This window comes from Lissotriton vulgaris, chromosome 4_1 (assembly GCF_964263255.1).
Source record: "Lissotriton vulgaris chromosome 4_1, aLisVul1.2, whole genome shotgun sequence".
NCBI classification, from domain to species: Eukaryota; Metazoa; Chordata; class Amphibia; order Caudata; family Salamandridae; genus Lissotriton; species Lissotriton vulgaris.
Window position 1 is genome coordinate 645,078,664 of NC_141691.1, and position 144,179 is coordinate 645,222,842.

The window sequence follows — 144,179 nt, forward strand, 5'->3', positions numbered from 1 at the left end:
TAGTGTCTCACTAAATATATTGGATAGTGACTAAACTGTCTTTGTGTAAACTGCTGTACCAGTTGGTTACTGTAGGAAGGTGGCTACCTGACTCTGGATACACCAGATTTTTTGCCTTGTGTTTAGCTGGTTTTCGGCTTAGTTGGCCTGGTTCCCTGCTAATCAGGGCCCCAGGCTATCTGCTCTCTCTGTAAAATGGATTCCATGTACCCAAGGTGCATAACTAGATTGGCTTGGGTCGCCTTATCCACCCCTGTACAGAGCACTATAGGTGCCCAGGGCATAGGTGCATCCAAGGCCTACCAGGGGCTGCAGCATATCTTTTGCCACCCCTGGCTGGCTATCTAAAATTGACACAACTGGCTGATCACTCAACTGGGGCAAGGTGGTGTAATCACCCCTTGCTTAGATATAGTATGCCTATATCTAAACCTAACTGGACACTTATAAACCTATGAGCCACTCCTATGGCAGGCCTTAACAATCCTGGAGGCAGAGTGCGTGGTTTAATGTGAGATGGTGCTCTAGCATGAGCTGAGCCTGTCTGCAGCTGTCGAGACCAATTCCCTTAGCTGTTCCGGGATAATGCCAAACCATATCCTATTAAGTGCATTATAATCCTCGCGGTTATATTGTAACTTTGGTTTGACTTTATCAAAACATGTTGTGTAAGGTGTCATATGAATTAGAATACTACCCCCTCGCCAGTCCTGGCGACGGGGGTAGGATTCCACCCCTCTAGAGGGAGACGACATGTTACTTTGCTAAAACGCGGTTGATTTTTAAAAGAGCCTCAGATCCACAAAATGGATGCTTCTGCCACAGACACATGTCTGACCTCCTGCTGCTGACCGAAACTCATCAGAGGAGGCCTGGACAAAGGCTTTCCTGTCGCAGGGAGGTGTCACACCACCCCAGACAGGAGATAGTGGATTGTAGCATGGAGGTTTGAAAGAAACCAGACAGTGCCTGGGGAGCACAAGGATTCCCCTTGCATAATCCTGTCAAGCCAGTTCTGGGTCCCACCAGCCCCAGCTCCAGTGCGACCTGGACAAAGGCAAAGGGGTGTAACCACCCCCTTCCTGGGTCCCACCCATAGGAGGGGACCTAGCAGGATATCCAGCCCCCAAGATTGGTATAAGAATGGGAGCAGTGCCAAAGCACTCAGATCATTCTGAATCAACTTTAAAATAAGAAGACGACTGGACTTCGACATTCTGATGAATAGAAGACTGAAGAGCATCTCCCTTGTGGCCTAGGAGGGGCCACCCTGTCAACACAGGCACCATCCAGCAACTCGGCATCTTTTTTGCCGCCGCCTGCTGCCAGAGCCCGAGTGCAAAGCCTGACAAGACCTAGACTCCCAAACTTCTCACAGCCCGATCTACAGTCCCTGCAAAGAAGGGATCCGTGGAGGCACCGAGAGACGTGAGACCAGACATCTTGGAAGACCCCCGAGACGCTGACTGCGCAGCACCTGAGGCACCCTCGACTCTGTGCTTTGGAGTTCCAGAAGCCCCACAACCCAGCAGCATTTGCACCAAAGATCAGCCCTCCAGCATCTCCACAATCTGCGTGGAGCCCTTTTGCTTTGTGCCACTTGATGTGCCGTCCCGGCCACTTGCCACGTGGTCAGCGGCCATCTTGGTGACAAAACCTACAATTTACACTACGGGTCTGGTTGCTCTAGACTTGCCCTCACTCCTGTAGAAAGGAGCAACCGCTCTGACCTTGCTGGTCCGAGTAATAAGCCTTTTTTACTTTCTGCGTGGCTTGCATTAGCCAAGGCCTGTTTGCTTCAATAAAGTTGCCGACACTGCCATCAGCTAGAACCTTCGTAGTACAGCTGGTGATCGACTCCTGGACGTCCTTAACCTCTTCGTGTCTACGTGGCTGCAGAGAGAAGCAACACCTCATCACCTGTTTGCACCCAACTTTGCCCGGTTCCAATCTGGTTCCACGGTGGTCACTGGTCAGTGACTTTGAACATTGTCCCCTCTGCTTTCAGGTCTTCACCACTTCAGATCCACCCTTGGATCCACCGGAACTCTTCACATTGAGCCGCCTGCAGCATCTTCAGCTCCAAGCACCATTGACCTGCGCGACGAAACCCAACGCCACTTCGACCCTATGCACCCGCTTCCTGTGGGTCAGGTAACACAGCAACGCTGGTGTTCTCACACTGGTACACACCTCTAGGGTCTGTGTCTAAAGTTTCATCTTGCTAGGTCACTCGGAAGGTTCCTTAAACACTAACTTTATAACTTTTACGCACCATTGACATTGCATTGGTGCAAGCCGCTCTTTAAGCGCTGCACCTGAATCCCGCAGGCTTTTCCCGACTTCAGCATTGCTTGTCCCGACTGCTCCCAGCGATTCCCTAGGCCCTAGGCCTAACCACTGTTCGATTGGTATCTCTTATACCACTTTCTTAATATATGGTTTGAGTGGCCACCTGCCCTCATCCATAATTGTGCAACTTTGTATGTTATACTGTGCTTTTGATTTAACGCTTGTGCCCCTTTGCTCATAAAGAGTACTGGGGATTAATTTAGAAATAAACACATATATTTTTATAATATATACTTGTGTGGTGTCCTTTCATTTGATATTACAGGACTGTGATTGGTAAAACAGCTCGCTTAACACGACCTCTTGAGTTAAGCCTTTAAGGCTGCTTAGTCTATGCTACCCTTAAGATAGCTTGTCTAATAAGGTTGACTTACAACCAGACATCATAAGGGATTGTTTGGACTGATACAAGGTGGGTCCAGAATTGGAAACATCATATATCAGGCCAACTTCTCACAGTTACTAGCTATGTGAAAGTCTATATTAGTTATTGATTAATTAACTGAGTATTTGTATGGGAGAGCAAATGTGTGTGTGGATCGGTGGGGGGTGTGTGACTGCCCAAAGATGTGTGAATAGTTGATTCAGTAGGTATATGAGGTTAAGACTACATGTTATACCAGTTGTTTGGGTGACTGAATACCTTAATGGGTGTGGTGATGAGAAAATATATCTGTCAATGGTACATGTCCAACAAAGTAGAAAAATAAAAGGCAGTGTATGTGACATTTGTTGTATATAAATAAGTATACATAAGTCTCAGTGATTGTATGAGTGACTGTATGGATAACTGTATACTTGTAATAGTGATTTTATAACACACTAAGTATGAGTTACAATCTATATGAATAAATGAAGTGCTGTTTTTATAAGTGTGTAGCTGAGTAAATTTAAGTATGATACATTGTTTGCATAAGTGAGTAGGATGACTGCATAAGTGAATAGGATGTTTGCTGGTGTGTAATGTCGATAAACCTGTATAAGTATATTCAGTAGTGTTCTATTCATCATTGACAGCATGTATGACGGAATCTATAAGTAAGTGATTAGATGTGTGTGTAGATCTAGGAATCACTGAGTGGGATTTTAGAAACTTGTATTGGTGTGTCAATGGATTCAAATATGGTACTCAGTTTTTTACAGTGAGTGATGAAAGGTTATACTACAGTATGATGAGGTGTATCTGATTGCCACGTTGATGATGTCATCAGTGATGTCATTTGAGATGTCATCCGTGATGTCATCAGTGATGTCACTGACCATGTCATGAATGATGTAATATGTGACATCATCAGAAGTGGATTGCGGGCGTGCGAGTTACAGTTAGTACAACTCACTATAACAGAAGAATTTGAATGGTTTTGTATGAGTGAAATGTCCAGCTAACTATAACACCCCTGAAACACATGTTTTTTTTGTGAATTTCTAATGTTTTTAGATGATAATTCCTAACTATAACGCCCCTGAAACCTGTTTTTTCCAGTGAATTTCAAAGATTTTTTAAATGATAATTCCTGAGTATGACATACCTGAAACCTATGTTTTTTTCAGTGAATTTCAAAGGTTTTTTCAATGACAATTTTTAAATGTATTATTTGTTATATTTATATCTTTGATACTGATTTACTACATTGTTTTAATCTATTTATTTTTAGATATCTTTTTTTCTGGATTACATTACACATTGTTAATATAATTGTTTACATTTTTTTAAAATATTTAAATATTTTATATTTTTTATATATTTTTTAAAACATATTTATAATATTTTCTTTTTTACTTTTTTTGAGGTGTCGTGCACCCAAACGCACCTTCCTCATTCCCTGCACGGAACGTAGCCGCCATTTTAGAATTGTTCTGTAGGATCTGCCGAGGGCATGCGATGGGTTCGCATATTCATGCGCAAACGCTATGCGACCCGTACGCGACTTCAAGCGCATACGTGACATATCCTTATCATGCCTCGCCACGCTCGTGCGTTTCTGCATGACGTCATCTACGTGTTCAACGCGGTGGGCGCACGACTTCCGCAAAATGTTTCGATATACAAAAAGATATATTTATATGTATTTAACATAAATATTAAGACAAAAAATATAATATTCTTTTGGTATTAATAAACTTATTAATATTACTTTTAAATGCAATTTCGCTAAGTCGCGCTGGGTGTGTGTCGCTTGTAAGCACCCAACGCGGATCCCATGTGACAAAAAAAAGAGATTAGGTTTATAACACTTAGGGGGTCATTATGATGACGGGCGGACTTAGTTCGCCCGCCATCCTATCGGATTATGGGACCGCCTGCCATAAGGGCGGGGGTCCCGTGGGGGGTATTAGGATGTGCCCCCCCACAGTGGCGGGCACATACTGCATTTTTAACATTGTGGCATGTGATGCATTTGCATACACAAAGCGGCAGGCACCGCGCGGTGCATGCTGCATTGTGTATGGAAATGCAGGGGGGTACCAAAGGTACCCCCATGTGCACCCCCCACCTCGCCTTCACCATGGGGGCCCACAGGGGGGCCCCAATGTGAAGACCGCCTGCCTCTCTGTTGCAAAGGCATTCCCCAAAGCCATACTAATATGGCTGGCGGTGTCTGATAGACACCGCCACCATATTAAACCTTTTCCACCCCGGTCGCAAGGCGACTGGGGTGGAAAAGTGGCAGACGGTCTTTCCGTCCACCGCGGTCCCCCCGCCATAGTAATATGGCAGGGGGAAATGGGTGGCGGGCGGGTGGCGGGCGGACAAGGATGGAATCCTAATGGCCCCCTTACTGTTCTAACTATTGAAGAACCCCACCCATTTTAATTACTCTTCTTTGACCTTCCTTAGGAGAAGAACCTCCCTTTTTCTTCATTGGAAACCTGAATTTCTTTTTTGAAGACAAAAATGGCTACACCACTGGAAGAATCAACTTAATTCTGATCATTTTGTTGCTGAAGAATTTCTACCAGAACCTCCCCCTCCCGAAAGATACACATGCATCGTATGGAAACGTTTTACTTTTCCGGAGGGGCAAAAGAAATGTAATGCCACCAAGGTGACATGCAAGATTTGCTAGGCGGTGCTGTCCAGAGGAGTTCCAAACAAGAAATACTCCTGTGGCACTGCTAGTATGCGCAGGCACCTTCAATCCCTGCATCCTGTGAACTATGCTCACGAAGAATGTAGAAAACTGCCCAAAATGCACCTCCACCACCGGCAATACCAAGTACCTCTGGGGCATCACCTTCAAAATCGCCACCAGACATACGTCCCCAATTTGTGAAAGTTAGAATGCACTGCGTGAAGTGCAATTATTTAATTTGTTATGGGGAGCAATCAGTAGACCTAGTTTGCAGAACAATTGATAACCATCAATGCTAGTTTCTTGTTTTTTATTCCCGCAAAGTTCATGGTACTGTTCGTCCTGTTGACATTTTTTTCTTTTAATAATAGCTCAAAAAAAGAAGTTATTTTCAGAACTAACTACTCTGGTTAAAGAAAGAGCTAAATGCTAGTGTGTGAAAGTTTATATGAATGTATATGTACTGCATAATTGACATTTGTGGTGTGTGGCGAATGTATAACTGCAGAGCTATAAGGAAGTGTTGCAGCATGACACTGTAAGCTCTTTACCTACAGCATGCTGAGGTACTTCCAACCACATGGATGCAACATACATGTATAAATATGTTGCAAGTCTGTGCTTCCCTCTGCACTGCTGCTTAAACTACATCCATGTGGTGACATAGGCACCCTTGCACCATGGAGCAAGAATATCTGTGTCATGTGGAGTTTTTTGCGTGCAGGAAGACAAACCTTCCTGCAGAAAAACAATCAGTGAACACATTTTTCTCTTTCAATGTATGCTGTGCATTGTAGCATATTGAAAGAGAAAAAATGAGGAGAAATAAAAAGAATTCTCCTTGTGCCTTGCTAAATCATTTGGAGGATGGTGCAGTATTCACACTCATGTCCAGATTTATCATTTCTGATAAATCTGGTGATGTGTCTTGTTCTGTGAGTGTTTTGTGCAAATACGCACATCAACACCTATAGTACGCCGTTTCAATGTAAAGTGGTGTGTATGATGAAGTTGTATTTACATGGAAAGGAAAAGGTACACAGACTGCCTTTCACTCTCCTTGTAAATGGGAAAGCTTTTTTTTGCGCTATCACTATGTGTCAGGCTCTGCTTTCTGGCCTCTTCGGGGCTGTGTTGCTAGGCCTATAACCTCCCCTATGAATGGCCTCAGAGTCTGAATCAGATAACACAGACTGCTAAGGGAGTCCAACCGGGGAGGGAAAGGAAGAGGACAGCAGGGAGGGAGATCTGTAACAACAAAGAACAACTCGTTTAGAAGACCCTCCCGAGCGTGCGAGTCTAACCCACCCACTTCTCTGTATCCCTTTAGTTCAAGGAAGATTGTACAATAAACCACACTCATACCTGTAAAGAAAAATACATCTGACTGTTTCGTTTTAGAAGACACGAAGTGAGGTGGTACCAGGCACTCTACCCAGCTGTAAAACAACAAACAGAGAGACAACTCTGGATCAAGGATCAGACAGCAGTAAAAGGTGGCGCCAGAGAGAAAAACCAGAGAGACTGACCGCCGACCAGAGCGGAGCGGAGCAGGAGCGGTGCGGGAGGCTAGCCTCAACATCACGACCGAAAGAACCCCCGCCCGCCAGCTGGCCGCCCGGGCCCCTGCAAGGCAACCAGCAGGCAGTCCAAGTAGCGGTAACAGCCCGCCCCGCAGCGGTTAGTGATACTGAGACCAAGTGGTCGGGTCTCGAGCACACGAAGCAGAGAGGAGCGGAGCAGGAGCGGAGCGGGGCGGACCAGGAGGCTCGTAGGCAACCCCGCGTCCGAAAGTAACCCTGCCTGTCCGCCACCCGCTGGGCACCCGCCGCGCGATCTGAAGCGCAGCCGGCAGCCCAAGCGAAGGCAACAACCTGCAACCTGCCGATAATCTCCCAAGGCGAGACACAGCACTCGGGTCTCAACAGTGCGAAACGCAGAGCGGCGGCAGCCCCAACGGAGAATACGGCCTGACCAGTTAAAGACCTACCACCGACCGCGGAGCGGAGGAGATCGGCTAACAGATTGAGGCGGACCGGAGTGGGAGGAGAGCACTAGAGACGCCAGCGGAGCACCAGCATTGGAGTGGCTTGAGGTGTCGGTGAGGAGCCCCGGGAACTGGTGGACTCTGAGGAAGGAGATGGCCAGCTTGAGTGGAGGCCTCCGGCAGTGGGACGGTGAGAGGGGCGCCTGGGTTTCGGGGAAGGGGGTGGTGGTGATTTGAGCGGTCAGCGCTGCCATTTTCCGCCCCAGTGACCTCCTCAAAGCGCCCTGCGCCTTCGAAAGAGAGTCCACTCAGCCATTTGTCTTGTGCCTAGAAGGACTTTGGCGCCTCCTCACAGCCCACACTTCGCCAGGTAACACGTGGGGTTGCCCAAAACATCTAACACCCCGCGAAGGCGAAACAATCTACCACCCCAGGATAAGGATATGGCTTTCAAGAAACTGAGGTCGCGAACCATTTTTATGAAACAAATGGGAACTGAAGAGGCAATCAGGAAGTCCTCCAACAAAGCGGTGAAAAGTGGACGGATAACAAGGACTCCTTCAGGAACTAATTATTTTTTCACACTTACCACCAAAGACCAAATAGAAAGTAAACCGCAAAACGAAGGAGTAAAACCCGAGTTGAAGGAGGGTGGAAAAGACATTTCGGGAATCTTACAGGTCCAATCAGGTGAACAAAACCTAACAAACCCTGAATTTGACCCTGAACAAAATACCAGTCCATTAGTTATAGAGGAATCCCCCCTGGAATCAGACTTATCCGGTCTAATAACCCCGAGTCAATTAAACATCCAATACAGTACTGATTGTAACAACTTATGTCCAGAAACAATTGACAAGGAGGACGATAAGAAGCTCGAACAGCAAATAAGGCCAGAGGAGTTACTCACTAGTACACTACAAAAGTCCCCGGATCGAGAAGTCGATCTCGAATATTCACCAGACCTTTACATGTTTAAATCTTCCAGCTTAACTAATCACAACACTCCAATGTCCAAATCTCTTCTTACCTTGAAAGAAATTTTAGAGTCTGTCCTCTCATTCTTAGGCCATATTCTGGAGAACTCAGACCAAGCTCTTGGGGCCTGATTCACAGAATTAACTTACTCATTTCGGTATTCACAGAAGTTAGGACTACTAACTTTACGACTCCTAAATGCCTTCTGTGAATACCGAAAGTCTTAAAATTAGGATTTTTCTCAATTTAGTAGTAGTAAAGTTAGGACTACTAACTTTAGGACGCCTAAATGCCTTCTGTGAATACCGAAAGTCTTATAATTATTATTTTTCTCAATTTAGTAGTAGTAAAGTTAGGACTACTAACTTTAGGATGCCTAAATGCCTTCTGTGAATACCGAAAGTCTTAAAATTGCGATTTTTCTCAATTTAGTAGTAGTAAAGTTAGGAGTCCTAACTTTACTACTACTAAATTGAGAAAAATCCTAATTTTCAGACTTTCTGTATTCACAGAAGGCATTTAGGAGTCCTAAAGTTAGTAGTCCTAACTTTACTACTACTAAATTGAGAAAAATCCGAATTTTAAGACTTTCGGTATTCACAGAAGGCATTTAGGAGTCCTAAAGTTAGTAGTCCTAACTTCTGTGAATACCGAAATGAGTAAGTTCATTCTGTGAATACCAAAAGTAGTAAGTGCATTCTGTGAATGCCAAAAATAGTAAGTTCATTCAGTGAATCGGGCCCTTGATGTCCAAATAGGAATACTAAAATTCCTAGTAGAAGAAAAAAGAAAAAAAGACCTCACCGAGTCAACAAAAATACAAGAAACGCCAATAAACGCTCAAGAGGCAACAAGTAATAACAACACTATAATCACGCAGCAAGTCCAGGGAAAAAGCGACATCGGTACTCAAACAAAAGGAAGATCAAATAAGGGAACTCAGAATAACCACCAGGAACCAACAATATATTCTCTAAAGAAACTCTTCAGAGAAGATTCAACCAACTCCCATAATCAATATCCTATTTTTACAAACATCAAAAATAAATCAACAACGTCCAATTCGGTGACTGATCAAGGAAAGAAGGCTAACAACATCCTCGACGGCGAACAAGCGAGGGACACACAAAAAATGAAAAAGAACCAAGAAAGAGCTGGGAAAAAAAGAGGAAAGCCGCAACGAAGAATCAAAAAGAAGAAAGCGCGTAGGCTTAAATTCCAGAAAGCAATAACCCCCTCTGCATCCCAGCACGAGCATGAAGAAAGTACGAAAACACCGACTCCCACAAAGGGAATAAATCAAAACGTGGCAGTAAATGCAGACAATAAAATCTCTCGACAAAACATCACTTTAAACCCAAGAGCTGAAGAATTTCACCTCAATATAACAACAACAGGGTCAAGGGAGTGCTTCAAAGGGCCAGAAGACCACGACAAAAAAGCCCCATCAAGGGATGAAACGTCTTCAAAACACTTACAAATAACAGAGCTTTTTCCAACAGATAGTGCCCCACTAAATCGAGGTAGAATAGTCAACCTTCTTCAACGCATAACTCCGCTAAAAAACTTAACAAGAAAAGAGATCGATTTAGTAATATTCCCTGATAAAGAAAACACCAAAACAGCGGTGGTAGTATTTTGGTCACCGGTGTTACCAGGGATCATCCTAAGAGAACAGGAGACCTTACATAAATATGGCTACGACTTGGTCCCAACACAGGAAACCATACTCAACCATCCGAAAAAATTGTTCAAAGGACCCTTATGGGAAAACCCCCAAATTCAAAATAAAACTACCTACAGCACAGAAGACTCAGTAACAAATTCAAATTCAATTCAAAATCTAAGGATCTCAGTAAAGAACGGAGAAAGAGAAGTTTGGAGCCATGACGCCGAAGCAAAGGAAGCAGCAAAAACGCTCCAGTCATGGTCATGGATTTCAGAGACACTGAACGGTAGGAAAAGCCCGAAGTATCCGATTCAATCCATTTAGCAACGGCCTTTCGATAAACATCTTCGAACATGGCAGGGTAAACCACAGATAAAATGACGTAAGCCACAAAAAATCGACCGGACATATTGGCATTACAGGAAACCTGGTCAATAAAAACTTTTAACCAGGACGGATATTTCGTTTATGATACCCCCGCGCAGGAGGCTTAACGGGGACACGCTAAGGGAGGGATAGCTATCCTATTAAGGGAAGAGTATCGCTGGGCTCAAGAGATTGTAGACACCAATTCTAAGCAATTCCAGTGTATAAAGATCAGGTTGGAAACTCCCTCCTCATACCCCCAAAAAGGTCTACTACTCTTCAATGTATACGTCCCTCCCGGACCAAAGAACGATGTCCAATTTGAGGAAAGCTTTGACGCCATTCAGCAAATAATCGAAGCACAATCTTATCCACCATATTTGATCATGGGTGATTTCAACTGTAAAATATCAAACACCGAAATCTCCAACTGGGCAAACTGGTACAAAGATCAAGCTCTAGAAATACCGGTGCCGACATTCCCGACTAGAAGTAGGGCTGATAAAAGGGGGAAAATGCTATTAGCGTCACTTCCAATACTAAATGGAATTATATTGAATGGGAACGTGGAAGGTGACATCCCTGCATCCTAGATTATATGATCTGCAGCATGGAGTCGTTTGAGTCTGTTTCACATCTTCGCACCTACTTCACTGAAGAGAGTGACCACGCAATCCTGCTATTACATACGCAATGGAAAATAAGCACCTGCTCACCTAGTCAAATCATGTATAGATATAGCACAGTAGAGGCAAAAATAAACCAAAGGCGGATCTATTGGAACTCAACTATGTTAGATAAAATAACTACCTTAATCAACACAAATCATCTTCTATCCATAGAATATTCCGCTGACCTAATAACAAATTTTGAATCCATTATCGAGAATCTAAAGCAAGTCTTCCAAAACAAATTGCAACAAGTCGCACCAGTAATGAATAAAAACAAAAATAAAACCTTGAATTCAGCAACTGCAAAAAGACTAAACAAACTTATTAGAGCACAATATGTGGACGGTTCAATCTCAAGACAGGCAGAAATTAACAAACTGAAAAATCAACTCAAGCGAGAAAAGCGTCGTTTAAAAAGAATAACACAGGACAAAAACTGGGTCGACCTACAAATTGCGGCAAAACAGCGCAACCAACGATCATACTGGTCACTAATCGCAAAGGAAACCGGAACAAAAACGGCCTTGCACTCCATCCCAGTCCCGCCACAAGAATGGGAAACCTACCTGACAGCTTTGTACAGAGAAAACACGAGTAATGAAGAGGCTGAAAACGCTGGAATAATAGCGAAGGAAACAATGTTCTGATCGGAACCGCCTCCCCGTTCTCAATAGAAATGCACATCCGAAAGGCGAGATCCACGGGAGCCTCCGGCCCAGACCAAATACCAATCAAGGTCCTACAGGCAGACCCTAAGGGTTGGAGTAAGATGCTCTCTCCCCTTTTTAACTTCATCTTCAAAACAGGATCAGTGCCAAAATCCTGGAAGGGGAGTATCATAATACCGATTTTCAAAAAAGGATCAAGACATCAGGCTGGTAACTATCGCAAAATAGCATTACTAGACGCCAAGGGGAAAATCTTCGCCGCTGAAGTGTTGGACCAACTCAAAAATTGGGCTTTCTCTCAGGATCTAATCCCCTTATATCAGGCCGGCTTCAGGCCAAAGCACTCGGTTATTGACAACATCGCTATATTACAAACAATTCTCGACAAATACGTTGTAGGAAAATCCCAACCGGTATACGCAGCATTCATCGATTTTTCTACCGCATTTGACCGAGTAGACAGACCATCTCTCTGGTATACACCTGTTACAACGCATTTGTTACAACGCACTACCATTACAACGCGACTTTTACAACGCATACCATTACAACGCATTGCGCTGGGGGGCGCTCTAGGATAGGGAATAAGTATAATTTACTATCCAACACCTTCCCTAGGGTTCACAGGGACTGGAGTTAGAATAGTAAATTATACTTACCACTATCCAGCACCTCAAAGCGCTATGCGTTGTAATGGTATGCGTTGTAATGGTCGCGTTGTAATAGTAGGTAGTTGTAACGGTATGCGTTGTAACATGGTACATCCATCTCTCTGGAAAAAACTGAGGAAGCTAAGAATCCCTGAGCAATTATTACAAATCATAATTACATTGCATTCGCACACGTGGTGTCAAGTGCAAATGGGGAGTGAAAAGGGCCTGACCAACATAATCACAACAGCAAACGGACTCAAGCAGGGGTGTCTCCTAGCCCCTTTGTTATTCTCACTATATCTTAGTGATTTGCCACAGCACCTGCAACAACTGCCATGTCTGCCTCCAAAGATCGCAGCCCAAAACGTTCACGCCCTCTTATACGCTGACGATATCGTAGTGTTAGATCTCATGCCCTTTGGCCTGCAAAGACTTCTAGACACTTTGAATAAATACACTCAGGAAAACTTCTTAATCCCGAATCTTACTAAAACAAAAATAGTTTCCTTCTCAGGAAGAAAAAGAAGTACCAAATACTGTTGGAGACTCGGCGCTGGAACAATAGAAGAGACTGAGGAATACACCTACCTGGGCAGGATTTTCACTAAGACATTAAAAAACAATTTACAAGTTAATAACCTGACTAGGAAATCCGAGGTGCATGCCGGAGCCCTTCAAAGACTATACGCGGCTTCAGGTAACAGACATTTTTCATCCCTCCTCAAAGTATATAGCACAAAGATACCTCCAGTGTTATCATTTGCTTTGGAATATATTCCAATAAAACAGTGGTCATTCCTGGACCAAAAAGAAGGGAAGATACTGAGGAAAATGCTGAAGGTTTCACAATCCACTCCGGTGCAAGCTCTTCGCCTCGAATTCTCTATCACGAGTTCCTATTCAAGAGCTATCGCAAACGTCATCAGGTGGCCATAAAACCTGCTGCACGCAAAGGATGGAACTCTCCGTTCACTACTTAAAACCGAGACCTTCAACTGTGATGCTTCAAAACAAGTATTCTTCAGCAACATGTCCACTGCACTTAAACTAGTGGAGATCAATGTTAATCTGTTGCTCACGTGGACTCCATCACAACTGAAACTCTTTTTAAAATGTTTTACCCCCAGACTCAGTTATGATCTTGATTTTTCACACTGCGCCACATTGACTCTGTATAAAAGCTTCGCGGAAACAATTGCACCTAAGCAAGTGCAACAATACATAGACTTTAATCTTTCGCACGGCGCCAGGAGATCAATCATCCTGTTACAGCTTGGCATTTTACCAGTCTAACCATAACATCAAGATGGCACCCAAATGGATCTTCATTATGTAACCTCTGCTACGGAGGGGAGCAGGATGTAGAACATCTTCTATTCACATGCCCTAACCCAAAAGTAGTGGCAGCTAGGACAAAACATCTGTATCCTATATACATTAATTGCGTATCACCACCGTAAAGGACTTGATCACAGTATGTACATTTCCCCCTAATGAATTAGTTTGTTATAACTTTTACAAATTTTTAAAACCTTTTTTAGCTTTGTATTAATATGAAATTCTAAAAGTATTTGTAACTGAATTTTACCGTACAAAAATTTGTGGTCCTCAGTAGAGTACCAAAACAAATAAAATAAACTTGAAACTTGAAACTTGAGAGACAACTCATGAAAACCCTAACCTATGAGGGCTACGCTATGTAAAAGGAGGGCTGCCCCACCAACCTAAATCATGTAATAACTTTCCTCAATGGGTAAGAGAATTCCCTCTGAAAATAGTACCCCTCTTGTGTCTCCTATGTTGGGAAAATGATAAACAAAGGTTGTGGAAGGAAAACATTGAATACACTAACAGAAACGGTAAAGGGTTCTCAGCTCCGTTTCACTTTTAAGGCGTGTCTTTGCTTTTGGGTGTCCAATCACACCCTGGACTGAGTAGCACCAAATAATAAATGTTTAGACTGTTTCACCGTGGTTTGTGCCTCAGTTCTCTGGATAGGTTTCAATGTTTACTTGCACTCGACACATAGACTTATTTGCCCCCTCCGGCGAGAGGAAAGTATTAATCCAACAAGACGCCACGTTCCCAACGTGGTTCGTATGGTCTCACCCCGGTTTGCAGTAAGCAAAGTATATCGCTGTGGTTTTCCCCCTCAGCCGAAAGGGAATCGATATAACGACCAGACTCCACGCCAACAGCGTGGCTCACACTGTTCCAACACAGTGTGCAACAAGAAACAGGAATATCGCGGGTAAGATCTGCTTTCTTACTGCTAAGTCTTGGAAACAAACCGTCCTCCAGGCGATGAAAGGAATTATCGGCAACGCCTAGTCTTCTGGGGTTCCTTTTGATTACGCGATGCGCACGCATCGTGCGTCCATTACGCCCCTACCCCTCAGCCTGACGGGATATGTAGTCCTCAGTCTTTCCGATGCGCTAGAAGAGCGTATTTTGGTTCGTTGCTATTTCTGACAGGCTGATCTTGACAGTACATCCCCCCTCACAAAGGGCAGGCACCGGCCGCGGGACGATCCGGGCATAAACGGTGGAACCTGGTGACCGATCTGGGAGCATGCACCGACCCAGCCGGCTCCCAGGAATTCTCCTCCGGACCATAGCCCTTCCAAGAAATCAGGTAGTGAATTCGACCCCTCACCCACTTGGAATCGAGAATATTCTGCACTTCGAACTCCCTTTCCTGTTGGACCCATACAGGCAGGGGAGCTCGGTGCATAGGACAGAGAGAGGGTTTCAAGAGCGACACATGAAAAACAGGGTCTATCCGAAAGTGCTCTGGTAATCGCAACCTCACAGCAACAGGGTTGACATGTTTCACAACTCTGTACGGTCCTATAAACCGGGGATTAAATACGCTATGTCTCTTGAACTCGATCTGCTTGATGGATAACCACACCAAATCCCCTTTTCTGTACACTGCGCTGGGCCTGCGGTGTTTGTCCGCTTGTGATTTGTAACTAGCCTTGGTTTTAATCAGGTTCTTGCGTGTGGCAAGGAGCACCTTGCGATCACGCAACAATCTCTCCCTGACTTCAGGCAGCTTAGTAGCGTTAGGCAACAACATCGGATCGAACTGAGGATGATGCCCATAAGAACTGAAGAAAGGCATATGCAAGGTAGAGGAGTGCTGGGAGCTGTTGTAGGCGATTTCTGCTACCCACAACCAATCCACCCATGAATCAGTGTTTTCTTGCACGTAACAATGGAGATACTGTTTCAGGGTTTGATTCAGTCTCTCCGTTTGTCCGTCGGTCTGGGGGTGGAAGCTGGTTGACAAAGAGGACGTGATCTGCAGCTCTGAACACCACGTTTTCCAAAAGCGTGCTGTAAATTGTGTCCCCCTATCGGATACAATGTCCCTCGGGAGACCATGCAGCCTAACTATGTTCACAAGGAGTATATTTGCTAACTGTCCTGCCGTTGGGACCTGACTGCAGGCTACGAAATGCCCCATTTTAGTTAGGTAATCAACCACTACCACTATAGCTGTTTTCCCCTGATCTTTCGGGAGACCCACTATAAAATCTACGGAAAACCTTTCCCACGGGTGTTTGGGTGGGGGCATAGGTTGCAGCAGCCCCTGTGGTTGTTGATGATCCGACTTCATTTGATTGCACTTTGTGCATTCGGTAACCCATCGACGAAGATCCCGCTGTACAGAAGGCCACCAAAATTGTCTTAAGGTTTTCTCGAGGGTTTTTCCATACCCCATATGACCTGCGCAGGGGACGGTATGATACCAGGAGAACACAGTTCTGCGCAATGAAACGGTAGGGACAAGGACCTGAGTTCCTTTCATAGGCACTCCCTGCTTTATCCTCCTTTCAGGGGGATGTCTTAGCCAGGTTCTCCAAACACAGGTCTGAACTCCGTTCCTCACCCCTCTCAAGAAATCGTGGGTTTGGGTTACGACTATGACTTTGGATGGTTCGATAATAGCCCTATCAGGTGTAACGGTATGTAGACTTGTATTCTCCTGTCTTGTTAGGGCGTCAGACGAAGGTAACGATGAACCGGTACTCTTCAAAGAACAACATCCAACGAAGTTGTCGGGGAGTCAAATGTCGAGCTGCCCGCATAAACTGTAGATTCCGGTGATCCGAATATACGGTAACTTGATGTTTTGCTCCCAACAGCCAGTGTCTCCATTCCAAGAAGGCGTCGCGGATGGCTAGCAGTTCTTTCTCTGCAATTGTGTAATTGTACTCCGCTGAACTAAGTTTTCTCGATGTATAGGCTATGGGATGCAACTGGCCAGAGATTTCATTTCTCTGTGACAACACTGCCCCTAAAACAGCTTCGGACACATCTGCCTCCACTATGAAAGGTAGATCAGGATTGGCATGAGTGAGCACCAGTGCCGTAGAGAAGGAGGTTTTTAACTGGTTGAATGCTTCTTGGGCTTTAATATCTAACAAAAAAGGCACGTTCTTCCTTGTAAGCCGGGTCAAAGGGGCCACCATGCCCGAGAATCCATGAATGAATTACCAGTAAAAGTTAGCGAACCCTAACAGACTTTGAATATCCTTGATATTACATGGACGAGGCCATTCTTTTACAGCTAGGACTTTCCGTTCTGCCATCACTTGTCCGGAAGGGGTGAGCATCACCCCCAGGAATTCCGCCATTGTTACATGGAATTCGCATTTTGTGATTTTGCAATATAAGTGATGTTTCTGTAGCGCTTGCAAAACAGATGTCACATGGGTTATGTGTTCTTCTGTTGTGTTCGAAAAGATCAGAATATCATCTATATACACAACAACATGGTGGTCCAGGAACTCTCTCAGTACTTCGTTTAAAAAATATTGGAACGCGGCCGGGGCATTACATAGCCCGAAGGGCATCACCAGTTGTACATAAAGCCCATACCGTGTCTTGAAGGTCGTCTTCCACTCATCACCTCGCCGTATGCGAACAAGGTGGTACGCGCCTCGGAGGTCCAACTTGGTGTAAATTGTTGCTGCTCATACCTGTTCCTACAAAACAGGGATTAAAGGCAGAGGATACTGGTTCTTAATAGTGATCGTATTCAATGCCCTGTAATCGATGCAACATCTTTTTTCTCCGTTCGCTTTCGGGATGAAAAATAATGGCGATGCTGTGGGAGATCTAGATGGAGAGATATATCCTAGGGCAAGGTATTTATCAAGATATGCCCGTAGTGTTTCGTTTTCAGGCACCTTGAGGGCGTATATCCGACCGTTGGGGATTTCTTCTCCCGGTTTCAGATCTGTTTGGCAATCGTATGGTCGGTGTGGAGGGAGCACTTCCGCTTCTTTGTCACTAAAAACTGCTTCGTAGGACTGGTAACATACAGGAAGAGACATCTCCTCCTCGGCGGCCGTGGCGATCCTTTGAATAGATGCCAACGTTCGTGATGGAGTAGGTAGCTCATCGCGACAATGTTCGAGACGTCATCAACTGCTCCTTCAACTCCGCCACCTTCCCGGAAAGCTGGAAACACGCTGAACTCACCGCCCTTCTGAAAAAACCCACAGCGGACCCCACCGAACTCAAAAATTACCGCCCCATCTCGCTTCTCCCATTCCCGGCCAAAGTCATCGAGAAAGCCGTCAACAACCAGCTCGCCGCCTTCCTCGAAGCCAACAAATCACTCGACCCCTCTCAATCTGGCTTCCGAGCTAAACACAGCACTGAAACCGCCCTCATCGCAGCAACAGACGACATTCGTACTCTACTGGACAATGGAGACACAGTCGCCCTCATCCTCCTCGACCTCTCTGCAGCATTCGACACAGTCTGCCACAGCACCCTTCTACAACGCCTCAATAACATCGGAATCCAAGGAAAAGCACTTGAATGGATCACCTCGTTCCTCACCGGAAGAACCCAGAGAGTCCGCCTTCCTCCATTCAAGTCCGAGGCCTCTGAAGTCATCTGCGGCGTGCCTCAAGGATCATCACTTAGTCCCACCCTCTTCAACGTATACATGAGCCCCCTCGCGGCCATCGCCCGCCAACACAACCTCAACATCATCTCTTACGCGGACGACACTCAACTGATCCTTTCTCTCACCAAGGACCCCAGCACCGCCAAAACTAACCTACACGAAGGAATGAAAGAAGTCGCTGAATGGATGAAACAAAGCCGTCTGAAACTGAACTCAGATAAAACAGAAGTCCTCATCTTAGGCACATCCCCCTCTGCCTGGGACGACTCCTGGTGGCCGGAAGCCCTCGGAAAAGCACCCATTCCGACAGACCACGCACGGAACCTTGGCGTCATCCTGGACTCTTCACTCTCAATGAACAGACAAGTCAACACCGTATCCTCTTCCTGCTTCAACATTCTTCGCATGCTCAGAAAAACATTTCGCTGGATCCCCTCCGAAACAAGGAAAACAGTCACCCACGCCTTGGTCACGAGCCGACTGGACTACGGAAACACCCTCTACGCAGGTACCACCGCTAAACTCCAGAAGAAACTCCAACGAATCCAAAACGCCTCAGCCAGGCTCATATTAGACATCCCACGCAACGAACACATCTCCGGTCACCTTAAAGACCTCCACTGGCTACCCGTCAATAAAAGGATCACCTTCCGACTGCTTACCCACGCACACAAATCACTCTACGACATCGGACCAGATTGCCTCAACTCTCGACTGTCCTTCTACACCCCCTCCCGCCAACTACGCTCTTCCAGCCAAGCCTTCGCCACTGTACCCCGCATCAACAAGACCACCATGGGAGGCAGATCCTTCTCATACCTGGCTGCTAAAACATGGAACTCACTCCCCGCTTACCTTCGCCTCACCCAGAACCACCTAGCGTTCAGAAAGCAGCTTAAAACGTGGATATTTGACAAATAATCCTCCTCCCCCTCCTAAGCGCCTTGAAACCCTCTGGGTATGTAGTGCGCTATACAAATTTTATGACTTGACTTGACTTGATCGTATGAAAGCCCGTATTCCGATGTGTAGTGTGTAATGGGCCCAGCCTCTAATTCCGTTCCATCAACTGCGTACACGACTTCCGGGTGTTTATTGGCGATCAGACGTACTCCCAGCCTCTGGGCTTCTGCAGAGTCCATAAAACAACCGGTAGCTCCTGAGTCTATCATAGCCCGCACATTTTTTTCTTCGGAATCCACCACCAGCATCATACTCAGAAACAAACGGTTCCTCTCCTGATCAATATCAGGTGTTATGGAAGGGATGATGTTCCTGCTTGATGGTTCCCCTTCATTCACCTTCAAGCTTTGGAGTTTTCCGGCTCCTTCCCTGTAATGCCTGCTGCGGTTTGTCCGGTTCGGAACCGACCAGGTTTGGGTTTTGCTGGACATTCCCTTAAGAAATGTCCCTTTTTGCCACAATAGAGGCACAATGCTTGTTTGCGACGGTAGTCTTTAGGGAGGTCCTCACGGTTCCTATATCCATAGGCTCTGGTATAGCGGATGGTTTCTCCCCGAGGCTCTGGCTTTCGTAGGGTGCAACCGGTCGGTCTTTTTTCTTGTGATCTCCCTTTCTTTCCTTCATCCTGTGGTCTAAGCGTATCGCTAATTCGATAAGAGCGGTGCAGGTATGTGGTTGTGGGTCGATCTGTGCCAAAACGTCTTTCAGGTCCTCGCAAAGACCTTGATAAAATATGGCCGTTTGTTTTACTTCGGGCCAGTCTGTTTCCGCCACCAACCGACGAAAGTTGTTCAAATAGGTTACCAAGTCCGAATCTCCCTGCTTGAGTTACAGCAATTCCGATCAGCAGTGAACGTTTCTGCCCTTCTGTCGAATGTCTTTTCAAATTCTTCACGGAACTCGTCCCATTTGTAAAGAAGAGGGTCATCCCTCCTAACCACAGGGACTGCCCATTGCGCTGCCTCACCCCCCAGATACGAGATCAAAAAGGCTACCCTGGCTTGCTTAGTGGCGTACATCTTGGGTTTACACATAAAGTGTAACAATACTTGAGTCATGAACACCTGCACCTTTTTATTGTTTCCGTAAAACCGCTCAGGCGGGGCCAGGGGTATCTGCGAAGGCATTTCTACCACCACCGATGTGGAGGCCGAGGGTCCCCCACCCACTGTTGTTGGGGCTCCCGGCATTCTATCCAATTGTCCTCGTAGTTGTGCATTCTCCGCCCTAGAGGTGGCCACCTCTCTATTTGAAGCTGTTAGTTCTACCTGCACCTGCGCGAACGCAGCCAGGACATCATCTAAGGTTGTCATGGTAAGGGTCAACACAGCCAAGAAGCAGACAAAATTCTTGGGCCGATAATTCTGTCAGGCTCTGCTTTCTGGCCTCTTCGGGGCTGTGTTGCTAGGCCTATAAACTCCCCTATGAACGGCCTCAGAGTCTGAATCAGATAACACAGACTGCTAAGGGAGTCCAACCGGGGAGGGAAAGGAAGGGGACAGCAGGGAGGGAGTTCTGTAATGACAAAGAACAACTCGTCTAGAAGACCCTCCCGAGCGTGCGAGTCTAACCCACCCACTTCTCTGTATCCCTTTAGTTCAAGGAAGATTGTACAATAAACCACACTTGTACCTGTAAAGGAAAATACATGTGACAGTTTTGTTTTAGAAGACACGAAGTGAGGTGGTACCAGGCACTCTACCCAGCTGTAAAACAACAAACAGAGAGACTACTCATGAAAACCCTAACCTATGAGGGCTACGCTATGTAAAAGGAGGGCTGCCACACCTACCTAAATCATATAATAACGTTCCTCAATGGGTAAGAGAATTCCCTCAGAAAATAGTACCCCTCTTGTGTCTCCTATATAGGGAAAATGAAAAACAAAGGTTGTGGAAGGAAAACATTGAATACACCAACAGAAACAGTAAAGGGTTCTCAGCTCTGTTTCACTTTTAAGGCGTGTCTTTGCTTTTGGGTGTTCAATCACACCCTGGACTGAGTAGCACCAAATAATAAATGTTCAGACTGTTTCACCGTGGTTTGTGCCTCGGTTCTCTGGATATTTTTCAAAGTTTACTTGCACTCGAAACATACACTTATTTGCCCCCTCCGCCGAGAGGAAAGTATTAATCCAACAAGACGCCAAGTTCCCAACGTGGTTCGTATGGTCTTACCTTTCTGTTCAACATTTAGTTGTTCTTCTAAGTTACATCTTCTTGAGCATGATGCATTACTGTTTCCACCTCATTCATGGCGATTGCTACTTCATTTTCAACAATTGGTTGCCCTAGTGGATCTTGACTCAGCGCAGCATACCTTTGACTTGTATGGTATCTTTACAAGCATTGAATTAATCTTCATAGCTCTGAAATTCTCCAAGTAATTCCAATTCTGAACGCCACAGTTTAAACAGTTGCAAAAGGGCTAAATAGTAAAATTCTCTTTTATCAGCCATGTCACAACTCAGCTTCCTGTGATTAATCAAATTTCCTTTCCTTCGTTTCACCAAACATCCTTCGGAACCAATCACTTCATATTTTCCATCATTAATGTTCTCTGTAGTATTCCGTTTAAAAGTGTAGTTTTGCAGCACTTCATAGAGACACATGTTCTCAACATGATGACATCTGTTTGGTTAATATGCGTTCAACGTATTCATTTTCAAAATATCTGTACTTTCTGGATCTTTTTCTGCTAAATATTAAATTTCGTGAACTGATTTCAGTACCCGATTATGCATTGCAGCAAGACCCATACTCACCCAAATTATTCTTCTAGATTTGGAGTATAGACTTGCAGATGATAACCAATCTGAGCATTCATATGCTGCAATATCTCAATGGGATGACATCTTCAAACTGAAACTGTATAATTTCTTACTTAGATCTCTTCCCACATTTGTTTCATTTCCGTCTTTTCTGATTTTCTAATGTAGGACGTTACATATCGAGCAACAGCAATGGAATTGTCCACAACGTACTGAATATCCATGTTACCATTCCATATGGACAGAATAACCAGATTGTAGTCATTTGTGTATTTTGACTCTTCGGTTTTTCTTAAATTGTAGGTATTTTTTGGAGACTTTCTTGTGATGGTATGTCGCATTGCTGACATAAAACTGTTCACTCTTCCTTTGGATATTACAGGACGTGGAATTGCAAAACGACATTTGGTATAAAACTTTTCCTTAGACTTGTACTTTCGTCGACAGTATTTGCCACATTGATGGCTTTGGAATCGTAAGACTTTTTGTCTTAAGTTGTTTTCTTCTATGCTTTTGCGTACAGCACCTGTGGCATATTCTTCAATAAAAGACAAAACAGTATCATCTGAATCTGTTCCGAATTTTGGGGCACCCTTGATCTATAATAGGATATGTATATCAGGAGCACCTCTTTATTGATACTCCTTTTGCCAAAAGAAATCCACAACTTCTCCAAGAGGAGAAATTGTTTTTTATTGCATATAAAATACATCATAGTTTCAAATGTATGAATAAAATACCTGCATAAATTAACAGGATCCAAAGAGCACAATTCTCCAGGTGTCTTGTATTCAATATTTTTCTTATTGGAATTTGCCTCTCAAAGAAATTCAAGTAAATCATCCAAAGCGTACTCAGCACAGCTTACGGTAAGGAACCATGTAGGGGTTCCTAAGTTCCGTATCATACATTTCAGTTCTCCATGAGGACGGTGCCAATATTCAGTAGTGCCACGCTGACATGCCATCCGATTAATCAGTTGAGATTCTAAGTGATCATCCCTCTGGTGCACTTTATCCATAGAATCCTTTGCAGAAACATTTTTCAGATGTAATTCTGTTTTCAATATGTGATTGACTGCATATGAAAGTCCAGACAAGTCACTTTCAAACAAAAGATGAAATATATAAGGGATACATTGTCTAAATCTTGGATCTTCTGCATATAATCTTGTCTGATATTCAGATGCAGGAATTTGAACGAGTCTTTCATCATATCGTCCTCCTTTTCCTGTTGGAAACAACTGCGGAAAACAACGAGCGTCAAAGCTCTCTTTCCATACACTCATGGGACTTCCCTTTGCTTTTGTTCATTTGGAATATCTCAATAGTATTCCCCATCACTTCTTTTGAATGAAGTGGGTGTACACTGTAATGTTCATAGATTTCTTCACTTCTTGACATATGCACTTTTTCAATTTGTTCACTTGATGTTTCAGTATCTTCTGGTAAAAGTATTTCTTCTTCTCTCATATAAACATTTGTATAGTACTCATAGTTTTTTATTAAATACAAAGTCGCCTTCTGCACTTTTCTAACATCCATTAACTCCTGCCAGATTTTCTTACTCTTAGTAGGAACGCCATTAACTAGAATGAGTAGTGGTTCATTTTCTACACACTCTACACCAACAGTTTTAACATTTTTCTTTAAATCTAATGGTAAATATACAACACTTCCATTTAATCCTCTCTGATTATCCTCTCTGTAAATCTGAAGTAGGCAATTTACCTGTTTTAGGCTCCATACGAACAATAGCCTGAAAAGGGTGCACACATTGAATGAGAATAGACTCATAGGTATTTTAATCTATCAGCTCTGGAGGAATAGTTACCAACTCTAGATTATTATGGACAGTTCTAGCAGTCATTTTATTCTCATCTGATTTATTATAACAATATTTAGAAATACGCTGACCAGAACCCAAATCAAAACAATTCTCTACCAACAAATAAATTGCAAATTCCTTCCATTTATCATTATTTTCTCTTTCACTTTTTGAATACAGATCAATACTCTTAGTCTGATGTATATAGTGAGTTTGCCGGCAACAAACACAAGAATAATTTGGCCTTTCTCCTGAAATCACCTTAAACGTGGTAATTTCACCTTCAACATTTTTTGTACTACTGTGTTCAACATTCTCTTCAACATTTTCTTCTATTAATATATCAGTTTCTGTACCCTCTTGAGGACCAAAGTAACAAAACTCAATGTCATCACAAATCTTCTTCACATCTAAAACTGTCCCACGCAAAAGAGCACTGTTCAACTCATTCAATTTTAGTGCTGGACTTCTTGCATAATACAATCTTCTAACTAACTTCCGCATTTGAGTATGATATATTGCTAACATCCTGAAATGATGAAAAACACGTTGACATACTTTTCTAGAAAGACAAGCCAGAGAATGACCTTGCAAACCAGTATTTTTTCTAACTCTGCAAGGGTCTAATCTACACTGGGGCTTTAGCACATCTGCCTAGAACCGCATCAGCTATCACTTCTTCTGCATTTCTGGGAACTATTTTTTCTGTCAATTGGACAACCATTTCTAACCTCATAAGCTTGACCACTGGTGTCAACTGCATGCAACAATTAATTCGTCTGAAAATAAATCTCTTCATTAAAGAAAGTCTCTTGAACTGTGTTTCCATTCACTCAATAAAAATCACAAAAATGAGTTCTGTTAATTACTCTTTTCCTCTTACTTTTGGCCTACATTGAATGGATTGGTTTATCTAGTGATCACATTCTGTTTCAAACTACAATAAGTAGTTTGCTTTTTACTTCAAAAGCCTATTCAACAATGGATTCAATATGCTTCTTCTTTTTATAAAATAGTGAACTCTTTTTATATTTCTTCATATCTTTCAGCAAATTATGTACTACTCTATTATAAAATATTTTTTTCGTATTTCTTTTATACTGATTTTCTCTTCTTTTACCATACTTCGAATATTTTGATTCTACATTTGCTTTTTTCCCTTTCCTATTATTTTGATATTTTTTTGGTGGTTAAAGCTTTGTCACTGGTTTCAACATTCTGAACATTCTTTTTTGGTCTAGAAAGATTTTTAATAAATTTCATAGTAATCTTACAAGACAATTTTGTATTTTTGGCCACATTATGTTGCTCATCCAATACTTGTTGTTGAGTTTTCTTGAAGTAACTGTCCTTTAGCTCTCTTTTTCTCTTTCTACATTTTTCAGGCATGATAATTTTATTTTAATGATTATAAACAATATCTGTAAAAAAATAAACATAAATAAAAGTATATTACTAATCTTATAAAATATACTTTTCTATGACTATGCAAACACAGTCTATATTGATACTGACAGAGGAATTGTATACTTGTATACTTTAAATACAAGTGTGAAAGTGGTTACACTACACCACATGCATAGTGAATAGGAGTTTGAAGCACTCTGTGCCCTAAAGCCTGGCTCACTGTATGAGTACATGCATACTGTTAGACCTGACATCATTGGCTTGAGTCTCTCCTCCATTTTTTCTGTTTGCCTCTACTGTTTTACGATGTTTTGCTGGTATATGCTTTGGGCGCTGTGCCACTGCTGATCAGTGCCACAGCGCAAGTGCTCCCTATGTTAAATTGATGTATCGATTGTATCCATGTTTGGCTTATTTGGTTTACTGTTAGTCCCTAGTCTAGTGCACCAGGAGTGCCGGGGCTTATAAATACAAATGCCGCTCGTGGGCTTGCAGCACGTGTTGTGCCACCCACAGGAGCGGCCTCGTAAAAGAATGTCTACGGGTCGGTCATTGCGAGACCCACGTGCAGCCTAGTGCTGTCACGCAGGCTGCGCAAGTATACCTACTTGCCAGCCCCTCGAACCTTCCCTTGACTTCATGTTAGTCACCCCTATGGTAGGCCCACGGGCAGGGTGCATTGTAAGTATAAGGTAGGACACGCCTGACCAAGTTGGCATGTCCTAATAGTGAATTACAGCCATCTTCGTTCTTCACTATTGCGAGGTAGCCTGCTCTCCATTAGTTAGAATGGGCCACCGGGATTATTAATGCTATGATCCTAGCCGGCTCGGGGAGCATGGTGCAATGTCAAGTTTGGTATCCCTGAACTCGGGGTTTAATTACGCATCCGTTGGTGTGGATGGTTTTTGGACTCTGGGTTTGAAAGTAGCACTTTTAGAAAGTGACTATTTTCTTGTCTAACCATTTCTGGTTTCTGCTGGTCTTGCGTGTGTGTGACAGGAGCTGGGTGGCTCCACAGGTCTGGATGAGTCAGTGTGGGATGAGTGGGACATTTGCGTTGAGAGTAGGGGGAGAGTAGTTGTTGATAGCCTGCCCTGCCTGATACAATGCTGGCTCCACCCCCTGCCAAGCGGCTGATGGCTCTGTGCCTGCCATGGACGATCCTAGCCCCACCTCCTGCCAGGAGGCCGATAGCTCTGCTCCTGCCAGTGTCGATGCTGGCTCCACCTCCTGCTGGGCGTCTGAGGACCCAGCCCTGCGCAATGAATAGGCCAGGTGCTACTGCCTGGCTCCACCCACAACAGACAGTTGGAAGAGTGCCAGTCTCCTGCTGAAGTCACAGGGCTAAAGGACTTCATCTGCTTAAAGTGCTATTGCTGGAACCTGCGAATCCAGCACCTCTGAAAGAGCCAGCAATCTCGACGCCGACGGTCGTCACCGAATCCAGCTCGACACCGTGAGTGACGGCTCAAGTGTCCCGCTTCCTCGACGCCGGCCGCCGGGCCCGACCGACGCCAGCAGCAACGCCAGTGAGTAGTGAGTTCGGCTCCAGCTCCAAGGGACCTCGTGTCTGCACCTCTGCTGATCGCGTCAACTGTGTGCCCTCTCGACGCCGTGAGCGCTGCTCACTCTTTGCAACCGCATCATCGACAACGACGCCTGCTGAGGCCTGATCGACACCGAAGACGCGAGGGCGGATTGCTCGACGCCGCTGATCATCGTGTGCTTCATTTTCCAAGGTACTGTGTTGTGGGGGGTCCGTGTGACTCCGGGCTCGACGTAGCGCTCCTCGCGGTCGACGCCGAACCTTTGGATTAACTTTGCCTCTACATCGTGTAGCCCCCGTGTGGGTTACCTTGTTGCTAAGAACTGTGTTTCCAAGAAGAAGATTTGCTTTGATACGAAAGACTTTGTGCTAAAGAAGAAACTACCTTTGAACTATTTTTCCCTTCCCAGAATATTTATTAAGATTGTGTACATTTTTGTCGTTATTTGGTCTTGTGCTAAGCCTTATATAAAAATACCTATTTTTATAATACTACTGTGTCGTGTCCATTTGTAGTGTATTCACTTTATTACTGTATGTGGTCATAAATGCTTAGCGCACAGCCGCCGAGATAAGCCTATCTGCTCTGCCATGCTACCGAGGGGGTGAGCAGGGGTTATCAAAGGGTGTGATCCCCTTGCCCTGACTAGAAAAGGTGTGTCCCTATTTGTCAGAAGTGTATACCTCTGCCAACTAGAGACAGCCGGTTCTAACATTGGTGGGTCAGCGGTGAGGATTTGAACTTTGCATTTATGACCCATGTGCAGTGATTAGTGTGCGCTACATAGTGAAAGCAGACCATAGCGCAGTCACAATCTACTTGGAAGGATCCTATTTTTGGTTCTCCGCTTTTCTGAAACTTGATTTTTTTGAACACTGCCAGTTTTGACCATGAGTGACACCGGAGTCACTACCCCTGTTGTTGTTGTGGAGGAATTCGACAGAGCGAAGATAAACGACTACGGCTTGAAGGAGCTGAAGTCCTTTTGCAAGCAGTTGAAAGTGCCTACCAAAGGCATCTCACGAAAAGAGGAATATCTCAAAGCATTGCAGGCCTGGTTGGAGGCCAGAGATCCCACTGATCCGGTGGTGGTACCGCCAGTGGAAGGGGAAGAGGAGGCGCCAGCGAATGGGCCTGAGTCCTCTCCCGGAAGCAGTGTTTCCTCCAAAGGTCTTTCCCCTGAAGAACGAGAAGAAAGGGCGAAGGAGCGTGCATACAACATGGAAATGGCAAGGCTAAAGATAAATGGGCAGTTGGAGTTAGAAAATGCAAGAGGTAAAAGAGAAGCTGATTTGGAGACCAAAAGGTTAGATTTTGAAAGAGAGAAGTTAGCTTTGGAGCATGATACCAAGTTGAGGGAGTTGGACATCCGAGCTAAGAAGTTAGAATTTAATCCCTCTGGTGGCAGCATCCCATCCGAGCCTGCAGAAAGTAGGTTTTATTTTCCCAAAGATGTGATAAAAGATTATCATAGGAACGAAGATATTGGTCAGTGGTTTAAAGCATATGAGCTAGCATTGTTGGCCCACCAGGTCCCTGAGAAGAATTGGGGAGCGGGGTTGTGGGGTCGCTTTGTGAATGAGGGGAGAGATACCCTGTTAGACATGCCTGTTGCAGATAGGATGTTGTATGCTCATATGAAAGATGCTTTAATGTTGCGGTATGGCCTAACCCCCGAGAAGTACAGACAAGCTTTTAGAGAATGTAAGAAGTTGCCTGGTACGACGTGGGTTGAATATGTGTCTTATTTTTGCAGAGCCATGGATGGTTGGGTGAAGGGCAGCAAAGTGGAAAGTTATGAAGCTCTTTATAATTTGTTTGCGTGGGAGCATTTGTCTAATAACTGTTTTCCAGAGCTGCGCCAGCACTTGATTGATAGCAAGATATCTAACCCTAGAAAACTTGCTGAGGAGGCGGACCGCTGGGTCAGTACCAGGGTCCACAAGGGTCCAGTGGGAGACTCAGCCAAAAGTGGGCAGGGTCCCAAGCAGAAGAGTGGGGGGGACAAGGGTAAACAGAAGGAGTCTCAGAAAGGCCCCCAAAGTAATCCCCAAGGGAACCAAGGGAAAGGTTCCCAGCCTCCCCCTGAGAAGACGGGTAAACCTGTTCATAGGGGCCCCTTAACCTGCTACGGTTGTGGGCAGGTGGGACACCGGTTTTATGACCCCCAGTGTCCCAAGAAGGATTCGAATGCACCGCCGCGTGCACCCCCCCGTCAGTTGGCGAGTGTAGCCCTGGGAGGGGAGGAGATGGTTGTCCCTGGTGGGAGGGTTCCCGCAGAAATGTCCCTGGTCTCGCTAGGAGACATGGAAATGGTCCCTCCACCCCCTCTGCCTAGTAACATTAGTAAATATAGGCAGTGGGTGACCATTAATGGCCATAGAGTGGAAGCCCTCAGAGACACCGGAGCGAGTGTGACAGCTGTCAAGTGTCACTTGGTGTCCAGAGAGCAGGTGGTTCCCCACGCATTCTACCCTGTGATAGCTGCCGACAACCCCCAGAAAGAGTGTGAGGTAGCTCAGGTTTCCTTTGACTGGGGGGGAGTTTCAGGTACTCTTCAAGTTGCTGTGAGGCCCGCCATGCCTGTCGATTGTCTCCTGGGCAATGATTTAGAAGACTCCCCTTGGGCTAAGGTGGAGAGGGAGACGCACTTGAAAATGTTGGGTGTGCCAGAGTGGGTGTGTGCAACCACTCGATCGATGACAGCGAGTAAGGGTGTTGATGGGGTCCCGGAGCCTGAAAGTACGGCCCAGGACCCAGCTGTGAAGAGAAGAGGCAGGAGGTGCGGGAAACCGGCCCCCATAGTTCCTGTGGTCCAGGAGGAGGTAGACCCTGAGGGGGATGCCCTGGAGCCCACAGGGGAACAAATTGCCGAACTGGGAGACCTGCCCGAACTGACCCATTGGCAGCAGGATGGTGGTCCCTCCAGGGAGGAATTCTGTGCCGAACAGAAGGTGTGCCCTTCTCTTGTGGGCATGAGGCAGCAGGCCTCAGCCCAATCCTCAGGTGATCAGTCAGGGTCACATTTTGTGTACTGGGAGAACGACCTCCTGTATAGCGAGCCTAAGGCTGCTGAGCCTGGGTCAGCCCGTGTGCTGGTGGTACCCCAGCGCTTCAGAGCCTTCCTACTGGGTTTGGCTCATGACGTTCCGTTAGCTGGACATCTGGGGCAGGACAAGACCTATGATAGGCTTGTCACCCATTTTTATTGGCCTCAGATGCGCAGGGATGTTGACATCCATTGTAAGACTTGTCATACTTGCCAGGCAAGTGGAAAAAGCGGAAGGAAGCAGAAGGCTCCCCTCCAACCTTTTCCGGTGGTCAGCACCCCCTTTGACCGGGTGGGTATTGACATTGTTGGGCCCCTGGACCCCAAGACAGCCCTGGGCAACAGGTTCATCCTGGTCTTGGTGGACCATGCCACACGGTACCCGGAAGCCATCCCTCTCCGAACAGTGATGGCCCCCGTGGTGGGACGGGCACTGATGGGTGTTTTCTCCCGGATGGGGTTCCCCAGAGAGGTGGTGTCAGACCGGGGCACCAACTTTATTTCAAACTATATGAAGTCTCTGTGGAAGGAGTGTGGGGTAACCTACAAGTTCACCACTCCTTACCACCCTCAAGGAAATGGGCTGGTTGAGAGATTCAACCGGACCCTTAAGGGCATGATCATGGGTCTTGAAGAACCAATGAGGCAGAAATGGGACGTCCTCTTGCCATGCCTGTTGTTTTCTTCCCGAGAGGTGCCGCAGAAGTCTCTAGGGTTCAGCCCCTTTGAGCTTTTGTACGGTCACCCGGTAAGAGGGCCTTTGAGTCTGGTCAAGGAAGGCTGGGAGCAATCTCCCAGGAAACCTCCCCAGGATGTATACAGCTACATGCTGGCCTTTCGAAACCAGACCCGGCGCTTCAGAGAACTTGCTCAGGCAAATCTGGAGGCCAGCCAGGAGGAGATGAAGCGATGGTACGACCGGAATGCCACTCTGGTAGAGCTTCAGCCTGGTCAAGAAGTGTGGGTCATGTCCCCTGTGGAACCTTGTGCGCTCAAGGACAGGTGGACTGGACCGTTTAAGGTTGTGGAGAAGAAGAGCGATGTCACCTACTTGGTGGACTTGGAATCTCCCAGGAACCCCTTGCGGGTCCTGCATGTCAACCGTTTGAAGCCCCACTTAGAAAGGTCCGAAGTGGGCATGCTCCTAGCTACAGATGCTGGAATGGAGGAGGAGAGTGAGCCTCTTCCTGACCTCCTGTGTGCTAAAGAGCAAGACGGGTCAGTGGATGGTGTGGTCCTCTCTGACACACTGACCCTTGAGCAGAAACAGGATTGTCGCCACCTGTTGGGGCAATTCCCGGATCTGTTTTCCTTGGTTCCGGGTATCACTCATTGGTGTGTCCATGACGTTGACACCGGAGACAGCCCTCTTGTGAAGTACAAGGCTTACAGGGTGACTGACAAGGTTCGAGCCTACATTAAGGAGGAGGTCTCCAAGATGTTTGCGTTAGGGGTGGTTGAGTCCTCTAGCAGTCATTGGGCCAGCGCAGTGGTCTTGGTCCCGAAGGCTGCAGCGCCTGGTGCTTCACCGGGACTCCGGTTCTGCGTGGATTACCGAGGACTCAATTCGGTCACGAAGACTAACGCGCACCCCATCCCCAGAGCTGATGAGCTCATAGATCGGTTGGGGGCTGCCCGGTACCTTAGTACGTTTGATCTAACGTCTGGGTACTGGCAGATCGCCTTGACCGATGGGGCAAAGGAGAGGTCCGCATTCTCCACACCAGATGGGTTATACCAGTTCCGGGTGATGCCCTTTGGGATGAAGAATGCCCCTGCCACCTTCCAGAGGTTGGTCAACCAGGTCTTGGCTGGACTGGAGGATTTCAGTGCCGCCTACCTGGACGACATCGCAGTGTTCAGCGCCAGCTGGGAGGAACACTTGCGCCACCTCCAGGAAGTGTTGTTGGCCCTGCGCAGAGCAGGCCTCACAATCAAAGCCAGTAAGTGCCAGATTGGGCAGGGTTCGGTGGTGTACTTGGGGCACCAAGTAGGGAGCGGCAAGGTTGCCCCCCTGCAACCCAAGATTGATACCATCCTGGCTTGGGCGCCGCCCAAAACCCAAACTCAGGTGAGAGCCTTCTTAGGACTCACGGGTTATTACCGGAGGTTTGTCAAGGATTACGGTAACATTGTGCACCTCTTGACTTCGCTGACTTCCAGGAAGCAGCCACGAAACGTGATCTGGACTGATGCCTGTCAAATGGCCTTCGACACCCTGAAAACTGCAATGTGCACAGCACCTATACTCCAGGCACCCGACTTTTCAAAATAATTTATTGTCCAGACGGACGCTTCAGAGCATGGCGTGGGGGCTGTTGTAGCTCAGGTGAATGAAGAGGGCCGAGACTTGCCTGTAGCCTTCATCAGTAGGAGGTTACTTCCCAGGGAAACGAGGTGGAGTGCGATAGAGAAAGAAGCATTTGCTGTGGTCTGGGAAGAAGCTAAGACCCTACCTGTTTGAGACTCACTTCCGGGTTCAGACAGACCACAGGCCCCTCAGATGGTTGATGCAGATGAGGGGTGAGAATCCGAAACTGTTGAGGTGGTCCATTTCCCTACAGGGGATGGACTTTACGGTGGAACACCGCCCTGGTACAGATCACGCCAATGCTGATGGTCTGTCCAGATTTTTCCGCCTTAGTGATGAGGACTCCCTAGGTCAAGGGTAGTTCTCCCCACATTTCAGCTGGAGGGGACACGTGTTAGACCTGACATCATTGGCTTGAGTCTCTCCTCCATTTTGTTTGCCTCTACTGTTTTACGATGTTTTGCTGGTATATGCTTTGGGCGCTGTGCCACTGCTGATCAGTGCCACAGCGCAAGTGCTCCCTATGTTAAATTGATGTATCGATTGTATCCATGTTTGGCTTATTTGGTTTACTGCTAGTCCCTAGTCTAGTGCACCAGGAGTGCTGGGGCTTGTAAATACAAATGCCGCTCGTGGGCTTGCAGCACGTGTTGTGCCACCCACAGGAGCGGCCTCGTAAAATAATGTCTACGGGTCGGTCATTGCGAGACCCACGTGCAGCCTAGTGCTGTCACGCAGGCTGCGCAAGTATACCTACTTGCCAGCCCCTCGAACCTTCCCTTGACTTCATGTTAGTCACCCCTATGGTAGGCCCACGGGCAGGGTGCATTGTAAGTATAAGGTAGGACACGCCTGACCAAGTTGGCATGTCCTAATAGTGAATTACAGCCATCTTCGTTCTTCACTATTGCGAGGTAGCCTGCTCTCCATTAGTTAGAATGGGCCACCGGGATTATTAATGCTATGATCCTAGCCGGCTCGGGGAGCATGGTGCAATGTCGAGTTTGGTATCCCTGAACTCGGGGTTTAATTACGCATCCGTTGGTGTGGATGGTTTTTGGACTCTGGGTTTGAAAGTAGCACTTTTAGAAAGTGACTATTTTCTTGTCTAACCATTTCTGGTTTCTGCTGGTCTTGCGTGTGTGTGACAGGAGCTGGGTGGCTCCACAGGTCTGGATGAGTCAGTGTGGGATGAGTGGGACATTTGCGTTGAGAGTAGGGGGAGAGTAGTTGTTGATAGCCTGCCCTGCCTGATACAATGCTGGCTCCACCCCCTGCCAAGCGGCTGATGGCTCTGTGCCTGCCATGGACGATCCTAGCCCCACCTCCTGCCAGGAGGCCGATAGCTCTGCTCCTGCCAGTGTCGATGCTGGCTCCACCTCCTGCTGGGCGTCTGAGGACCCAGCACTGCACAATGAATAGGCCAGGTGCTACTGCCTGGCTCCACCCACAACAGACCCAGGATGTTGGGAAATTCCCCTGCATGGACAAAGGGATCAAAGCCAAAAAGGGGTATAAGAGAAGGACCCCTGAACCAAGAATTTAGATCACTTCTGACAAGGAACACTGTAACCAAGGACAAGAGGCCTGCTGATCTGAGGACTTGCCTACCCCTTCTGCCAGTGTGCTGTTTGCTGGGGGGAATCCTGCAGTGCTTCTTTATTTTTGCCAAGGAACCAGGAGAGAGGAACTGTGTGTGTACTCTCACGCTTGCTAAGAAAATCTTCAAGGACTGGAAGAGTGCCAGTCTCCTGCTGAAGTCACAGGGCTAAAGGACTTCATCTGCTTACAGTGCTATTGCTGGAACCTGCGAATCCAGCACTTCTGAAAGAGCCAGCAATCTTGACGCCGACGGACGTCGCCGAATCCAGCTCGACACCGTGAGTGACGGCTCAAGTGTCCCGCTTCCTCGACGCCGGCCGCCGGGCCCGACCGACGCCAGCAGCAACGCCAGTGAGTAGTGAGTTCGGCTCCAGCTCCAAGGGACCTCGTGTCTGCACCGCTGCTGATCGCGCCAACTGTGTGCCCTCTCGACGCCGTGAGCGCTGCTCACTCTTTGCAACCGCATCATCGACAACGTCGCCTGCTGAGGCCTGATCGACACCGAAGACGCGACGCCGGATTGCTCGACGCCGCTGATCATCGTGTGCTTCATTTTCCAAGGTACTGTGTTGTGGGGGGTCCGTGTGACTCCGGGCTCGACGTAGCGCTCCTCGCGGTCGACGCCGAACCTTTGGATTAACTTTGCCTCGACGTCGTGTAGCCCCCATGTGGGTTACCTTGTTGCTAAGAACTGTGTTTCCAAGAAAAAGATTTGCTTTGATACGAAAGACTTTGTGCTAAAGAAGAAACTACCTTTGAACTATTTTTCCCTTCCCAGAATATTTATTAAGATTGTGTACATTTTTGTCGTTATTTGGTCTTGTGCTAAGCCTTATATAAAAATACTTATTTTTATAATACTACTGTGTCGTGTCCATTTGTAGTGTATTCACTTTATTACTGTATGTGGTCATAAATGCTTAACGCACAGCCGCCGAGATAAGCCTATCTGCTCTGCCAAGCTACCGAGGGGGTGAGCAGGGGTTATCAAAGGGTGTGATCCCCTTGCCCTGACTAGAAAAGGTGTGTCCCTATTTGTCAGAAGTGTATACCTCTGCCAACTAGAGACAGCCGGTTCTAACACATACTAACTAAATAATTGGAGAAGTACAAGAAAAGACACTGGGTGAATTTATAACTGGTTGAGTTTTACTTTACTGAATGGATTAAAACATAGTACTGAAAGATTCACTATGCCATTGCAACAGCAGTGACAGGGTGTTTTCTGTAGTGTTGGTATACTGACTAGAGAATTGTAGGCCTGAAACACAAATGTAAAGTTGATTATACCAGTACATGCATGTTGTAAAGGAGTTTAAAACTGTCTTAAAGCATGTTTTTTTTTTAAACGGAGAAATGTGCTCCGGCTGCATGGATTCGCTGTAAAAAAAAAAAAAGAAGTACAGGCTCCTGTGCTTGTTTAAAAATTAGCTACCTGGGGAGGGCCAAATCCCGGGGAATAAATTAATACATTTCATGGGGTTCAGAGATGCCTTGTAGCCCGGGGACTGCCATTCCTCGGTGTTACAAAATAAATGGGTGGGGGGACTCAAAGGTACTCCCCAGTAAAATACTTGGGTAGGAGGGGCTTAAAGGCACCATCCAGCTCCGGGAACCGCTACTCTTTGAGGCTTTGAAAAACAATGGGTTGAAGGACTCAAAGGTCCCTCTAAACCCCAGTGATAACCACCCTCTGGGGCTTTTATTATTATACAACAAGCCCAAATCCAACAACCACCCCCAACCAACTCTACAAAGAAAATGGAACAAAATCACCACCGAACAGATCTCCTCATCGCTTCTTCTAAACCCCCCAACCCACTCCTCAAACCCCGACCAAGCCGCCACCAACCTCACCCTATGGCTATCCAACAGCGCTGACATCCTAGCACCACTGAAAAAACGACTAAGCAAACTTGGCAGCAAGAAGGCCTCCTGGTTCAACGATGATCTTAAGAAATCCAAGAAACTCTGCCGCTCCCTTGAGAAGGCCTGGAAAAAAGACCCAACCACCAGCACCAAGGACGCCTTCAAAAACGCCACCCGCATACACCACCAACTGATCCGAAAGGCCAAGAAAACCGCCTTCAAGGACCGACTAGATAACAACGCCCACAACAGCAAGGAACTTTTCAACATCGTCAAGGAATTTACCAATCCCTCTGCCAACTCTAACGACATTACCCCATCCCAAGCCCTCTGCGACTCCCTAGCCTCATTCTTCCACAACAAAATTGCTGACATCCACAACAGCTTCGACAACCAACCCGGAGACCAACCCACCCAACCATCTGCTGGACCCTCACCCCCCTCGAACATCCTTACCGACTGGAACCCAATCTCCACTGAGGACACCATCCGCCTGATGAACTCCATCCACTCAGGATCCCCCACAGACCCATACCCTCACCACATCTTCAACAAAGCAGACTCCATCATAGCACCGCACCTCCGAGACGTCATAAACTGCTCCCTCAACTCCGCCACCTTCCCGGAAAGCTGGAAACACGCTGAACTCAGCGCCCTTCTGAAAAAACCCACAGCGGACCCCACCGAACTCAAAAACTACCGCCCCATCTCGCTCCTTCCATTCCCGGCCAAAGTCATCGAGAAAGCTGTCAACAACCAGCTCGCCGCCTTCCTCGAAGCCAACAAATCCCTCGACTCCTCACAGTCCGGCTTCCGAGCAAAACACAGCACGTAGACCGCCCTCATCGCAGCAACAGACGACATTCGAACTCTACTGGTCAATGGAGACACAGTCGCCCTCATCCTCCTCGACCTCTCCGCAGCCTTCGACACAGTCTGCCATAGCACCCTTCTACAACGCCTCAGAAACATCGGAATCCAAGGAAAAGCACTAGAATGGAACACCTCGTTCCTCACCGGAAGAACCCAGAGAGTCCGCCTTTCACCATTCAAGTCAGAGGCCAATGAAGTCATCTGCGGCGTACCACAAGGATCTTCACTCAGCCCCACCCTTTTCAACGTTTACATGGGCCCCCTCGCGGCCATCGCCCACCAACACAACCTCAACCTCATCTCCTACACGGATGACACTCAACTGATCCTATCACTCACCAATGACCCCAGCACCGCCAAAACTAACCTTCACGAAGGAATGAAAGAAGTAGCCGAATGGATGAAACACAGCCGTCTGAAACTGAACTCAGATAAAACAGAAGTCCTCATCTTAGGTACCTCCCCCTCAGCATGGGACGACTCTTGGTGGCCAGAAGCCCTTGGAAAAGCACCCATCCCGACAGACCACGCACGGAACCTGGGCGTCTTCCTGGATTCCTCACTTTCGATGAACAGACAAGTCAACGCCGCCTCTTCATCCTGCTTCAACATTCTTCGCATGCTCAAAAAAACATTTCGTTGGATCCCCACCGAAACTAGGAAAACGGTCACCCACGCTCTGGTCACGAGCCGACTGGACTATGGAAACACCCTCTACGCCGGTACTACCGCTAAACTCCAGAAAAAACTCCACGAATCCAAAACGCCTCAGCCAGGATCATACTAGACATCCCGCGTAAAGAACATATCTCTGGCCACCTGAAAAACCTCCACTGGCTTCCCGTCAATAAGAGGATCACTTTCCGGCTCCTAACCCACGCACACAAAGCACTCTACGAAATCGGACCAGAATGCCTCAACACACGACTGTCCTTCTACACCCCCTCCCGCCAGCTACGATCATCCAACCAAGCCCTTGCCACTGTACCTCGCATCAACAAAACCACCATGGGAGGTAGATCCTTCTCCTACCTAGCAGCTAAAACCTGGAACTCACTTCCCACTTACCTTCGCCTTACCCAGAACCACCTAGAATTCAGAAAGCAACTTAAAACGTGGATATTTGACAAGTAATTCCCCTCCCCTCCTCAAGCGCCTTGAGACCCTCTGGGTATGTAGCGCGCTATATAAATTCTCTGACTTGACTTGACTAGGAGAGAGGCCGCGTGGTCCCCATTCTGGAGCAGTCAATGGCCTTGGGGAACACCACTCCCCAGGGCCTACTGTGTCTCGGGATATCTACCCCCGGGACACTGCTGTTTGCTATAGCAGGGTAGGAGTCGAGGTTCCAGGTCTGTCATAGCAAACTTGACAGCATATTAACAAGTGCCGTTTCGCCGCATTTAAAAAAAAATGCAGTGAAAATTATATCGCCCTATTTACTAGGTGACGATAAGATGCATTAACGCATGTTAGCAGCCGGTTTGGGAATGACCAGTCTCGCATCTCCAATGAGTTGCAATTTAGGCGTTCCCAGAGGCAAGGTATGTTTTCCTATGACAATAGAACATGGAAGAGGGAAGTACAACACTAGCGTTGTATTTACAAGGTAACCCTGCACTTGAGGAGCGATACCAAAACTCTCGCTAATTGCGGTTTATGCAGGATCCTATCATGTGCTCTGAAGTAGACTTAAGCATGTTAAATATGGGAGGTGGATTGATACTTGATAACTTTACAACAATAAAAAGTTTTAAGCACTTATATGCCTGCAAACACATGAGGTACTCAAATGCTTCTATCAAAAGTTTCCCAAATACACACTGACTCACAGTGTGAATCTAGACAAACAACAGCGTCCTTTCACTTTACCAAAAAGATTTACTAGTCTGCAACATGTGAGATGACTGCACACATCCCATGGAGCAGATCTACAAAGAAAGGCAGCAGCATGGCACTGCAAACCTTTTAGCTGCGCCACTCTACAGCACTTTCAGAGCACAGAAATGCAACATATGTACAATGATATTTCGCATTCCTGTGGTCTTCCCTTCGCTAGCGCAGAAACAGCTGCCATGCATTTGGCACAGGCACCCTTGCACCATGGTGCAAGGATGCCTGCACCATGGGGAGATTGCTTTTCTGAATGAAAGGCCCCCTTCCTGCACAAAAGCAATCACTGTACGCATTTTCCTCTTTCAAAGCGTGTTGTAGAAACAGCACGCTTTGAATGAGGAAAAAACGAGGACAGATGAAAACATTTCTTCTTGTTTATCTTGCCTACGATACCCTTATACTGGCGCAGCAAACTGACGCATTTACAGTTTTACGATTTCTCATAAATCTGGAAATGTATCAGTAGAAATGGGTGTTGCGTTGGAACCCCACAGCAACACCCATGTCACGCTCTTAAACACGCAAAATGTTTTGTGAACAAGGGCGATATTTACAAGCACAGGTTAAGTCAGGGAGGGTCATTTTACCTGTGCTTGTAAATGTCACTTAGCAGGCTGCGCCACCGGTGCATCATGCAAAGTGATAGACTGGCGGCGCAAGGGGCTTGTAAATCTCACAATGTAATTTTAGACAAGCATCACTACTACCTGGATTTTACCAGGAGAAACACATTAATTATATTAAAAACAAAACCCCACATAAAACTCCTCACAAATTACTAATTCAAATTGATCTGTAGATGAAGAAGAATGTCAGTAACACACCAGATTTTCTTATACAGAATCTCTGTACTGCACTACTCAGCAAAACAAAAAAAAATTGCAGTTTCCCTCTCATTCTGCACACATATACATGTAAGTATCAAATCATATTGCTTCCCACATTAATTCTAAATCTAACACATATTTCTATTAGTTAAACATTTCAGCCCTTTCCAATTGACATTAGTTTCAACCCTACCCCCAATCTGCGTACTGCCTGTTACCAAGGTAACATTACATGGAACACTCAACTCACCACACAGGTCACAAGTTTAGCACAAAATGTTGCTAATCCAAACAGCAAATGTGCCTGAGTTTTCAAAATATCACCTTATCTAATGTAATGTTCCATTCAAACAGTTTTTCTTAACCAATAAGAAACATGCTTTTAAAAAACAGAAACATGCACCCTACTTTTCAGACTATAATGTTCTCAAACAGCCAATCATTTCTATTCTTTTTTCAAAACTGCACCTTATCCACCATTTTAGATACATCTTACTTTTCAAACTGCCTTTTCATTTACAGAGCCCATCTGAGTTCATCTAGACCTCCTTTCAAGATGCTTACAGTGTGGATTGTGGGACACAGCTATATTTTCTGGAGCCAAAAGTATGCAGAAAATAGAGCCATTGACAAAGACCTAGGTTTGCTAAGTGTAGACATTAAATGGATTGAACAGGGACCCCCAACATGGCACCGAAGGCCAAGAAGGAAGCTGTCCCTGTTAAAACTGAAGCAAAGTCCAAGGCTTTCTTAAGGCGGTACACAGTCACAAGAAGAAGAAAATTAGGACAGCCCCCACTTTCAGGAGGCCGAGGACCTTGAGGTTAAGGAGGCAAACGAAGTATCCCAGGAAGAGTGCTCCTCGTAGGGACAAACTTGACCTTTATGCGAATTTTAAAGTTCCCTCTTACCACAGAGTCTGCCATGAAGAAGATTGAAGATAACAACACGCTGGTCTTCATTGTTGATGTCAAGGCTAACAAGCACCAGATCAAACAGGCTGTAAAGAAGCTTTATGATATTGATGTTGCCAAGGTCAACACACTGATCAGGCCAGACGGCAAGAAGAAGGCGTATGTGCGTCTAGCTCCAGACTATGATGCACTGGATATAGCCAACAAAATTGGCATAATCTGCCTGCCCTGTAGACGTTGGACAGTTCAGATTGGACAGAGAGGGTTAAAGTGGCACCAATTGATACCATTGGTTAAATCCTTTTTACGTCTCCAACACCCTGACCTCATAAGTAAGCACTGTGGTAGCAATAACCTAGGCACTTTCACTGGGGTATGTCGGGAAAAGCTTATGAAGGACACCTTTGGAGAATTTATGTCACTTTTCCCCCTGCTCCATTCAAAGAACCATGGTCCAGGCTCTTGTCACTTCTAGACTGGAATACGGCAACATTCTGTATCCAGGAGTTAATAAGGATGTGAAACACAAATTGTAGATGGTGCAGAATGTGGCTGCTAGACTGCTTTGCCAGATTCCCAAAACGGCCTCCATCTGAGATTCTCTTCGTGACCTTCATTGGCTCAGGGTTGAGAAGCATATTAAATTCAAAGCCCTGAGTTATATGTTCAAGATCAAATCTGGCAAGGCACCTCAGTACCTGAATGCTTTAGTCCACCCTTACTTACTATCCTGCCTTCTTTGTTCCTCCATTCAGACAACATTTTCGGTCTCCTGGACCAGACTGCCGCAAATGGGTGGTCGGTCTTTTCTTGCCAAGGTCCCTCTATGTTGAATTCCCTCCCCATGTCACTTCGGAATGAAACCGTATATGGGAATTTTAACAAGTGTTTAAAAACTTGGCTGTTCAATAAATAGATCGCTTTTACCTCTTTTCTGTTATTTTTTCTTTTTTCTGTTCCTGTCAGCCGGCGCATGGAACCCTTTGGGTGGCTGTGCGCCTTATAAAATTAAATAACATAACACAACATATCATGTTGATGTGGTCTGAGATGCATGTCGGCTTACATGTTGGATTGTATTTAACCTGCTTGGGTGAAGATGTCCAAGATGTGTGCTGATGTGAATGTGTGCCACATTCTATGATGAAAATGCTTCCATTTTCTGTTGCATGATGATGTATGAAATCTTGGTTTCATAGAACACTACAGAGTGTGTTGAGTTGGACGTTTTTTTTTTTGGTGGTAGAAATGTGTTTGAGTTAAGCCTTGAGAGCTTGATCAATATATCTGGATTGCCCCAGTGGTTAAGAAGCCAAATTATAATCAAAGACTAAGTATCCAGTGTGGTGAGTAGTGGAAGAAATCTCACCTCTATTTTTCAAATCTGTTCCAGCATCAGCAAGGCATGGGAAAAATCCTAACTAGTAGCCTTTGTCTGGATTCATTTACCCTTCTGCTTGAACTGAGGTACCGGGTTATTAGGAACCCGGCGGTGCCAGGGGGAACGCCTAGAGACCTCTTGAGTTCTTCCTGTTCTGGACCACAGAAACACAGAGTCTTCTAGGTGATGTCAAGGATGGAGTTTTATTGGCTGCAACCAAGTAACAAGCGTCCTAGAAGTACAACAGCACGGTGTGTATATTCTCAGGCGACTGTTCGTTTTTACAGAACCAGCCTTCTCCTTTTATACAACAATATTTTTAGGTTAGGTTGAAAGCTTTATTCGATATGCAGAGATATCTTACAAGCATAACATACATTATAAAAACAATATTACAAAAAGTGCAGGTATGTCATACGTTTAAAAATAGATACGATTTGTAGGGATCCCCTAACTAAATTAGCTAAAAATGGAATTAAACCGATATAGACAATCTCTTGCAACGGATCAACCAGCAACATTTTAAAAATTTGGAGACACCACAGACTGTAAGGGGGGAGGTATCAGTCAGTAAAATTCGGAAAGCTACAGAATGCATGCGGGTTCCCAAACGTTTAAAAGGGGGTTTCAACCAATATCTCCTTGGATAAATATAATCTGGACACTCAAAGAGTACATGAGCGACCGTCTCCGGCCTGGCTGGGCAGCAAGCACAGAAGGGGGATAAATGAGCATGGGACTTCCACTTTGATAGAGTTGCTCCTAGCGGGAGAGTGCCAACTCTAAACTTAAAATAAAGGGCCCTATCCACTGGCATAGTAATAAAATCCATATAGGGTTCGTATAATGCCACATCCTTTATTCTGAGGACTGCTGCGGTCGAATTGCAGTGATTGGGGTTCCCGCTTTGTTTGCAAAAAACCCAGGGGCATATTACCAAGCAATAGCGATAATTATCGCTATTGCTTGGTTAGAGACAAATATTTACCGCAGCGCTGCGGCGATTTTTACCGCAAATAAACCTTGGTATTACCAAGGTTTAACGCAAATGCGGTAAAAATCGCCGCAAAGCATGAATATCGCTGAAAAGTCAGCGATATTCATGCATTAGCGAGCTAATGCTCTTAGCCATGTTATCCACCTCCCATTGGATAACATGGCTAAGAACTGCTCAGGGCAGGTGTTAGCTTTTGGAGATATTCCCGCTTAGCGCGAATATCTCCAAAAGTTGGTAATAGGAGATAGCGATGTTAGCGACTGTTTTCGGTCGCTAACATCTTGGCACGCCCACTTTGCATCTCATTAGTGATAAATATCACTGACATGCAAAGTGGGGCACAAGATGGTCGTTATCTCCTACTAGCTGTCACTAACTGGTGTTAGCGGCAGCTAGGTAATAGGGAGATAATTTTATCTCCGCTTTCTTGGCTTTTAAAGCCAAAAAAGCGGAGATAAACCCCCTTGATAATATGCCCCCCAGTCCCAATATAGTTTTTTAAGGACTGCCTTTGAGGGAGCAGATTTTGTAGACCAAGAGTGTCCCAGGCCCAATTCCCCCAAAAGTTGTTTTGTGTCCCGCAGCCACTTGATCTTGTTCCAGCCCCCCATGTTCATTACTTCTGATAGGCCCTTGGCATAGGATTATAGTTCCGGGACCCTCCATATGCGGGACCATAAGAGCAATGGGCAAAAACGGGCCTGGTCTTTAATGCTTCTGCAGCCCAAGTCCAAAATCACCGGAACTGTCGGGGTGCTCGAGGGGAGAGCTACAAGGTCTTTTAAGAGCTTGTTTTCGGACTTGGTTAGGGAATCCAAATTACAACTGCCCCATAGCTCCGCGCCATACAAGGCAGAAGTAACCCCCCTTGCCTTGTAGATCTCAACTGCGGGCGCCACTGTGGATCTGGAAGATGTATGGTATTCCTTTAGTAAGGCACCCCCTACCCTTTTGTGGCAGAGAACCATCTTGTCGATGTGGGAAGACCAGTTCATCTTGTCATTCAGGCGTAGACCCAGATAATCAAATTCAGATACTTTCTCTAGAGGGGCCGAGTTCAAAATGGGAGGACGACCCAGTTTCCTTGGTGGGCGTAGTATCAAATATTTCGTTTTTTCTACGTTTATCACCAAGCCTCTAGTTACACAAAAGTCCTGAAAACGGGTCAACAACTTCTGGAGCCCCTGAGGGGTTTTAGAAATAAGGAGAGTGTCGTCCGTGAACAACAATGTTGGAATCCGCTCGCCCCCCAGGCAAGGTGCGTCCGCTGGTTCCTGGAGCAGATGCTCCACCACACCATTTAGATAAAGGGAAAAGAGTGTGGGGGCCAACACGCAACCCTGTCTGACACCCCTACAAACCGGAATTCTGTCTGTTGTCTCCCCGTTTTTCTCCCAACGAACCTGGGCAAAATTATTCATGTGAAGTTTGGTGAGGAGGAAAAGGATGTACAGGGGCAAGCCCAGCCCATGGAGAACCCTCCAAAGTTCCTCCCTGGGAACTAGGTCGAAGGCAGTCTTCAAATCGAGTAAAGCCAAGTAAAGACTGCCCTTGCCCAGTTCCACAACCTTCCAGTGCAAAAGCGTTAGCCGGAAGACCTGCTCAATTGTACCTGTTCCTGAACGAAAGCCTGCCTGAAAGTCCGATGGGACTTGGTTCTCGTCCACCCACTGGTGGATTCTCCCCAGGATCACTTTTCATGCTACTTTTTGTGTAGAGTCAATCAGGCTGATTGGCCTGTAGTTTCCTGGAATGTCTCTACTACCCTTTTTGTAGATGGGGACTACCACTGCCCCTCTCCACAACTCTGGTATCGGGCCGCCTTCCAAGATTGCATTCAAGAGTGTCGAGATCATAAGGCCCCAGTCAGATGGGTAGGCCCGCAGTAAATCTCCTGGGAGCCCATCCGCGCCAGCAGCTTTCAGTGGGACTCCCGTGGCGTAAATAGGGTAAGGGTACTAGATTTAATCAGAAAAGGGAATACGGCTGGCTCATTTAGGGGCCCCTCTATCACTGAGTATAAGGCCCCGAAATGATGAAACCAACTCTGGGATGGGATAGTACAGGTCCTCAGAGTGTCATCGGGTCTTCCACAGGAGCCTATCAATTTCCAAAATTCCCTGGCATCTTTACCTTTGCTAGCAGCCAACAAGTCCGCCCAGAATTTCTCCTCCCATTCCTTCTTTGCTATCTGGATAGCCTTAGTGTAGACCTTCCTAGCCTCCCTTGTCCTGGCTTGGGATTTTGCTTTCACTGCCTCAACCAGGTTTTTTTTGCATCCCTAAACTTGTGGGTATACCAACCATCTCTTTTATTAGCCCTTTCTTTCACCCCAGTATATCTCTGGCGCACAGTGAACAGATTTGTCAGGGCCCCAGTTAGGTCGCAAAATACTTCACATACTCCCCCCGGACCTCCTTCAGCTGTGGCTAGGTTATGTTGGGCTAAGGCCAAAAGTTGGGACACAGCCGCAAGTTTTCTGGGAGACACGAGAAGTTTTGACCACTTCAAGCGCCTTCCGCAAAGAGATATCTCCGGCTCACCAAGGTCAACTGTGGGGCGAGATATAGAGCCCCCACTACAAACAGACCACCAGGGTGCTAAAGTGAGGGACAACAAATTGTGGTCACTTTCGACTGAGGGCACTATTACCATATCCCTCACCGCGCTCCATAAACACACATCAAACAAGATATAATCAATTCTTGATGTGTGCTTGGGCCTATTGTATGTGTGAGCACCCCCCTTGTCCGAGCTAGTCCTTCCATTTAAAGCCCTCAGGCCATATTCTATACTAAGGGCATTTAGCTGTAGTGCCACCTCAGACCACTTTTTAATCGGGGGGAGTTCTAGGACTGGTATCCCCCTCCTGCCATCCTCCTCATCCTGGTCCTGGGTAACGTCCGAGCCCAAAGGCTCGAACGTACAATTGACATCACCTGCAATCAGAGTGCAGGCTTTGTATGGAGTTTCCCCTAACAGATCCTCCAACAATGCAATTGTAGGAGACTGCTTCCCCCCCCTTGGTGCCTCTGGCATAGACATTAAATATGTTCAAGACAGCACAACCCCTGGCGTCCTTCAGTGTAATATTAAGCAGATCTGGGCTATTAGTCTTAGTTTCTCTTACCGTGCAGTTTAGGGTTGAGGCTACCCAGATAAGGAGACCCTCCGAAGGTCGCCCTCTGCTCGAATCTGGGCAAACAGCTGGGATGGCATAGGCTGAATACCCCACCCTATGTACTGGCTCCCTGATCCATGTCTCCTGAAAAATGCATATGGAATACTCTTCCACTAATGCGTTCCAGTCAGGCAATGCCAGTTTTCTGGCTATTCCCGCAACGTTCCAGCTGAGGACCTTCAAAACTTGGTCCGTCACAGCTGGAGCGTGTGGGGAAGCTATCTCTTGACATGGAGTCGCCCTATCCGAGCAGGGCAGTGATCGCCCAACACCAATAGAGACAATGTCCCCCAAAGGGTCCAGGGTAACCAATGACGTGATTTGGGATTTATTGGGGGAGGAAACGACAGATGGCATTACAGTATCGTCTGTGCGTTTGCCCAATTCCCCCCTGTCCGGTACTCCCATTACATCGAGTCAGTGGCTCCTGGGGCCACAATTTTGCCCCAGCCACCCGGATTGGGGATAGAAAGGGGGCCCAGACAAACCACTTATTCCATCACTATGGCCAATGCTCTTTTCCCCCGTAACAGGTCTGAAGATGGTATGGTTAACAGGCCGCGGGTAGAAAAAGGTCAGGTCCACTGCACTAACTCCATGGCCTCCCACCATTTGGTCTTGGATACAGATCGATCTGGCTACTCTATTGTCCTGGAAGTTAATAATAACGCAGTCTCCCTCCAGCTGCTTCTTGCCCCGACCAACCCAAGCCACCCTACGGACGCCAAGGATTAGTCCATCTACGCCCGCAGGGACCGGTTTATTTACTTTTAACCAGTGAAGGCATTTGTTTTTTAAAGCTTGGTGGGTTTCTGATTGGTCATCTTTCAAGGGTGGGACCTTGACCAACACAATGACATAAGGATGGCAATCCGGGGGGAGATCAGCATACGGTCTGCCAGGGGGTTTCTTCAAGGCGGGTGCAGCTGAGACAGGTGCTGCCAGGTGGCTTTTGGCAGTTTGAGCTGGCAAAGCTGCCCCATCTCCCTTAGCCTTGGCACTATTTGGGGGTGTTTGCTTGGGTTTAGAGTTGCACCCACCCGCTGGGGCCTTCGATTGCATTACTATTTTATGTACTTTTTCGACCTTGGTGGAGTTCCCTTGGGTTGGGTTAGAGTGTAGGGTAGGACCTGGTTTAGACATTGGTGGGGCAATAGTAATAGGACCTGATTTTGGCATGATAGGGGCAGTGGTAGTGGGAGTTGAGGCCATAATTGGTGCTATTAGAAAAGCCGCTTTTGGCGGAACTGGAACCTGTACCGGAGCAGCTACAGCTGCTGCTCCTTTACCCAACCTGCCAGGTGAGGGATCCTCGCTATTCCTATTCTGATGTTTAATCAGAGTCTTGAGTGAAAAAAAGTTATCACGGGTCGACTGCTCAAGACTATTTAGTCTGGCCTCCACCCTCTTAATTTGGTCTATAAGCGGTGTCAGGGAACGATTAAGCACATCAATGATTTGATCCAAGCAAACTGGGGCTTGGATAGCAGATGGCTTGATGTTAGTATCGGATCTCATCAAAAGGGAGGGAAGAGGAATTGTAGTCCATTCAGTTCCCCTTAGGAAGTCATTAATTAATCAACAGTGGGAATGGACACTAGTCTCTACAATAACCATTGGTTATTCTTTGACAACCCTCATAGACGCTGACACAATCGGTTGTTGAAAACATGCGGTATATCTTTTCGTCCGCCCCTTAGTCAAGCGTCAGGGCATAGTCATTGGGTTGTCAAAATAACGTGCTGTATGCCTGCCTCACCGAGGCAACCTCCAGTTAGTGTAGAAGTGTCCAGAGATAGGGGGACAGATCTCAGGAGGTGATGAATAAAACACGGTGGGGGTTTGAGGAGTTGTAAAAAACGGTAGTTCCCCGTAACAATAATATTTATTCAAAGAAGGTGAGTACCGTTAGATAAAAAAGTAATGGTTATATTAAGTAATTGAGTTACCGGATTACCATATAACTCTTAAAGACAGGTCGACATGTTTCAGCTCACCTAGGGCCAGAAGGTCTATGGAGCTTTCGTCAGGACAAAACACAAAAAAAGGACATAGAAAGTACTCACACTATTAGTGTAGTTTTCAAAGGTTTGTACGAAGTTCTCAATTTGAGATTCCTTCGTAAGTGGTTCAAAGTTCCACATCAGGTTGCAAAAGAGTCGCTAGTAACGCGGTCTTTGCCGCGTGTTCAGAAGCATGTGCTGCTTGTTCTGACTAGAGCAGGTGTGAATTTTGATGCAAATTCCTTACTACCAAAGTTCTCATATTGATTCAAACGTTCGTACTTTGGGTTACTTTAGGAATATTTTAGGACTATTTTACGCTTTGAAGCAGGAAATAAATCCTCTATGCTACTTTGTCACGAGTCAAAACTGTGACTAGACAAATCACCGATCTCTTCATCAAAGGTGTTAACCATCAGTTACCATGCCATTTGTATTATCCCTTGAAAATGTCAGGCACTCAAAGATCTATGCCGACTGTTCTTAATTCTTCTCTGCCTGTCATGCAAAGGTCACTCCCTCGAGCTTGGCACCTGGTGCATTGACACGAGTTACACCACCCTAAAGCAAATACAGCCCACCCCTGAAACAAGGTCACCCAACACTATTCCCAAAGGAGAGAATCTGTGAATTGGGGACAGCTTTCTCCTAACTACCTCCTTTGAGCAGTCGGTAAATGTTCAGTGGTTCGCACTTTTGCCAAATTGTGATTAGACGGGAATGCCCCTTTCACACCGCTTCCTAATTGTGAATCAGAATGGGACTGGAAGCTCATTTTAAGAATGGCCTAACAGGCACATGCATCAAGTGATTTAGGAATCGCAAACGGTGCGAATCGCAAAATTCGGCCGTTTGCGATTCCCAAATCACTATTTGGGATGCATTATCCTAAAAGTGAAGAAATCGCTATTTTTGCGATTTTTTAAAGTGCGATTGCTTTTAAGGAATCGCAATTTTGCGATTCCTTAAAAGCAATGCATGAAACTGAAAAAAATTGCTATTTCGCAATTAGAGAGAAAAAATTACCATGAGGTTGGACCTCATGGTAATTTTGCGAAATGTTAGAAATATGCAATTTTGTGCATTTTTGTAACTTTCATGTTGTGCACACACATGCCCTTAGGGCATGTGTGTACACAACATATGTGCATTGTTTGATTTCAGGGGTGCAACAGGGTGTCCTTTGGACACCCCTGCACCCATGAAATCGCAATCTCAATTTGCGATTAGCTAATTGCGAATCGCAATTTGAGATTGTCTTCCCATTCATTCCTATGGGCCTCTAGGCCCATAGGAATGAATGGGAAGGGATTCCTTAATTGCGATTCGCAAAATGCTAATCGCAATTAAGGAATTTTAAGAAATCGCAATTTATTTAGCGATTTCTTAATGCATAGGCATTTGCAATTCCTTAATTGCGATTCCTTAAAAATCGCAATTAAGAAATCGCAAATGCCGAGATTGATGCATGTACCTGTTAGTACATAGCAAATAACATTTTGCGACCAAAACATAGTGAATTTGCGAATCACAGGGTTTGCAATCACAAAGTAGCTTTTTAGATCTTACTTGTAGTATGTGTTATTTTGAGAACACACGGTTATATGCAGACAATCCATATATTTTGCATACGAACATGCCGAGGAGGAAGAAAATAAACAGTATACTGCTAGACTGAATAGACCCTATTCATCTTCGGTATGTAGTTACTCATTCAAGGACTAATACCTTTTATGAATTCATCAAAGACTCTGGCAGCATAGAGTATAATCCTACCCTAGCGTTTTAAGAGGTCTCAGGCAGACTGAAAACAACTACTGAAGAGATGCGTGCACTCTCCAGCACTCTTCAACCTTTGCAGTAAATATTTAAACAAGCAATTACTAGAAAAAAGAGAGGATCTCTAATCATTGAAAGAAGCAACATTCCGGTATTATTGTTTACAGATGACACAGCTATTTTGAGGTGAACATAGAACAGGCAACTGGAACTATTTTCAGTGTTTGATGCATGCTGTGAAGTAAATAGGCTAGAGGCTATAACACCTAAAATAAAACAAATTAGACATTAAACACGAGCTACATTATCAAAGGAACAAGACATAGTTAAACCAGGAAAAGTATTTAGTCGTGTAATCCTGTGTTCTTAAATTCTTCCGAGAATCTGAACTATGTGTGTACCGCATATCCATTTTATTTATTTACTGTAAAAATAAAAAACACCATAAAAATAAAGATGGTCCAATGTAAATTGTGAACAAGGATTATTTGAAAAAGTAAGTCAATAAGTATCTCTTTACTCTTAAAACTTGTATGGGACAATTCGGGCTTGATAAACTATACACCATCTTTTTGGAGAAAATTCCCTAATTTAACAATTTACACTGCCATGCCATACAGACACAAATCTACTAGCCAATTTCATCAGCAAATATGAAAGGATCTAGAAATCTGCTGTCAATCTTTCCACATCAGTTCAAATGCATCGCTCTGGCCCTACTAGCCTTGCACTGGCTGCCATTATAAGAAAGATCACAATTTACGATTTCTGCTTGTCCTAAACACGCCTCCCTGTGATTCCTCATGATTCCACTCTTTTTAGTTATCCAGACTTAGATTTTGAATAGGGCACCAGTTGACTACTGTTAGAATTACGATTCCTGGTTGGCTGAGGTATGTACTCAGGCCAGGCAGGAACCACCAATCCAGCCAGGGTAAGGGAGATATATGCTAAAAAATAACTTGTGGTCACCCTCTGGTAGCTTGACACAGAGCAGGCAGGCTTATTTAAAGAGGCAATATGTAAAGTATTTGTGCAACACACACACAGTAACACAATGAATACATCATAAAAAGAATCAAAGCAGGTTTAAGAAAATACAGAGTATTTATCTGAGTTCAACAAGACCAAAATACCATAAATCCAATTTAAAAAAGTCAAGATATGAATTTTTGAAGATTAAATGCAAACACAGTGCTTAGAAGTCAATAGCGCTAAAAGGTTACTTAAGGTCATGCTACACTGAGGTAAATCCAAAGTTCAGGCCAATTGCAATGGAGGGCAGGCCGGCTACAGGACCCATTACGGGAACACTGAAAAAGTACCTTGCATGGAGCAAGGCACTGAGGCTGAGGGCACGATGCTTCAATCTTTACCACGCAGTTGTTGTCGAGCCACACAGAGCGTCATTATAAGCCAATTCAGGCTGTGGAACCACTGTCGTCCACCAGCCTCAGCGTCAGCATCGAAGGGTCATGCATCAGTTCTGACAGGCACAAAGGTGACAATGTGTAGTGTTTTTAGGAAAATAGCTGCAGATCCCACTTCTAAGCCCCAGAACTGGAGAGGACACCTCAGGCAAGGGTAGGACTCACAGATGGCAGAGTCCAGCATCACCAGCAGGATTGCAGGAAGTAGTTTGTGTCCCTGAGACTTCAGAAAACAGGAGGCAAACCAGCAAGCCCTTGGAGATCACTTGAAGGGGGTCCCGCTCTCCTTCAGCTGAGCAGGGAACCACAGGCAGCAGAGTAACAAGCAGAAAAGCAGCCTTCCATAAAAACAGTCCAGTTGAGTCCCTTAAGCAGCACAGTAGTCCTTCTGATAGAGGTTCAGTTCAAGATACAGAAGTGTCTGATTTTAGGGAGTCAGAGAACATAGTACTTATACACAAAAGAGCCTTTGAAGTGGGGGATGACTTCAAAGCAGTTCTCTGAAGTGCACAAGTATCCATTTAAAATGGATCCTGTCAGCCAGGCTATTTTTGGGTCAGTAAATTCGTGTTTTGTCTGTGGAAAGGACACTACCTAATAAAGTGTAAGTGTCAGCCTCTCCCATTCCCCCCTGCCCAGGAAGAGACATCAGAATACAGATGAATGTAGATGAGATGTCAGAATGCTGATTAGCCTCATTTTCCTGTGTTTGTGGTTGTCTAGAGGGAATGCACAGCGTATAGCTTTCACCCAACCAAGGCATGTATTGGAGACAGGCTGCAAAGCATACAGAGTTATAAGAACAGAGAAAATTCCACTTTCTAAAAGTGCCATCTCTAAAATAGTAATGTTAGATTCACCTTCACCAGTGCAGAGGATTTTTCAATATGATTCCAAACATATGAAACAGGAAACAGCTATTATTATTTGTTTAGTGTTCACAGCTTAAATGTGCATTAAGGCATTCCCAGCGCTAGCCTGTAAGAGAAGTAGGGCTAGCACACAGGGGGTTTAACGGGAGACTGGAATCCAACTGAAGGTGTATCGCTCTATATTAAAGTAGAAAATGCACAAACATGCATCTGGTGTATGTGGAAAGGAAACAAGAGATGTTTTAAAAAAGTGTAGTCTAGGGGGAATGCTTCTCTTAGGACAAGGACCCTCACTCAGCCTTGGGTGACATGTTTCATCGTAGGGTTCCCTCCTCACACCTTCACTGCAAGGTGCCTTGTGTGGACTACAACTCTCTGAGGAGTGGAGCAGAGTTGTGTTTGTAGGAAGAAAGGATGAGCACGAGATGTTAAAGTGAGGTGCAGAGTGCTTAGTGCTATCTCGTTATTAACTTAAAGGGTGAGGGAGTGATTAGAGTAAAATCACACCTGCCTTAACTCTGTCCTCCCATAAATCCATTGCTCTCAAATAAGCACAACACTATCATTAATAGTGCAATGCTCACACTTAGGACTCTGTTTAAAATGATTCCTGGTGATGTGCAATCATGGGAGAGGGAGGCTTACGATAGTATCTTTGCCTCAGGTGATGAGTGCCAACATACTTATGTTTCCACATGTGACTACCTAGGTGACTCACAGCTCAGTTGTCGCTCTAACACTTAGTACCTAAGAGCATACAGATTGAAACGAAGCACAAGACCATTTACATCAAGTAAATAATAGATTACATTTTTATATATCTACCTACATATTTTGATTTTTGATATATGATTTATTGTATTGTTTTGGGGTAGAGACACAAGACAGTCGGGCATATGCATCAACAATCGGTAATACACGTCGGTAATATCGAAAAATAACGAATCGCTATTAAGGACATGCAAACCGCGATGCATCAAACTAATCGGTAAAAATTACCGATTCGGTAAAAATCACTATTAAATTGCGAAAGTACGCCCGCAAGAGTAGCAAATACCGAGTTAGCTAATACCGATTCGGTATTAGTGAATTCGGTATTTGCGACTTCAGTAATAGCGAAAACGGGAACATTACGCAACGCTTCGGAAGCAGGCCGATGACATCACAACCAGGAAGTAGGACAGCCACGCTGCATTCTGTGGTCGGAGTAGCACTGAGGAGGAGGCAGAGCACAGGAGCTGAGGACCCAGACAGAACCAGTAGCAACCAGGACAAGGCAAGCAGGACAAGATGGAGAAGGAGGCCCCCCAGCAGGGAAAGGACACACACTGAAAGCGAAAAAGGAAGTTTTCTGATAAGGAGCTGGAAATCCTAATTGAGTGTGTGACCAGCAACAATGACCGACTGTTTGGGAAGTTGTCGCTCAAGGTGCCAGAGGCAAAAAAACGAAAGATGTGGCTGCGTATCAAGGACAAGGTAAATGCCTGCGGAGTCACCCACCGCAGCATCGACGACTTAAAAAAATGCTGGTATGACCTGCGTAAGAGGGCCAAGGAGAAAATTGCGCATAGGGTCAAGGATGTTGCTGGCACAGGAGGGGGCACACTCAATGTGACGCCAAACACAGCCCTGGAGGATCTAGTGGAGTCCACCATAGAACCGGAAGCTGTTGTGGGGGTCACACATCTGGACACCTCTGGTGCTGTGGAAGGAGGACAAGGTAAGAAGCATGGCAGCGTAACAATGCAGCGTGTACTAAGTCCCTGCCCAATCCCCCATGCCAGAGCCAGTGCCCATGTAGCGTTGCCCTGAACACATACCCTCACCACTGTGTTGCACCATGGGAGTTGTAGTCAATACATGAATGGGTGCATGCCAGAGCCCAGAGATGAATACTGCAGCAAAGGGCCAAATGTCAGACAGAAAAAGTGTATTGTGAGATGCCACAGCTATTTCCACATACTATACCATGATAATAACTATGCACTGTTTCACACACAGATGCATCCCCCATCGATTCTGACGACAGTGCCCGCCTCGTCATCTCTGAGACGCCAGTGTTGTCAGAAGCAGAGTGCTCACTGGGAGCTGAAGTCATGTCCTCCCCTTCACCACCACGGCCGACAACACCTCCACCATCCCTGCGGTCCAAGACACCACCACCACCACCACCATCCTCGCGGTCCAAGACACCACCAACACCACCACCAGTGCGGGCCACTCCGCAGAGCCGCAGAGCAGATGTTCCCTCCCTGCCAGTGATGGAATCGGATCACAGTTCAGCACCCCCAAATGTTCCACGCCAGGCTGTTATCACTCCAACCAGCCAAACTGCAGCACAACAGCGCATCAGGCAGAGGGCTGTGCCCCCGGGTCGAGCTGCTGCAAGACCAGTCGATCTGTCGGAAGGGTACGGAGTTGTGGAGACCCGGATGCTGCGTGTCCAGCGCCTGCAGGGAAGACACATGGGTGCCATGAAACTCTCCATGACCAAACTTTGCAACAAACTTGGCAACATGACTGACGCTGTGCGTGAGCACACCACTGCCGTAGCTGCCGGCAACAATGAAATAAAGCTTTGCCTGCAAGAACTGACACGTGCGTAGTGGCAGGCCAACAGAGTTTGCGCCGGCGTCACAGGCAGATCATGCTGGCAGTGAATTCAACAAACGAGGCCATTAATAAGCTGTGCAACAGCACAGCTGTGCTGTCCCGCAGGTCTGTGTCCCTGCAAGTGGACCTAGGCCATTATTGTGGGGATGTGGCAAAGGCCCTTGGGAGGGTGACCACTGCAGTGGAGCAACTGCAGCCTGGGTCAGCCAGTGTCAGCAGTCTGGGAGCGGAAGAGGGGAGTGAGGCAGCCTCCAGTGTCAGCAGCGTCTCTCTGCCGGACACCAGCGGGAGGAGGCGCAGGGGCCACAATGCAACTGCCACAGACTCCCATCGTGTAGAAGCCAAGGAGTCACAGGATAAGAGACTGGGGGTACGCAGCAAACGGAAGTGAACATGTGGCAAAGTCACACTGTCCTTGGTGACGTAACCATGGCCAGACTAAAGTGCCGCACGCATCAACCTTTCTGAGAAGGGACAATTTAAGTTTGACTTTAACTGCAGCAGCAGCATGTTTGTGTTACGTTTATCTGCACCAGTCAGGTGTCCATGCCCATTAAACCCTTGCAAATCAGATCCTGTTGTCAAGTCACTCTCTTACCTGTCTCAGAAATGATTCTGTGTTATGTATGTCCGCCTCCGTTGCCCTTCAGCTGTGTTGGGCACATGCGCCTGTCGGTGTTGGGGGGGTGGTTGCTGTGCACGTAGTTCCTCTCCGCCCACCTCTATGGGTATCCCCCTGCGTGTGGCGATGTTGTGCAGGATAGCACACACAGAAATGATCTGGCAGAAGTTCACTGGGTCGTACTGCAAGGCACCTCCAGTCTTGTGCAGTATTCGGAAGCGGCTCTTGAGGATGCCGAATGTACGCTCAACCACATTCCTTGTGCTGATGTGTGCTCTGTTGTAGCGCTACTATTGCGGTGTAGCTGTGTTGAGGTAAGGAGTGAGTAGATATTCACGCAATGCGTATGCGCTGTCACCTGTAGGATGGGGAGAGAATGGTCATCAGCATGATTGCAAATATACATGTGGAGATGGAGTGGGTGGCGAGTACGATGATGCATCAATATGTACCTAGTAGGTGTCCCTCTCCAAATTTACCGTTGATCAGGCGCCTGTGGAGGCCACAGGGACGGAATATGTAAGCGTTGTGTGTGCTCCCGGGGAATTGGGCTACAAGGTCCGTAATGATGTACTTGGCATTGCACACCACCTGCACATTTATAGAATTATATGACTTCCGGTTGCGGAAAATGTATTCGGTGGCTGATGGAGGACAGATGGGGACATGCGTGCAGTCAACACACCCTATGACATGGGGGAATTGTGCCACCTGGTAGAATTCCCGTTTGGTGCGGGTCAGCTGCTGGGGGGTTGTGGGGAAGGTGATGTGGCGATTTATTAATGTCAGCATGGCCTCTAGGAACCAGTGGAAGAAGCGTGATAAAGCGCTTTGCGACACGCCTCCAGTCTCAGCTATTACCCCCTGGAAGCTTCCAGATGCAAGCAGGTGCAGGCAGCATAGGACCTGTACATGGGCTGGTATGGCGTTGGTCCTACGGGTCTCTTGCTGCAGTAATGGTTCCAGGTCTGCTATTAGGCGCATTATCATGGCACGGTTGAGTCTATGCTTGTCGTACACCTGTTCCTTGGTCTGCCCCAGCAAAGTGATGCGCACCCTTAATATCCTGTCCTGGATCATCCTCCTGCGCTGGGCCTGGGCGTTGATCCTCCTCCTCCTAGCAAGCAAGTAGAGGGCAGCCATTTTGGTTGACATGTGGGGTTTCCCAGGGCATTTTTGAAGGGTTACTGATTGTCAGCACCTGCTGTTGGGGTTGTAATTTTTTTTTCTGTCCTTCAGTTTACTTTACCTCCTGATTGTGATTCCCCTTATTTAGCTCATGCAAAATAGCGATTTTGGGGATTTTCGGTATTAGCGACTTTTCATGCATACCATTGCGATTTGTTATTAGCAATTCGGTATTACCGAGGTCAGCTTTGGGGTTCAGTGTCTGTTTAGAGATTCGGTAATTTACCGCGGGGATTTTTTTTGCGATTCTTTATTTTTTTCCGAATTATTGTTTGATGCATAGCATTTTCTGGTTTTGCGTTCGGTATCGGCCTGTTTTACCGATTCGCTGTTTTACCGGGAGGTATTTTCCTTGATGCATCTGCTAGAGTATTGTTTATATTTACTATTTTGCTTTTACGGTTAGTTCTAGCTAATATTAGGGCAGATACACAAGACTTTGGATGTTAGCATGATTGATTACGGTTATTACCAGGGTCACTATGGTTTTGTCCTGCTGACTTATTTTCTTTTATGTTTATGATTATTCTGGTATGATTAGTTCCTGCTAATATGAGAGAGACATTGCTTCATGATTTTTTTTTTACATTAATACTTACTAATACTGAATGTATCTATGTTGATTGCAGGTAATCATAAACCAACATAGAAACAGTGGATATATAAGAGAGAAGGTTTGAAATTTGAGATGAGATGTCGCTTATCCACATTGGGGTCATAGTATGGTTATATAAGGAATGGATATAACATATTTTACATTACATTTATACGTGATTTACACCAAATAGGTACGGCTTCATTGAGATACATATGTGACGAGATGTTAAAAAAGGTGAGCCAGAGCATGAATTTCTTAGGCATGCCATCTTTATCACACGTAAGGGCTAATAAGGGGTGTGTTAACACATATCACATATGTAAACCCTTAGGGATGGCATTACCATTTTGATGTGATTCATAGTTTTGGGTAATATTATTTTCGTGTTTATCTGATATTGATGTATTTCCCTCCAATTATACATTGAAAAGTTTTGGGAATGAGAATTAAATTGTTCGGGCACATGTCCCTTAAGCCTGAGCACCTGGGTGTCTTAGGTGATGGGAGTAATGGGATGAGAAGATATTCTAATTCAGACTCATAATGTATTTGATTTGTAGCCCTGAGGAAGTCAGTGATGCTTACACATCTATCTGATGAAACACGTGTTGGCTACAGGAGACAACTGATGGTGGTGGATTGAGAAATAAATCAACCTGAAAACACAAAGACTTGAACATATTTATTATTTACTGTTTTTAAATCTGAATTGGATGCTCGGGACAATCTGTCCCTGAGTCTGAACAACTGCATGGCAAGGCAGGATTTACAGAGGAGTACAACTTCCCCCCACCCTCAAAGGGAAACACACTCTGCATGTGTGTGCAAGAGTCCGCCCCCAGGCCAGAAGGGGCTCCATAAGTGTTAGTCTTTGGGTGCTCTCATTTCAGAGCTGGAAACCCCTGATACTCTGGTCCTCCCACTGTAGACTGTTTCTACCTCTTACCTCTACCTCCTGGCCTCTGCACCCTCTGCTGTGGAGTGGTACCCCCAGAAATCAGAACTGTTAGGGCACTTGTGGCAGCCTCCCCTCCTGCTCTACTGACACTGATATGCTCCCATCAGTGCATGGCCTCTTGTTACAGACCAGGTGCCCAGCCTGTGCTCCCTCTGGGAACATTCGGAGCCCTTGGGCTGGAAATAGGGCATCATGGGCTTCTGCTCCCCCCGTCTTGTCCTTCTACACTTAGAATGGCCATGGAACCCTTTCCTAACACTGTACTGGAACCTATCTGGGTTACTGTAACCCTCGCCTGCCCTCGGTTGGGGGAAATTTGAGCCACTCCCCTTAGGATCACTCCCAAATGCCTTTTCAGACACACCGCTTTCCACTCAGAGGTCTACCTACTTTGCAAGTTCCTTGGGGTCGGAGAACTTACACTCAACAAGATGTTTACTTAGCCCTGTAAACCAATAACTGAACATGTTCTCTGGCAATAAAATTGTGCAGTCATTCAAAAGTGTTTACCATGGAACCCTTCTCCCAACCCTCCAGTGCTCTGCACACAATCCTCATAGGACTGGTGAGACAGAATGGGAGCTATTGGATGCTGAATGATCAAGGTTGTTGTTAAATGGAACCCGGCATCGCTTATCTAGTGATGGTTAATGCTATAGTGACTTGTTGCATATAAGTACTGTTTCCACTGGCCCAAGCAGTTAGGGAGGCAGCGCTATGGCCTTTGGTAAATGTTTCCAACATACAGTTTGATTCTTTGAGCAAACTGAAAGCCATGCTTTTTGAGAAGTGTGTGGCCTTAATCGCCTTAACTTTAACCATAGGGATGTTTGATCTCCAGGTTACAATGTCCTCATCTGCGATACAGACACTTCTCCAAATTAACTTCTGCTGCATTTAGGGGAGCTGGTCCACCATATCTTTAACCTGTCTGATATGAAGAGAATAGAGCACATTTTTAAATGTATCCGCTTTGAGCTGGGTAGCACCTTTTCAGACGATTTTCGGAGTTATGCCATCTTTCATACACTACGTGATGTGAAGAATTTTGGAGGGCTCCTGTTTGTCCTGCTAGTTGTGGCGGGAATCCTGATTTTATTTTTTCTGCTCCACAATAGACCTCCCAGTTTAACCCAGAATGGAGTCTGCACTGCCTGGTACACTGTTTTGGCACACCTCAGCTTCAAGAACTGGTGCTTATTCTTCAGGCCTGTCGGGCAGTAAGAAATGCATCCTGGATATATGTCTCTGATCACAATTGGTTGCGCCACCATGTGTATTGTAGTCTCCAGCATATTCTACTGATGAGGAATTCATTTTTAGAGGCACCCTGGGAGGCTTCAGCTCCTAGTGATGTGAACAGTGGCTCTGCGGATCACTAATGGGTAGCAATACCTCCCTCAGCGGCTGCTGTGGGAATTGGATGGAATCACCTTTGCTCCATAAACCTGCTTCGAGGTACACCTCTGGGGTCATCATCTGTAGTTGTGGGCAGCAGCAATGATGTGTCTACCTCTTGGAGAAAATAAAATAAAATGGCTTTTCTGTGTGGGAACAATTTGGCTTGTTTTTAAACAAAATTGCTTAAAACAGCTTTTGTTTTTTCTCTCTTCCAGACACCAAGGCTTTCTGAGTGCTTGGTATTTCAAACAGTTTATTATTGTTTAAGGCTTTTATGAAATATGTTTAAGGGAAGCTTGCTTTTAGAAGATTTAAATCAGTTTTAAGGCTTTTTAACAAACATATTATCTTGGCTTGCAGGCTTTTTAGAATGGTTCTAGATAGTTTTTTATGTATTGACCCTTAGTAGGAGGAGTGGGTGGTATATTCCCAAGTTAGGCCCATGTAGAGAAGCAACTTAATTCTTACATTGTCCTATTTTTCAGTAGTGAACTTTTGCACATATTTGTATGTGCCACAATGTTAGATAGGTTTTCCTGCAACTAAACGTGTTAACACATCTAGTTTCACACAACATTATCACAATGCCCTGAGCATAATGCACTAGGTCTCTTCTCGCACTAAACTTGTAATCTCTATTTTCATCCACGGGGTGACAGGGCTATCTACATATCCATAACACCACTAATCTATTTGCACATCGCAGGGCTGCTTTCCATTATAAAAGATGAGCATCCCAACAGATTAGGAGAGAAGACACTTCAGTTGTCACAGTGGGTCCTGCGTGCTGAGATTTCATCATGCATCTCGTGAAGGGTGTCAACTTTGTTACCAAAATGGGGTTGTTCAATCTCTCCCACCAGGTAAAGGAGTTAGATCGTCCCTTGGTGGGATTCTTGGCTCCACACCTACACTCACTCTAGGTACACTTAGAGTACAATTTGCATAGAAGGAGTATGTTTGATTACTGCTTTGTTTGATATGCCTCCATATATACATTGTTTTAGCAACATGGTAGATCTATATCTACTATGTATGCTTTTTGTGCTTGTTGTAATCACGTTTATCTACTTCTGTCTATTGATAATTGCAGCACATGTATTTTGTACAAGAATAACACTGGTTATATTGAAAATGTCCCACTGTGTATTCTCTGTATAGCTCTCTGAGAATAAGTAAGCATGAGTGACCGAGCGAAAGGTTCTGTACTGTTTCCACGATTCCTGAGGGGTCAGGGTTGTCATGTTCAGTAGTGGCCCGAGAACATTCACTCCCTGGTAAGTTTAGGGGGCTTACAGCGGCACTGTGAGCTAGCTCGTCTGTAGGCTAACATGTGCTGCGGGGTGTCCGGAATCAGTCTAGGAACCAAGGGGCATATTATCAAGGGGGTTTATCTCCGCTTTTTTGGCTTTAAAAGCCAAGAAAGCGGAGATAAAATTATCTCCCTATTACCAAGCTGTCGCTAACACCAGTTAGCGACAGCTAGTAGGAGATAGCGATCATCTTGGGCCCCACTTTGCATGTCAGTGATATTTATCACTAATGAGATGCAAAGTGGGCGTGCCAAGATGTTAGAGACTGAAAACAGTCGCTAACATCGCTATCTCCTATTACCAACTTTTGGAGATATTCGCGCTAAGCGGGAATATCTCCAAAAGCTAACACCTGCCCTGAGCAGTTCTTAGCCATGTTATCCAATGGGAGGTGGATAACATGGCTAAGAGCATTTGCTCGATAATGCATGAATATCGCTGACTTTTCAGCGATATTCATGCATTTCGGCCGTTTTTTATCGCATTTGCGATAAACCTTGTTAATAGCAAGGTTTATCTGCGATAAAAATCGCCGATGTGCGGCGATAAATTTTGTCTCTAAACAAGTTAGAGACAAAAATTATCGCTAGTTGTTGGTAATATGCCCCCAAGTCCCTAGTTTACATTGTCCAACAAATGAGCAAGGTACTCTTTCCCCAATAGATGAAAAAAATAAAATGATATGTTAGTTCTTGGAGGTGCTAACAATGGATGAAGCAGGATGGTGACAGAATCTTTATGAAATTCTCCAGATAAAAACATGTTATTCTTTCTTGAAGAGCTATACTGCAAGGTAGACTAATACACTAGCCATAATCATAAAATAGACAACAGAATCGTGTGTGAGAGTTCAGGAGTTCCGAAGAGCTCACCAAGCCCCACAACATTTGAAAAGTGGGGTTTAAAGATACTTTGGATAAGACGTTTAAGTTTTGACTGCATATGATCAAGCAAATAAAAATCCAATCGCACTGTACCTGATTGTCTGTGGATGTTTTTCTGCATAACATATTGAAAGGCACATGTACAAACCCCTTTGCGTCAAACTTGTAACATGCAAGGTGGTGCCAGGGTGACGCAAATGAAAAATGAAATTAATGAAGTCATGGCTCGAGTAATGCAATTGTTGCTTTTCATTACTGTGCTCCAGGGAGGTGTTTCCATGGGCATTGCGTGGGTGTTACGGTGCAACATTCATGGATGTTGATGCATTCCCAAATTTCCCAGAAATAGTGCACCTCGGAATGTGCCAAAAACCCACGCCTCCCCAGGTGAAGCATAACAAGGAGAAATGTGTTTGTTTCTGCTTGATTTTTCCTCAAGAGATTGTTTTTGTGCCGAATGGCACCCCTTCTGGTACAAAATCCTCCTTACAATACAGGCTCCTTGACCCATGGTGCAAGGGGGCATGTGTTGGCGCTAGGCAGCCAAAAGAAAGCCAGCGCAGGGGAAAATACAGGAATGCATGGATTTCCCTAAATATGGTGCATTCCTGCCCCTTCCTAGTCACGCAGCGCAGCAAGGTGACGTGTTGTGCTGTCCTGCACTGCACTGCGTGACCTGGCCATAAATATGTCCCTAAGTATTTTCTCTTGGAGGCTCTCCAGTGCATCACAGGAGCAAACGTTATAGAAGTAGATCACGCATGCATTACTATCTTTGCAGGGCTTCAATAATTTTTGCTGGTAGAAGTATTCACTAATCATGTCACCAGGGCCATAAGTGTAAGGCAAACATTTTTCTTACTAAGTCTGATATTAGAAGCCATCTAAGATGCAGGATATCTGTTGGAAAGGGTCTCATAATCATGATTGTTGGTGTTAGCTCACTTTTCTTGGTCTAGTTTTTAGGGACTTTCGTATTCTATGTGTTATGACACTTAAGCACAGTGTCACAGCATTTGTGCTTTTTCCCTAAAACATGCACTATGTTTTGGTTTCACCTCAATGATTGATTTTACTTTCCAGTAAGGCCATGCCAGAAGTTTCCGAAAATACACCAGAGGTTTAAAAGTTGAATATTTTAAAGGTGCAGGTGAGTGTATTGAAAGAATGTATGACTCCAGGTAGGACCATTGTCCTTTGGTTGACTGCAGTGACACATGACAAGTAAATGAGCAGTTGCCACATAAGAAAATCTTTTAAATATTTTATCTAAGCCTTAACTGCGCTTTGCTAAGCCAAAGGGCTGGGTGTTTAATGTCTAAGAGTTAGGGATACTGGATATTGGGTACCTAAAACAAATGGGGCTATTGATTGAGGGGTAAGGAAATCCTACTCAAGCAACAACCACAATCCCTTGTCAGGGTGAACCACATCCTGGCAACGTGGCCCATCCGGCCAAAACCTAGTCCTTTAGTCTCACTGTCTGAGGGAAATATACAAAGATCAACAGCTGTGTCATTCACACTCATGTGGCACAGGAACCTGGCAACAAGTACCAAATAGCTAAGACAAGAAAATGCTATCTTTCTAAAAGTGGCATTTTTAGAATTGTGACTTAAAATCCAACTTTACCATTACAGTGGATTTTAAAGTACAATTCATTTGAGTCCAAACATGACATTTTTATTTGAACCCAATCAAAAGTACGCACTGATTAAATGTATTAATGTATCCTAATGTTATCCAATGGGAGAGGTAGGCCTTATAGTAGTGAAAAACAAATGTAGGAGTTTTTCAATACCAGGACATGTAAAACCTGTAAACATGTCCTACTTTTTAGATACACTGTACTCTGCCCTATGGTCTGTTTAAAGCCTACCTAAGGGTAATACATATGCCATACCCAGGCTTGGCCCTGGACAACCCAGAGAACAGGGTGCAATGTATATAAAAAGTAGGACATGTACTTTTAAGTTTTACATATCCTGGTAGTGAAAAACCCTTACATTTGTTTTTCACTACTGCAAATCCTATCTCTCTTATAGGATAACAGTGGAGTTGCCTACTACATGTTATAAGTGTAATATCCTAATGAGAAGAGATAGCCAGTTTATGTTTGGTGTCTATGGAATCCTAATTTAAAATCTTAACTTATGGGTAAGTAGGATTTAAAATTGCAATTCTGAAAATGCCACTTTTAGAAAGTTGGCATTTTCCTGCCTTATCTATTTAGTGCCTGTAGCCTGTCTCTCGTCACGTGACTGGGTGTAGCTGACAATTTGGCTTTGTGTATTTCTCCTGGACAACCACACACAATAGGGGGTTTAGGTATGTCGGGATGGGCCACCACTGGTGGAATGGGATAGGATCGAGGAGCTAGGTACAGCCCCACCTACACCTCAATAGACCGCCACACAAAGGGCTGCATACTCTTTTCAGTTAGTCAATGGGCAGGGTAGGAAACCCAGTATGGCTGGGGACTTCAAAGGGAAACCTTCAAAACCATCTCCCCTACTTCAAAAGCACAACTGGGTATAAATACAGGACCCCAGACTCTAACTCTTTAGTACACATTGGGACCTTGGATACTGTACCAGGAAGAAGAAGTGTTGTACTGCTGATGGACTGCCACTCCCCTGAACTGCACTCTGCTGGACTACTGCTTCACTGTGCTGAACTGTTGCCCTTTTGCATTGGTGAGAAGGACTGGACCTGCATCCCTTACACCCCTTACACCCATAACCCAGAATGACTCATAGGGCTAGTTGGCTGACCTCATGATCTGAATCCTCAGGGACAAGAGGCTTCCAACAGCCTTGCAGGACCTTGCAGCCTTGCAGGACCACCTGGACGCTGCCATCTGTGAGTCTTCCCTGCCAAGGGGTGCTGACCCAGTTCTGGATCCTTTGAAGTGGGATTAAGGTGTGTTGCTAGCTTCTGTGGATCCAGTGGAAGTGATGCATCTCCTTTGCTGCGCGTCGCATTCCCAAGCATATCTCCCTGATTGTTTTATGCTTCACTGACTCCAGACTTCGCATCGCACGTCGTTGTCAACGGCATCCTCAATGCCAATGCAGCAGGAACTCGCACCGCAACCTCGCCGTATCTCAGAACCGAGCCATCGCTCCGGCTGCGCAATGTATCTTCGATGCAGATCAATGCAATGCCGAGCAACCTAGGATTTAAGGTACTCTGTTAAGCTGGCCTAACTGGGTCCCTGTAGCAATCCCACGCTCTATTGCAGCCAGTCTGAAATTGGAACTTTACCCAGTCCAGTGTGAACAGATATCCACAGTTGCCTGTTTATGCCTTTTGATACTATTTTTAATTTCTGTCTAAAGAAATTTTGTATTCACTACATAGAATCTTTGCCCTGTTAGAAAAGCGTTCTACTGACCCAAAATACTTGTGTGGAATATACTGACACATCTCGTGAACTCTCATCTTCCTCCAGGGTTACTTTTCAACACAAAGATTTATAATATGCTAAATACCTCTACACACCTATGAAGCATTTGGACCACATGTTTGAGGATTCTCAGGGATGCAGACGCAGGGGTAAAATACTTTACTCCTGGGCCTGTATGGAGTGGATTACTGCTCCACGATAGTGGTGGGGCTGTGATGGTGGAGCAAAAATCCATACCACTGCACCACCAGGGATATTTCTTCCATATTGTTTGGGAAGTTCTTCCTAGGGGGGCATATTTCATCTGTATTTGGTACCCCCGGGAGCTGATTCAGCCACTTGTTTGGTCAAACAGCCCCGGAGGGGGTTGAAACCCCCTAGGTTTCAGGGAATTTTTCAGCATGATGAATACAGGGAGCGACCCCTTGGGCAAGGGTCGCTTCTCCTGGGGGCCTTTTTATTAGGAATTCCACCTGCCCCTGAGGGCATATCAGCTGGTTTTAGGCCAATCTGCCATCTGGAGGGGCAAAAGTCCACAAGACACCAAGGATTGTATTTTTTATATTAGGGAGTGGCCCCTTGGGCAAGCGTTGCTCCACTTTACTGGGGAAATGTTTTGCCTGTGTCCATATTTTTAGGCCCATCTGCTCCCACGGGGACAGAATGCCATCATAAACCAGGGATTATTTACTGTTATTTGTTGGGGAGAGGCCCCTTGGGCAAGGTTTGCTCTCATTTATTGGGGGAATGTGTTTGGCATTTTTTACCTCTCTAGGGACAGATCACCCATATTTTTAGGCCCATCTAGAAAGTCACTAGTCACCAGGGATTTGTTCTGTTCATATTTAAGGGAGTGGGCCCTTTGGCTAGGGTTGCTCCCCTTTTTTAAGGCATGTATTTTGGTTATTTCTGCCCCTTTTGAGGGACGATGGGCAAAATGTTTAGGAGCATATGCCACCAAGGAGGGCAGAATACCACTAGACACCAAGAAAGATTTCTGTGTGTTTGTGTGAATTGATGTTCAGCTGATGGTTTGTGTGTACTTGGTGTGAGTCTACTAATGCTTGGCTAGCAGTGCATGTAAACTGGAGCCTGGCTGGTGGTGTATGTGGACTGGTGGTTGACTGGTGGTGTGTATAGACTGGCACTTGACTTGCAATGTGCGTGTATTGTCACTTAGCTGGCAGTGTGCATGGACTCGCACTTAGCTGGTGGTGTGCGTGAAGTAGTGTTTGACTAGCAGTGTGCATGAAGTGGCACTTGAATGGTGTCCGTGAAGTGGAGCTTTGGTGGCCGTGAGTGTGGACTCGATTTTGGCTGACGATATGTGTTGCTGGCATTTGAATGGTGATTGGCAGACTTCATTGTGTTTTAAATTGTTAACTGTTTTATTTCTTGCCACCATTTGTGATCGTAATGCTTTACTTCTCCTTTTTATTCTAGTGCAACACTTTTATTTTCCTTTGCTGTGACTTCTGTTTGCAGTTTCAGCTCTGGTAGATCTGCAGTACGTATCGTTGCATGTGTTTGGTAAGAAAAAGTTGTTTGAACTGTTTACTCCAAATGAGTATCATCGCCCTGCATGAATGTATTTTTTGTAGATGCTGTGATAATAGTATCATATTTATCTTCTGTTTGATTGTGTGTGAAATACTTCTTAGATTTATGCACAATATGTATTGTGTTGGCTTGTGTGTAATTTTAGTTTGTTTTTCCTTTCTAGTGGGATATCAATGGTGCTTGCAGTGTCTGTACAGAGTAGGTGCTGGTGAGGTTAGCTGTTTCTGGAAAGTAAGTGATATTGTTTACAGTATATAGCTCTTTGTGTGCTGTGTATTGATTGACTTTACCTTGCAGTTGCAATATATCAGTAGTTTTGCTTTATGCGTGATAAAACTTATTTGTCAAGATACTTTTTTAAGTAAGGATTACGGCCAGACACAGGACTAGCGCAAAGCAGGTTGTTGGTATGCTTTTCGAGTGTTTCTCTAACCATGAATAAGAGACTGACTGCATCTGAGGTAGAGGTGTACGTCCAGGATTCGGGCAGTGAATTTTCTGTCTGAGACAAATCATCTGATGATGAAGCCACCGTCAATGTGCGAAAATGCCTCTTTTAGTAGAGGTCACTGATATGCAGATAGTACAGCAAGAGGCATCTGGATTGCAGCCTGGGTCTGAAAGGATTCCCATTGTAAAAGCTGAAATTTGAGTGGCCCCAAACATGGTGCAGCAGGTGTTGACTGCCTTTAGTGGAGTTGCAGGGTTTCAAGTGAATACTGAAAACATTTTGCCTATAAATGTCTTTCAGTTATTTTTGGACAATGTATTTTTGAATGGAATTGTTAATCAGACTAATTTATATGCAGAAAAGTATTTGAGGGGTTACAGTGCCAGACTTAAGCCCCACTCTAGAGCCACCTGGTGGACTTCCACAAATCTGGACGAGTTGACAAAGTTCCTGGGTTTAACTATTTTGATGGGCTGGATAAGGAAGCAGTCACTGTCTTCATATTGGTCTACTAGTCCCTTGATGGCAATGGCTATATTTCATGCAGCCATGAGTCATGATTGGTGTTTGCTTCTTTTTGGGAATCTACATTTTCTTGATAATGCTTCATCATTGCCACAAGATCACCCTAATTGTGGCAATCTTTGTAAGATTCTGCCTGTCCTTGATCACTTTGTGGATCGATTTTCAGACATCTGTGTCTCACGGAAAGTAATAGCTGTGGACATGTGTTTAGTCCTGTTGAAGGGTTGTTTGGGTTTAGGCAGTACATTGTTAGTAAAGGGGCACTTTATAGAATTAAGATGTATATGCTGTCTGGGAATAGCACTTGATATGTTTACAATTTCAGGGTGTACACAGGTATGGATTCAATATTCACCCTACTGGTTGTCTGACCACTTTTGGAGTTAGTGAGAAAATTGTGTGGGAACTTGGCAGTCGTTTGGTCTTAACTTAGACCAAACATCTGAGTTTATGACTTTGGTTATTCACAAAGGACATTTATGAGTGCTATCTTTATTGTGCACTCTGGGCATACCTCTGCTCCGAATGTGGATATAAAGATAGTACTTGTAAGTGACTTTCGACAATTCCCACAGTCTTCCACTTAAATGTTTGGTCTAAGAGTAGCCAAAACTACAAAAAAAGGAGTATAGAGGTAATGGATAGAATCCGCCTCCAGTACAAAGTTTATAAACACAAAGATTCTATCCTATTGTTATATATATTGTGATTACTCATGTAATGTGCACCGATGAGGGGATGATGCTCCAGGAGTTGTCCAGGAGGAACACTATGTGTTTTTAAAATACCCCTCACACACTATGAGTCCCATAGTGTCATGCTTCATCATGGGGGTCTTCCCGTCCCTCTACAGGGCGGGGCGTGCTGCGACCGACGACTACGTGGGAGCACTATTTTTTGTGATAGGCTATGTGTGGTGTAGGAAAAGGGAGTGGTAAGGAGTGTGGTGACTAGAGAAAAAACGTAAAAGTTTCCTGGCTAGTAGAAAAAATATATTTTATTTGCTTCTCCAGCAGGAAACATTAAAATGGGGTTAGGTAGGGTGTCTTTCATATACCTGACCACATTTTTTGCAACTCACCGGTAGCCCTTTGGTGATTTTTGACAGTTTATGAGGAGGGAAGAAGGCCCTGTGGATGGTAAACAGGTGGTTTCTTTTTAGCCAAGCTGTTTTCACAACTTCATGTAAGGTCTTGCAAGAATTCCGCCATAGTTTTACACAGTCTTGTGTAGGTAAAGAGCCACCCCACAGTTCCTCAGCTAGATTGAATTCACTGTCTAATTCTTCTAGCAGGGTTTGGTACCAGAAAGAGACTCCCTTCCTCCCTGGGGGCTTGGTCACATGCTGGCATTCTAAAAAGCTACCACAACCTACAGCGTTCTTACAATTCTATTGTCGGTGGGATTGAACCCAGCTTACCAATTGAAAATATATAAATCGGGAAAGACCTACACCAACGCTGTCCTCAATATGTTCCCAGGAAAAAATAGTGCGGCCAGGGAGAAGGTCTTCCTAAACCACCAACCCAGTGTCTCTCAAAGGCATTGCCAGCCTGTCCTTTAAACACTCTGGAGCTCCTGAGGAATTCCAGAGGGAGCCAAGCTGGAGAAATACCCAAGCGCCACTGAACCCCTCAATTTAGCCAAAGTTTTAGCCGCCCCTGGACAACCTTCAGCTTAACTTTTTTTAATCCCCGAATTTCAACAAAAAACCCTCTTCTGATAATTTGGCACCCCTAAGCATAGGCAAGAACATATCCAGCACCTGTATTCACGGGCATTCTTAATATCATACGTGAATGTGAGAGATGGGAAGCCCAGGCATTCAACTGAAGCAGGGCCGGACTGGCCGTAGCGGGCACCGGGCAATCCCCCAGTGCGCCGCACAGGTGGGGGGCCGGTTTGGGGCCCCTGGGGGCCATTTTTGCTACTGGGCAAAATCGTCCCTGTAATAAAATCAAACGAAAACTGGCCCCAGCAAAGAGATTGGCGGCAGCCCCCCCCCCCCCCAGGAGGGAGGGGGGCCGGCCGAGCACTTTGCCAGGGCTGGTTTTGGTTCCCAGTCCAGCCCTGAACTGAAGATCTGGTAGAGCTAGGCCTCCCTTCTCCCTTCTCCTGCCTTTTTTCAGGCAATCCTAGGTGGGGGCCACTCTATTTCAAGATGGTGCTCCATTTGGACGCTTTCTGTAGTACTGCCTTCTACTCTCCGCCTGACACACCGCGCTTTGCTGCGTTACCTAGTAACGCGCCCCTGACCACGCCCACCAATGGCGGTCGCGGAAGCTCGCATTTAAAAGCTACTGAGACTTCAGCTCAGTTACCGGCTGTCCTGCGATCCCGCATCGCCGTCGTGGTAGGGGTAGGTGCTTTTCAGCATGTGCCTCGAGATAGCCAGGTAAGGTGTGGTGACGAGTGGAATGGGGTATGCCTACGGTATCCTCCAGTAGGCTGATCTCCCAACGCAGCTTTGTGCCGTTTGGTTTCCGGTGCCCTGGTGAGCACCCGTACGGACGATCCTTGTCCTGGCCGCTGCCGGAGTGCCTTGTCCGCCGGGTACCGCCGGGCTCGGGGAAGACTCGCCTCCTACAATGGGGCGTTTGCGGCGATCGCCTTTCGGGAGCAATGTCCCCCTTGGTGAATTGATCGCGATCGGCTCCGGGCGGCGGGGCTGTCCGGTGGTCGTCTGGTGCCCGCGGGGCTATTGCCTCCACGGTTTGCGAGGTTCGGATCACGTCCCCTGGGGCTCCTAAGGGTCCGTGACTGGACTACATGACGCTCGCTGGACAACCCAGTCTATTACTTCCGTAACCCTTGAGGTCCTACACTAAGAGGACTATGTAACCTTGTTCATTTCCTCCTCTTTTCCCCTCCCAACCCCCTCCTTCCTTTATTCAGGTAACCACCTAACAGCTCAGGCCCCACAAGGACAGTCTGTGGGGACCATCCACCAGGGATTAGGGGTAAGAATTTATGATTAGCGTGACACCTTGGTGTTCTTTCAATCCCTCTCCCCCATTGAAGTGCTAAAGGCTCGCTTTGTCAGTAGCTACACTACCCCTTGGCTCTGACACACAAATGAGTGACAAGCATGGAGTGTAACACATTGTGTACATTCATTTAATGTATTCATAACTTGTTTTTACTGACGCATGCCTCTCCGTGACACACACGGTGTACCTCTTTTTGTTCTCTTTTTCTCTCTCACTGTGCATAGGTGTGAGCCCCTGAGCCATACCAAACATTGGATAAATATCCCTCTGTGCGAAGTCCTGATTTACATATTTCATTCGAGGAAGCAGGGAATGATTCAGTCTCCATTTTCTCCTCTTTTCCCACTCAGGGCGGGAACCCACGCAGGACTCCTTCCTGCCTTGGTACATCCACCACGCAGGTTGTATGTGAAACTTCTTTCAATTTTGATAGATTTCTCTTACCAGTTGATGAGCACACTTAGGTCCTGAAGAATTGCCGCTAAGGCATGAAACACGTTGACCACACCATAGGCGAGGGTTGAACAAAGCCAAACCACCTTACTTTTGAGCTTCGGTACCCCTCCCTTCACTATTTTAACAAGGCAGTGAGCCACATGAATAAAGTAATCTGAAGTGGACTTTACTGACCTTTTTTAACCTTTTCCTTCACGCTCACGACTTCACCTCCCAGGCCCCTCACACGCACGCATCTGTTGGCCAGGAACAAAAGAACTCCACCAAAGAGTAGCACTCTGTGCTACCCGTCAGGCATTGCACCGCCAGCCTGTCGCTGGAGCAGGAGGCCAATGATGATACAAGACAACCATCAGGTAGGATGACAATAGTCGTCCAGCTTTTTAGTTGTGTGAGGCATCCTTAGTTCCGATAAGGGACTACCTTCATTCCCTGTCACGATTTTACACAACTTTCAGTGAGAGAGTTACTCCTCTAACCTATTACCCTTCTTTTGGGGAACTTTGTACATTCTGTTGGTTTCCAGAGGAAACAAGTCCCCCCAAAGGTATCTGAGGATGTCCTCATCTAGGCCCGATAAAAAATGAGAGTCATGCCTGGCAAATGTCCTGTCTTGCCCTATATGTAATTCCAGGGGAATTACATGAGCCAAACCTAGTAGTAAGGTCCAGCAGCAGTGTCAAACCTCCAACACCAAATGTTGCCCTATGCCCAGGTGCGATATATCAACTATACATAAGGTAATTCCCCCAATAAATTAGGTGATCTCCAGAGTGTCACCAGCTGCTTCAAGGGGGGCAATGTACTCCCAGTAGGCTCCAGAAAGGCCTCCTATGGCGCCCCATTCACCTGTACCATTTGAGGTACCCATGTCCCCTGCCCTTTCCTTTCCTGGCAGCTGCATGGGCCATTCCTCTAGACTCTGGGCTGCTTAGACTCCCCTCCTTGGCAACCATGGACCTGGTGGTCATACAGACCCACTCAGGTGTCCCCAACATTTCCAGATATAACCTGAGCTCCACTTCCTTCCAGGCAGTGTGCTCCAGATTATTTTCAAGCAAACAATCCACAGGCATGACAGGGCTCACAGATGCCCTAAGAGAACCTGGAACCTGCATCCATTCCAGGATAGTGGCTATCACTGTTATCTACTACTACCACCTGCTGAAATATATATTCGATATCAACTACTTTGAGCACACCAGATGACATCTAACAGTAGTCATCCTTGCTTCTGCGTCTCTCAGAGCCTTTCCCCTCTTTTCATTGATGGTGACCCACTGAAGTATTAGACAGCATGTGGGATTTGGGCCTCCACATTAACTGGTGCCATTTCCTCCACAAGCGCCACACTGGCCAAATCCTGCCACTGCCTTTCAGTGGGAGGTTGTGCCCTCTTACAGCACTTGGTATCACCATTCGAGTGCTAAATCCTATAAAACTCATAGCACTTGGAGACAAACTTACCATTACACTTGTCCTCAAAAACAGATTTCTTGTAGACTGTTTTGGATTGGGACCCTTTCCCTAAGAAACATTTTTGGGGTTTTGTGATAACTCCTTCCTAGTTCACCTCTCCTTCTTTTGGTGGGAACCCTGATCACCCTTTTGGGAGTACCCCCTAGATATCTTCTTGTGGACCCTGGTGGTGATCCATCCATTCGCCTCCTTAGCAAGCTCCCTGGGTCAGAGAGCTTACTGTCTACAAGTTGCTGGCACAGCTCTGTAAAACAAAGATTGAACATGTGATCCTTGGCAATCAGATTATACAGCCCCTTGTAATCATTGACTTCATTGTCCTTCACTCAACCATCCACTGCCTTGCAAAAATGTTCCACACAATCCACTCAGGTACCCTGAATCAGCTTCTGTCTGTTGTTGAACTTCTGCATATACCTCTCTTTGGGGTGCCCATATTTCCTGGTCAGTGCCTCCTTTATGAGGAAATATTTCACCCTTTACCTAGCCCTAACAGGGAATCCTTCTCTTCATTGGGAATGTACCTCCTGGGGCTGGGTCGCCAATCTTCCTCTGGAACACTAAGCATCTGTAGTGCAACCTAATCAACATCAAACCAGTTGTCTAGGCCATCTCCCACAACAAGTTTAGGCACCAGATCCTTTGGGGTGTGGACTCTCTTTTCTCCAGTAGGCACTGGGTTAATGCTGTCATCATTGCTGCTGGACTTTGAAGTTTGCCTGGCCTTGAGCTCCAGCTCTTTTATGTTTTTCTCATGTTCTTGCTTGCAGCAGTTTTGTCTCAGCAAAGGCTCTCTCAGCCTCATTCTTCCTCACTTCTGCGTCCAGCTTCAGCTTGGCTAGATGTAGTATTCAGGTTTGTACCACTTTTCCTATGGGGTGTCCTACTCATGGGTGGCCTGCTACCTCTGTACTACCTCATACACTCTGAGGGCTATTTGGAGGTACACCTTTGTGGCCTTCTTGCTTGCCTTCAACCCCTTTTCTTTGCAGAGCTTCTGCAGCTCAGCCCTGGTGAGGATGTCAATGCTAAACAGTTTCATGACCATGGTACAAATAACGTGAGAATAAGGTACTTCAATTTAGAAAAAGGAGAGAACAGCCAATGGAAATCTAAGAACTTTTTAAAAGAGGTAAATTCTGATGTCAAATTATTTGTATGGGATTTTTGTGTTACACAAATTACTGTTTGGCATTGCACAAATTCAAGTACTAGACCCCACCACTGAACACAAATGTGAGAAATTGGGTTGTTGGTGTGATGGGGCATTAGGCCTGGTCCAGCAACAGCCAATATCCTGGTCGGGATGAACCACAAAAGTCACAAAACTGACCAGTGTTTAACCCTGGGCAGCTTGAAAGAAGTAGCAATCAGGTTTAACTTAGAGGTAATATATTATTAAAGTAAAAGCACAGCCCCAATTTAGAACAATAGAGTAAAGTTTAATAAATTATTTGACACCAAAATGACAAAAATCCTATCAGTAGAACCATAGTTATGAATGTTTTGAGTTTTTAGCAAAAACTTGCATCTAAAAGATTAAAACGCCAAGCACTGACATCCAGTAATGTGAGACAGGGTCAAAGCCCAAAAATATGGCTGACCGCGATGGAGCATGGGCCTGTCACAAGAAGTGGATTGGGCACGCGCACCACTTACCTTTGGAATTAGAGGACATTTTTAAGAAAATGTTTTTAGAAGGCAAAGTTTTACTGAGCAAGGCTGCAGGTGATGTCAGAGGAAAGAGCGTAATTTTCGGGGAGCCAATAAAGCTCCAGTCAAGAATTCTACTTTTGGGGAAGAACAGGATGGACAGTTAGCAGCTACTCGCGCATCTTTCGGGAATCAGGGAGGTTTTGGGACAAAAATGACAGAAACTTTGAGACGGAGGAGAAGAGAAAGTGAGCTGGCGTCCGAGTTAAACAAACAGTAAATACAAAAAGTAAATACTAAAAAACAAAAGCAGGTAACTCCTCTTACCTCGGTTGCGCCACCTGCCTGGCTGGTTGAGAGGTCCCTGGAGTGGAGGGGTTGGGCGTGACCGATGAACTTCACTCTGCCACTGGGAGACTTGGCCAGTTGCTAGCAATGAAGGTGGGTGGTCCGGGAGGTGAAGAGAGCATGTGGGTTGTCTGGAGAGGCAGGAGTGGTGATGCACTAAATGATGTGCCACAGAGTTTGCTGGAGGCTTATCTGGTCGGTTGGAGTGTGGAGTCGGTGGCAGCAAGGAGCCAGTTAAGCCTGGAAGAGACAGCATAATGGTGGTGGTCGCAAAGGGGAGAAAAGAGCTCTCCAAGCTGGTTTCTTCGCAGATAGGGATGCGACTGGGGCCTGGCCAATGAGGGGGAACGGTCAGAAGACTCAGACAACAAACAGAAACACATTAGGGAGTGCTGGGGTTTGACTTTTTTTAACCTCTTGAAAGAGATTACCCATCCTGAGAAGGAGGTGGAAGCGTCCTCAACCAAAATAATATTTATGGGACTAATGAAAAAAAAAGGATATAACCGCTGCACCTCAGGAGGTAGCTGGGGGAGCATATAAATCATAGGTGCAAGATCCATCTAGGTCTTTTCGTACTCAAAGAGAGAGTAGGATGCTCCCAACCCCAAATACGAAGGCCTTAAAAATTACCCCTTCGAAGAGATCTTACTTCAGGTTGCAGGAAAAAGGCTCTGAAATAAGTCAACAGTTGGTGGATGCCGCCTCTGCTTCTCCCCTGAACCCTGCTAGAGCCATGTCGATAGCAATGGTGGTTGAGGCATCGGATAAGGAAACCAGTGATATCACACCACCGCTAGATCAGAATGGGTAGGCAGGGGAATTGTCGGATTCTTGTGAGCTCAAACAGATATCAGTGTTTAGCAGGGGATGATATCAACGAGGGTAGATACCAGGAATTAAATCTTTTAGTGGAAAAAACAATGGGGGCATTAATAGAGTCAACTGAAGCAGGACGCAATTACAGCTTTATATCCCAAATGGAAGGGACAGATCAATCAGGTTAACCTTGCATTTTCCCACTGTATCTGTCCCACAGATAAACTCTTTGAGCAATAAATGACATTTCTGGCAGCAGAAGTCAGAAGCGGGTTTGCCACGTCTCAAGAAAATTGGAAGGAGAGCCAGGATGTTTGCAAGAGGTTAGCAGAAAAAGCTTGAGTCTCTATCTCAAAGAATGCAGGCATTAGAATCCTCAGTTTTGCAATTGCAAGAAAGCACAATGACGGATATGGAAGATCTAAACAAATTTAAGTTTAAACTTAAGGAGAATCAGGATAAACTGGAATCTTTAGAAAGCAATGCAAGACGTACAGCATCAGAATCATAAATGTGACTGAACGAAGTGAGAAGGAGGACATCAAAATGTTAATAACCAACCTGCTCAAATCCAGGGGGGCCGGGGTGGTCGGTTGAGAATCTGATGCAGGTTATCCAAAGGATACATTATGATCCATTTAAGAAAGACACAGGCAAAACAAAGCCTTGCAGAATTATAGTGAACTTCCTTAAGTATTCCATAAAGGATAAACTCCTAAATACAGCCCTGAAAGCAGGGGGGTTGACTGGAGAGGGGCTTTCTTTCAATATCTGATAAGATGTCTCTCGAATCTAAATAGGCAGTGGGAGCTTGGGAAAAGAATGGATGATTTCAGGAAGACAGGAGAAACTGCCCTGCTGAAATTCTCGGCCACCCAACGAGCGATGATAAACAATAAAATGTACAATTTTAGAGACCATGAAGAGGGCTGATGTATTATTCAAAAAGCTTACAATGAATTTAGATTACACGAAATAAGGCTTAGGGGCAGGCTATGTCTCCTCCCCTCCAATCAGAACCTTGGCCTTATTTGGTATACCCAGGAAAAAAGTTGCTTTATGATTAATTTTTCAATTATATTGGCCTTCTCTTCTCTTCCTTTTCTTTTTTCTTATACGATAGGTTTTATCATTTAAGCCTCTCTCCCTGTTAGGGCCAAAGTGGTTAGGTTACCCAAGGAAGATAGGGGAATGGTTCTCCAGGAAAGGGGGGCGGGTGAAAAGAGCATGGGGTGGGGAGCATAGAGGGAAAAAACAAAACAAATGTTCCATTGCGATAATTGATATGAAAGATATCAAGTATTACAAAGGCTAAATTGTAAGATACAATAGGTGATAATGGCATACAGATCCTGTCCTGGAAAATTAATGGGTTATGGGTTAGAAGTAGGAGAGGGAAAATCTTTCAATATCTTAAGGATGCCCCAGCTCAAACAATAATACTCCAGGAGTCACACTTATCTAAAGCAGAATGCCTAGTTATTTGTAAACAACAGAGCTGGATTGGTCATATTGGATTGTACTGAAGAAAATAGTCATACTAAAGGAGTTATCATATTAACAAAAAAACAGAGTTATTAATCTTGAAGTGGAAAGTGGATAAGAGGGGAGAAGGGCCATTGCCATTTTGAGAATATTCGATAAACACCATACGCTAGTTGGATATTATGGCCCAAACACAGATGATATGGAGCCCTTGCAAGCTATGGCCTCAGAGCTGATCCAGTTTCAAACTCCAATTATGTGGTCTAAGGATCTTGAGTAATGGGCTATCATCTGGATAGATCTAGTAACCATTGGTCAAAGTTTACCCCCAAAATGCAAACATACATTAAATCTCTGATGAGACCGTTTGGATTATTCAATATTTGGAGGGAACTGCATAGAGCAAAAAGGAATATACCTTCCATAACCAAAAATCGAAACATTACTCTAGGATTGACTTCTTTTTTGCGATTAACAACACATCAGTAGCCAAACATATTGTTTGGGATATGTATAAAGCATGTATAAGGGGGATTATGATTAGCATCTCAGCACAAAAGATGAAGGAATATTAGAAAAGGGTTGAAGAACTGGAACAAAGGATAACAATATTTAAGGTGAAGTGTAGAAATCAACATGAGAGGAAGATCTTATTGAGAAGTGGCAGAAGGAAATCTCAGAGCATAAACATTCTCTTATTACTACGTTGGAAAGTAGGGTACCAGCAAGCTAGGAAGCCAGTAAATTAGCACATTTTGAGTTTAGCGAAAGTGAGGGGAAACTCCTCCTGTGGAAAACAAAACAGAAGCTACAAGAAATGAGATACATGAGATAATATGTAGGGCAACAGGAAATAATCCAGGGGAAAGACAGGAGATGGAGCAAGTCTTTGTGGGTTTTTTTGGGGAGCTATGAACAGTGTGCATGTTCTGAGGCTCAGATTAATAGTTGGCTAGAGGGTCAGATAGTGGAGAAACTTTCAAGCACGGAAAATGAAATTCTAGAAGAAGATATAAACCAGAATGAGCTCCATTTAGTGATAAAAAAAGGAAAAGAAAATAACGCAGCTGGTCCAGGTGGGCTCCCAAACAATTTTTTTTCAAACTTAGTGATACCCTATGTCCAGTACAGACTCAACTCTTTGCAGGGATCTGGGAAGATGGAGCACCCCTATCAAAATCTTGGGAGGAAACAGTGGTTACAGTAATCTTAAAAATAGGGAAGGATCCAACGTCCTGCAAGCACTAAAGACCAATATCACTTTTAAAATGCTATTGTAAGTTCTATGCTAGTATTCTTGCGAGCAGACTGAGTAAGGTGACTGGTAGTAGAAGACCAGAAAGGTTTCATGAACGGTAGATGTATGCACCAGTTAAGTCATGAACTTATACACACGATTGATTTGGTTCTGTAACAATAAGTACCTCTTGCAATCAATCAACTCTAAGCCACTAAGGGTTTTGATAGGGTGAATTGACAACTTCTGTATTCCCTCGATGAATCACTATAATAAGGGTGATAAGTTCTGCAGGGCCATACGGAGGATATATAAAGCCCCTGTGGCAAAAATGTTGCTCAATGAAACTTAACTTCTAGTTTTAAAATAGCTAGGGAGGGCTAGACAAGCTGCCCCTTCTCTCCGCTGCTATTAAATTTATACGTTGAACCCTTTGCAGAAATGATAAGGATGGAACAACAAAGCACACCCTTTCAGTATGTTTCTTGGCCTCTCCCTATACGCCGGTGATGTAATAATGTATACACAAAATCTAGTGCCAACACACTCTTGAGAGCCTAGATCGACTGGTGGTAGAGTTCGGGAAGGTTGTGGGGTGTGAGGCAAATCCAGTCAAGACAGAAGAAATGGTTTGGAATAAGGAGGGGAGGCGCAATTTGATACAAAACAAGATAAAACACTTGGGTTTAAAGGAGGGCCATTCATTAGGAAAACTGGCAGAGTTAAATTTTGATAAAATGATGGTGGAAATGAATAGGTCACTAGTTGGTTGGTCACATCTCCCATTAAAAATTTTGGGAGGGCTAACTTAGTTCAAATGTCAATTCTCCCTAAATTTACATTTCTTTTTAGTATGATACACTGGCACTTTAAGAGTGTATGGTTTGAACAATTCCATAGCAGGGTAGATTTCTTTATTTGGGCAGAAAAGGGAATAAAACTTGCAAAAGGAAGCTGCGGAGAAAGTATAACAAAAGAGGTATTGCATTACCAGACTTCCAACTATATGCATTGGCCTTTCAGCTGAAAAACTTTACATTTCTCCCATCTGATAAAGTAGGGACAGGGAGTGAGAGGCTTTGGGAGATCATGCTAAAGGAAGTGGGAACTGGTGAACCTAAATTTATGTTTAAGTTCAGACACTAGAAATACTCAAATTAAAGGTGTTGCAGACAGCAGCGCAATTGTGGGAATAAATTTGACGTACAACAAACTTCCGAAACTATAGTAAGTATGGGCCATTGTGAGATTCTCCGGGCTCCCCAGAATTTTTAAAAGACAGGTTGGCTGTGAGTCTAAGAGAATCTGGCATTACCGAATGGGGCCTCATCTATTAAGAGGGACAATTATGTCATTGGGATCTGTTCCAACGAATTACCAAGTTGACGGCGTCCAAGTAAAAATTTCTACAACTACAGAGTTGGGCCCAGTCAGTGGGAGAGTATAAAGTGGAACAAATGATCTGGAAGAGCATCTCATTACAAGCAAGTAACAAAAGAAGATGATAGCAACCTGGTATAGAGCAAAAACAAAGGGGATGATGGACGAAGTGTTGAAGATTGCAAGCACTCACCCCCAGTCAACTGATCTGGGTATAATCCATCATCATTCTTTAGCTCACTCCGCCACCACAGTTCAGACATGGCCATATGCAAATCAGTCTGACCCTGTGCCTCATGGGAACAGTCCAGCCCGAACTGCCAAGCCATGTCTTCCCTGGACCGGAAACAAGCATCCTGGGGCCGGTTTCTGGCTAATCAGCATTCATCAGCCAGGCTAGCTCAAATCCCATGGCAAAGTGAGCAAGGAACCCACGTCATACTCTGCCAACTTAGGGCGAACAAAGCAAAACCAAAGGGGATGATGGACGGAGTGTTAAACATTGCAAGCACTCAACCCCAGTCAACCTGGTATAAACGGATTATGGACAATCAAGATAAAGGAAGAAATCTAACAACTTGGATATGGGGTGATATAATGTCATCTACAAACACCGAATATTTGTGGCAAGTATCTTTTTTGGCTAATATATAAATTAGTCAAACCAGCATATTTAGGGCAAAGACATTTATTTTATTTTCGTAGAGCTTACTGGTCACAGAGAGGACTAGCAAAATTAAAAGGAGCAAAAGAGGTCTATTGTAAGAAATGCCCGTTAATGAACACTGATGATATCCACATGTTTGTCAGCTGTCCCTCCATCCAGAACTTTTGAAGGATGTATGTACGTTCAAGACAGACCTCTTGCTTACACAGTTATAGGTAAGTCTTGAACTAATTTCTTTTGGGTTGCTACAGAAGGCGAAAGCTACACTGGATTTTGGTAATAAGTTAGTATTTTATCTAATACTTCTGGGAAAAAGGTTGATATGTAAACACTGGATTCATTCGAGACTACGGTCAAAATCAGAATGGCTTGATTGACTCTTTTATGTATATGAGATGGAGACAGAGCGCTCTTCATCAAAAAAAGTGACTGAGTTATGGAAGCCTTTGACATTCTGGCTGGAAAGAAGGGGCAATAACACCTGAAAATTGGACTTTGAAGATGGTATAAGTTTTGATACAGTCCAATGATTACGGCCACATGGGGATTTGGGGCCAGATGTAGGAAGGCTATTACCGGTCGGTAACGGTAGAAATCGGCCGTTACCGACCGGTAATAGACTTTTCCTATGTAGGGGGCATATTTACCGATTCGGTAAATAACGAACCGGTATTTACTGATTCAGTATTTACCGAAACGGTATTTACCTATTCGGTAATTGACATTCATTCCAATGGGCCTCCAGGCCCATAGGATTGAATGGCTAATACCGAATCGCTAATTACCGAATCTTAACGATTTGGTATTTTTTACCGATTAATTACCCACATAGCATTTACCGATTCGAAAATACTGAATTGGTAAAATTCGGTACTTTCGAATAGGTAAATTTAACTTACCTACATCTGGCTCTTGATGTGGTAGATAATACCCCTATCGCTTTGACGGCAATGCTGGTATCTCTTATTCTTCCAAATAGGACAGGATATCGGATAATAAGAGGGAAGTCTGGAGGTTTCAGTCAAAAACAAAGATGGCATAAGAGGACAAAAATAAAAAGAATTCTACATTTCGTCCTGGTCTCTTTCTTGGAAATCAAAAATCTTCAATGGGAAGAAGCTGGGCGCTGTAGCCCCTAGAGGCCCATGTGGTCAGGTACACCTTTGCCTATGGACCCCTGAATAAGATTTGATGCTGCAGAGAAGAACGAACAGAAAATACCATGAAATAAGATGGACTGACAATTTACCTCAGCAGATCAACAAGCAGGTTGGTCCCAGTCTTCTCTCAGTTCTCAGTGCAGATTTTAGCCCAAACTTTTCAAGTTTTGAATTTTGGCTTTTTGGGGCCCTTTAGCGCCACCACCGATAGTCCGGGGACTGGATGGGCACAACTAGAGGGGTTAAGACTCACTCAGTCTGGGTCCAAGTGCAAGTGCAAGATGGTTTTAGCCTTTTCTGTCCCTGAGGCTCTGATCAGGAGGCAAGTGAACTGGCCCTTGGAGTCATTCTGGTACTCTTCGGTTCAGCAGTGAACAGGTTGCAAGCAGCAGAGCAATCCTCTGAGGGTTCAGGCAACACAGCAGTCCTTCCCGGTGCAGCAATACAGTCTTCTAAGTAAACTGCAGACTACAGCAACAAACTGTACTCTGATACTTTTTCCACATTCCAGAAAGTGAACTGAAGAGTGGGTAAAAGGGTCATAGTTTTATACCTATGGCCTTCTTTGAAGTATTAATAAGTTCTAGAGAATTACTTTTGAAGTGCTTGAAGTTTCCTGCCTCCCCTGACCTGACTTCAGTCTGGTAAAGATTTTTTTATTTATTTATTGAGTTTTATATAGCGCTGGCTAGACCCTTAGGTATCAGAGCGCTTTACATGAGGATCAGTGAATTACAGGTTACAAGTTACATTTGTTACGAAGCATAATCAAACATAGGATTAAAAAGCAGTGTTAAGGTAAATTCGTCAGAGGAGGGAGAGGAAGGTGACAAAACAGGAAGACGGGGAGAAACTGTGGCCAATGTCCGGCTGGGTAGGTGATGGTCAAGGGGAAGAACCAGGGCCAATCTCCTCTATAGCTGTCTGGCAGCTCCACTAGGCGTTGGCCATAATGCTTGTACTCCACTGTCAAAGGGAGGGGGAGGAAGGAGACAAAACTGGGAGAACGGGGAGAAACTGTGCTCAATGTCCGGCTGGGTAGGTGACGGTCAAGGGGATGAACCAGTGCCGATCTCCTCTATAGCTGTTTGGCACCGGGCATCAGCCATAATGCTCAGACTCCCTTGTCAGGGGGTGGGGTGGAAGGAAGACAAAACAGGGAGATGGGGAAAGGCTGAGCCGGATGTCCGGTTGGGAGATGAAGAGATGAGAAACCCACTATTCAAACAAAATCCAGATGGGCATGGGGACATTGTTTCAGTGATTATCAAGGCGCCATCAGCAGGAGGCTCAATAGTCAGGAGAGGCAGACGCCAGAGAGCTGGAGAAGACAGCGGGCTGAACGGGGGAGGTCACCATCTAAGAGTCAGGCGGTTTACTGGCCCGATCGTACAGTAGACATCACGTCCTTGAAATGCCCCCAGGATGGAGCGCCTATGTAAAGGGGGATCAGAAGGGATGCCCCAACAGCTCAGTTTACGAGTGGCCTGGAGCCTCCAGAGTCCCCCTCGGAGGTGGTCAAGACTGGTCCCAGTCGCGATCTTGAAGTCAGGCACTGCCCTGAGAAGGCTCTGCAAAGAATAAATTGGCCTCAACCAAGTCTCTCGGCTTGATCTCTATATCAGGTGCAACCGCTAACTTAGGGGCAATTGTGGGCACAGCGTTTGTTCCTCGTCCCAGAGTTATCTGTGTCTTCCCCTTAGGAGTCACCCTCGCAAGGCTCAAGCGGTGCACTCTGAAATCACAAAATGGTACATGCTTGTGTGTCTTGCCCGCCTCTACCGATCTCTGCAGCAGGTTAGGTCACTAAACAAAGGTTCTGCGGTCAGTGGCACAGCGCGGGGGCACTCCTATCATTCCATTCCCCACTGAAGCAAGCGGCGGCCGGTGGGCTTGTTGGGACAGTTGATCCCATGAATAGTGCTGAGATGTCCTTTGTGTGAAGGCAGGGCACAACCTATTCAGCTTATGGCATATCAAGGCACACCTAATCCCTCTAGTGTGACTGTCTAGGAAGAAACAATAAAATCCAACTGACAACTACACACAGTTATGTGACCCAGGAATAGTTAGTGCAGGAAAATGCCAACTTTCTAAAAGATGCACATTCAAAATCGTGACCTAAAATCCTTCATAGATAGGGCCTATTTTAGGAGTGACTGATATGCAATAAAAGAGAGGTTTAAGGCTTGGCAAGGGAGTTATACTTCCAAGTTTAATTGCCAGTTAAGAAATACATTCAAGCTGCAATGGCAGGCCTGGCACATGCTTTAAGGGGCTACTTAAGTGGGTGGTACATTCAGTGCTGCCGGCCCAGAAGTAGCATTTAATTTATAGGCTCTGGGTATATGGTATATCACTTTCCTAGGGACTTATAAGTATATTAAATATGTCAATGATGTGTAAGCCAATTTTAACATTTTGTAGGGAGTGAGCACAAGCGCTTTAGCACTGGGTAGTAGTGGTAAAGTGCACAGCCTAGCCAACAAACACAAATTCAACAAAATAGGGGGGTGAAGGCAAAACGTTTGGGCCTTGGGTGACCGGAGGGAGTGGGCTCTCTCCTCAGGGGACAGTTTAAGCATAACATTTTAAACTAAAAGAAAACTGAAATAAACTAGTTATAGTTAAATGAAGTAACCATAACTCATGCTCTAGACAAGAACTGCTTAGAACCTTAGGTATTCTTTATGGGGAAAGGGAAATACCTTTCCATTGCCCGTTTCAGTTTTCCAATGAGGTAGTATCTTTTAATAATGTTTCTAATTCAGTATAAGTACGAAATGGGTTATTTCAATTTGTAGGAAAACATTCATTGACTAATGACACTTAGTCCATTACAGTAATTTACTGAAATATATGCCATGCCACTGTGCTCCACGGAATATATAAATTTTCTTTTCCAAAGCACTTTTATTCAAGTAATTGAATTTTAAACTTTGAAATATATATATAAAAAAACAACATGTGCATAATATCAATAAAAATACGAAATAGAACAATTTTTCTAACAGTTATTACTAGACAGTTCCCGGCAAATAACTTTAAACACTTTTTTAATAGAAAAACAATAACATTGTAAGCAGATAACAGAGGAAAAATAGTTACACACCACTGGGCCTAGTTGAGATAAACTACGGCAAAGCTGATAGGTCTCAATTGTAAAATGCTGAACCATTGCCTTTGCCAATATTGGTGGCAATGCCATTTAAGCACCTGCATCAAGACACACAAGCTCACTTGGCCAGCAATGTTAACATTGCATTTGTGTTTAAGAAATCACATTTCAAAATGGCCACCAATACACACATCCATGTGATGATTGCATGTTCGATCTTGTGAAGTGACTAATAAATGTCAAAATGCTGATATCTGTTGAAACACAGCTTGCAACTAAATGTTAGACAGCTGAAATAATTGCATTTTGCAATGCTCGTAGTAGCTATAGGGAAATTATACTTAAAAAATTTAATAAAAAAGATGTTGATTTTAGATGTACTCCTCTTGATTGTGTTCTTAGTTATTTTTTGCTAGTGTGTCTGTGCTTCTAAAGGACGACCCTCGTTATGTGTTGGAACTATTCATACTGAGCATCAGCAGGTTACATACTATGTGGTGTTTAATGAGAAACTCACCGAGCAACCATTGCAGGGTTGATAATTGATATGGAGTCTAGTGTCTATGCTCCCGACTCTAATCTGGAGACTTTCCCATATACGCAAAGTGAGCACTGCAAGTACGTGTTTTATACTAGAGGACGGATCACAAAATATTTATTACTGGTGCTGTTTTATTTCATTGGTGGTAGGTTAAGGCAGTCCTTGGGGAAAACACCTTTTCAACTGCTAGAAAAGCCGGTTTCCACAAGTGGTAATATGTAACAAGAATGAATGTACCACCAACCATGTGCAATAACTTACATAGACCCCACTAGTGATCAAATCTACCATCCTGTTAGGCTAATCTACCATGACAAACTTGGAGCAATGCAGTGTTTTGTGTTTTATGGGTGGGAGGGGGGCAACCCAACACTAATTCTAAAATAACCAACAATAACCACTGGATTAACCACTAATCTTGAATTTCGTATTAGGGTGGTACTCTCCATAAAGATCTTCAATACCTCATCGAAGTGATAAACTTTATATAAATCTAATTACGACACAAATTTGTGGTGAGGTATGTTATTGTGTTGGTGGATATTCTCTGTTGTTGCTTGTGCTGCTATTTTGTGTGGCGTGTTTTTCGAATGTGATATAATTTGGACGGGGGTTGTCGTGTTGCACTTTTTGTTTTTTACTATTCTGCTGTTTTGGGTCTTGTCCAGGACACGAAATAGCGGCACCCAAAACTGTTGTGATCTGGGCCCTGCTCAAATCTTGCCTCGGCACTTCATATGAACTCGATGCACAGCACATAATCTCGTTGTGTTTGAAAATATAAATAATTGATATTCAATTGTAAGCATGTAAAATGCAACGCAGTTGTGTCATACAGACTTGGTTTTGCATCTCGCCTGCCCTTTACAAAGCCCCTCGAACCCCTCCCAAAAAGGACCAATACTTAGAATATTTAGGACCTCCAGAGCTTTGTGATTTTTACTCGGATAATTTCTATAATGTCTTGTATCATGTAATATTTTGTTTCTCCTTTAGATCCTCAGCGTTAGACAATTTGTAAATATCCAAGACATGTTTATTGATGAGAAATACAGTTAAGTAGTTCACTGATGTGCATTGCATTTCTTACGCTTTCTTCAAAGGAGGGCGGGATGCCTCCGCCGTGGCGAGAGAGATGAGCATCCTGTCAGAGATCTGATAGTGAATGACGAGAGTTGAATGGTTTAAGGTTAACATAACATTCGTGATTGTTGCTTTCAGCTTGCCAGTACAAGTTTTATTTGAAGTGAAATGTGGGTTTCTTTGATGCTCAGAAACCGCATCCTGTCCGTGAGCCGCTAAAATTAGATGAAAGCCATGCAGTTGTATGATGGTAAATATTTCAGGACTAATTTGGCTAATACGAGATACGCATTCCTTTCTAGACTATTAAAATGCAATATCCGCTATTTTTCGCAATAGCAGTTCTCAACATTATGGTTACACACATTGATGTATGCTGTGTAACGCCGTAAAAAATCTAAATTTAGCACGAGGATAACGTGCCATCCATTTTGTCTACCTAGCTCATTTTTTTAATTTAAACACAGTCTCCCTGTCAGTGTACACTACAACAGATTACTTAATCGATAGACAGAGCACTTTCGAGTTTCTTCGACTTTTAAAGAAAAACATATTGTTTAAACATGTGCAAAATCTGAGAATTTTATTTTCTTGAACATGTAACATTTTCACGAAAATACTTATATTATGCCAAATACATTTCCTTTCAAGGGTATACCTCACGTATGAAAGGCAAGTAAGACAAGAACAGAAGACTTTGTTTGAGGTAAAAATGCCTATTTTGAGACCAATATTAAAGGAAATGTTCAATTATTTGAAATGTCAAAAACGTCTTTTGCATCATGTATTGCAACATTAGGGAATTACATAAGACTTACGAAATTGCGTACAGCCCTAATTTTGGTACAATGAGGACAAAGTAAAATGAACAACACAGGCACATTAAAAATGTATTTCATGTTCTTAAATTCACATGATGCAAAAAGAAACATACTGCAGAAACCAGGCTTCCCAAAGGTGTGATATGATCCCAGAACATTTCCCAGGATCACGGATTAAGTAATTCTTCCAAGCACGAAACAATTTTAATTCAAACAAATGCATGCATTATTTATTTGTATCTGACTTGAAGCTCTCTGCAGGGTCACCCCTAACTGTTTGCCTTCTCCCCTCCTGTTTCCTGAGTTTTGTTTTTGTTAGCCTTAGGAGTCTGTGCACTTCACCACTGCTAACCTGTGGTAAAGAGCTTATGCTCCCTCCTCTAATCATGTTAAAATTGGATTTCATTTCATTGGCACATTTAAGTTCCTAGTAAAGTGGGTCTATCTGTACCCACAGCCTGTAAATGGAATTCTACTAGTGGCCCTGCAGCACTTATTGTACCACCCACTGATGTATCCCTGTAAAACAGTCATTCCATTGCAGCCTGTGTGCCGTTTTAGACTGTCAATTTCACTTGGCAAAAAAACTCTTGCCAGGACAACACCTTCTTTTTTAAGACATGTAAGTCATCCCAAGGTGGGCCCTAAAACGACCACAGGACAGTAGCAGTGTATTTAAAAATCGGAACTTTTATGGTGTACCTGTTCTAGTAGTGATAAACTCATAACAGTATGTGCAAACCAGCTATCAAAAAAGCCAAATAAATATACTATTCAGATAGAATTCAAAATGCTGAATGTGCAAATAAAGAACTCTATAAAATACTCAATGAATTTCATGAAACAAATTGCCTAGAAGGAGCTCTTCCTGTTACTCAAGATTTCACAGAAAAACTGGCAAATCATTACATGGCCAAAGCAGACACGTTGGACTCATACTTAAAACAAAGACAAAGCACCAGCACTGACCCTTTTACAAAACAACAATCCAAGAATACTCTGGCTCAGCCTCTCCGTTTCTTCCAACACATTTCACACAATGAATTTATGGACTTTGTCAAAGCAAACAGGCCTGCCGAAAGCCCTGCTGACCTGTGTCCACCACAAACCTTCAAGACAATACTTCTAACAACCTCCGCTGCCACTCCAGTAAGAAGAATCATCAACAACTCATTAACTACCAGAATATTTCCAGAAGAGCTCAAAAAGTCATACATACTCCCATTACTGAAGAAAACAAACTTGGACCCGCTGAACTCTGACAACTATAGACTGATTACAAATTGACCTTTCCTAGGCAAACTAACAGAAAGAGCAGCGTTCGCCCAGATGTCACAACTCATTGAAGAGAATACCACACTTTCAGAATTTCAAACAGGATTCTGTCCAGGAAGAGGCACAGAATCTGCTCTCCTTGTCATCTGGGATGACCTGAAGAACACAGTTGACCAGAACAGGGCTGCTGCACTACTTCTCTTGGACGTCTTGGCTGACTTTGACATAGTTGACCATGGCACTCTGATACAAAGACTCTATGATGCCTGCATAGAGAGGACTGCTCTAGACTGGATCGCATCACTTCTTCGCAACAGAACTAATGTCACCCATATCCCACCTTCATCATCCAAATCGTACTCCACAAAAGAAAGGGTTCCACAAGGCTATTTCATCTCCCTCAGGCTTTTTAACATCCACACAAAGTTACCGGCTCTGATCAATCAATTTCACCTCATGTGCTATAACTATGCAGATGAAACTTAAATACTCCTACAACTGGAATGCCCAAAGACAATAGAGACTCTCCAATTTTCAGTTGTCTCAGAGCAATGGATCAGTGGATGATGGGTAGCCATCCCAAATTGAATGCTTCCAAAACAGAAATACTCATGTGTCGTGATTGGAAACCTTTTGACCCATTCACCACCTGGCCTGATGATCTGGGAACATCGCCTAAATTATTGAAGGAAGTAAGAAAACTCAGAATGACAAAGGATAAACTAGCAAGATCAAGCTTTCTTAGTATTAAAACACTGCAACAAATCTTCCCCTATTTGGGATTTCCACACAAGGTCCATCCAGGCTACTATCGTCCTTAATGATTCAAAACGACAGTCGAGGAAGTGTAGAGGTAAGGATAGAATCACCCTCCTAAATTGTATAATTAAACAGTAGGATTCTATCAATGTGCAAAAAGTGAATAACCTTACATTTTTGTTGTGATTATCTATCTAGGTTTGTGAGAGTGGCTCTCTTTGCTGATGGCAAACGAGGAGCACTATGTACTTTTAAAATACCCCTGACACACTAAGAGTCCCTTAGTGTCATGCTTCATCATAGGGGTCTTCCCGTCCCTCTACGGGGCGGGGCGTGCTGCGACCTACGAGCTAAGCGGGAGCACTTAGTATTGTGACGATAGGCTATGTGTGGTGTGAGGACAGTGAAAAGTGTAGGGACCTAAATATGTGAGAGCAAATTAATAATTCCCTGGCTAGTAGAAAAAATTATTTATTAACTTCTCTAGCTGGGAACATTAAAATGGGTTGCAGTATCGTCCTTATTCTGTCCAAACTCAATCACATCAATAGCCTCTACCACGGATCACCTTTACCGACCATGAAAAGACTAAAACAGATTCAGAACTAGTCTGCCAGACAACTCTTACATATAACACCACAAGACCACATCTCCCCTTCCTTGAAAGCCCTGCACTGGTTATCGGTTGCCACATGATCCACATTTAAGCTGCTTTGTATCACCCACAGAGAAATATATGGAACTGGACAGCTCTTCACCAGGAATAACATCATCAAATACATTCAACAAAGGAACCTCCACTCTAGATTGGCACATCACCTCAAAATGCCAAGAAACAAGCAGCCAAACGATTTACATCTTTACCCCCAACATAAGATCTACAGTTAACAACCTTATCTTCAGAAGACTACTCAAAAATTGTCTCTTTCCCACCTAAGCAACACATGCAAACAAAAATATACAGCATATCCCTCTGTAAAGAAACATTTATTTGTACTAAAGATATGTACCTATATATGTGTATTGCTTTGAATAAACATGAGGAATAATTATGTTTAAAAAAGACAAAATATATATATAGATATTCATTAGTGCTGCGAAACAAATGTACATATTACTGATAGTTACATTATTCTATGTTTTTATCATGTATATAAGGGACTGCATAATAAGTAAATATTCCATCAGAGCTATTTATCTACAGTTGCCCCCCTATTGAATTACAAGTATATATATCTATATATATCTCTATATATATCTATATCTATATCTATATCTATATATATATTCACTGAAAAAACCATAGGTTTCACACCATTTATAGTTAGCTGGAAGTTTTACTCGCATAAAACCATTGAAATTCCCACGTCATAGTTAGATGGACTCACTATAACTTGCGCGTGCAATGCACTGCTGATGACGTCACATGTTACATCACTCACGACATGGTCAGTGACATCACTCATGACATCACTGATGACACCATCCAGTGAATGTTTGCCTTTCTGAAAAATTTATATGTTTTATATATGTATATGTAAAAGTTGATGGAAGAATAAATGTTTAAATAAGTGTCTAAATGGATGTTTTTTTGAAAAAAAAATGATTGGTTAACTGGCTTATTAAGTGTATCTTAGTGAATACATATATTAGTGAGAAATGTTTAAATAATTAAATATATGTATTAGTGTTTCACTTTGTTTATAAGTGGCTGCATGGGTTGGTGAGTAGGTACATGTGTATGTATATGGGTTATTAGATTTTTTTTTAGTATCAGTATGAGTGTTTGTATTGTTCGGTGGGGGTATTACTTATCACATAGATGCATGTATGACTGACTCTCTCTTTGTATGTGTTTTGAAGACAGCATATGTGCAGGACTGTATGGGTGGATGAGTGTGTATATGTGTGTGTTACTGAGTGAATGATTGTCTCACTAGTGTCTTTATCAGTAACTACATATGTTTTAATCTAGTATATGTGAATATTGATGTATATAAGTGAGTATATGTGAGAGTAAGAGATTGTAAGAGTTCCTGTTTAAATAAGTATGTGTTTCTATAAGTGATTGTTTAAGAGAGTAAGTATGTGTAAGTTTCCTAAGCAGTAAGGTGGTAGTGTGTGTTTAGCTGTATATGCAAATAAATGGATGTTCGAAAGTTTACTTGCATGTGTGAGTATGTGTGAGAGTAACTTTTGGATGACTGTTGGTGTGCAACAGGATGTACAGGTGTATCACTACATATGATGAGTGAGTATATGTATGAGTGACTATATAGAACTGTTGGTGAATGAGTGGATGTGTATATAGATGGCGGAATTATTGAATTGGTTGTTGTAACTGGTATGTGTATCTCCATATTTTTGAAAATGTTAATTTCTATTTTTGAATATGTGTTTCATGGGTTACATTACACTGAAAGGAGCTCTGTCACTCTGTCACAAGGATGATGTCATCAGTGATGTCATGAGTGATGTCACTGACCATGTCATGAGTGATCTAATATGTGACGTCATCAGCAGTGCATTGCAAGCGCAAGTTATAGTGAGTCCATCTAACTATAACATGGGAATTTCAATGGTTTTATGCGAGTAAAACTTCCAGCTAACTATAACTGGTGTGAAACCTATGGTTTTTTCAGTGAATTTAATAGGTTTTTTAAATGCTAATTCCTAACTATAACTGGTGTGAAACCTATGGTTTTTTCAGTGAATTTAATAGGTTTTTTAAATGCTAATTCCTAACTATAACTGGTGTGAAACCTATGGTTTTTTTCAGTGAATTTAATAGGTTTTTTAAATGCTAATTCCTAACTATAACTGGTGTGAAACCTATGTTTTTTTCACTGAATTTCATAGGTTTTTAAAATGCTAATTCCTAACTATAATTGGTGTGAAACCTATGGTTTTTTCAGTGAATTTCATAGTTTTTTTTAATGCTAATTCCTAACTATAAGTCTCACTTTATAAGTAAGACTGTTAGCGCTCTAGTTGTTCTTTAGAACATTCTGGTACATTCTGTCATTGGGCTACAGTCGGGCTACATATAGCTAATATTTGGGCTACATTTGCTTTTTTTGTCTCTGGTGGCCCTCTTTGGGCTACATTGGGCTACATTGGGCTACATTTGGGCTACATTTGGGCTCTAACATATATATAGCCCAATGTAGCACAATATATATTTTTTTCAAAGTTAATTTTTGTAAAAACCACTTGAGAATAGCAAAGGCACATTGGGCTATCAATCCCTACTATTTTTCCCAATTTCTTTTTTTTTATACATTTTATTTGCTATGGAGCGCTCCCGGTGCGCGCCCCGGGGTTCCCCCCCAAGAGTGTTCTTTCATAAAGCGCCCCGGGGCGCGCTCCGGGGAGCGTCCCGTAAGCGACAAAATCGCGAACGAAAACATGATTGTGACGTATCGCGTAGCCGCGTCCGCGTGATACGCACGGCGTAAGCGCACCCGGAAGCACTCGAGTGAATACGATCGTGCAACGTAGACGTCCAATGCGCTTACGCGACCCGCCCCTGGGATGCGCCCCGGGGCACGTAGCGTAAGCGCGACGGGTCATGTGACCAGAAAATAACACTTTTCATTGGTTCATAACAGTTTTGGTTTCATAATGATGAAGCCCCTGGTCATGTGACCTGAAAATATTACTTTTCATTGGTTCAATAATTTTTTTCTTCTAAATTTTGAGAAACCCCATTTCTCTCACTATTGATTTGCACTTGGAGGGAGCAAGAGGTGTTTTGTGAATTATCTACTCATTAATTTCCTGATCTACAGCAATGGCTGCAAGGGAGTCATCCAGCAGTGATTCAGATGGTTTTGTGCGAGAGGACCCTCCTCACCTGAAAACAAAGAACCACTTCATCTGGAAATTTTATGACATCCCTGAAGGACAAAAAAAGTGAATGCAAGTAAAGTAACTTGTAAAATATGTGGCAGTATTTTATCCAGAGGCAATCCTCTAAAAAAATATAGCTTTGGAAATGCCAATTTAATTAGGCATGTCAAAAGAAGACACCCAAAAAATTATTCCAGGGAGAGTGTCAGGGAGCTGGCAGAGAATGCACGAAGAGATGGCGGCAGCACCTCCACTGGTGGAGCAACACCTTCAGGAAGAACACGTGCAAGAATGGTCCCTAACGTGCAGCCGGTCTTTGCAGGCATAACATTTTTATGCGTGGACTGTGACGAACTACTCTGTTATGGGGAGCAGAGCGTTGAACTCATTGCAATGAAGAGACAGGAACATATATATAGCCCAATGTAGCACAATATATATTTTTTTGAAAGTTAATTTTCGTAAAAACCACTTGAGAATAGCAAAGGCACATTGGGCTACCAATCCCTACTATTTTTCCCAAATAATTTTTTTAAATATTTTTTTTTTGCTATGGAGCGCTCCCGGTGCGCGCCCCGGGGTTCCCCCCCGAGAGCGTTCTTTCATAAAGCACCCCGGGGCGCGCTCCGGGGAGCGTCCCGTAAGCCCCAAAATCGCGAACGAAAACATGATCGTGACGTATCGCATAGCCACGTGTGCGTGATACGCACAGCGTAAGCGCACCCGGAAGCACTCGAGTGAATACGATCGCGCAACGTAGACGTCCGATGCGCTTACGCGACCCGCCCCTGGGATGCGCCCCGGGGCACGTAGCGTAAGCGCGTCGGGTCATGTGACCAGAAAATAACACTTTTCATTGGTTCATAACAGTTTTGGTTTCATAATGATGAATCCCCTGGTCATGTGACCTGAAAATAACACTTTTCATTGGTTCAATAATTTTTTTCTTCTAAATTTTGAGAAACCCATCCATTTCTCTCACTATTGATTTGCACTTGGAGAGAGCAAGAGGTGTTTTGTGAATTATCTACTCATTAATTTCCTGATATACAGCAATGGCTGCAAGGGAGTCATCCAGCAGTGATTCAGATGGTTTTGTGCAAGAGGACCCTCCTCACCAGAAAACAAAGAACCACTTCATCTGGAAATTTTATGACATCCCTGAAGGACAAAAAAAAGTTAATGCAAGTAAAGTAACTTGTAAAATATGTGGCAGTATTTTATCCAGAGGCAATCCTCTAAAAAAATATAGCTTTGGAAATGCCAATTTAATTAGGCGTGTCAAAAGAAGACACCCAAAAAATTATTCCAGGGAGAGTGTCAGGGAGCTGGCAGAGAATGCACGAAGAGATGGCGGCAGCACCTCCACTGGTGGAGCAACACCTTCAGGAAGAACACGTGCAAGAATGGTCCCTAACGTGCAGCCGGTCTTTGCAGGCATAACATTTTTATGCGTGGACTGTGACGAACTACTCTGTTATGGGGAGCAGAGCGTTGAACTCATTGCAATGAAGAGACAGGAACACCGATGCTCTCCCCGTCCCTAAATTTTCTCATTTTTTTGCTCCTGTTGAGCAGTTTTTGAGTCCCTGTTTTTGTTTCTCCCCTGTAAAAAATCCAAAAAAAATATTAAATCGTTTTAAAAAGTATAAAAAAAATATAAAACAACAAAAACAAAAAAAAGTTATTTTCAGAACTACCTCCAATTTATAAAAAAATTCTATTTTTTTTTAAAAAGTGTCATTCTTTTTTCTCCATGGTACGCTCCCCGGTCCGCTCCCCGGTGCGTGTACCGGGCGCTCCCCCCGCGCAAATCGTACACGCACCGTGGGGCCCTTTTATGACCCCCACAACAAACCTAGGGGGTCAGGGGGGGTGTATCCTGCCCCCTTTTGCTAATTACCCCCTTTGATTTTTTCCACCTCAATCCTACTGAGGTACAAGATGGCGGCCGCTGCGGACAGTTTCGAATGTTTACAGACACCTGAGAGCCAATCAGCTTTCCCTACGCAAGTCGCGTGGCATGCTTTGAGCGCTCCCCGGTGCGCGTCCGGGGCGCGGCTCTAGATATATATATTTTTTTTAACCTAAATTACTAAAAATCCACTGGAGCACATATCTTAAGACATAGCAAAGGCACATCGGGCTACCAGTCCCTACAATTTTGCCAACTTTGGTGGAAATCCATTCAGCCGTTCGGGCTAAAATGGAAAGGGGCGACCACTCGGTCCCCCCGAACGTATGGCAGAGTGCCTCGATCCCCCCGGGAAGCCATTTCGGGCGGGAGGCGCGTCTCGGCTGGTATGCCTGAAGCGGCGTAGCCGGGGCGCGCTTTTTTCCCGCCCTAGAGTGGGCTGGCCTAGACACTGACGCGGCTGGCCACGCCCTCGGGGCAGGCAGGGGCGGGTTTACGCCCGCCCTGAAGATGGATAAAAAGGGACGCAAGACCAGAAGACATCCTCTTGTTCCTGTGCTCTGAAGCTGCACCTCCTCGCTGCACGTGAGCTCGAGACGGAACGAAGAGCCAATTTTGAGCGTTTTAATCGTTCTTGTTTGTTTTACAGTTACTTTGTTGGAGAATGCCGAAGAAGGTGGGAAAGCGCATGACTACTGACCAGATGCTGCGTGTTCTCATGAAGGAGATGTCCGAGCTAAAGAAGCGGGTGGACAAGAATGAGGAAGGGGGTCCAAAACGGCCTTTGGCGGGAGCAGCCCCGGGAGGGAAAAACAAGAGGCCCAGGAGGGGGGCAGCGGGTGAAGACATCCCGGGTCCCAGTGCCCCGCTCGAGGCTCCAACTCCCGTGCCGGAGGAGGGGAATCCAATTCCCGTTGTGGTCACCCCCGTGTCCGAGGATGATATGCCGCCCGAGCTGGCAGCACAATTGGCAGCGTGGTTGGGTAAAGGTAACGAGGGCGCCACGGCTGTCGATGCGCAGGCGCTGATAAAGCAATTGCGTGAGAAACGGGAAGCAGCCAAGGTGCCCGTGCCGGCTGCAGTAGGGGACAAGACACCAGGGACGATTGCGACCACAGAGGCAGCGTCAGGTGCAGGTAAGCGGCCATTGCCGATCGCGAGGGATGAGTCAACACCCTCTCGGAGAGAAAAGTTGGGGCAACATGTTCCTTTGGCAATTAAGGAAAAGATTTGGGCGGGGGAGTATGTGAACATTTTCTCACTGCTTGTTGATCATTATGAGGTAGAGCATGTAAAGAGTCAGAAGGATCTCATGCATCCGAGTGTTTGGCGCGCAAAAATGGCCGCCTTTAAAGTGAATGAGAATATCGGCAATTGGGGCAATGCTTGGGGAATCTTTACATCAATCTTGGGGGAACGTAGACCTGAGTTGCTTTCCGAGTTCCCAATCTATCAATCACGAATCATGGGGTACTCGACATCGCACCAGGGTAATCATTGGTTCTGTTACGATAATCTGTTCAGAAAGGAAAAGGAGCATAATAAAAGTTTAACCTGGGATTGTTATGATTCCTTGACTTGGGATAAAATGAAGGAGTCAGGAATGTTGAAAATGCCGTTGGTGGGAAGTAATGTTGGCGAATCCTCCCGGCAATATGCGGGGACGCCCTTTCGATCAGGTACGGGTGCCGACGATTACTCGAAACCCGCCGGCAGTACCGGAAAAAGGGGTTTCTGCTTTAATTTCAACAGAGGTAAATGTACTAGACCCCAGGGATCGTGTAAATTCAAACATGAATGTAGTGGTTGTGGGTCGTCCCATCCTGAGTCCTCGTGCAGAGCCAGAACGGGTGATAATGGGGGGAGAGGAGGTGCCAAACAGGTCTAATATAGTCCGAGGGGCGCCTTTACCTACCCCGATTGATACCCTGGCGATGATTCCCTGGCTCAGTGAATACCCGGATCGTACTTCTGCTGGGGTGCTGCGGAACGGTTTTTCGTATGGTTTCCGCATCCCGGTAGGGGACTTTCAGGGTGTGGAAAAGTGTAAAAATCAACTTTCCGTCCTGCAGCATACGACCGTAGTACAGGATAAGATCCGGAAAGAGGTGACTCGAGGTCGGGTCGCCGGCCCGTTTAGTGTACCCCCGGTCCAGAATTTTGTTTGTTCTCCCTTAGGGGTAGTCCCCAAGAAAGACCCCGGTGAGTTCCGACTGATTCACAATTTATCAGCTCCACGAGGTCTTTCCGTAAATGATGCAATCGATCCAGAAGTGTGTTCGGTGCGGTACGCATCCTTCGATGAGGCCGTAGCCATTTTGAATCGCCTGGGGCCTGGGGCGCTGATGGCGAAGTCAGATATCGAGTCAGCGTTCCGATTGCTCCCGGTACACCCAGACGACCAGCGTCTCCTAGGATTCATGTTTCAGGGTTGTTATTACATGGATAGGTGTATGCCAATGGGGTGCTCTATATCCTGTGCTTATTTCGAGAAATTCAGTAGTTTTCTACAATGGGTCTTCACAAAGAAAACAGGTTTCCAAGATGTAATGCACTACCTTGATGATTTTCTGTTTCTCGGGGCAGCCGGGGATCTTGACAGCCGGGGATCTTGAATGTGGCCGGGCCTTGGCCGAATTTTGTGTGTTAATGAAACAGTTTGGTGTGCCATTGGCGCCGGGTAAAACAGTGGGTCCTACGACTTGCCTCGAGTTTCTGGGGATCGAGTTGGACTCCATTGAAGGGTGTTTCCGTTTGCCAGCTGAGAAAGTGTTGAAGTTCAGGGCTGCGCTGCAAGTGTGTATAAATGCATCAAAAGTTACGCTGCAACAATTACAGCAGTTGGTGGGACAGTTGAATTTTGCCCTGAGGGTAATACCAATGGCCCGCCCCTTTTCCCGTTCAATTGCCCAAGCGATGGTCGGCCTTAAAGAGTGCCATCATCGCACGAGACTATCGGCCGAGATCCGCCAGGACATGCGTATTTGGTTAGCATTTCTGGCGGACTTCAATGGTAGAATCGTCTGGAATGAACCAGCCGTGTCTTCTGAAGAGCTGGGGCTATGGACAGATTCAGCAGGAAGCATAGGTTTTGGCGCCATCTTCGGCACGAAATGGTCGGCACAAAGATGGCCGACATGGTGGCATGAGAATGGTCTGACGAGTAATATTGCTTTCCTGGAACTGTTTCCCATCTTGGTGGCCTTGAGAACATGGCCCGATGGGTTCAAAGATCACTCTGTCATATTTTGGTCTGACAATATGACCGTGGTCGAGTGCATCAATAGTCAGGCAGCACGTTGTAAACTGATTTTAAGACTGCTTAAGGAAATTGTTTTACTATGTATGCAATTGAACGTGCTATTCAGAGCAAAGCATGTTCCAGGGGTGATGAATCAGGCGGCTGACGCACTGTCTCGTTTTCAAATGCAGGCTTTTTCGGGTTTCCTCCCCTCAGCGGACCCAGAGCCGGCACCCTTTCCCGAAGCTCTCTGGTCTCTCGGTGCCCCGAACTTCGTCACCTCGTGGGAGAGAGTCTAGCACCAAGGACGAGGAAGGCATACGAAGGGGCGTTTTGGGCCTATTTAGCCTTTTTGGGGAGTGATAGAGAGCGACTTTGGGGTCACGAGGAATGGGTAGTGAATTTCCTGATGTCCTTACGTAGGGCTGGGAAATCGGTGGCTACGGCCCAGAGGCATCGTGCTGCCATTTCCTTTGTTGCCAGAGCACACGCTATCCAGGACCCAACAGCGTCTTTCGTTGTACAGAAAGCGCTGCGTGGGTGGCAACGCCTTGAGGGTCGCAGAGTAGATGAAAGGCGCCCGATAGGTTTGGATAGATTGTCCCAGTTGTTGGCCACACTCCCGGCCACATGTTCATCTCAGTTTGAGGCGGTGCTGTTCCGAGCCGCTTTTACGCTAGCATTTCACGGAGCAATGCGGGTAAGCGAACTAGTTGCAAGGAACAAACTGGATGTGGCAGGGGGTTTGTGCCAGGAACACGTTCAGATCAGGGGAGAAACAATGACTGTCTCCTTTGTAAAATCCAAGACTGATCAAGATGGGATGGGTGACTGCGTCATCATACGCAGGATTCCTGGGTCCTCCATATGTCCGGTAAAGTGTTTAGAGGATTACCTAGCACGAAGGGTGGCATCATGGGGGGGGACTTTGTTAAGACACGCTGACGCCACCCCACTGACGAAATTTCAGTTTCAGCGGGTGCTTGCGATGTCAATTGCCGCTGCGGGCTTGAACCCGGGCGAATTTGGGACCCATTCCTTTCGGATAGGGGCTGCTACGGAAGCTACAGCCAGGGGTCTTAATGTTGAGCAAGTGAAACGAGTGGGGCGTTGGTCCTCCAATTGTTATAAAAGATACGTGCGGTTGCACATGTTGTGAAGCTGTAATAATGTACTCACGCTTCTTGTTTTTGTTTGGTTTTCAGTTACGCAAGCCTACGAGGCGGGGCGGACTATGCAGTCGACCCTACACCGGGCCAGCGGTCAGACATCACCGGCTGTGAAAAAGGAGGTGTGGGTCGTGGGCCACTCATACGTGAGGCGTGCCGCAGACGTATTCAAAGCAGGTGACATGATTCACGTAGCTGGGGAATACGGGTACAGGATGTCCTTCTACGGAAGGGGCGGTCTCTGTATTGACCAGTTTCAAACATTTTTCGAGGGTTTGTTAGGGCGGACAAGGTCACCGCCGTCTATAGTTATAGTGCATGTTGGGGGCAATGATTTGGTCACCATCGGTAGACGACTACTCCTGGAGGCAATGCTTTCCACTGTAAGTTGGTTGGCGAGGAGAGTTCCGGGGTGCACGATTGCATGGTCCCATTTGATTCCACGAAAGGTGTGGCGGGGGGCTATCTCTATTCCTGCTTTGAACCATTCTGTTAGAAAGCTTAACAATAAAGTGAGTAGGTTGTTCCGTTCCAGGACATTGCATTCTATTTCTCATAGCTGTATTAATGATGACAGTATGTATTTGGGGGATGGTGTGCATTTGTCGTGGGTGGGGAATGAGTTACTCTTAGGAGACTTCTTAGCATGGTTAAAATCGTTGAAACATGACCTTTAGGTAGGAGTTGTGTGGGGGGTCCGGATAGCCGGTCAACTATCCGGCCTGTGGCGGTAAGGTCATGATCGGTGAGCACTAATTGGAAGATCCCTATGAGTGGGCGTCACCCAACACGGATGGGAGCGCTCGGGGGAGGTGGCCTTTGGCCCCTCAACGGGGAGGCGGTCCCTTCTAAGGATGGGTCGCCGAAAGAAGAGGAAAGGCGGTCAAGGCCCCTTCCTGTGTAGGAGGGGTTACAGCCCCCTCCTGGGGAATTTCCCGGGGCCAGTGACATCTGCGACGGCAGATGCGGTAAGTTGTGTGGGGTTGGGGGGAGGTCTACGATACCTTCTAGATACCTCACACGAGTCTTCGAACGACCTTTAACTGGCGTCGAGTTGATAAGTGCCCCCGTCAAGTCAAGGGAAATTGGTAGTAGTTGCACTTGAGTACGCCTCAGTGCTGTCGCCCCTCCAAGTGGGGGGGGTATGTCTGGTTAGGGATCTTGACACCGGTTACGACCTTGCCGTTGGCCCTTAAACGTTAGGATGTACAATTTCAATATTTCAAGTAAATGTTTTGTAGGATGTTAGTTCGGCTAGGAGAACCTCTGTATTAGAGAATCTGTTAAGGTTAGCCAAACATCGCAATGTGGTATGAAATTGTACATTAATGTTTAAATGTTTTTAATTTTTTGTTTTAACAAATACGGCCGGGAGGGTCACTCCCTCCCACTTCCAAAAACTTCAAGAACTGTTTCCGGTTTCCCTCCTTTGGGGATTGTGTTGAGAGGGGGTGGCGGGTATCTCAGCCATATGGAAAGGGGCGACCACTCGGTCCCCCCGAACGTATGGCAGAGTGCCTCGATCCCCCCGGGAAGCCATTTTGGGCGGGAGGCGCGTCTCGGCTGGTATGCCCGAAGCGGCGTAGCCGGGGCGCGCTTTTTTCCCGCCCTAGAGTGGGCTGGCCTAGACACTGACGCGGCTGGCCACGCCCTCGGGGCAGGCAGGGGCGGGTTTACGCCCGCCCTGAAGATGGATAAAAAGGGACGCAAGACCAGAACACATCCTCTTGTTCCTGTGCTCTGAAGCTGCACCTCCTCGCTGCACGTGAGCTCGAGACGGAACGAAGAGCCAATTTTGACCCACCCACCAGCCCCTGAGGACAGCCAGTTGTTTTAATAAATTTGATCAATTATTCTATTTCGTTTACAGGTTATTGTAGTGTTGTGTTGATGTTGAATGTGTAATAAAGATTGGTCTAATTTTACAAGTTTGTGATTAAAGAACTTCGGATGTAAGGTCCATTTATAAACAGGTTTTTTCGGTCATAGTGGCCAATGTAGTTTCGTTTAGTTAGCATTTGTCGTATTTATTTTGGTCGGGCGGTAAGGTCATGATCGGTGAGCACTAATTGGAAGATCCCTATGAGTGGGCGTCACCCAACACGGATGGGAGCGCTCGGGGGAGGTGGCCTTTGGCCCCTCAACGGGGAGGCGGTCCCTTCTAAGGATGGGTCGCCGAAAGAAGAGGAAAGGCGGTCAAGGCCCCTTCCTGTGTAGGAGGGGTTACAGCCCCCTCCTGGGGAATTTCCCGGGGCCAGTGACATCTGCGACGGCAGATGCGGTAAGTTGTGTGGGGTTGGGGGGAGGTCTACGATACCTTCTAGATACCTCACACGAGTCTTCGAACGACCTTTAACTGGCGTCGAGTTGATAAGTGCCCCCGTCAAGTCAAGGGAAATTGGTAGTAGTTGCACTTGAGTACGCCTCAGTGCTGTCGCCCCTCCAAGTGGGGGGGGTATGTCTGGTTAGGGATCTTGACACCGGTTACGACCTTGCCGTTGGCCCTTAAACGTTAGGATGTACAATTTCAATATTTCAAGTAAATGTTTTGTAGGATGTTAGTTCGGCTAGGAGAACCTCTGTATTAGAGAATCTGTTAAGGTTAGCCAAACATCGCAATGTGGTATGAAATTGTACATTAATGTTTAAATGTTTTTAATTTTTTGTTTTAATAAATACGGCCGGGAGGGTCACTCCCTCCCACTTCCAAAAACTTCAAGAACTGTTTCCGGTTTCCCTCCTTTGGGGATTGTGTTGAGAGGGGGTGGCGGGTATCTCAGCCATATGGAAAGGGGCGACCACTCGGTCGCCCCGAACGTATGGCAGAGTGCCTCGATCCCCCCGGGAAGCCATTTTGGGCGGGAGGCGCGTCTCGGCTGGTATGCCCGAAGCGGCGTAGCCGGGGCGCGCTTTTTTCCCGCCCTAGAGTGGGCTGGCCTAGACACTGACGCGGCTGGCCACGCCCTCGGGGCAGGCAGGGGCGGGTTTACGCCCGCCCTGAAGATGGATAAAAAGGGACGCAAGACCAGAAGACATCCTCTTGTTCCTGTGCTCTGAAGCTGCACCTCCTCGCTGCACGTGAGCTCGAGACGGAACGAAGAGCCAATTTTGACCCACCCACCAGCCCCTGAGGACAGCCAGTTGTTTTAATAAATTTGATCAATTATTCTATTTCGTTTACAGGTTATTGTAGTGTTGTGTTGATGTTGAATGTGTAATAAAGATTGGTCTAATTTTACAAGTTTGTGATTAAAGAACTTCGGATGTAAGGTCCATTTATAAACAGGTTTTTTCGGTCATAGTGGCCAATGTAGTTTCGTTTAGTTAGCATTTGTCGTATTTATTTTGGTCGGGCGGTAAGGTCATGATCGGTGAGCACTAATTGGAAGATCCCTATGAGTGGGCGTCACCCAACACGGATGGGAGCGCTCGGGGGAGGTGGCCTTTGGCCCCTCAACGGGGAGGCGGTCCCTTCTAAGGATGGGTCGCCGAAAGAAGAGGAAAGGCGGTCAAGGCCCCTTCCTGTGTAGGAGGGGTTACAGCCCCCTCCTGGGGAATTTCCCGGGGCCAGTGACATCTGCGACGGCAGATGCGGTAAGTTGTGTGGGGTTGGGGGGAGGTCTACGATACCTTCTAGATACCTCACACGAGTCTTCGAACGACCTTTAACTGGCGTCGAGTTGATAAGTGCCCCCGTCAAGTCAAGGGAAATTGGTAGTAGTTGCACTTGAGTACGCCTCAGTGCTGTCGCCCCTCCAAGTGGGGGGGGTATGTCTGGTTAGGGATCTTGACACCGGTTACGACCTTGCCGTTGGCCCTTAAACGTTAGGATGTACAATTTCAATATTTCAAGTAAATGTTTTGTAGGATGTTAGTTCGGCTAGGAGAACCTCTGTATTAGAGAATCTGTTAAGGTTAGCCAAACATCGCAATGTGGTATGAAATTGTACATTAATGTTTAAATGTTTTTAATTTTTTGTTTTAATAAATACGGCCGGGAGGGTCACTCCCTCCCACTTCCAAAAACTTCAAGAACTGTTTCCCTCCTTTGGGGATTGTGTTGAGAGGGGGTGGCGGGTATCTCAGCCATAGTGAAATCGACCGCCCTATGGAAGTTAACATGGGGAAAAAGCATTTTGGGACCCCCTTTTATCTCGGCCCCTGCTTGACGCATCCCCCTCAAACTTTCAGGGAAGGACCGGAGCGCCGCGAGGCCATTTTGAGGAAAGATTCGTCAACCGGCGCCAAAGTTATTCCAAATAGAATTTTGAGATTTAACATTGAAAAAAATCCTAACTATAACTACCTACTGGCGACTGCCAGTAGGTAATATATATATATATATATATATATATATATATATATATATATATATATATATATATATATATATATATATATATATATATTGTCAGAGCAAAAGAGCAAATGTCCCTTTCTGAAGGAGGAGCGACCATTCAGCTGGTGCCGATGCCGAGTCAAGGACAGGACTCGTAGTTACTTTTTCAAGGCAATTGAAATAAACACCGCACTCTTCTCGGATTTGGTTAAGCTTATTTATTCCATCTCGGAAAAAACTTCCTCACCTACGCGTTTCAAACAGATTACTGTTCTTGCTCACGGTAGTTACAGTGAGCAAGAACAGTAATCTGTTTGAAACGCGTAGGTGAGGAAGTTTTTTCCGAGATGGAATAAATAAGCTTAACCAAATCCGAGAAGAGTGCGGTGTTTATTTCAATTGCCTTGAAAAAAAAAAATATATATATATATATATATATATATATATTTGCAACTAGTTGATTCCTTTACCTCCCATATCTAGCGATTCTCAGTAGGTGCGTGGATTTCTGCGGTTGAACTAACCCGCTCTCTATTACAACGATTTCCAAGGAAAACGAACAAAGCCGCTACTCCAGTCACTTGTGGGTTTTAGACAAAGTTAATTTATTCTTGAATCCATTTCAGCATTTATCACAGAAAAACCAACGCTTTTCGGTAGCTCCTTCAACCTTGTTCGCGGTTGCCAAACCTCTGTTTGCTGATTATTTTTAAAAAAGGAGATCCCTCCCACAAAAACCATGTGGTTACCCTAGTTCCTGTTACCGTGATAGGGATTCTGGGATTTGTAGTTCATGTTACACAGTTCCCCCACATTTGTTTACATTGTAATCTCAATTCATTTTAACTTATTTCTAGCATTCATTTCATGCACGATGCATTTTCTCTGAGTTATTTCAGTATACTTTCTGTTTTGTTCCTTCACTCACAACAATTAATTAGATTATATTGGGGGTGCGTGTAAATCAACATCTTAACAATAAACATTTCCTTACTGCCCTCTAGTGGGCCTACGTAATCATTATTGTCCCTTCATTGGTTCATGTCTTTTGCTAGATTTAATGTGTCTTTGTGGGGTAAGGGATGAAGTAGTTGGGAGTGTATTGAGAAGTTCATGTTCAGTCTTTTAAATGTGTATGTACAGTTCTTCCGACTGATTCAGTCCAAAAGGAGTCATTGTGCGAAAGTTCAAAATGTGGCGCGACTCTTTTTGTCACAACAGTTTTCACGATGGCCACCTTTTTCTGATAGGGACATTCAGCCCGATTCATGAAGGTAAATTGCGCTCGCAAAGGGCCAGATTCTGAGAATCTGGCCCTTTGCGAGTGCGATTTTTGCATTTGGGATTCATCATTCCAAATGCAAAAATCGCTATTAGCAAAATCGCATATTTGCGAGGAATTGGATTTAAGGAATCTCTATTAGAGATTCCTTAAATGCAATTCATTAACCAATTGGAAATTGCGAATTCGCAATATTTGGTCGCTATTTACAATGATGTCTGACTTCGTGGTAAATAGCGAAAAAATAGTAAAAAGCACTTTAGTGCATTTTTTTCTGTTGCATGTTATACACACACATGTCCTTTGGACATGTGTGTGCGCAACACCTGTTTAAATTTGCATTTCAGGGGTGCTACAGGGTGTCCTTTGGACACCCCTGGCACCCTTGAAATCGCTATCTTATTTGCGATTAGCTAATTGCTAATCGCAAACAAGGAATACTCCCCATTCATTCCTATAGGCAATTTGCGTTTGCTCTGTCTTTATTCATCGTGGCCCGCATATGTTCCAATATGCGTTTTTTTAATTCGCAAATTGTATCCCTATGTAATGGAGTTGGCAAGGACATTCTATCATGTAGATGGTATATTGACTCTTAAATGTTATTAGTTCTCTTATTTTTCAGACTTTTTTGTTAGCCATTGTTATTTCTTTAATTGGTTTAGCAATTTCAAACACTTTGCAGTTGTAACATTTTGTGAATCCTGTCGTTTGCAACCATGTTGTTTTTTTCTTTTTGGTGATGAAGTGGCTGTGCACTAATTGATCTTTTAAGTTTTTTTGCTTGCCTGTATGTTACCACTGGATGTTCCCCCATTTGTTGTCCTATTATTGGATCTAGTTGTAGAATTCTCCAATTTATTCTCAATATTTGTGTTATCTTTTTTGATTCCTGACTGTAATCCAGGATTAATCTGATCGGTTCTTCTGAAGGTTTTTCTTCCTCTTTGGGTTTCAAACATTCCGACCTTTGTTTTTGGTTGGCTCTCTCCCAGCATTTGTCAATCAGTTTTTTACCATATTTTCTTTGTTGGAAGCGTTTGATGGTCCCTGCACTGTGCTTTTCCCATTCCTCTTTCTCGCTACAAATACATTTTATCCGGAGGAATTCTCCATATGGAATGCTTGAAATTAAAGCAGGTTGATGGAAGCTGGTAGCTTCCAAAGTGGCATTTGTTGCTGTGACCTTTCGGTGTAAAGTTGTTTCTACCGGATTCTCCTTCACATACACCTCAATATCCAAGAATGTTATTCTGTCTTTACTTTTCACAAAAGTGAATTGTAGGCCTGGAGTGCTTTTATTCAGAATATCAAAATATTGCTGGAATTCTCTTTCACTCCCCTCCCACACAATAAATAGATTGTCTATAAATCTTTTCCATATGGCTATGTGTTAGGTGAAGTGTGAATTTTCTCTGCACCATGCCACCTCCTCCTCCCACCAGCCCATAGCTATGCAAGCATAGCTTGGGCTGAAGGAAAAGCCCATAGCAGCTCCATTTCGTTGACGGTAAAGTTGATCACCAAACAGGAAGATGTTAATGGTCAATACTAAGGAGATCATTTCCATTATCATATCATTATGATCTTTATAATGTATGTCTCATTCTTTTAGAAAGTAATCAATGAAATTGACCATCGGTTCCAAGAGTTCACTCTTGGAACCGATGGCCAATTTCATTGATTACTTTCTGAAACCATACGTTGAAAAACTGAAATCTTACATTAAAGATACCACAGATTTTCTTTGCATGTTAACAAATTTGAACTGGCAAAATCAGTACCTCATGATATCAATGGATGTGATTGCCTTATACCCCCAAATTGACAATGATCTAGGTCTCCGGGCTTGCCAATACTATCTAAAAGAACGAAACATACATTATAAAGATCACAAGCGTGAACAAGGTAGAAGGAGCTACCGAAACGCGTTGGTTTTTCTGTGATAAATGCTGAAATGGATTCAAGAATAAATTAACTTTGTCTAAAACCCACAAGTGACTGGATTAGCGGCTTTGTTCGTTTTTCTTGGAAATCGTTGTTGTAATATATATCTATACTACTATTATAAAGGAAGAACTTTGAACCTTTGAGGCGGGTAAACTCGGGAACCACAGCGCCAATCCACACATCCGATACATCATTTTAATCGTGAGGGTGTGCAGATGGACATAGGCAATATAAACATAATAAATATACGTTATTTAAAAAATTTACCGAAAAAAACGTAGTCCCTTGGAAGAAGAGCCGGCCGCGACGTGCGTGCTGCCGTGAGGAGCGCGGGGAGGAACAGCGTCCAGGAGTGCGAGGAGGACTGGCGGACATGGCGCGGTGAGGAGCGGTGAGGAGCAGCGGACAGGCGGTGAGGAGCGGCGGACAGGCGGTGAGGAGCAGCGGACAGGCGGCGAGGAGCGGCGGACAGGCGGGGAGGAGCGGTGAGCGGCATATGAGGTAGGTTATTTATTTATTTAGGAGCGGTGAGAGGCGGGAAAATGAAGCAAAAATGACACTCGTGAGCAAGAGGAAGCAAACGGAGCATTACAAAAGTGAGCCAAACGGTGCATTACAGGAGAAAAAAGTTATGTTTGCTGGTTACAATAGCGTACATCATGAGCAAGAGGAAGCAAATGGAGCATTACAAAAGTGAGCCAAACGGTGCATTACAAGAGGAAAAAGTTACATGTGCCTGTTACAAAAGCCTACAAAGTAAACATAGAGGTATAATACTGCATTACAGGAGGAAAAAGTGATGTGTGCAGGTTACAAAAGTGTACAAAGTAAACATAGAGGTATAATACTGCAATATATGGAGGAAGGCTCCGGGGGACCCACGGACAACTTCGGGGCGGGCGGGGGCCCTGAAGCCTAATTGCTCCTGGACAAAGTCGGGACGGGCTGCTAGTATATATATATATATATATATATATATATATATGTATATATATATATATATATATATATATATATATATATATATATATATATATATATATATATAATTTAAAGTACAAGCCAGAGTTTATTTAATGCATCTTTAATCTGCATATGCTTACTTCCTTTATGCATCTATATACCTTCCATATACTTATGTATCGATATATTGATAACTTTGTCTAATTCAGTATTTCTCACTATATATCTCTCTCTTCTATCCTTCAACTATCCTTTCAATCCAAATAACAGAGAAACATGTTCAACTCTCAAATTAATTTCATATTTCACTATACTAATTCACCACTAATCCTTTATGGGTTCCAGAGTAGCATGTTACTCACTAAAGAAAAGTGCTTTGACGCCTTGTCAGGGGTAGTAAGGACTATATAAATGCAATTGCAATACAATACATCTGTGTTTTTAATTACCGCAAGACCTACCTCTCCCATAGTTTAACATTGGGGTAACTTATTACTTTTAACGAGTGCTAACCTTTGATTGGGAGAGGTAGAATTGTAATGTTTGGTCTCAAATTAATTGTTATCTAAACATCTCTTTAATGAAAAAGTGAGATTTTAAGTCACAATTACGAAACTGCCAGTTTTGGGAAGTTGCCGTTTTCTTGTCCAAGCCATCTGGTGCCTACAGCCTGTGTCTTGGGTCACAAAACTGGGATGGCCTCTGTGTCCCAGATGACATGTGTGTATTCCTCCCAGAGTGTGAGACAAAGGGGGACTGGTAGTGGCAGAAAAGGCCATCCTGCTAGCATTCGAGGGACTTAGCTGCTTCCATCCCCACTTATATTTCAAAGGACTGCCTCCAGCACACTGACAAAGAATATTAGACCAGATTTATTGTCACCATAGACCTGTTGGAACCTGGGCAGGGAAAGGGGAACATTTCCAGAAACAGATGTAGAAAGGTGTAGACATTTGCCACACTTCAAAGGCTGGCATCAGGTAAAAATATTGGACCCTTAGACCAACTCTTCATTTTATTCCTGGACCTGTGGAGGATACTCAAAAGGACTGCTTGTATTTTAGAGGACTGTCCTGAGGCTTTAAGCCTGATTTGATCCTCAGAGGACTGCCCTTCTTTTTGAGGCATGCTGTGCGGTTTGAACACCGCCCTTCCAGATGGACTTCAAGGGCTAGTTGGCTTCTTCTGAGCTACAGGGACACAAAAAGCTTGAATCACCTTGAACCTGCATCGGGATCCTGCCTGAAGCAACTCCTGCCCTCTAAGTGGTGTTCTACCATGTCTGGACCGTTTGGAGTGGTGCTAAAGGTGCCCAAACAGCCAAAAACGGTATGTTGGTACTGGACTAAGACATTTTTCCAAACAATAAGAGGCCTGAGAACAGACAGGAGACAAGGACCTACTTGCTTGCCGATCCACCCAAGGTGCATTGCTAGTTGGTTTGACTTTGCAGTAGCTCCAGCAACGTTCTTCTCCATAGCAACAAATCCTGTTCAGTGGCTCCTCTCAGAATGGTTATCCAGCCTTATGGAGCCCTTGTCGACCACAGCATGCAACTTTGTCCAGCTAGATTTATTCCACTCCTGAAAATGAGACAAACTCCAGACATAGAAATGTTCGCTGCAAATTCATAAGTCGGTTCCCAGAGGACGACACTTCCTTTTCGGACACCACAGGCTGCCTTGCCCCACAGAATTATTTCATCTCAGTCACTTTCCTTTCAAATTTCCTCTAAATCTACAGGCAGTCGAGACCGTGCCCATCCTCTTTGTGTATCAGAACCACACTCAATCACGGTCGGCCATACAGTTTTACTTTGCCCCTGTCTCATGCAACTGGATGCCGAATTTGGCAATTCTATGTTTTAGGCACTATTTTTCACTATAAAGTGTAAAAATTTATAACTACAATTCTATTGTTTGTATTTAATTTAATTTGGCGTCAAATTATTTATTTGATTGTACTTTATTTTTCTAATTTAGAGCAGGATTTTTCTTGTGCTATGTTTTTACTTTATTACTGTTTGTGTGCTGCATAAATGCTTAAGACAGAACTTGGCGACATTTGTGCCAAGCTACCAGAAGACTAAGCACAATAAATTCTCTGAGACATCTAATCACTCACTGAGACACCTAATCACTCACTTATTTAGCCAGTCATGTACCGACTTGGTCATCCAAACCGTCACTCATACTCCCACTGATTCACCAATACACCTAGGTATATATATTTAGCACTCATACAATTAAAAAAAAACTCACAGGCACTGGATGATGTCATCACTGATGACATTAGGGATGTCATTTGTGATGTCATCAGTAATGTCACAGACAATTTCATGAGTGATGTAATATGTGCGATCATAAGCAGTGCATTGCAGGGGTGCAAGTTATATTTAACTCAGCTGAATTTCTCTGGTTTTGTATGAGTGAAACGTCAGCCTAAATATAACATCCCTGTAACCTTTATTTTTATGGGAATTTCCAAGGTTTTTTAAATTCTATTTTCTAACTATAACGTCCCCCTGTAACCTTTGATTATTTAGTGATTTTCTAAGGTTTTTTAAATTATTTTTCCTAACTATAACGTCTCTGTAACCTTTGTTTTTTTTAGTGAGTATCTAAGGTTTTTTCAATTCCATTTCAAAATATAACATCCCTGTAACCGTTGTATTTTTTAGTGAATGTTTTTTTTAACTAGCAGTCACAATAGCAGAGTGGTAGAGAAGGAGCTGGGCCTCCAACCAGCTCTCAGGAATTCTGTTGTGTAGGACTTACAGGAGGTACCAGTAGGGCTTCTTGGCCCCCAAGGTCCCTCAGGAGTAAAGAGTACTTTATCCCCCAACCATTAGTTAGTCAGGAAGCGTGTTTGCAGAGTGATGTAGAAAGGGGGGCATGGCGTCCGAAGACCTCTTAGCAATCCCACTGTGTTGGGCTTACTTAAGGTTATAGAAGGGGTAGTTGGCCCCCAAGGACATCCTTAGCGGCCAACTACTCCTCCTATTACCTCCAGTGAGTCCCACACAGCAGGATTGCTGAGTTCTGATAGGAGGCCATTCCCCCTTTCTTCACCACTCTGCAAACTTGCCTCCTGTCATGCTCTTGTTTGGGGGATGAAGCCCCCTTTTTGGCTGAGGGTCCTTAGAGGCCAACTAGCCCACCAGTTACCTCCAGTAAGCCCCACATAGTGGGATTGCTGAGAGGTGGTTGTAGGCCACGACACTTTCTACACCACTCTGCAAACACGCCTACTGGTACATTGCAATTTTGGGATGAAGTCCCCTTGCCTCTTGAGGGACCCTGGGGGGCAACTAGCTCTCCTGTTACCACCAGAAAGCCCCACACAGCTGGATTGCTGTGAGGTGGTCAAAGGCCACAGCCCCTTTCTCCACCACTTTGAAAACGTGGCTCCTGGAGACCACTTTACTCTTGAGGCCCTCAGGAGGCAAGGAAACCTCACCGCCCACCAGCAGTACACAGAGAGGCGCCTTTGCAGACAAAGGCCCCAGGCCAAAATGAGTTTGGGCCATATGTATGAACACCTTTTCTCATAGACACAGAATAGGTAAAACCCCTTTGATACATCTGGCCCTTTGTCTTTATCCCCATTCTGCACATGCACTTTGCTGAAATCTAAACATTTGTAAAAGAATAAAAACATTTCAACATGAACTATGGACCTGCTTTACATCTGTGACCTGCTCAGTGCTGTCTTACTGTGCCCACGATGAATGATGTGTGATGCAAAGGAGGGTTGATACGGGACATGAGTATCAGATATATATATATATCGCCATTAACATACAAAACGCCATTGAGGAAGGGAAAGGATTCCCGAAACCAGTCTGGGGAAGGGAATTCGGATGTTTGTTTCCTTGCGCTTATCTGTATGCAGCTTCCTTTGAATAAAATGGAAAATTTATACTCACCTCATGGTTTCTTCCAAGAGGGGAACCTTTTTGATGGATATATATATATATATATATATATATATATATATATATTCAATGAAAAAACCATTGGTTTTAGGCCATATATAGTTAGGGATTTGCATTTACAAAACCTTATTTTACTCGCATAAAACCATTGAAATTCCATATATAGTTATAAGCGCTAACTATATATTGCGCACCCGCAATCCACTGCTGATGATGTCACATATTACATCATTCATGACATGGTTAGTGACATCACTGATGACATCACTGATGACATCTCAAATGACATCACTGATGACATCACTGATGACAACATCCAGTGACTGTATGTTTCTGTAAAGTTAAAATATGTCTTACATATTGAAGAATGAGTGGATGTATAAGTGTCTGGATGAAGGATTTAGTAGGTGCAAGACTGACTGTATGAGTGAGTGATTAAATGTGTCTCACTGAGTGCATGGGTTAGTGACTAAACTGTTTTAATTTGTGCATCATTATATCTGTTGTTCTACAAACTGCTGCATATGCTGATCAGTAGCTATATGAGTAACTGTATGGGTTATTCATTGGTTGTCCAAGTATTTGTATGGGAAACTGAGTGTGTGTGTATGGGTGGCTGGGAGGTGTGTGACTCTGTACATAGATGTGTGAGTAGTTGATTCACTATATGTATGGATTCAAAAGTGTATGTGGAAACAGCTGTATGTGCGCTTGACTGTGCATGAGTGTATTAGTGAGTGAATGGATATCTCAGTGCTACATGTCAAATTAAGTACATATGTAAAACACAGTACATGTGAGAGTTGACATCTATAAATAACTGTGCATAAGAGCCAATGAATGTGTGAGTGGCTGTATGGATCATTGTGAACATGTATCAGAGATTGTATAAGAGAGTAAAGTAAATATGTGTTAGTATATGTTTGAATAAGTAAGGTGTGTATAACTGTATAGTTGAGAAAATGGAGGTGTGATTGATTTTTGGCATAACTGACTAGGTGTGTGAGTAACTCCATGGAAGAGTGACAGTCTGTGACTGTCTGTTTACACTGATTGTATCTAAGGTTATATTAGAGTCTGAAGAGGTTCATGGTATTATCACATGAATGATATCATCAGTGATGTTATCAGTCATGTCAAATGAGATGTTTTCAGTGATGTCATCAGTGATGTCATTTGAGATGTCATCAGTGATGTCATCAGTGATGTCACTAACCATGTCATGAATGATGTAATATGTGACATCATCAGCAGTGGATTGCGGGTGCGCAATATATAGTTAGCGCTTATAACTATATATGGAATTTCAATGGTTTTATGCGAGTAAAATAAGGTTTTGTAAATGCAAATCCCTAACTATATATGGCCTAAAACCAATGGTTTTTTCATTGAATTTTCAAGGTTTTGTAAATGCAAATTCCTAACTATATATCCACTATAACCTATGGTTTTTTCTGTGAATTTCATTGGTTTTTTTAATAGCAAATATGAAAAGCTTTAAAATGTCAAGTACGTGATAGATAAAAACATTTTCGTATTTATGCACGCTGATGTGCTTTGAACGCTGCCCCCCCTCCCCTCTTTTCTCTTAGTAGTACTCTCTCTTTGCAGATAGTGAACGGTAGTTAACGCAGGCCTTTGCCCCCGTTGTAATCCGTCGTGCCTGCTTGTCTCTCCATTTGATTGATTGTTATCCAAGCATTTACTGTTTTAGAATTGGTTCTCTTTGGATCATTCTCTATTTACAAACAAACACAAAGTCGCAATACTCTGTTTAGTCTTTGCAGATAGTGAAAAATCGTGTAAAAAAATAAAAGTAATCGAGCAAAATCAGTAGGCCACTAATTGGATCTCTTTTTGACCTCGCTAAAATAGAAATATTGGGAACAACCCTTCATGAGAAATACGAAAATAGTGAGATGAACTGAGCTCCACACCATGAGGGCTGCAAGACAGCTCGACTCCGTCACCCACCCCGCCCAAAATAACGACAAACCCTATGCAAATATTAAAAATATAGACAACACACCAGCAAAGAAACAGGGTAAAACATTTTATTAAATAACTATTTACATAACTATTTTATACTTTTTATTGCCCGATCCGGCTAGCTCAATCGATCGAGCATGAAACTCATGCACTCTGATAGCAAGTGTTGCTACTGATGCTATGCAGACCAAAACTGGTTTTCAGTTTGTACATTTTTCTAGATTTTTCAATCCAAGGTTGGTTGACTTTGTAGAACGATGGCTTCAGATTTTCAACATACGGTGTGGTGGCGCGGACTGGGAGGGGGCGCTTCGCTCCTGCCCCCTCCCCAAGTAAGTTTTTCATACGTGAAAGTACGTTAATGGTTTTGGTCACTGAGTTGCTTCAATGTCACTGCCATTCTCAAATGGCATAAGTTCTGGATGTTGGGTGCCATAGTTAAGAGTTCTGAGCAGTGCTTGTAACACTGTCTGAAGCTTATTTCCACCTACTGCAGCTTCACTATTCTCAAAGTAAGTGAGTGTCGTTTGTGGACCTGACTGCATTAGAAAACAATGTGATATGTTACCTTCCTAAACAGCTTGACGGAGGCCCCTGAGGGGCGGTGTGATGGCCATGGACTCGGAGAAGACGCTTGGCTCCGACACCCTCCCCAAGTCTTATAGCACTGGTGTAGCCTGAGATCGCCCCCGACATAAGCGGCCGGCTCCCGGGGTCCGGCGGAACTTTTTGCCTTTTGATAACTCTTCAATTCTGGACCTTGTCCCACAATCCGTTTGACCTGAAGACACGCTGTAGTGGGGCGCCCCTTTACCGTTTCAGTTGCCATTCCGCCCGCTTTTGCTACACTGTGCCTCTTCCGCCATTCTGCTGTTTACCGCCCGCTCTTGCGACTACAGCGTCTCGCTCATCATGTAGTTGAGTTGCTCCCGCTCTTGCGGTGCAGCGATAGGCGGCTGCCACAGGACTCTCAAAATGGCGGCCGGCTCTTCGGTTTTGGGCCTGGTCCACTAAAATGGCCCTGGGACACCTTTGAACTCGGACGCTTCCCTGATAGGGCTTGGGTCCCATTCTCGAAAGCGTCCCCTCAGCCGTGAAGATTCTACAAAAGTCTTGGGGGCCTCCGACTCCAGCAGGCTTCTGGTGGGGAGCGGCTGCCATGATTGCTCGTGGAATGGCCACGACGGAGCTACGAGATGGTAGTGCTCTCATGCTGACGCCAGCTTTAGTCTGAAACATCCAGAAACACTTTAGACTACCAATTCGATCAGTTCCGGTAGCGCCCCAACATGACCCGGAAGAGAAGAACTTGCCCTCCCCTCTTTGACTGATGGTTCTTCTTGCCTGTCCCCTCTGTTGTCATTTAACAGAACTTTTTGGACTGCTGAAAGGGGTTGTGTTCCGAACGCTGGTTGGTGGAGACATTTTGACTATATTCTTGACCTACGTTGTCGCGTAATGCGTTATATGACACGCCGCGTTAGCGCACCCGGAAGTGATCCGAGGCGCGGCGCGCAGCGCGTAACGTAAGCATAACAGGTCATGTGACTTGTTAATAAAACTTTTCATTGGTTCATTTTGCTTTTGTTATTTTAATGATGAAAAGCTTGGCCATATGACCTAAAAATTACGCTTTTTATTGTTTTCGAACATTATTTTTTTTAAAACATATATGTTATAATATTCCAGGCTAATGTACTTTCCCGGAAAATTTACAACTGTCCTGCAAGTAAAATATATTCCTTTTTCGAGAAAAAGGGCGTTTCTTCGTTCCATGACGGAGCCGTTGAGTAAAAGAGACTCGGCCTGCTGTCTTAGTCGCCGAGACGCCTGATTATCAGATTCTTATTGATCACTTTATGTTGCAGAAATGAAAAACACAACTGCCCTTGACCATTTATCTTTACTGCGTTCCTACATATTATACCTTTTATCCGTCATGTAATTGGACTGCTTTATTTCACTTGCCTTTTACTGATTCGAAAACAGTGACTAAAAGTAAAAACTTTACCAATGTAAATACTACTACCGTGTTTTGTTTTAAAAACCTTTATTGTGAAAATGTCAGTATACAAATACGGGCCTATAACCACGTGGGCCGGCCACGGAGCAAACTGAAATCGTATATGATGAGGAGACATTTACACTGTAGAGGAACGTAACGAGCGGGCCATTAGGTTGCAAGAACAAAGGTGTCTAACAGTTGCGGAATCGGTGGACGTACATTTTGTAATTAAAATACGACAGGGCCACTTACAATAACATTTTCTAGATATACATTTGCGGGCAAGGAGTTACGAGTCCCATTTATACCGGCGCCATTTTGTGCGAGGCCGGGCAGGTCCAAGATATAGTCAAAATGTCTCCACCAACCATCGGCCAGACCAGAACCCCTTTCGGCCATTTATGCTACAAGACGGTGTCTTCCATTCAGAAAATATTGTTGGCAGCATTTTGAAAGGAAACAGAAACAGCCGTTCTCCTAGTGAGTTTCACATTGTTACATTTAGGAAGAATGTTGAAGAGTAGTATGTGGAAAATCTGAAGCCATTTTTCTACAAACTCTCAATCAGACTTGGATAGAAAAAAAAATCCTGAAGAATGTACAAACTGAAAACCAATTTTTGTCTGTATAGCATCAACAGCAACGCTTGAGTCAGCTTTGTGTCAAGCCGCCATTTTCATTCAATCAATAGCGTCCCCCTGCACACATTCAGGGACCTGGTCGTGTCTTCAGATGAAACGCATTGTAGGAAAAGAAGCAGAAAGGAAAAGGAAAAAAGTTCCGCCGGACCTCGGGAGCCGGCCGCCTATGTCATGTGCGACCTTTGGCCACACCAGGGCAATAGTGAAGCTGCAGCAGGTGCAAATAAGCTTCAGACAGTCTTACAAGCACTGCTCAGAAATCTCAACTGAGGCACTCAACATCCAGGACTTGCCATTCGGATCTTGGCGCCTTGTGCTGGTTCCGACCTATTCACACATCGGTCCACTACTGACATCACCTCATAAGCCAACGGGGCACCCCACGCCGACTTTCGGCGCAGCATTGTAGGATGGCCACACCAGTGCGGCAACTTGCTGGACACCACCTCGGTGCCATCCGGATCTCGGCGCGTTCGAGTCACTGTGCCGGAAGAGTGACCGGAACTCAGCTGAACACGCCGTCTTTCGGCGCAGCATTGTAGGATGGCCACACCAGTGCGGCAATTTGCTGGACACCACCTCGGTGCCATCCGGATCTCGGCGCGTTCGAGTCACTGTACCGCAAGAGTGACCGCAACTCAGCTGGACACGCCGTCTTTCGGCTCAGCATTGTAGGATGGCCACACCAGTGCGGCAATTTGCTGGACACCACCTCGGTGCCATCCGGATCTCGGCGCGTTCGAGTCACTGTACCGCAAGAGTGACCGCAACTCAGCTGGACACGCCGTCTTTCGGCGCAGCATTGTAGGATAGCCACACCAGTGCAGCAACTTGCTGGACACTAACTCGGTGCCATCCGGATCTCGGCGCGTTGTGCTGCCTTCGGCCTATTCGCACATCGGTCCGCTACTGACGCCGCCTCACGTGCCAACGGATTTTCTACGCTTTTTGTAGCCCTATGCCGCATAACAGGTCATGTGACTTGTTTATAAAACTTTTCATTGGATCATTTTACTTTTGGTTTCCTAAAGATGGAAGGCTTGGTCATATGACCTAAAAATAACACTTTTCATTGGTTTAGAACATTTTTTTTTCCCCAAACGATGAAAGCCCCACCTTGTTTCTGGATCATTCAGACTGAAGCTGGCGTCAGCATGAGAGCACCACCATCTCGTGGCTCCGTCGTGGTCATTCCGCGAACAATCATGGCAGCCGCTCCCCACCGGAAGCCTGCGGGAGTCGGGGGCCCCCAAGACTTTTGTAGAATCTTCACGGCTGAGGGGACGCTTTTCGAGAATGGAGCCCAAGCCCTAGCAGGCAAGCGTCCGAGTTCCAAGGTGTCCCAGGGCCATTTCAGTGGACCAGGCCCAAAACCGAAGAGCCGTCCGCCATTTTAAGAGACATGTGGCAGGCGCCTATCGCTGCACTGCAAGAGTGGGAGCAACTCAACAACATGGTGAGCGAGACGCTGTAGCCGCAAGAGCGGGCGCAACTCAGCTGGATGGCCGCCACCTGGGGAGGCCCGTTCACGCCGCCTCCCCCACGCCCCCGCCCCCCCCCCCCCCCGGGGCCGCCGCACGCAAATTTTCGGAGCAGCATTGTAGGATACCAAAACCAGTGCAGCAGTTTACTGGACATCACCTGGGTGCCATCAACATCTCAGCGCGTTCTGCTGCCTTGGGACTATTCGCACAACAGACCGCTACTGACGAGGCCTCCCCCCGCCCCACCCGGGACGCCCCACGCCAATTTTCGGAGCAGCATTGTAGGATCCCAAAACCAGTGCGGCACCCAGGCGACATCACCTGGGTGCCGTCCAGAACTCTGCACGTTGTGCTGCCTTGGGACTATTCGCACAAAAGACAGCTTCTGATCATTGTTGCTTTTTTGGGTGAAAAATGTTTAAATGTTTTTACAGTTTTTGTTCCGTTCATTATAGTTAAATGTTAATAAAGTTTTAAAATCTAACTTTGTTGGAGTGCTATATATGTTTAAAAAATCGAGTGAATGGGGCCTTGAATCGGGTTATTGTCATGTGTGGGCTTTGCAAGTGTACTGCTACAAGATCGGACATTTCAAACTCAAATGCACGTTCTTTTTCTTACCTTTCCGAAGCATGGAGCGCAATAGCAGGCAGAGAAAGGGTGATGCACTTGTTGAACACTGCCTGGCCTGGCAAGTTGCTGGCAGTGCCCCCCCCGCCCGCTCCTGAAAGAGGGCACACACACACCGCCGCCCCGAGTACTTCACAAATCTTTAAAAGACCATGCGCTTGTTCATGAGGCTTAAGTGGTTTATCACCCCTTCTAGAACCCCTGCATCGACCCTCTGAGGTTTCCTGGAAGAATTACCACGTAACACAATACCAAGCCTTGTCAGCTGAAACCCCCGAGGAATCGTGGGGCATATTATCAAGGGGGTTTATCTCCGCTTTTTTGGCTTTAAAAGCCAAGAAAGCGGAGATAAAATTATCTCCCTATTACCAAGCTGTCGCTAACACCAGTTAGTGACAGCTAATAGGAGATAGCGACCATCTTGGGCCCCGCTTGGCATGTCAGTGATATTTATCACTAATGACATGCAAAGTGGGCGTGCCAAGATGTTAGAGACTGGAAACAGTCGCTAACATCGCTATCCCCTATTACCAACTTTTGGAGATATTCGCGCTAAGCGCGAATATCTCCAAAAGCTAACACCTGCCCTGAGCAGTTTTAGCCATGTTATCCAATGGGAAGTGGATAACATGGCTAAGAGCATTTGCTGGATAATGCATGAATATCGCTGACTTTTCAACGATATTCATGCATTGCGGCCGTTTTTTATCGCATTTGCGATAAACCTTGCTAATAGCAAGGTTTATGTGCGATAAAATTCGCCGATGTGCGGCGATAATTTTTGTCTCTAAACAAGTTAGAGACAAAAATTATCGCTAGTTGTTGGTAATATGCCCCCGGGTTTTTGCTTGCAGGAATCGGGAGGCGGGAGACTAGCACTGAAATCAGTAGTCTCACGCCTGAATCGGGAGGGTTGGCATGTCTGGATACTCTACAGCTGGGGCCATAAACTACATCCGCAGGGCTAGGTGATAGCCTGGGTCCGGCCTGGACAATCGGACACAGAGGAAGAGGAGTGTCAGAGGGTGCGGTAGTGAATAGGGTGAAAGGGAGGTGTCGGGCGGGCACAGGGTGTGATTCTCAGAGAAGAGCAGCGCAGATGGGGGGAAGTATATGGCCCATGCATGAGAGAAACAGCGGGGGTGACCAGTGCGTGGGGGAGATGCTTGCGAGGGTGGGGAGCCATGCTGAGGATCGGCGGCGTGCAGAGAGTGGCCCTGGTCAAGGCATCTAAAATGGCTGCCGTGCACGACAAAATTGTGGCATTGGACAAAAACGCAAGATGGCGCAGACAATGTTTATCAATAAGGATTCATTTATAACAAAATATTTACTCGCAGTGACAAAATGGTGGTCAACACTTCCTGATTTCCATCGAATCGAACGTTAACAAACGTCACGCAGCAAAAAAAAAAAAAAAAGCTCACACACAGAGCAGTTTTTAGCCATGTTATCCAATGGAAGGTGGATAACATGGCTAAGAGCATTTGCTGGATAATGCATGAATATCGCTGACTTTTCAGCGATATTCATGCATTGTGGCCGATGTGCAGCGATAATTTTTGTCTCTCAACAATTAAAACGAAGCACAAAATGGCGAATTCCCGTTTCGCTACCAGTTTGCGGCCCAGTTCGCGGCCCGTGAAGCGCTTCTACCGTGAAAAATCATTTTTTTTTTATTTTCCCCACGGGACCCTTTAATAACCCCAACAACATTCCTAGGGGGTCAAGAGGGGTATACCTTGCCCCCTTTCAATAAATTCCCCCTTCGTTTTTCACCTCTTCTTCTCTCTCGATCCTACCGAGAGATAAGATGGCGGCCGCTCCGGACTGTTTAGAATGTTGACAGACACCGGAGAGCCAATCAGCTTTCTGTTATCCAATGGAAGGTGGATAACATGGCTAAGAGCATTTGCTGGATAATGCATGAATATCGCTGACTTTTCAGCGATATTCATGCATTGTGGCCAATGTGCGGCGATAATTTTTGTCTCTAAACAATTAAAACGAAGCACAAAATGGCGAATTCCCGTTTCGCTACCAGTTTGTGGCCCAGTTCGCGGCCCGTGAAGCGCTTCTACCGTGAAAAATCATTTTTTTTTTATTTTCCCCACGGGACCCTTTAATAACCCCAACAACAATCCTAGGGGGTCAAGAGGGGTATACCTTGCCCCCTTTCCTTCATTTCCCCCTTCGTTTTTCACCTCTTCTTCTCTCTCGATCCTACCGAGAGATAAGATGGCGGCCGCTCCGGACTGTTTAGAATGTTGACAGACACCGGAGAGCCAATCAGCTTTCTGCGCGCAAAGTTCCGTTTCGCGAAAAGTAAGCGGACCGGATCGCTGCCCGGAGCGCTGTTACAGATATATATCTTGTTTTGAACGTTAATTTCTCAAAAACTACTGGAGCACATATATTGAGACCTAGCAAAGGCACATCGGGCTAACAGTCCCTACAATATTGCCAAGTTTCGTGCAAATCCATTCAGCCGTTCGAGCTAAAAGTGAGTCCAACCGCCCTATGGAAATTAACATGGGAAAAACGCGTTTTGGGACCCCCCTTTTTTCTCGGCCCCCCCTTGACGACCCCCCCCAAATTTCCAGGAGCTGCTCAGAAACAAAATGTGCCATTTTCCTGAAAATTTCAGCCGATTCCGTCCACAAACGCCAAAGTTATTAGACATAGAATTTTCAAAAATGCCATAGGGAAAAAATCCTAACTATATATACCTACTGGCGATAGCCAGTAGGTAATATATATATATATATATATATATATATATATATATATATATATATATATATATATATATATATATATATATATATATATATATATATATATATATATATATATATAACCTACTGGCGGTCGCCTGTAGGTATATATAGTTAGGACCTAGTTTCCATAGGAAATCCGCAACATTCTATTGGGAATAACTTTGGCGCCGGTTGTTGAATCTTCGCGAATTTCTCAAAGAAGATGGCCCGTTCCTCTCCGCTTCTTCCCTGAAAGTCTTGGGTAGATTTGTCAAGTGGGGGCCGAGGAAAACGGGGGGTCCCAAAACGTGTTTTCCCATTGTTTATTTCCATAGGACCTTTAGACACGGCTACAGCCCGGAACGCTGAATGGAATTACACCAAATTTGGCAAAATTGTAGAGTCTGATTCGCAGATCGACCTTTTGCTTAAATGGTGTAAATCCCTCTAGTAGTTCCTGAGAAAATTAAGAAAGAAAAAAAATATATATCTATAAGCGCGCACCGTACGTGTACCGTACGCGTACGGTACGCATTATTTCCCGTGCACGAGCTGCATGCTGATTGGTTGCCACTGTCTGTAAACACTCCAATAAAATAAATTGTAGGCTGCCATCTTGTGCCTCGGTGGACTGAGGCAGAAGAAAGCAGAAAAACAAAAGTGTAGAACACAAAAAGGGGGCAGGGTAGAAACACACTAACCCCCTAGGCATGCCCACTCTACAGGGCGCATTTTCACAGTTTAAGATGGGCAATTAATTCCTGTTCAATCCAGAGGTACCCTAGAGGGAACTAGTCCAACAGGTATCTCCAGTATGCGCCATGGAGCTGTGCTGCAGAGTGTTGTAAAAAGGGGGAGTGCATTCTGAACACCTGCCTGCAAAAATATAGTAAATCAGTAATAAAAAAAAATTAATACATTGAAAAATTATCATTTAAAAAACCTTTGAAATTCACTGAAAAAACCATAGGTTTCAGGCCTTATAGAGTTAGGAATTAGCATTTGAAAAACCTTTGAAATTCACTGAAAAAAACATAGGTTTCATGCCTTATATAGTTAGGAATTAGCATTTAAAAAACCTTGCAAATTCACTTAAAAAACCATAGGTTTCAGGCCTTATATAGTTAGGAATTAGCATTTAAAAAACCTTTGAAATTCACTGAAAAAACCACAGTTTTCAGACCTTATATAGTTAGGAATTGGAATTTAAAAAAACCTTTGAATTCACTTAAAAAACTATAAGTTTTCGGGGTGTTATAGTTAGCTGGACAATTCACTCATACAAAACCATTGAAATTGCTCCTATATAGTTAGTTGTACTAACTATATTTCGCGCACCCACAATCCACTGCTGATGATGTCACATATTACATCATTCATGACATGGTCAGTGACATCATTCATGACATCTCAAATGACATCACTGATGACGTCACTGATGACATCATCCACGTGACAATCACATACACCTTTTCATACACTAGTAAAATCTTTCATCACTCTCTGTAAAATACAGAGTATCATATTTGAATCCATTGACACAGCAATACAAGTATCTATAAACCCACTCAGTGATTCCTAGATGTATACACACAACGAATTACTTACCTGTAGATTCACTCATACATGCTGTCAATGAACAATAGAACACTATCAAAAAAACACATCCTATTCACTCAGGAAGTCATCCTACTCACTTATGCAAACAATGGATCATACTTACAAACTTACTTAGCTACAAACTTATACAAACACCACTTCATCTATTCATTTAGATAGTAAGTCATACTTAGTGTATTATAAAATCCCTATTACAAGTATACAGTTATCCATACAGTCACTCATTGAGTCTTATGTATACTTATATACATACAACAACTGACACATACACTGTCTTTTATTTTTCTAGTTCGTTGGACATGTACCATTGAGAAATATATTTGCTCATCACGACACCCATAAAGATATTCACTCACCAAAACAACTGTTAGAACATGTAGTTTTAACTTCATATGTCTACTGAATCAACTATTTACACATCTTTGGGAAGTCACACACCCCCCACCGAACCACACACACATTCACTCTCCCATACAAATACTCAATTAACTAATCAATCACTAACATAGACTTTCACATAGCTAGTAACCAACTGGAGAACCAGTTTACACCCACAACTGACAAAGTGATACAGATGTTCACACAGTTTAGTCACTATCCACTATATTTAGTGAGACACTATAAATTGATCAAGTAAACAGTCAATTACACTGCTACTAAATCCTCCATCCAAATATTTATTTTTATATATCCCCTCATTCCTCAATGCAAATTGCTATATATATAATGCATATTTAAGTAACGAATCAAACCACATTCACTGGATGATGTAATCTGTGTTGTCATTTGAGATGTCATCAGTGATGTCACTGACCATGTCATGAATGATGTAATATGTGACATCATCAGCAGTGGATTGCGGGTGCGCAAAATATAGTTAGTACAACTAACTATATAGGAGCAGTTTCAATGGATTTGTAGGAGTGAATTGTCCAGCTAACTATAACACCACTAAAACTTATAGTTTTTTGAGTGAATTTGAAAGGTTTCTTAAATGCTAATTCCTAACTATATAAGGCCTGAAACCTATGTTTTTTTCAGTGAATATATATATATATATAAATATATTTACATCACCTTTTTTTTGATAGAGTCGAGTCGCACACATAACGCGGTTCAATTTCAGCTAATTTATTTGACAGCTCCCTTTACCTAATGCATTTCAACCGTAACTTTGGTCTTCTTCTTCGGAGGAGCGTGGCACAGATCACAAACAGCTTTGCAACTTTCAAAGGCCATATCGGTGCTTCACATTTATTGTCCAGCCCTTTGATGGGCGTTTCTTTCAACTTCGAGCATCCTGGTCTTTGTAGTTGATTAACTGCCGATAGTAAAATCCCTTCAATGGGTGTGTATTCTGCCAATTTAACGAAGCTCCGCGTTACCCCAGCAGTACTTTTCCAACATTGCTGGGACCAAATCCACAGTCCAGTCCATATATATATTCCAGCTCCTTGATGTACCACAATCCCGAGGCACTCCCGGATGGGTGCCGTTGTGCGTCGGTACGCACGCGTTTCTATGGCAGCTCTAATCGTTTCTTCTCCCAAAAAACGATAACGCACTCACGGGGGTTCTGCAGCGATAGATTTTAATCAGTTACGGACAAAACAGACGCGTTTCAGACCTAAAGTCCTTCATCAGTGTTTACAATTACGTGCATTTGCGACACATTAAATACACCTTATTTCCTGTGAGTGACAGAGATGATGGACACTTTGATTACATTGCAAACAGAGGCCATTTTGTAGTGGTTCCTTCACATACGAAAAACACTGATTTAAAGTGTAATATATTAACAGTGCCGGTCTTCCAAGAATCAATCTTGCTGTGTATCAGCATTTCACCGGCAAATTCCTAGCCACTATTCGCAATTTTGCAATCTATACATAATTAAATTGTGTCAACACCTAAAAATTACCATTTTAAAACAGTGCAGTCGCCCGTCAATTACACGGGGCTCTTATGAAATGTACCAATGGGCACTATTTACTTAAACCCATCGATGGGATATCTCGTCCCCTGTTGGTGTTAATACGAAGACACCTGGAGGACTCAACTCCCATGAGGAACTGGCTGTGCATCTAGGGGAATGATTAATGTAGACCTTAACTGGAATTGGAATTTGTATTAATGTGACTGCAGATAATGGGGGTTTTTATTTTTGTTTTGTTTTGGCTATTTATTTGTGATTAGTGTAATTCTGTCTGATGGTTTAGTGGGGCAGTATGGACACTATGGACATGAACGTGCACAAGCTCATCTATGAGCGTTAATTATATGCAGGTATTGGGAACTCATTAAGGGTAATATGATGAACCTTTTGAGTAAGCCCATCTATGGGCATTATCTACACAAATGTAATTGATGTACTCATGTGGAACATTTTAGAGCAAGCCCATCGATGGGCTTTATTGTTGAATAAGACTGGAGCCTACATTGATTGACGCTGTGGCACGCAGGGAGTTTATTGTCATATGATATAATATTTGCACTGTTCGAGAGGCCGTTTCGGCGACGCCATGTTACCATCGACAAAGGCGAATACCGAAACGCGTCTGGACACCGTGAGCGCGTAAATAAAATCTTAGAGCTCGCCACCCTGACTGCTTGGTTTTTGTAGTACAAACTACGGAGTTCGGAGCAGTCATGGATGGGGGGGCACCACCCGCTTAAAGGCACCCGCTCGCGAGTTCTAGGATTTTGGTGCAACGTTGGAGCAAGCAAGTTGTTTTCCTGTGCACCACACAACGTGTATGAATCGTATCAAAAGACATAGAAGCCCCGAATAGGTGACGGTCTTGACGATTTTAGATCCGCTAGCAGAGCGAGGTGGCTGAATCTCCTGGATACGAACCTCGGGGATTTCCAGTGGAAGCTATACTTGCAAGATGTATTGGGATGTGGATCGCGTAGAAATGGCCTTAGAAGTTTTTAAGAAAAAAACACCTTCAACAGGGGGTACATTACCCCGTGGAAACAAAGAAAACCCCACAACCTTATCAAGTCAATTTGTGGCATTGGAGAGACTCTACGAATGTGAAATACATAAGTGGTGGGAAGGAACCTCATTACAGAATTATTTAGAGGTGGACAGGGTCCCACGTGGCCTCAGGATATACACAGTCCCAGCTTACAAGAATCCCGACCCTCTGCTCCTCCAAAAATGGTCAGAACACACAGCGCACTCGTGCAAAGGGATGTTGCTGCTACTGATCGAGTTTGCTTGGAGCGATCATACCAAGGTGCGGAAAATGATTGAAGACTTGGAATCGGAGATCGGCAAGGATACTGACAAAGAGAGGCAAGATAACCTCCGAGAAGCTAGGAGGAAGCGTCTCAAAACCTATGAAGGGAAAATCCGAGCGCGCAAACATGCAAACAAGAAAAGTTTGAACGGGATGAACGCAATTACGCATCAGGCAGGATCCTGACTTTTGCCAAAAAGTATGACGCACCACGAAAAGCGCTGCAATCAAAGGCAGCTCAAAAGGTTAATGAGCAACCCGAAACCTCATATTCGGAGGTGACTACACCAGAACAATCGGATGATGACACCAGACTTGGGAGTAGCACAGGAGTAAAACCCGGATTTTTTCAAAACGAATTCCAGATAATCTGACAGTCATGGCAACACAACATGAGGGGGAAGCCCCCGGAGCAGCAGAGAAACGGAGGAAAACAAGGAGAGGGGGCCGCAGGAGCAAAAGGAGTAGGCTCTCCAATGCTTACCAGGAGCAAGAAGAAGTTCAACAGGAGACGTTGAACGAATCCACTTCAGATAATCTCACCATAATCAATTTGACACCACGTGTCTTGACTAAAATCGAAGAAAGCGTGCTGCAGTTGGGATTATCATTTTGTCCTAAAAAAAAGTTAGAGTATACACAGACACGCATTGACCTATTTAAATTTGCCAGAAAACTCAAGTTGCACAAATTTTTCAAATCACGCCCTAAAAAACAGACAGGGCATACCAAAAAAGGGAACCGTGGAGATAACGGATATCCTTTTGGAATGAGACATGCCAGCAATACAGGTCTTAGAAGATCTACGCAACGAATCAGAGACAGTGGGAAGCCCAGCTGGACTTGCAGGAATAGAACAGAGAAGTGCCTTAACTACATTCAGGCCAGTATCAACTTTTGTTCCACAAATGCCGAACGATATTATAGACACATTTGTAGATAATATCATACAAGACCTGGTTCATATGCGTGATTGCGATAATACTTTGAAAAAGGATGGCAACTTTACTAAAGAACCGTATAAGGCAGTGGATGACCTAAGCAATGACCCAACGATAATTGTGAAACCCTCAGATAAAGGGGGAAACATTGTTTTTGCAGACCCTAGTGGCATACAATAAAGAAGCATTGAGACAATTGAATAACAATGAGTCTTACATAAAAGTTAAGAGGGATGTGTATACTAAGAGCGTAGGGGAATGTCATGAGATGCTGAAAAAATGGTATGAAAAGGGGATGTTGGAGACAGAAGAGTATTTATTCTTGAGGAGGCTTAACCCTGTCACACCCTGTTTCTACCATCTCCTCAAAGTCATTAGAACGCTCTGAGCCCCCCAGGGGGACCTATTGTCTTGTCTCAAGGGAGTCTGTTGGAACATGTTTCAGTATATATCGATCATTTCTTGTCAGATTTTGTGGTCAAACTGAGGTCATACACGAAAGATACGAAAGACTTTTTGGGGAAATTGGAGAAGGTGATTTGGAGAGAAGGAGAGTTGATGATTGCTATGGATGTCACAAGTCTGTACACGTGTATATCACATCTGCAAGGCATAGAGGCGGTACAGTTTTTTCTAAGAAACAGAGAAGCCAAATACTCAGAGCACAATAAAATGTTGATAGAGTTTTTAGGATTCTGCCTGCATAACAACATTTTTATGTTTGAGGGTCAACATTTTAAGCAAGTGTCAGGGACTGCCATGGGAACCTGCTTCGCCCCCAGCTACGCACATTTATTCGTGGGCTGGTGGGAGGAGCAGGTGGCCTGGGCAGAGGACAAAGGTCCATGGACAGAGAAAATTGTCACCTGGCACAGATATATTGACAACCTCTTCGTAATCTGGAGAGGGACGAAGGAGAGTGCTGAAGAGTATGTAAAAGCTCGCAATGAGAATGATTACAACTTAGAATTTACAGTGGAAATCAGTGAGTGCTCAGTGAACTTCTTAGACTTAAAGGTAACTGTAATTGAAAATAAACTTTGCACTAAACTATACCGCAAGCCCACTGAAGGGAATTCCATCTTGCATGACTGCAGTGGACATCCACCAAGGTTAATAAATAGTATCCCCTACGAAGAACTGCTCCGCATAAAAAGGAACAACACAAGGAAAAATGATTTTGAAAAATTTGTGGGTGAAAGCATGAGAAGATTCCGTAGACGAGGATATAGTGCACAGACTACGGAAGGAGCTAAGAGCAGAGTTAACTCCATATCCAGAGAAAAGCTTCTAGAAGTAGGCACCAGAGAGAACAAAGAGGAGGATACCAAATGTCAGATGATTACCACCTTCTCGATGGATGCTTCGAAGCTTAGGCCTATGTTTGGTAAACATTGGAGTTTACTCCAAGTGGATCCAGTGATCGGAATGGATATTCCGAGGAGACCCCTAATTACATTTCGGACAGCCAGGTCCCTCAGGGACAGCCTCACTAACAGTTATATTGGAAAAAGGCGTTGAAGGGCTTTGAGAAAGATCTGAAGGGATTCCACCCATGTAAGAAGTGTAAGGCTTGTGTGGGGAGCAATAACGTTGCAGCATATCAAGTACCTGGAATGAGGAATCCTAAAGCAATAACAACATTTTTGACCTGCACCACTCCATATACAGTGTACTGCCTGCAGTGCCCGTGAAGGCTAAAATATGTGGGAAGCACTATCCACCAAGCTAAAATCAGGTTACTAGAACATGCTAGGGTCATAAATAATGGGGATTTAACATATCCCGTGGCACGCCACTTCAAAGCACTGCACAAAGTAGATAGAAATGTTCTAACATACTTCTGCCTGGATCATGTACCCCTGAACCCTAGGGGGGTGATAGACTGATGACTTTTAGGAGGCTAGAATCCAGGTACATTATCGATCTTAATACGAAGACACCTGGAGGACTCAACTCACACGAGGAACTGGCTGTGCATCTAGGGGAATGATTAATTTAGACCGTAACTGGAATTGGAATTTGTATTAATGTGGCTGCAGATAATGGGGTTTTTTGTTTTTGTTTTGTTTTGGCTATTTATTCTTCGATTTGTGATTATTGTAATTCTGTCTGATGGTTTAGTGGGACAGTATGGACACTATGGACATGAACGTGCACAAGCTCATCTATGAGCGTTATTTATATGCGGGTATTGGGAACTCATGAAGGGTAATATGATGAACATTTTGAGTAAGCCCATCTATGGGCATTATCTAAACAAATGTAATTGATGTACTCATGTGGAACATTTTAGAGCAAGCCCATCGATGGGCTTTATTGTTGAATAAGACTGGTGCCTACATTGATTGACGCTGTGGCGCGCAGGGAGTTCATTGTCATATGATATAATATTTGCACCGTTCATGATGGCGGTCATGGCAGTGAATGTTTGGTCCTTTTACTATGTCCATGCACTGTAATCTGTAAACATAAAAAAGGGCCGTTTCGGCGACGCCATGTTACCATCGACAAAGGCGAATGCCGAAACGTGTCTGGACACCGTGAACTCGTAAATAAAATCTTAGAGCTCGCCACCGTGAGTGCTTGGTTTTTGTAGTGCAAACTACGGAGTTGGGAGCAGTCATGGATGCAGGGGCACCACCCGCTTAAAGGCACCCGCTCGCGAGTGCTAGGATTTTGGTGCAACGTTGGAGCAGGCATATATATATAAATATATATATATATATATATATATATGTATATTTTTTTTATTTTTTTTTTTTATTTTTTTATTTTTATTATAAAATACGTATTCCATTCATATATGCCATGGTGATAAGATAGAAAGGAGCAACAATGATACCAGTAAATTATGTTGGCAAACTGTGGCAAAATCATAAGCCCATACAGGGCCTAATGTCAATCAATCAGCCCAGCTGAAAATTGTTCCCATGTTATGTAAATACATCATGTAGATTTGTATATAGCGGGCATAGGGTTGAACAATTAGCAACTTGTATACATATATGATTTGCACACAATAAAGCCATGTACATACTAGGGGATACACCCCTACACAACTTCAGAGACGTCTAAAGGTTACGAGCATTGGGTTGAACAACTCACCATATGCATACATGTAACTTGCATAATATAATGCCCTGTACATAGTAGGGGATACACCCCCTTATAACACCCGAGACGTCTGTAAATATGTAAAGTACACTACCTGGTATCGCAAATGTAATTACTGTAAATATGTGTCAGTCATATAACATATTTTGTCAAATGTCAAACTTTGTTTCATATTTTTGCACTGAGCACTTTTATTTATCGCCATGTTTAAACAGTCGTAGGAACCTTGTATATACACACTACAAGATGGCCGCCACAAAATTGACTTTGTACCATCGTTGATGTCTATGACTCTAAAAAGGGCGGACTGTTTAAAATGGCGAAAATGTTTGGACACTGACGACACTGACAAAGCCTTGTGCGAAACGCGTCTGTCGGGGGTGCTGGGGGGTTTGGAAATAAAATAATTCAAGAGATCACGACATTGGAGTGCTGGCCGTTTTCTTTCCTGGAATCAATTCTTGGGAACGTGTAACGATATATATATATATATATATATATATATATATATATATATATATATATATATATATATATATATACATTTTTTCCTGCCTTGTTCCCTTGATCCCCAATACATCCACCTTGCGGGATTGGTGCCTGGCATGTGGGTGCAGGACATGTAATCATACAGCAAATGTGCTTGTGCCGCTGCACTAGCAAGGACATCTGCACTCCATGGTGGTTCCTCATAAGTTTATTAAAGCTGACACATTTCGACCACCAAGGTCTTTGTCGAAGCATATATATATATATATATATATATATATATATATATATATATATATATATATATATATATATATATATATATATATATATAGCTATAGACAGGTCAGACTTTCCATATGAAAGACCTTTTTTTTTGTAATGTTGGTGCTGTATGATTACTTTTTGCAAGACTCCCCGAAAATAGTTCACTCATTTTAAATCCGTCATGTAAGATTCACACTCATCCATCAAGGTGAGGCCACGAAAATGGGTATGGTGGTGGTCCCAAAACATTGATTCACCATTTTTATTCGAATAGGAAAATGTGCACTTTGATAAAAAAATAATGGCTGAATAGAATTACACCAAATTTGGAAGAAAGTTAGATCTTTATTCACAAAGTTTGTTTGAGAAATTGGGTTGCTGGTAGAGAGGGTGAAACTCTACTTATGCAGCACCCACAATTTGTGTCAGAGTAAGACCCAATCAAACCCCAAATTTACCTGTGCTCATCCCTCTTGTAGCTTGCCACAGAGGAGTCAGGCTTAAATTAGAGGCACTGTGTACATTATAAATGCAGCACTTCAAACAGTAATAAAGTTAAAGCCCAACACATATAAAATTGCACACTTATTTAGACAAATGAAGTCGAAGTTAATGAATAAATATAGGAAATTGTCCCTTTTTGCATGGTTGACCCCACTTTTTGCCTGAAGTCGATGCTCTTTGACTAAGTGTGGGTTCCTGCTAACCAGGTAACCAGGGCCTATGTTCTTTCCCTAAAACTCTACATTACAACCCCAATTGGCATCTCTCTGTCCACATGTAAGTCCCTTGTAAAAGGTATCATGGGTTGCAAAGGGCACTATGAACAGGGTAGGCCTCCAAGGACTGCAGCATCTATTGTGCCACCCTTAGAGGCCCTGTTCTTTACACATACTGTCCTTGCAGGCTACATGTTTTGGTGCAAAGAAAAGTGAATATTTGACATGGCACACATGCATGTGTGCCATACCTACAATCCACTGCCTATGGCATAGGTAAGCCACCCCCTCTAGCTGGATGCACTATACTACTGGTGACAGTGGTGAGGGTACAGGAGCATGAGCCCTGTACCCCTACAGTGTCTAGGTCCATTCTTAGCTATTGCAAGTACAGGAAAGCAATAACGAGTATATGATCTGGGAGCTTGTCCTTACGAACTCTACAGCACCATAATGGATGTACTGAATTCTGAGAAGTTTGAAGCACATTAAACTCACCCTGATACCAGTGTGGGATTTAATGCCAAATTCACTCAGAGGGTATCTTATGGCTGCCTCCTTAAAAACAACCTAACTCTTGTGTCCTGGCTGAAAGGCTGCTCGCCATCAGCCACCCCCAGACATGTTTCTGGACTGCTGCGTTGAGCGCCTCCTGCTCTCGGGGTCTTTAAACAAAGCACATCCTGGGAAAAGGTGCAACACCTCCTCCCACAGGATAGGCAGGGTCCATGGAGGGGAAACTTTACAGGCGTTCTGCCCGTGTGAGCTGAGCCAGCCATTTGCTTCTTCCTGCAACTGGCCCCCACCAGTTCTAATCCCCACTTTGGGAGGGAGAATCAGTGGGAAAACCAAGATAGGAGGAGAGGTGTGCCCACCTTTCCCAACCCCACCCCTTAGGTGGGGAGGTGAGTCAAAGCACAACTCTCACCCCCTGCCATATGCCCCCTTCCCACTGTCGGTTGGCATTATAGAGGCTGTACCCACTCCACAGCAGAGACCCACTGGTCCTGACCTGTACCTACCTTAAATGCCCCTAACAGTATTATTTAGGGGCAGCCCCGAACCTTGCCTCCTCAGACAAGCAAAAAGAAGAAGGACGGAAGAGCTGTGCTGAAGGAAGAAGAGGAGGACACCAACTGCCTTGGCCCCAACCCTACCGGCCGGTCTTGACCTCATCCTGCTCCAGCACAATCCTTGCATGTCCTGCAGCCAGCAACCCCCAGGAATCCGGAGGACTGCCCAGACTTCCCTACAAAAGAATTTGTCTCCCTTGAGCGCTGGACTTGCTTTAGAAATAGACTCTGGCTTTGGCCAAATCCTCAAGACAGCACCACACTGCACCTGACCCCACAGCCTGAGTGGCCCAAAACCACATGGAGGTCCCCCCTAGCGATCCTGACTTGGGCCCTGGTGACCCTTGACCTACCTCAAGCTTCACTGCGACACCTGAAGCCGCACAGCCGCGGCCCGTTGGGGGAGTTCCGGTGGGGCAGAAAGGCAGGGTGGGGGGTGCTAAAATCCAGAATATGGATGATTGGACATAAGAAAACAATTTCATTAATAAAACTAATTTCGTAGCACGCACTGCATTGCATTTTTCAATGCAGGGCGCGCTACAAAATTCATTTTATTTATTAAATTGTTTACTTACCTCCAATTATCCATATTCTGGTTTTTAGCACCCCCCGCCTTTCTGCCCCACTGGAACTCCCTTCACGGGCCGTGGCTGCAGCCGCATTCTGGAGGGTCCCCCTGACCGTGACCTAAACTGGTAAGGAAAACCCAACACCTCAAGACCATCCTGCACCCCACACCTCACGACCTTGGGTGGCCCCATCAAAAGTGTCCAGGCAACCTCCAGCATCCCAACTTACCTCTCCAACTGTTGGTCCCCAAACCTTCAGTGTTTGTTCCGACCAGAGATATCCCATTAAAAATAACTGGGCACCCAACGCCGAGCCAGCACCTTGCACCCGCCCGCCCTTGTGGTGCTGTTGGTGCACCTTTTGGGCAAACTTGGATCCCCTTTGCCCTGAGCTTAACCCTAGAAGCTTTGCTCCCTTAACCATGTGGCCTGCCCAACAGCAGCCACTAACTGAGGGCCGCATAGGTTAACACTGGGCCGCAGCACTAGGCCTCAGCACCCTAGTGCAGATAAATGTGATTGTTGAGTGCATCCTTGACCCTGGGTAAGCCATTGTTCTTACCCCAGAAATTCAACCCTGAAGACAGTTCACTTACCTGCAAACCGATAACCAAATTTTTCTCCATAGGATTGCATTGAATGTTTTCCTCTGAAAAACTTGTGTTGAGGGTATTTGTGTGGAAACATAAGAAACTGTGCTTTTATGAAAACTGTTCTACTTACCTTTTATCTAGAAATTGTCTCGGTAATCCAAAAAGTGATTTAAAAAGTAATCCAGAGTAATCCAAAAAAAAAATCAACTGTATATACATGTTTTACACACCTGTAAAAAACAACATTCTCATCCAGCTTGCTTATTGATCAAACTGTCTTGAAAAGAACAATTCTATTTACCTGCTTGGTTCTAACATTAAAATCCAACTAAAGAAATATTTTCAATACAACATATTATGAGTTCAGTCTTTGAGTCTGTGACAATATGTTTTGCATGGATGTGTATAGTAAATGCTTAACACTACCCTCTGATAAAGCCTTACTGCTGGCCCACACCACCACAAATAGGTATTATCTACTTTTACCACTGTAATACTTTAGAGATCCACTGGACCCTGTGCACACTATATCTTACTTGGTATAGTGTATACAGAGCCAGCTACATTAAATAAAGACCAAAATGGCAAAAAACAAATCCAGCAGAAACGTAGAAATATAGTTTTAAATATTTAAGTTAAAATGTACCACAAAGCCCAAAGCACCTCTCACAACTATTTGGTCATGCAAAACAGCGAGAAAGTCATGAGTTCAGGTTGACTGTGATAGAGTGCGGGTCGGATAGAGGGACTAGGTTAGTATCATCTCAATCCAGCACAAAGAGTCCTTTTCACAGTGTAGGGGGTCCATGAGAAGCATAAAAGTGTTGCAAATGGTCATTGCTGCAGCGTGAAGATCCTATTGACGCCGCGAGCAGGAGGGCCAGAGCTTCGCAGTGGTGCTCTCAGCGAGCGGTCAGTGCTGCAGCATGAAGGGTCTGGTTGACAGGACTTGTGTGTATGATAAGGTTTTGGCACCATCAGGCCAGTTTGTGGTCGCAAGGAGCCCAAAAACTTCAGTTCAGCTACCCTCAGGCCACACCAAGTGTCCATGACCTGAGGGGCACTACTTGGGGAGCAGGGGTTTGCTCCGGCTAGATCTGGGTGCTTGCTCAGGTGGATGCGAAACTGTTATTTCCATGCAGCTCTGCATAGGAGGCCAGACGACTCATCCTTGGTGACACTCTAAGAGTCCTGGGTTCAGGTGCAGTTCCAAATCCATCTGAATCAGGCAGGAGGGCAAAGGGGCCGAAATGCAGTAAGGCAGTAATCCAGCAATTAAGTAGGCCCTCAGTGCAGCAGTCCAGTACAGTGGCAGTCCTTTCAGCAGCATAGCAGTCCTTCCTGGCTTAGTTGCCACAGGCCCAGAGGTATACTGAAGAGTTAGTGCCTGGGGTCCAATAGTGATACCTGGGCCTTCCTTTGAAGTGGGAGAAACTTCTAAAGGTTACCTTGTAAAGTTTCCACGCATCTTACCTTCCCTGTTCTGGCTCCAGACTAACTTCAGTGGATATGCAGCTTTTGCGTGGAGGCAGAATACAACCTATTCAAGTGTAAGTAGGGCTGTGCCCTGCTCTGCCCTTCCACCCTGCCCATGATGGACACCTATGCTCCCTATTGTGTGTGGCTGACTAGGAGGAATACACAAAGCCCAACTGCCAGTCATGGGGCCAAGAGACAGGTTGCAGGCACTAAATAGTTTGCAGGTAAACACCATCTTTCTAAAAGTCACATTTCCAAAATTGAAATTTAAAATCCAACTTCACCATTAGAGAGGATTTTTTGTTACAATTCCAAAGACACCAACCATGAACTAGTTACCAGCTACAATTTTTAAAATGATCACTTAATAAATGTAAAAAGGTCTTAACTCTAATATTATCCTAAGGGTGAAGCAGGCCTTGCAGTAGTGAAGCATACATGTAGGAGTTTTTCACTACCAGGACATGTAAAACTAAAAAGTACATGCCCAACTTTTTTCTCCTCACGAACAAGGATTGAATTATAATATCCCCTTGCACATCTTGAACACTTAACACCCCACCTAAACAATAAGGCTCTAGGTACTCTCTTAGCATGTTTACACTGTACTCTGGTCATTATACCCACAGTACACTATTCACGACATACCATTGGCATAACACCCTCGATTGGTCCCATCTAGACAATATGTGCCGTAATCTTGGAGTCATGGAATTGCCCCGGATTAATCACAAGAATGAGCCAGCTTGAATCTCAATTCACTTTTGTCACATCGTCGGGGTATCCATATGAATCATAACGATTTCAAATCCCTACTTCTAACAAAACACTTGGTGCCACTTCGATACCGCTGGCACCACTATCATACACAAAGCGCTTCTCCACACCCCATTTCAGGTTAACAAACTGCAAAGCTACAAATACTGTAGACTTTTCACTCTTTTTGGAAAAAGTGGTAACATTATTAGGGGACCTGAATCCTTTAACTTCACCTTGCGATACATGCGTCCTAATATGTTTTATACTATTAAGGTCAAATTATTCAGACCCGCTACTATCCCGGTTGAGTACGTTGCTGTTTCCCGCTCGTGGATTTTAACCCTTTCGATGCTGATGACGAGCTCAGCTCGTCATCACCCACGGGTGGCGTGTGCTGATGACGAGCTGAGCTCGTCATGTATCGCGGAAAAGGGAAAACAGCCGCACAGCGCAAAAATCGCCGCAGCATCGATGCGGTTAACCTATCTAATGATACCTAGTCCTAAGGGCTACCGAACCTCTATCCAGCTAAGCACGGCGTCCCTGGATGTTTTCTGGAATGTCCACCCAGCATCTGTAGTAGTTGCTATTTCTTCCCAGTGATTGGCTATATGTCTATTGTTCCCAAGGACTGGTGCTCAGACCTCACGGACTCAGAGACCTTCTGGCACAAGTCCTGTTTTTCAAGATTCTCTGCATCAGTATTACCTGCACCACGGTATTCAGAGAACTGTCCCTTAATCATTGTGGGTACGTTCCTCCTAATGATATAGCAGGACTTTTTCATTCTACACCTTCAGATATCCTGCTATTCCCTGGATACCTATTATGTTTCTTATTTTCCGAACCCTGTGTATCAAATTACTGATGGATCACACACTTTGCCTTATTGGCTTGCTGCTACTGAACTTATGAATACAACGCCCTGAAGAAGGAATTGTACATATACCTCAGTGTTCCGAAACGCCTTCGGGGTGTTGTTCTTTAAGCTCACTTTTATCTTTTCCCATTGCAAAATTGTTGAATTGCCTTTGTGTGCATATATGTATTGTTGTCTATTATTGTTTAGTGTTCGAATCTGTTTTGTTCTGTTGTCATATTTATATTCACTTTATGAGGATCTCTTTATGTTCTGTGTTGTATTATTATGTCCAGTGGGCTCTTCTTTTCAATTTATCTATGATGTGTGATTCTTTAAATTAATGTTACTGTTTATAGCAAAAATGTAACAGTAATTAAATAAGATGTATTCAAGAAAAGTTGTGTATATTTTTTGTTAATAAAAATCACAAATTAACTGTCTGTGGGACAACTATTTGCTCATCCTGGATGTATTGACATTTATATAATTTATTAGGGGGACGTTTTTATCTCAAATTATACAGATAGACCTATTAGTCTTGTGTAAATGTTCTTTTCTAATCGTTCAAGAGAGGGACATGCCCCTAACTTACTGGGCGTCAACCCTCCTCTACACGGACACAGCGATGTGTCTGTATTTTTTTTCAATTGTGTCCCTTACAGACGATACTCGTGCTGGACAGGAGATCACTTCCGCCTGTGATGCATGGATGGTATTTTACCTCACCATGACCGGGGGCTCACAGCGACGGAGTTCTGATGCAGGCCAATAGGTCAATACACGGGTCTCAAGCTTTGACAAAGTAAGTGGGGATGATGGGGATCCTACATTCTCTGACCGCTGGGGGGTCACTTTCTAATTATACTACTGAATAAGTTTAATTTTGTATGTCTCCTTGATGCAATCAGTGTGTGACTAAAAGCCAGACCCCCTCCCAGAACTCATGAGGTTTTTCTCTGCTAACCATAGAGTAAGAATCAATACCTTTTTACCTCTTTTTCTGCACAATTGTCACTCCAGTGAATGTATGCAAATATCTGGCTATTGAATTCTGAACACAGTATACTATTGCAACGACAATTATGCATCACAGTTCCGTCACATACCGTATCTCACCAGCGCTTTTTACTCGGTTAGAGCACGGGCACGACGGTACAGAACCACATAATTTGAATGTGAGTTAACTGAAGCTAATTCTCATATATGTGTTTATGTCTGTGTTGTATATGTTTTTTTATCCACCATAGGTACAGACCCGTTAGAGGAAATTTCGCACCATCTCCTTAAATCCCATGGAAATTAGGGTCACCTCTGTCTGTCCCCCAAAACTAGCTGGGACCACCTCCTCCCTGAGCACTACACTCGTCAACCCAGGTGTCTGCTCAACGGTGGGGGGGCTGTGCCCTCTTGGGACATTTGGAGTCACCCTTGGAGTACACATATTTATAGCACTTTATGTATTGAGGAAGAAACCTCCCTGTCTGCTAGTCAAAGAATCCCTTATTTTGGGGTTCAGACTGGTCTGGTTACCACTGTTCCCTTGGGAATTGATTTGGGGACCTTTTGAGAACACCTTACTTATGTTTTTCTCCCCCCTCTTTCTTCTGGTGCGACCCCTGCACACTCTTGTGGGAATCTTCCCCGGATACCTTATTGGACACTCTGGTTCTGTCCCAAAGCTCCACCTCCTCAACAAGCTCCCTGGGGTCTGTTAGCTTACTGTCTACTAGGACTGGGGTTTCTCGGGAAAACAAATACTGAGCATGTGGTTTCCCAAAATTAGATCATACAACCCACTATAATCATTAACTGTACTGCCTTGCACCCCACCATTCAGTGTCTTGCTAGAATAGTCCTCGCAATCCACCCAGGACTAGTTGCGGAGCTTCTAGAAGTCCCTGAACCTATGGCAGTACTTTTCAGGGGTCAGCCCACACTTAGCAATTAAGATGGCTTTCATGGGGGTGTACTTGGTTTGGTCTTCAACCTTTAAAATACCAAGTGTGTCCTGACGCACTGTAGGCTTGTGTTTCCCAAAAACTCCACCTCACTGCCCTTTTGTGATATTATGAAAACTCAAAGCAACCTTGTTGGCAGAAGTCTAACCCTGGGTGTAGTTCTCGAAGTAGCGCTACAATTAGCTACGCGAAGTGCACTTTGTGAGCTAAGCGTAGCACTATGAACTGCGAAGTACCCTGATCATACTGTCCAAGATGCCATTTTCAAAGATTTCACAGTACGGACAAGCATCCAGCACTGTGCAATCATTGAAAACGGCATCTTACACAGTGCGAGCTGTAGTTTTCTGCAGCTGGAGTAGAATTTTAGTCGAGCAGCAGCTTTTTTAACGCTAACTGGTAGTTTCTCATTGCGAGTGGTCGCGGGAATACGCGACCACTCGTAATGAGAAACCCGAACTCCCCGCGTTGAGAATCTCGCTGGGAGGTTAATATTCCACACTCACGACCGGCAACTTGATGTTGCTGATCGCGAATGAGGAAAAGTCTCGCTGGGATGTCATTTTGCTTGCTCGTGGTCACCAACTTGACGTTGAGGGCCACGAAAAAAAAGGAGACCGCTGCACTACGCTACGGGTGTTTGCACTGTGCTAGTAGCGGAAACTTCACAAACTACGCAAGCGTAGTGTAGTGCTTTGCCCAGTGTTACAGAAATCTATTTGTTCATATCATCTCCGACCACACACCAGATCCTTGGGTATACTGACCTTAATGTCTCCTTCAGACTGTGCAGGAATGCTGCTACCAATGCTGCTGGGTCTGCTTGTTTTGCCTTCAATTTCTGCTCCTTAAGGCTCCTTTCATGAGCACAACACTCTAAAACGAGTTTCTCCTCCATGGCCAGTTTTTTCTCTTACATCCTGAACTCTCTCTCCTCCCTACTTTCTGCCAGATCCCGTGGGTACAGGCTGGTGGAAGATACACTGCTCCATACTCTGGCAGGGAGCTCTAACTCAGGGGCTGCTGTCTCTCAGTACTGAGATCCAAACCCTCTCCTTAACTGTCCATCTCAGCATATCCTTGAGCTTCTGTAGCCAGTGACTGGTGGACTTATGCCCAGGCCCTCAACAGCTTTTGCAGTTCTACCTTCCTAGTGGTTCTCTTGGCTGAAAGTCCTCTCTCCTTACAAAACTCCTTGAGCTGGGCCACAGCCTAGGACTTCATGTTTACCAGCTCAAACTGCCTATTTATAGAAGTGGATTTAGGCATAGCAGTAAGAGAGGACATTTTGAAAAATCCAAAAGAGTCATGCAGGGAGGGTTGACTCAAACCGTCTTATGTTTATTTATGTGGGGTGGTAGTGCAGCACAAGATTTCTGTAAGGCACTGCATACACACAAGTCCAAATCCTACCACTGCCACCGGTGTATGAAATTGGGTTACTAGTTGAGGGGGGTGAAAACTTTTTCCAAGCAGCAACCACAATTCTTCTCAGGATGGAGTCACAAGCAAACGCTGAATTAACCTGTGCTCAAATTTCCGGTAGCTGCATCATCGCCAGCGCCACTTGCTACCCTCCGGCCCCCAGCCAAACTCAATAATGAGGAAATCCAATTCCCTAAAGAAAGCCTTTGGAATCCATACAAGAAGCACACCCAAATAGTATAAAATTTTAAGGGTGAGCCACCATTTTCCGGAGTGCTACTCTGCCAATCACCGAAAGTGTCAAAGTCTGCCAGAAGGCAATGCAGGCACTCGGTGACCGGAGGGTTCACTCCAAATTCCCTTAAAAAAGTCATTTGAGACGGAGTAAATCCTGACCCCAAGATAAGGCAAGCATTATGCTTCCCACTTCAGCAGATCTAACCCAGCTGGGGATGCTCAGTAGACACCACAGGGAAGAGCCTGGACTTCTGCCAACTGACCCTCAGCCCGGACGAAGAGCCAAACTTCTCCAACCAGGAACAGGCACCCCTGAGATCTTCCTCCCCATCATTCAAGAAGAGGATTAGGTTGTCAGCATATAACACAATGTGTTGTTGAGTACGTCCTTTGCTAAGTCCCCTGTAGAGTTGTCCTGACCTGGCTGCAGCCGCTAATGGCAAGAACGAATTGCAGGGAGGAGAGAGGGCATCCCTAAGGTGTCCCTCATCCCACCAGACACCCCTCAGAGATGATCCTCACCGTGCAACCCTAGCAGTGGGTCTAGTATAGAACAATTGAGTCCAACTGATAAAGCATTTGCCCAGTCCCATATGCATCATATCTTCATAGAAGTAGTTCCCCCCTAGGCTATCTAATGCTTTCTCTATGTCAACAGGAACTATTGCTGCGCTTCCATGGTTGTCCTGTTCTGCCGCCAGGATGGCCAGTAGCTGTCAGATGTCCCCTGCCATATTACGGCTCGGAATGAATCCTGCCTGATCTGTATGGATCAGCTTCACCATTAGGGGTAAAAGCCAGGTGGCCATAATCTTACTTCTTTGTAGTCTATGTTTAGCATTAATAGTGGGTGGTATGCCGATCAGTTATAAGCCTTGCCCAGTTTGGGGATGGATGCTATTGCTGCTTCTCTGGTAATGTCCAGCAAACGCCAGCCTCCTTAGCTGCTGCATATCGGCTCACTAGCTGACGCATTAGCTTGGCAGAGTATGGGCCATAGAATTCTACAGGGAATCCATCTGTACCAGGGGTCTAGTTGCACACCATATGTTTGATGGCAGAGGTAATTATGTGAGGAGTGACGTTCCCCCTGAGCTCTCTCCTCCTCCTACCTCTGCAATCTGTGGCAGGGGCAATGCTCCCAGATACATCTACATCTCCTCAGTGCCTTGTGTGGAGGCGCTAGTATAGTATACAGAGTAGAGTAATAGCGGGAGGATGTAGTATTTATCCCCTCCTGCGAGTATGCTCTGCACCCGCCCAATCCTCCAGCTCCACTCTTATCAAGCTAACTCTATCTGGGTTGGCCAGCCAGGCCAGCACAGACAGACCTATCCCACTCTGTGTGTATTCTATCAGTGTAGTTGAAGCATCAGAGCTACTTTACCTGTACGGCCACAGCCTCCATAGCCACCAGAAATTTGGGTTGCAGCTCAGTATGGCCTGGACGTTGAATCTCCACTTCCCTCAGCAGATTCAACGTCACCCCACAGTGAGTGTCTAATACCATTTGATAAGGCTAAACAAAACCCTTGCATCATTGCCTTGAAGGCATCCCATTCTACCTGGGGCATTATTAGTAAAATAGTGAAAGGGGTGTGGCTGACTGCCGAACATTGTGGCTGCACAGTGAGCGAGCTCCGTGCCCGTACTTGCTAAATCCTACCTAATCCTGGCAGTTTCGGCTTCATTGGCCACCAAATCTCCTACCGAGTACACTCTCGCAAGCTGGGGGGCATTTACCTGATAATTTGCTGATGGGACCTGCTGACATCTCCCGATCAACGGAGAGGGCCTGGCTGTTGGTCGTGGGTCGCAGGGTCGGCAGCCTGCCCTTGAGGAGGAGCGGAGGAGGTGCTGATACCATAGCGGAGGTCGAGAACAAGGTTGGAGGGGCACCATCCTGACACCGCTGGGCCCCCCAAAACCAATGGGGTGCCCTGAGGCAGAGTGGACGGCACGACGCTCAGGCTGGTCCACCTGCTACCACCTGCTGCTGAGACCTTGAACAGGGCGCAGCCCTATCAAGAGACTTGGCTGCCTCCCTGCTGGGCTGTGGTTGAGTTGGGGCCACCGTGGGCCTGAACCACTGGCTGTGTAGACTCCGTTGGCCATCTATGGAGTGCTGGAGCCTGTGCTGGTGGGACAGCATGGTGTTCGAGACCGCCTGTGACCCAGCCGAGCTGCGGAGAAGGCAACACTCCTTGCAGGCTTGGCTGCGACAGGCTACCTCACTGCCCAATTCCCCTTGACGCCGGCTGGCACCATCTGTGGGGAGTTGGTGTTACTGCGGACCCGTGAGGCCTGTGTTCTGTGGGGGGTGGCTGGAGCCTGGCCCTGGTGCCCTTCATTGCCGTCCCCCTACTCGCAGACTGCAGCCATGACACGGGAGCGCATGTGGGGTCGCTGACTGCTGCCTGCCCACCGTACAGACGCCGACTGGTGAGATCCTAGCCCTGGATGGCTGTTGTGGGGGTGAGCGTGGCTGAGGATTTCACGCTACTCCTCTCCCCCATTTGCTGCTGTGCTGGAATCTGTGCAGTTGGATGGGCTCTGGCACTGGCACTGGAACTGAGGATCAGGGCAGCTAGGGACCGAGACTGGGGGCTTTTGTGGCCGCCATCTTTGAGAGGGCTTTCATGGCAGCCGATTTACGGGCGCCATCTTTGTTGGGGACTAGTTCCTCCCCTCACACTCCTCCCACGTGTAGGGCTACAAATAATGGGTAGACGGTCGGAGCGCAGCGATGACGCGCAGCGGGTGCGCGCCGGAGGTGCGCCAGAGGTAAGCCCGTTTGCGCCCGTTCGCGTCCCGGGCATGTCCGGTGCATCTACCTCGGCCACTTATCGGGCGTTGGACCCTTCTGTAGATTCTCAGGATCACCAGACAGATACCAATGTGGGTAAGGACTGTTCTACGATCCACCCTCCTTTTTCAGTCCTTTCTTGTGGTCTACTGAATGTTCGATCTCTTGTAAAACACCATGCGGAAATTGCTCTTCTGATAGACTCTCTACATCTAGATGTCCTCTTCATAACTGAAACTTGGACTAAGTCAGACTGCGCAGTGGAACTTGGGTGGGCCTGCCCTCCGGGTTATCTTATAAAACACTCCCCTCGAACAACTGGTAGGGGGGGCGGTATAGGCTATATATTTAAAGATTCAATCTCCTTCACTCAGTTGGAGGTGAAGTATATATCAGGATTTGAGACCATGGGCTTCTCAATCACGGCCCAGAGCGGTACTTTGGTAACAGGACTTTTATGTTATAGGCCTCCCGCCTCAACCACCACGGCCATTCATCCATTGATTGATCTTATCTACGACCTCTCAAACTCCCATACCAGATTATTAGTGTTAGGTGATTTTAACCTTTGGCCTTCTGGCCCTCAAGATCTGGCATATAGAGAACTTTGCCAAGCATGTAGCAATATACAACTTGCACAGTTGGTTTCAGCACCTACTCACTTCAAAGGGCATACTTTAGACCTTGTATTTGTTCTAGTCATAGTGGGAGAGGTCGTGGATCAATGCTGGACTGATCATGCACTAGTCCCACTGTCTATCTCCTTGCCTGGTTCACTAAGGACAGGTGATGCAGGTGCCACTAAGATCAGTAGGCAATGGTCTCGTCTTCTATAACATCCAACCAGACCTACCTTGCTGCCCAGACCATTTACGGTGAAGGATAGTGTGGATAAAAGTTATCAGGTCTTTTGCCAGCAGATTGTGACATCTCTGGACGAATTGGCCCCTTTCAGGAAAGTGAGGGACAGACCCAGTAGAACTAATGCTTGGTTCACTGATGATCTTGGACAGCACAAACTCCGCTGCAAACAGGCGGAACGACTTTGGAGGAGAGACTATAGGGAGGCAGAAAAGGTAGCATATAAAGCGACCTTGCAGGAATACAAGATTCAGCTGAAGAAGGCCAAGGCTCAATTTTTGGCAGACATGTTGGCCAAGGCCCCTAACAAATCACAAGCATTGTTTAAAGCGGTCGACAATCTAGCCAATCCG

At 44.8% G+C, this 144,179-nt stretch overlaps 1 pseudogene; it reads left to right on the plus strand.

Moving 5' to 3' along the window:
• The first annotated feature begins 39,981 nt into the window (after positions 1 to 39,981).
• Positions 39,982 to 106,126, plus strand: LOC147722373 (large ribosomal subunit protein uL23 pseudogene; annotated as a pseudogene).
• The last annotated feature ends 38,053 nt before the right edge of the window (positions 106,127 to 144,179 follow it).